The 144,179-nt window shown below is 41.9% G+C and overlaps 1 long non-coding RNA gene and 1 pseudogene across 2 annotated transcripts; one reads left to right on the top strand and one right to left on the bottom strand.

The window, feature by feature from the left end:
• Positions 1–56,233: 56,233 nt before the first annotated feature.
• LOC149121697 (uncharacterized) lies at positions 56,234–114,602 on the bottom strand. 2 transcript variants are annotated; one of them, XR_016223075.1, is made up of 3 exons: positions 114,288–114,602; positions 110,083–110,162; positions 56,234–56,507 (listed from the first exon to the last, which is right to left on the bottom strand). It is a non-coding gene; the product is annotated as an uncharacterized LOC149121697 (long non-coding RNA). The 2 variants fall into 2 exon arrangements; XR_016223074.1 differs by lacking the exon at positions 56,234–56,507 and adding an exon at positions 80,010–80,282.
• A 21,049-nt stretch (positions 114,603–135,651) lies between these two features.
• On the top strand, positions 135,652–140,077 carry LOC100357179 (lanosterol 14-alpha demethylase pseudogene; annotated as a pseudogene).
• Positions 140,078–144,179: the final 4,102 nt, after the last annotated feature.

Raw genomic sequence — 144,179 nt, 5'->3', positions numbered from 1 at the left:
AGAGGAGGTTGTGTTATTTAACCTGCTTGTGGTGAGCAGGCTTCACTCTACTTACACCTTCCATTAACTAGGTGCTTTTCTATTGTCTTTGGTTTCAGAAAAACAGATTTCAAAATAAGATACTTTCTAAACATCTCCAAGCAAAGCTGTCACTGAATTTATAATATGGATTAAATGACTGCGTGTGGGATGTGGGCAAACTGAAGAAGTGGGGGCTTAGGTGTGAGTAAATGAAGATCTGTGCATCTGATGCACTTTCCTTCATTGGATATATACCTTCTTAATGAATTGGAAATCTGATATAGTTTGATTATACATTCATACTTTTATATGTTTAAATAGATATTTATGCATATAAGTATTCAAACATAGTTGTAGATATATAATACATATACACATTCATGATTATGGAAATATATCATGCAAGATTACATGGCTAACATTTATAATAACTCATATTTTGTTCGGGGAATGCATTCAATACTTCACACATATTATCCCATCTAAGTCTTTGAATGACCCTCTAAGGTAGATCTCAATATTTTCTGTTTTTATTAGCTTAAGAAATTTAGGCCCAGGGAAGTTATTTTGTTTATTGAATATTATGCCACAAAGAAATGGCAGAGCAAGTCTTAGAATCTGTACAGCTCTACATATGTGGCCTGAATTCTTATGTGGTTATTGAGAACAGTACTGACTTAAATCTGTTCTCATTGAAACCACACGAGATACAGAATATACAACTGAGGTCTGTTATAGAAGGATAACTCAATACATTTTTCTCAAATACAAGACTAAGTGCTAAACCTTACAAGGGTAAATATTAATGATAAAGAGTCTGTGTGAGCTGTCACTTCACATCTAAAACTTAACACCTCTCCCTGTGTCCTTTGTGTTGATGACTTCAATGTCACATTTTCTTACTCCCTTGTGTGGGGTTTTACTGTTCAGTGAAAATGCTGTGACCCATAACTCCGATGAGCATAGGTCACCATAACAAGTTTCAGATGCAATGAAAGTGAACATGACCTTAAATATCATTAAAATAATAATTGTCAAAGACTAATATACATGGTCTGCTTTATGGAGATATGAGTGATCTGAAGATAATTTGTACAAATTTTAGGCTATTTTTTGCTATCTTTATCAACTATGACACACATCAGTTGAGGCTTTCTTTTTTTTTTGTTGTTTTTTTTTTTTGTCTTCAGTGTGTGTGTTACAGAGCCACTTCCAGCAACAAACTGAATGTTGTTGGTCATCCTGTGGCCACCTGACATGGACCAATTCAACTGCACTCACAAACAAGGATATGTGCATAGATGAGGAAATAAAATGATTGCTTTGGTTCTTTTCCCAAAACCATCTTGGCAAAGAGATTTTTCACACCCCAAAGCTCCACATCTGCAATTGCAAAATAATTAATTTGTTGCCAAGCCATTGTGCATATTCTAGGACAGCAGCCAAAATCTAATACTGGCATCATTAAGAGAAAAATATCGTAATGTTAAATACTGTATTTCCCTGCTTCATGTTGCCAATCATTGATGTCACTGGTATCCTGTTCTTTAGGAAACTTAATTAAATTCTTTCATTCAGATAATCAACATTTGTGCTTCCAACCACTCTTTAAATAGAGTCTTTCTTTGTCTGGCAGCTGTGAGAACTTTTTACCCCATCCCCGCACAGAAACAGAGAAAAAAGTTCTTTTACCACTTAGATCATGAAATCCTGTTTGAGATGCCATTCATTGGCATGGTGCAGTTTTAACAGGAAAGCTTAATCCTGAGATGTATTTGAGCCAAGTGGGTATTTGAATCAATGAAGTTGGGTAAAAATGAATTAACTGTCTCAACTGACCACACTGAAACAGCATTCTCTCCTCCAGATACAGTAGCATGTTTTGAAAATGTGAAGATACATCAAATCAGATTCTATGATTATCCACTTACGATTATGGTTAATTTAAAAGAGGAATTTTAACTACAAACAGATGGTCACATGAATCAGACATTTGTTAATTTTGCAGTATCTTGGTAAAAAGATTGTATATGTGTATTGTTCAAGGTAAGATTTTTTTACTTTTAATTTTTTTTGACTAGCATATTCAGCCTATACAACGCCACAGTCGGCACAAAGCTGACAAAGCTATCATCAGTCATACTATCCCCGCTCAAATATGCACACACACATGCACACACATTCTTTTAAGCCATTTAAAAAACTCCCATTTTATGTTATATTTAGATTATTATACATGTATTTTTCCCAACCATCATAAACATCCCTAATATTAATTGCATATTTTGAGACTTTGGATGAATTTTAGCAAAAAAACCTGAAAATGTATAAATGCTTATGGAAATGTTAATCTTTTAGCCTGGAATGGATTGAGGAATTAGGAGAAAATTTAAAACTACACATTTGCTGTTGTTGTCCTGCTTCTTGTATATATAAGAGATCTGAAAACAAGAGGCAGGCTCTAGAAAAACACATTTATAAAATTCATTGTCACTAAAGTGGCAAAGTCGAAGACCAGTTACCTTACAGGTCTTTCACATTTTCCATACTCTGTGTAGTAGAAACACTGAAGAATTGAGATATGTGGGTTAATGAGGAAACATCTGTACACAGTGATTTAAGGAAAAGCATGCCCTTCAAACACCTTTTATTTTTTGGATGGAATTATTTTATATTAATACAAGCTGGATTGGCCCCAGCTTTCAAGTTTTTGCTTTGTATGGGCAAACAGTCTCTTGGTTGGAGGATTCTGCCCTCTCAGACAGATCCAGATCTTTTAGAATCCAGCTGAGTCGGGCTTCACCCTGCTGACCTCTCAAAGGCAAATAGCACCCAGCTCTGCTTACCTATCTTTGACAACGTACTTTTATTTATTTATTTATTTATTTATTTTAAATTTTTGACAGGCAGAGTGGACAGTGAGAGAGAGAGAGATACAGAGAGAAAGGTCTTCCTTTTTCCGTTGGTTCACCTTTCAATGGCCGCTGCGGCCAGTGCACTGTGGCTGGCACATCGCGCTGATCTGAAGCCAGGAGCCAGGTGCTTCCCCTGGTCTCCCATGCAGGTGCAAGGCCCAAGCACTTGGACCATCCTCCACTGCCTTTCCGGGCCATGGCAGAGAGCTGGCCTGGAAGAGGGGCAAGCGGGACAAAATCTGGCACCCCGACCGGTACTAGAACCTGGTGTGCCAGCGCCGCAAGGCGGAGGATTAGCCTATTGAGCTATGGTGCCAGCTGACAAGGTACTTTTTAACTGAGAAAGGGCAGCTATGCCTGTGAATACCAAAAACAACACAGTAATACACAGCAAGGCTATGTTGATTATGCCTGCCTGATATCAAAACAGGACCCATCAAGCAATGAATCCATAAATCTGCTACTTAGTGAAAGCAAAATTCCAATCACTGTGGTTTCATTAATTAGAGTTCAACACATATATGTCTTTGGATCACTTTCAAAGTCATACAAAAAAAGTCTTGTTCAGAGAGAACAAACCTAATGCGAATGAATAGAGGAATATTTTTCATGAGTAATGAAATCAGCAGTGCTTTTATTGCTTAATGGAGGTTGTGTATACACTAAAGGAATGCAGTACTGTGCTCTTTCCTATATGCCAGAGGAAACACGGTTTTCCAGGGCAGTTGCTAAAAATGCAGCATTTTCCTCCTATTTGAAACTTTACTGTAGCCCCTGATCGCTATGCACGTTTCTCAGATAGCTGCTAAATCCACATGCAATTTGCATGTGAATGCTTGTCATCCTTATATTAGAATTCCTTTCCAAAGATAAGTATCTCGGTCACAGAGTACATATTTTTGCCACACCTCAGAAATCTTAAGGATGCTTTCAACTCACTGCAAATAATATGCAGCCCACACATAATGCATTTCAAAGGCTTGAACAGATTGTGTGCATTGTAAGTAGGACAGAATGCCCTTTGCTGGGACTGGGTAGGCATATGTGAGACTTGAGTCATCCCGAGTCAGATGGGTCACTTTCTCACCGCAGTCACTTCAGAATGAGAGGCCTCCCATCTGCAGGGGAGCACGGCAGACGAGCTTTTCTGTGGCAGCTTTACAATTCATCACACTGTCCACACTGCACGTGTGAGTCACTCAGTGCTCAGACTCCTATCATTGATTCATTGGTTCTCACCAAACATGAACTCTTCTGATAAATCAGTGATAATTAGAGAGTAAACTGGTGCTGCATTAGACTGAAAAGCCACAATTGCTTGAACTTCATGCTTATCCCTGTTTGATTATTAAATATATGGATAAAATGAAAAGAGAACAAAATCTCCCAGGCGACTTTTCTTTCTGGTCATTTAGGCAAAGACAATCATGATCACACAGTGACTCCAAGCATTTCTCCATCTTCAGCTTGAAGAAATAGAATTACTGTTTTTAAGACGAGAAAGTCTATTTTCCATCCCTCGCATGAGCAGATGAGTTTTATAACAACCACACAAAGCTGGCTGGAACAAAGGAAATGGGAACTCTCTTCTGTGTCTGCCAGGAAATCCTTTGTTGCAGTCATTCTGGATCTCAATTTTTATTCTCATCTCTTGACTTCTAATCATACCCACAGCCTTTGCTCTGTGACTTTATATTTTCTTCTACAAGAGGTGCAATGGAGCCCTCCATTTTCTGACTTTGGGACTGGCCTTGTGACTTGGTTTATCTAATGGGACAAGGTGACACACAAAATGTGATTAGGCAGTGGGAACGCCTCTTTCTTTCTTTCTTTCTTTCTTTCTTTCTTTCTTTCTTTCTTTCTTTCTTTCTTTCTTTCTTTCAGATTTGTTTATTTATTTGAAAGGGGGAGTTATAAAGGCAGAGGCAGAGAGAGGGAGAGACAGAGAGGGATCTTCCATCTTCTGGTTCACTCTCCAATTAGCCGCAATGGCCAGAGTTGTGCCGATCTGAAGCCAGGAGCCAGGAGCTTCTTCCAGGTCTCTCATGAGGGTGCAAGGGCCCAAGGACTTGGGCCATCTTCTACTACTTTCCCAGGCCATAGCAGAGAGCTGGATCAGAAATGGAGCAGCCGGGACTTGAACCCACACCCAATAGGGATGCCGGCACTGTACGCGGCGGCTTTACCAGCTGCACCACAGCACGGGCCCCAGGAACGCCCCTTTCACCTCTAATGTCTCCAGAAGAAGATAGCGGAGTCCTAGCAGGGATACAGGTGGAGAAGAGCAAAACCCAGTCCACCATGAGAAACCAAGTCCACTGTGACCCTCAGAGTCCAGCGTAGTAGTGTAGTAATGTAGTGTTAGTGCTGCTTTGCTGGATGAGCCAACTTGATGTCAACTGGAGGAGTTGTGAGAAATAAACTCTTGTACTCCCCCAAGATTTCGTGATTGTTTCTCACAAAGCAATAACTGATGGAATGCTGATGACTCCAAAATGTATTTCTTTACATCTGACTTTTCTCTCCACTCAGACTGTCTAGTCAGCACTTGTAAAATTCCCACCTTGTCACATCCAGTGCTGAAATCCAGATTTTCTTCCTCAAACCTGCTCCTCGTAGTCTTTGTCTTCCAGTGAGTGGCACTGGACACAAAGGAAACATACATTCTTTTTTTTTTTTTAATTATTTCCTTTCTCTCATTCTCTACTTCCAATCTGTCATTAAGTCCTGTCAGCTTTATCTTCAAGATTTGACCCATTTTCATCATTTTTGTGGCTATTACTTGTGTCCAACTGATGTCCTTTCTTCCACGGACTTCAACAGTCTCCTGACTGGACTCCCTGCTTCTGTTTCTACCCTGAAAACTCTGGTCTTAATGCAGGAGTCATGAGGCCCAATCCAATCAGGTCACTTCTGTACCTGAACCCCTAGATGACATTCCATCTGAGTTGGAGTACAAGCCACATCTTGACAGCGGCCCTTCACACCCTCCATCCTTGACTGGAAACCCCATGGCTTGTCTCCTCTCCCATTGGCTCTGCCCACTCTAACTCTTCCTTCTCCCCTCCAGTGACGAGGCCCATGCTTGGCTGAAGGCTGTGGAGCCTGCACTCACCATGGCTGGAAGGCTTTTTGCCACATGTAGAGTCATTTTCTTTCATACTCTATCCAAATACCCTCTTCTCGAAGTGGAGACTGAAGCTTTTCCCAGCTGACTCATTTACAAATAACTATAGCACCTACTCCTCTCTTTCTCCCACAGGCTCTCTGTTCACCTCTCTGGCTTCCATCTTACCCACAGCTCTTGTGTATTTCACTTTCCTACCTTATCTGTTAGCCATTTCCCCACACAGTGGATACCCCTAAGAGCATGGACTGGTCTCTCGCTCACAGCTGTATCACCAGGAGCTCAGAATGGTTCCTGGCAACGCGGCTGGCATTCACAGAAAGAAATAAACTCTGATGAAGGGATAAATGGCAATACTTAAAAAATATTTAAAATGTAGACCTCTTTTGATCAAGCAATGCCATTTTCAAAACTTACCCCCAACAGATGAGAGATTATACAGATTTATATGTATATCCATAGATGTATTTATCACAGATTTATTTATAAAAATAAACCAAATGAAAATTGCTTATAAAATTATATAGTGAAATAACATTATCCCCCAAAATGCATACAAAACATGTAAACCAATATTTAATCACATGGGATAGAAATGCTCATATGGAAATAATTCATACTGTCAAACCATTTTTAGACTAACAGCTCATTGATGATGAATTGAAAGATAAATAAGTGGACCTCAAGATTCAATCACTAAATCTTTGGGTAAGCATGATAGAAAAAACTGATTTTTCGAAAACGTGTGCTTTTGAGAATTTTTGAATTGCTCGTGATGAAAGAGTTTACTTAATCAGAAAAAAAGTCTGAATGCATAGCCATTTCAAAGAAGCAAAAAAGAAAAAAAAATTTGCTCTCTTCATCCAAACCGTAGCTTTATCCAAACCATAGCAAGCCAGGGCAGCTGGGATTCCTGCATCCCGTATTAGAGTGCCTGGAGTTGAGTCCCTGGCTTTGCTCTTATTCCAGCTTCCTGCTAATGTGCACCCTGGAAGGTAGCAGCTGACTGTCCAAGTACTTCTGTGCCTGCCACCCAGATCAGGTTCTGGGCAGACCCTGGATGTTTCAGGCATCAGGAAAGTGAACAGCAGATGGAGACCTCTCTTTCTCTGTCTCTGTCTTTTTAAAAAATAAAAATAAATTTTAAAAAGAAAAGATAAAAGTTTGAGCAACAAACATAGTCACATGTACTGTAAGCTCTACCTTCATGCTGCCTAAGATTTCATAAGAAAGTTTGATGGTAAGGCAGCACTAGGCTGCACAGAGCACAATCACTTACATGACAATCTCTCTCAAGTCAGTTATGTCCCTTCCACCCACTCCTTAGAAATCACTCCATTAAAGACACTTAAACTGGCTGCAGAGTGGGCATACACAGGGCCTGGAAAAGTCCACATGAGCTTGTTCCTGATTCAGGTCTCCAACAGCTGAGCTGAGATACCCTGGCTCTCATGGTGATTTTGAACAGAACAGTGATTCAAATTCTTTTTACTCCAAGTTAAAAATTGTTAGATTTCTATCTCAGAGTAAATCATTGCTTGCAAACATAACAAACATTAATATTAGGGCCAGTGTTTTGATATAGTGGGTTAACCTGCAGCTTACCACACTGCCATCCCATATCAGAGCACTGGTTAGAATCCCAGATACTGTGACTCTGATCCAGCTCCCAGCTAATGCACCTGAGAGGGCAGCAGAGATGGCCCAAGTACCTGAGTTCCTGCCATCCAGGTGAGAGACCCAGATGGAGTTCCAGTCTCCTTGTTCCAGCCCTGCCTGTTGCAGCCATTTGGAGAATGAACCAGTGGGTAGATCTCGCTTTCTCCTCCTGTCTCTTCATCTCTCTGATGGACTGCCTTTCAATTAAATAAAACTTAAAAAAAAGAAATATTAGCATTTAAATGCAAATTAATGGCAAAGATGAAATTTATAATTCTACTTTTCTCCTGTTTCTTTCCTCCATATCCACAATTTCCAGTCGCCACACCAACTTTCTTACATAGCTTTATTATTCAAAATACAGTTTAAGAAGAGGACAACAGAAAGTGTTATATTCATTTGAGTTTTAAATTTGTTGTAAAAACATTTTATTCTCACTCAGAATGTGTTATCTGTATTTTTCATTACCCTGAATGTTTTTCTTGTGTCTTTTTATTTACAAATAAACCAGGAAATTACAAAAATAATTTATTAAGTGCAAAATGCAAGAATTACAAATATTGTTTCATTAAATCTGTTTTTGAATATTTTTATATTCTAATGTGTAAATTCATGTTGCATTTTAATATACAGTCATTTATTTGAACATAATAAGAAAATGCTCTTTTTTTTTTAAAAAAAAGATTTATTTGTTAGTTTGAAAGGTCGAGTTACAGAGATGGAGAGAGGCAGAGGAAGAGAGAGAGAGAGAAGTCTCTCATCCAGTGGTTCACTCCCCAAATGACTGCAACAGTCAGGTCTGGGCCAGGCAGAAGCCAAGAGCCAGGGACTTCTTCTAGATCTCCAATATAGGTGCAGGAACCCATGCACTTGGGCCATCTTCCACTGCTTTTCCAGTTGCATTAGCAGGGAGCTGGGTCAGAAGTGGAGCACCTGGGACTTGAACCAGTGCCCATATGGTAGGCTGGAGCTTCTGGTGGCAGCTGAACCTGCTATGCCATAGCACTAGTTTCAGAACAATGATCTAAAGAGTTTGCTCAGAAATCATGGTAAATAATAAAATGACTAAATAGATATGATTTTCATTAAATATAGTAAAAATGAATTTAAACATCCTATTTGATAACGTGAAGATTATTTTCAAATGTTAAAAAAAGGTTTTTATTATACAGATGATTAAAATCAAATAAGTTTTTAAATCCCTAAAAAGCAGGGAAAACATAGCTCTGAAACCTTATTCTTAACAAAACAAAACAGAAACAGTGCCCTCTGGGAAGACAGAAGAAATGAAAAATCTGGGGAATTGGTGGAAGGTCAGCAGGCAGGGCTAATCTGGGAGCTGAGAATTCACACTCTGTTTCTTTAAGGCCTAGGTGCACTGAGGCCTGGTCCAGCCACACAAAGAAGGGGAGAGAAAATGAAGGCAGTCAGTGACCTGCAAATTACTTGGACACCTAGAGTCCCACTATTTCACTTTAGGTAGGAAAAAAAAAATAGAAGACAAACAGAGAAAGAAAAAGCAAGACAGCAAGAAAACGAGCAAACAAAAAAGCCAAGAAAAAAGTATTTATTTATTTATTTTTATTATTTGACAGAGTTAGTGAGAGAGAGAGAAAGAGACAGAGAGAAAGGTCTTCCTTTTTCCGTTGGTTCACTCCCCAAATGGCTGCTATGGCTGGCACTGCACTGATCTGAAGCCAGGAGCCAGGTGCTTCCTCCTGGTCTCCCATGCGGGTGCAGGGCCCAAGCATTTGGGCCATCCTCCACTGCCTTAGTTTTTGCCACAGTGTCTTGACTTTCCCTGCCTGAAATGCTCACCTGGGCTTTTCAGTCAAACCAGAATGCCTTAAGGGTTGATTCTGAGAACAGAGTGCTACTTAAGGCAATTGCTGAGTAAAGCATATGGACGGCTTCCCCCCCCCCCCCAATTTTTTTTGGACAGGCATAGTTAGACAGTGAGAGAGAAAGACAGAGAGAAAGGTCTTCCTTTTTCCGTTGGTTCACCTCCTAAATGGCTGCTACGGCCGGAGCGCTGTGCCAATCCAAAACCAGGAGCCAGGTGCTTCCTCCTGGTCTCCCATGCGGGTGCAGGGCCCAAGCACTTGAGCCATCTTCCACTGCCCTCCCAGGCCACAGCAGAGTGCCGGACTGGAAGAGGAGCAACCAGGACTAGATCCCGGAGCCCATATGGGATGCTGGTGCAGCAGGTGGAAGATTAAGCAAGTGAGCCATGGTGCTGGCCCCGTATTTATTTTTTATAAATTATTTTCCCAAGGGTGGAGAATTCGGAGGAAGAAAGGGACACTAGGTTTGTTTGGGTGACAAATGGCATCTTGTGCAATTTCACTTAGAGAGCCGGTGTTTTGGATACCCACAAAGTCAAGGCGTGATCCTGTCCTGAGGATTTGGGCTCTCACAAACTGGCAGAAGAAAATAAACCAGGGATCAAATTAGGTGTCCCTGCTCCTCCTAGGAAATTCAAAACAGCCATAGGAAGCCCGACAGCCGCGGGTGGCTGCGAGCCGCCCGGAAGTGGTGTTCAAAGCAGCCTCTCCTTTCTCCCTTTGCGCTCCATCAGCAGCAAATTGACAAGCCTGCTCTCCCAATACCCCCACGTTCTAGGGCCTGACCTAACCTGCGTGTTCCAGAGAAGGCTGCTGGGGCTCCCACACCAAGGAAAGGACAAGGACATCCCGGACGGGAGGTTGTGGATCTCATCGGAATAATCAGATAAGTCACAAACGAGGTAATCTCTGCAAGTGTTACTAGCTGATTCAATTTCCAGAACTTCAGATGTTGTCCTTTAATGTCTATTTCGTGACTCTATAAAAAATGGACTGGAGAGAAAAAACAAACATGAAAGCAGATTCTGAGATATCTGTGTTGTGTGCAGTTCATGATGTTTAGTGAGCAACAGTCTGAAGATGGAAATTGAGTCAAAGATGAATGATTCAACTTGGCCATGCTTCTTTAGAGTGCTTCCAAATAAAACAGCAGCTATAAGGCAAACATGTTTCTGCTTTAATCTTATTTTAAAATATCTTTCCACTTTCCTAGCATAATGATGACACACAAATTTTAGATGAATTAGATGTTTTTCCAATCATGTAAGCGACTGTTGGTATTATGATCACTGTCAAAGCTTTTACGGTTACTCTTGAAGACTTGCTTCACCAACATGTAAGTTTAGTGCATTGAGTGGGAATTGGGAACTTGCATTTTTCTTCTTTCAGGGTGCAAAAATTTCCATCACTGTGAAGAGTAATCCATGCAGTTTGGACTCTGCTCCATGACTGTGATTTGCATGTTGTAGAGAAGGAGCCAAGCTTGGGTTTCTGGGAGCTGGACTTCCACTGCTCCAGCAAACTCAGTAACACCTGTTCCCAGCTCTACGATGAGGCTTCACGTTGCACTCCTCAAGAGTTCTAGAAACTGCAACTGAAAAACAAGAAAGGAAGAAGACATCTTCCTAGACACTTGAAGCAGGTTATTGTTCACATCCCTTTAAAAACTATATGGAAAAAAAAAAACTATATGACTATATCAAACACTAGATAAAAAAGAATGACCCATGAACAATGCAAAACCAAAACATTAAACTCATGGGAAAATGGAATTAACTTTGGGACAAAACATTTTTCTTTAATTAGTATAGACCTTTTTTTATAACATGTCTTTTCTATGAACTTTGTGAAGACGTCATGTACTTGAAGCTGTAGAGGTGTCATGAATACTACTGCAGTTCTATATGGCAGAGCTGAACAGGCTGCTTTTGTCCTTGACATGAAACGCAGGTTGTCTTCTGGTTCTACAACTGTTTTCTTTCTTTCTATTCATGGGTTTCCTATTGTGTTACTGTTAGCAACACATGCTTCTTTGTACCAAAGAGCCATCCACAAAATAAGCAGCCTGTTATCCAGCCATCACAAAGCCTGCTTGTAGAGCTAAGTACATTCCTTCCCAAAACATGGGGATTTTATCAGGCTAGTTAAGTGAGAAATGAAATATGGGGAGAAAAAAAGAATGATCATCTTGGGATCCTTGCATTCCTTGAATATCAACAGTCCTTGTCTCTCCTGGTGTCATTCAGGAACACTTTTCCTTTGATCATTTTAATTTCTGAATATTCTGAGCAAAAGCATTAGAAAAGTGGAACAAAAGGGAGGGGTGGTGCAGAAGATACGGAGTCTTTATTCCTAGATTTCAGTTGGAAAAATAATAGTCCTTTTATGCACCTGTGTAAGATTTTTTTTCATTTTTTTAAAAAAATTATTTAAAAGGCAGAGAGACAGATACAGACAGACAGAAATTTTATATCCACAAGTTCACTCCCTAAATGCCTGCAACAGCCAATGCTGGGTCAGGCCAAAGCCAGGAGTCAAGAACTCCATCCAGCTGTCCCACGTGAGCAGCAGGGATCCAACTACTTGAGCCATCACCTATTCCCTCCCAAGTGCACTTTAGAAGGAGGTTGGAATTGGAAGTGGAGCTGGAACTCAAACCCAGGCATTCCGATGTGGGTCTTAAATGTTGCATCTGTCTTAAATGCAGTCTTCTTCTTCTTCTTCTTCTTTTTTTTTTTTTTTGACAGGCAGAGTGGACAGTGAGAGAGAGAGACAGAGAGAAAGGTCTTCTTTTGCCATTGGTTCACCCTCCAATGGCCGCCGTGGCCAGTGCGCTGTGGCCGGCAAACCGCGCTGATCCGATGGCAGGAGCTGGGTACTTATCCTGGTCTTCCATGGGGTGCAGGACGCAAGCACTTGGGCCATCCTCCACTGCACTCCCTGGCCACAGCAGAGAGCTGGCCTGGAAGAGGGGCAACCGGGACAGAATCCGGCGCCCCAACCGGAACTAGAACCCGGTGTGCCGGCACCACAAGGCGGAGGATTAGCCTAGTGGGCTGCGGCACCAGCCTTAAACGCAGTCTTAGATGTCTTAAGAGCACTGCCTTAAATGCTGCATCACATGGCAGCTCCTTACCAAAAAAATAATTTTTCAGATAGTGAACTTCTAAAGTTGAAGTGTTTATAATAAAGTGGAATGATAATTAGTACAATGAGGAAGGCTTAAGGCTACTTTTTTTTTTAAGATTCGTTTATTTATTTGAAAAGCAGTGTTACAGAGAGGCAGAAGAGAGAGAGAGAGAATCTTCCATCCGCTGGTTCACTCCACAAATGGCCACACAGTCGGAGCTGCACCGATCTGAAACTAAGAGGCAGGAGCTTCCTCTGGGTCTCCCATGTGGGTGCAGGACCCAAGTACTTGGGCCATCTTCTACTGCTTTCCCAGTCCATAGCAGAGAGCTGAATCAGAAGTGGAGCAGCTGGGACTCAAACCTGTACCCATATGGGATGCCAGTGCTGCAGGCGGCTTTACCTGCTACGCCACAACGCTGGCTCCCTGAGGCTACATTCTGAAGTTGAACCAATGTTGTACAAGAAAACAAAAACTAAAATGAAAACGATCGTCTTTTGCTGAAAATTTAACAAGATAGACAGCAAAAAGTCATATATATGTTTGCATATACCTCCCTATATATAGAAATATGAAATATACTTAAACTTCCTATAGGTTGTATTCATTTATTTATTTGTTTGTTTTGAAAGTCAGAGTTATAGAGAAAAGAGAGAGAAAGAGAGAAAAATCTTCTATCCACAGGTTCATTCCTCAAATGGCCACTTCAACCAGGGGTAGGCCAAGCCGAAGTTCAGAACCAAGAACTTCTTCCAGGTCTCCCATGTGGGTGGCAAGGGCCCAAGCACTTGGGCCTCTCTCCACTGCATTTTCCAGGTCATCAGCAGGCGACTGGATTGGAAGTGGAGCAACCAGGACACAAACTGGCATCCATATAGGATGCCATTATTGCAGGTGGTGGCTTTGATTGCCTTGGCATAAAGCCAGCCCCAGATTGTGTTCATTTTGCTAAACACTAGGTCAGTATTTTAATACGGACATTTAGAATGCAGTTTTCAATAACAAGAATAGAGTTCAGCATAATTACCGTGTCAATCAAGTGTCTGCATTTTTGAACTTCGTATTAGTGCATAATACTGAGTTACCACCTCTACTCACCACCAGGGCTTTCAAAGTGTGGTCAGAGACTTCTGTGGACTCCTGAAACCATTTCAGGGGGCCCATGAAGACAAAACTATTTCATAATAATACAAGATATTATTGTCCATTTTAGACTCATTTTCTGATGAGTGTACAGTGAAATATCCCAGGCTATGTGGTATGTGATTTTGCAACAGACTAAGTGTCAAAGCAGATGCAAGAATACAGCTGTCTTTTCTAAATCAGGCACTAACAAGATTTACAATTAAATAAGGCAATTCTCCCTATTAATTTTTTGCTTTAGAAAACAGCTATTTTTCATGAAATGTGCTATTAACATATAATGGCTGTATTTTTGCTATTTTAAACCAATAAATAAAAATTTTAATTGCCTCAACTTTGACTTTTAACATGGCAAATTCTAGCAGATATTACTGGGTTTTGGATATGAGTTTTCTCCCAAATTCATTTAAAAGTTTAAGCCTCAATGTATTATGCTAATTGCATTTAAGACAGTGGAAACTTTATCCCACCTTGAGATTCAGAGATGGTACCTCTAGTAAATGATGAGATTGAATTAGGACAGTAGGGTGAGGTCCCCATAACTGAATCCTGACTTCACCTGAAAAGCAGATGCACACTCTGATCTCCTGCCACGTGATGATGCTCTGTGCCACCTTGGGACTTTGTCGGCAGAGCTGTCGTCAGATGCGACCATAGACCTTGCGCCTCTAAAATCATGAGTCAAAATCCATGTATTTTTACAGTAATACCAGCCTTCATCAGGTATTCATTATAGGAATGATGTGTTGACTAATACAGATATTAGCTACATGTGATACATCTTTGGGGTCTTAATTTCATAAGAGTTTTGAGAATTTCTGCTTTAGAACACACTGGATATTTGTGATATTCTTCCTTTGTAAACTTTAAAATTTGAAATTAATTTCAAATGCAGGTACTCATTCTTCGCTTTCCTTTTTGTCTGCTTTATTTACCTGTAGTAATGTGACCACAGCATAAGGGCTCAGTATATACCTATAATTAGTTGATGAGCTCAGCTTCATTTGGCAAAAAATGAAAAACTTCTGAAGTCTATACCATTTTCACCATTTCATTAAATTGTGTCAGTTTTCCTCTAACCATATTTTTCCTGATAATTTGGCAAATTATTCAGAAGATAATACTCTAAGATAATTAGAATTATCTAGTTGAAGATAATTACCTAATTATCTAGTTGAAGATAACGAATGCATTAGGCCTAAATGTATTGATAGTGACTGAGAGAGAACTTGTATCTTTATTTGTTTAATGACTTCCAGTCCTTTCCCCAGGGACATCACAATGCATCTGGAATAAAGATGCCTTGGTAATGTTTAATATTGTCCCACCCAGTACATGAGAATCAGCACTGTTCCCACAATAGGTTCCAGGAGTCAAAAACTCGTATAGATCATTCTGAGTTATTCTTCTGCCATACTGGATCTGACATATTCTCATTTGATTTAAAACCTAAGACATGTAAATTGACATTCAGTAGATGTGACTTTTCTCAACTAAATTCTCTTGGAATCAGAAATGATAAAAAATGAACTGCTCCCCCAGACTTGGATGTAGGTTTTTTTCCATCATTAAAAGATTGCTGCTAGCCATGTAATCAGCGAGTTAGTCTCAGGTGTCTCAGAATTTGGAGAAACTGTCTGCTAATTGCAAGCCACTAAGCAAAAGTAAATGCAAAACCAATTAACTTCTGCCTTGACACATTTGTTGGCTAGAAGGCAGGGGTGGGGTAGGGCAGAGGTAACACTGGCCCTCACTAATTTTGATAGATACATTCTTGAGTATTGTAAACTAGAACTTTGTTGGATATGCCAATGAAAAGAGATAGCCAACAAGTCAGCAAGTATGTACAGGACACTGTAACTTTTGTTGTATGGCACAACCCAGTTTCACCAGGGGCTAATTTTGGTATCTGATATAAAGCCAGTACTATCAGACCATTTTCCCGATGCATAACTTGAGCTGACCGTGAGAGTCCATGCAGGAAAATGGAAATCTACTTATCCAATCTAACTGGTCTTAGGAAAGTTACTTAATGACTTTATAAGCAGGAAGTGATTGTAGATGCTACTTATTAGAGTATACATAGGAGATAGTCTTTGATGCTGACATGGTCATTCAAAATAAATTTCATTGCAAGTTATTGAGACATGGAGACTATTTTGCAAATTAAGCTTTGACATTGAAGTTCTTAAAAATCAAATTTCTTCAGAGGCATATCTAGATCAATTAATTAGATAGCTCTCCTAGACGGGGCCTTTGGGTTAACCTTCATAGACTGTCCCTCAGTTCAGAACCTCCTACTGAAGACCACTGCTGTCAAAACCTGAAACAGTCCTCAGGACATGCTGCTCCACAAAGAGTCTCCAAACACTATTAGAGTATATGGGACCAGATTCCCTGGCTCCAAGTGTTCTTGCCAAAATATGAAACCTGTCTACCCTCATGACAATGAATTCTTTCCCATTCAGCTTTATATCCAATCCTCTTCCAAGGTTACATCATCAAAACCTGTTTTTGCCCATGCTTCCTTGGATCTTGTCAGCACATGCTAAATGAACACTGAAATTCCTTTGGAATATAGCATCTTCCTTACTGATAAAGGTCTAGTTGTGCTTCTCTGCCCATGTTGTCCTAAGAGTTAATTTTTGCTCTAGCTTTAGGAGAAATGATTGGCAGTGGTGATGAGTCCTGTGGGATAAAGACATCATCTTAGAAGACATCTACTTCAGAAACATTGCACTGTTTTCTGGCTGTGGGAAATGACTTCTTCTGCTAGCCAGGAGGACCTAGGAGACTGGAGAGAGTCCCAGATTTTCATGTTCATTCACTGAAATGTTACCCTCCCAGGTCTCAGAGTTCTGTCCCTTCTTCATCAGGGCCCTGTCTTTGACAGAAGACCTATTGAGCCTGAGGATTTCATCTCCTTGTAAGTAAATAGCCAAATTCTAGGACCTCATGCTTTGGCAAAGTCTGCACGTGGCTGCAGGCCATAAAAATCTCCTTTATAGCTTGCCACACGGGCCCTCTGACTTTTAAACATGATTCTTAAGTTCTCAATTAACTGTCCTAAACCTTTTTCCTTTCAAAATCTTCTACACAGTTAAAAGCAGTTATTTCATTTTATTATCAGCAATATTATCACTGTCTCCATAATAATGAAGAACTGCAGATTCTGTACTTCTAAATGCTTTCTCTCCACTTGCACTTCTCCCCAGTGAACCAATGAAAGTTGAGGTTACTGTGATGCCATAGCATGCCAGAAGTTAATGTCATACCACTGTCACCAGCATGGGAGCCTCTAGCTGTACATGAGTGAACAACCCATCTTCAAATCTCTTCCTTAAAGTATGCTGTGTGGTACTACCCTGGTTTCCAACAAAACAGCAGCTGGGGCAAGCATTAACAGCTAGTGATTTATTTGAAGCTGAAATCTGAAGAAAACAAAGTAGAGAAATATAGGAAGTAGAAAATGTGATACATGGCCACACAGATTTATGCTCCATGAGATCTTATCAGATAACCCCCTGGCCACATGCAGCAACCTACACAGGTGATAAACAGTGAGACTGCTTCTTGGAGAGTTCCATCAGCTAGAGCAAGTGAAGGATAGTTTATCTGATACTTCTGGTCTGCTCTCTCTCTCATTGGTCAAATTATCCCCAGTTGGATTTTGTTATTGTTTAGGCTGAATCATCCATCCCATTTGAGAGCTAGATGGAGACAAATTCATGCCCTGTCACATGATGTTTAATCCAAGTCTAGGAGCAATGATAGACATTAGATTTAAGATGTTATTGATCTCAGATGGCAAAATCACTTTGACCAGGAAGGAGTTAGTCACACATGCTTATTGAATTGCACCTGAGATTCCAAGGGGCAGTTCAAAAAGGTATATAATATGTACACATGCTACTGAAATTTATGAGTGAAGAATTCAGTAAAAAGAAAACTGCACATAGAAGGAAACACTTCCATAATTAATATTTGGGACTATTCATAATCTCAAGGTGTATAAAACACTTGATACCAGCCATCAAATTCTTCAGCATGTCTGGGAAAGTTGAAAAGCAGAAGGCTGTGTAATTAGGTTTCCTATCCACGCTGTAGGTTAGTGGGAAAGAGTTATCTACTTGTAATTAAAGGCTACAGATTATGTTACAGAGAAATGAAGAAGAAAGAAAAATGCCTGGAGTACAGCCTCTTGAAGTCATTCGAGATCTGACTGTACAGCTACTAAGTTCCTCCACCCCAGCCCATAGTCAAATTACTAACAGGTAGGTAAGAGAAGGGCTTTCTCAGGGCAGTTAGAAGGAGGAAACAGAGTAGAAAATGAAAGAAGCTGCTAGTAAAACTGTGTTCATGGATCATTGCTGTACTTTTCAAGTTTTATGTGCATTCAAAGAAGCTAAGGATCTTATTATTAAAGTAAAGATTCAGATTCTATAGTCTTTGAGATTCTGTTTCCAAAACTTTCCCAGGCGATGCCAACTGTGCCAGTTAGTGGATCACACTTTGACATACTATAGAATATCATATAGTATCATTGACTAATGTAGGTGATACGTAACACCACAGTGGGAGCCTGAGAGTGCCTTAACAGGAGCAAGTGCTGTTTTGTAGTTTGATAATGTGCAGGTTTTTGAAGTAGCATCACAAAATAGGCAAACTCAATCTGTTACAAAGATGCAGATGAGAGACACAGGGGAATAAATCATACACAACAGAAACAACTGTCTATGCCGTGAAAAAGGCAAGAAGGGACTGGCATTGTGTTGCAGCTGGTTAAGCTGCCACCTGCAACACTGGTATCCAATATTGGTGTGTCAGTTCAAGCCTTGACTGCTCCACTTCCCATCCACTGCACCTGGGAAAGCAGTGGAGAATGGGCCAAGTACCTGGGTCCCTGCCACCCAAGTGGGAAAACTGGATGGAGTTCTGGACACCTGGCTTCATTGCAGCCATTTAGGGAGTGAACCAGCAGATGCAAGATTTCTCTCTGTCTCTCCTTCTCTGTTACTTTGCCTTTAAAGCAAATAAAATAAATCTTTTTTTTATTTTTTAAGCAAGACAGGGAATTTAGGAAAAGTCAGGAAATAATGTAGGAGCTTGATGAATGAGTTGAAGTTAGCACTATTACATCTGTGATAAATGGAAACAGACCATATCTCTGATGGTTGCATGAAAGGGAAGGCAGAGATGAAAATAGAGAGCGAAGGAATATGGATCTCAGACTTCTGGATGATTGATCAAAAGTGACCATAGTTCTAAAGATCACTTAAATATAGAAACAGTTCTTTATCCAATTCCCACAGGTAAAAAGTTTAGGATTGTGTGGCTTGAATGCAATAGTTGGACTCTCACTTTGGTTTGCTAGAATTTCCTAACAGCCTAGAGACCTTCAGAGAAGACAGACAACATTAAATTGTAAGTATAAGTCCAGAAAAATGAAGGGGGACTGGGGAAAAGCGGGTTAATGTTGATCAAGGCCAACCTTTTCTCCCTTGAAACATTTGCCTAGTCCTACCCTGGTACAGAAGTCTGTCTGAAAATATGAGTAAAATGGACACCATTCTTTACCATTCTTTGGGAGCAAACTCAAAGGGATGCACTAAGTCACCCCCAGAAAATGGTTCCTAACTTCCTAAAGCTTAAATAATAAAGAAAAGAATCGAGGGAAAGTTGTGAGCTGACATTAAGACTTTTTCTTCCACAGAGACAAAACGTGTTCTTAAAATGGTTCTTAAGACCCGCAACAGGGCCTGGTGTTGTGGTGTAGCAGGTTAAGCCACCACCTGCAGCACATCCCATATGGGCACTGGTTCATGTCCCAGCTGCTCTACTTCTAGTTGAGCTTCCTGTTAATATGCCTGGGAAAGCAGAGGAAGATGGCCTAATTGCTAGGGTCACTGCACTCACATGGAGACCAGAAAGAAACTCCTGGCTTTGGTCTGGCCCAGCCCCAGCCATTATGGCCATTTGGGGAGTGAGCCAGCAGATGGATGACCTCTCTTACTGTCTGTCCCTCTCTCTCACTCGTTAACTCTGCTTTTCAAATAAATAAAATAATTCTTTTATTTTTTCAAAAAGACCCACAACAGCCAAGACACTTGGTAAAGGTCTTCAACATTGCAAAATTTAATAGATACTTGTACAATCATATTAATAATCTTCTAATAAAAATCATAAACCAAGTACTTCTCCCACTTTGCAGATGAGGCTTGCTAAAATTTCCAGAAAATCTTTTGAAAGCATCTTACAATTAGTGAAAATGTCTTGAATAAAAACCATTGTGGATTTAATAACTATAAGATAAAAAACATCAAAATCTATGCTTCTAAACCAGAAAAGTCTCTTCTGATTGCAACTGTTCTACTGATTCTTATTATTTGAGAGAAAGAGGCAGAGCTAGATGATCAAAGTCTTCCCATCTGTTTGTTCATTTGTTAATTCCTTAAATGCAGGATTCATACCTGGGTTACAAGAATAGTTCCTCTCACACAGATCAATGTTATTCACTACATTTATAGCATGAAGTATAAAAATCACTTGATCATCTGAATAAACCTGGAAAAAACACATGATAAAATTCAAACTTTTCATGATAAAAATCTTCAACAAACTATGTGTAGAAGGAACTTACCTCAACATAATGAAGGCCATATGTAAAAAGCTCATAGCTAATATCATACTCAATGGTTGAAATCAAATCTTCTTTTAAAGATAATGAACAAGCTAAGGATATCCACTCTTGCAACATCCACTCAATATAATGATAGAAATCTTAGCCACAGCAAGTAAACAAGAAAAAAAAATCCAAAGAGGAAAGCAAGGGCTATAAATATTCTGTTAGCAAAAGATTGAACCTTCTTGTAGAAATCTCTCAAGACTACACACAAATATAAATTAAAAAATGAATTCAACAAAGTTTCTTGATACAAACCAACACACAGAAATCAGTTGCATTTGTTTTTTAAAAATATTTTTTCTACTTACTAGAGAAAGATGGAAAGACAGAGACAGAGAGAGAAAGAGAAAGAGAGAGACCTCCCAACTGCTTATTCACTTACCAAATGGCCTCAATGGCTGTGGCTGGGTCAAGCTGAAGGCAAGAGCCTGGAACTCCATCTGTGTCTCCTATGTAGGTTGCAGGGACCCAAATACTTGGAACACCTGCTGTTGCTTTCCCAGGCAAAGTGGAACAGCTGGGATTTGAACCAGAGTTCATAAGAGATGGTTACATTGCAGGTGATGGCTTAGCCCACTGCACCACATTGCAGACCCCATTCAGCTGCATTCTATACAGATAACAATGAGATTTCTGAAAAGCAAGATAGAAAACAATGTCATTTATAACAGCATCAAAAAGAATAAAAGACTAAACTTCAGTTGTACATTAAAAACTATAAAAAATTGGTGAAGGGAATAAAAAGAAGTAATGAATGAGCAGACATACTGGGTTCATGTTTTGGAAGGTGTGTGTAATTTTGTTAAAGTATCCATACCATCCAAATGCATGTACAGATTCAGCACAATCTGTATTAAAATCCCAATTGTACATGTTATAGAACTAGAAAACTCAATGATAAAATTGACATGGAGGGGCCAGCACTGTAGCACAGTGGGTTGAGGCCCCGACCTTCAGTGCCGGCATCCCTATGCGTGCCAGTTCAAGTCCAAGCTGCTCCACTTCTGACCAGCTCTTTGCTAGTGTGTCTGGGAAAGCAACAGAGGATGGCCCAAGTATTTGGGCCCTTGAACCCATGTGGGAGACCCATAGGAAGCTCTGATCCTGGCTTCCACCTTGCCCAGCCCCAACCACTGCTGGTGATTTGGGGAATGAATAAGCAGATGGAAGATCTCTCTCTCCCTCCCCCTCTCTTCTTCTCTTCCCCTCTCTCTCTGTAAAAAAAAAAAAAAAAAAGTATATACAAGTGTACTTCAAAAAGTTCATGGAAAATTAAAATAAAATATACATTGATTATGATGCAAAAAAATTTTTTTTGAAATTCATGCATTAGCCAACGCTGCGGCTCACTAGGCTAATCCTCCACCTTGAGGCGCCGGCACGCCGGGTTCTAGTCCCGGTCTGGGCGCCGGATTCTGTCCCGGTTGCCCCTCTTCTAGGCCAGCTCTCTGCTGTGGCCAGGGAGTGCACCCAATGGGAGACCAGGATAAGTACCTAGCTCCTGCCATCGGATCAGCGTGGTGCGCCGGCCGCAGCGCGCTGGCCACGGCGGCCATTGGAGGGTGAACCAACGGAAAAGGAAGACCTTTCTCTCTGTCTCTCTCTCTCACTATCCACTCTTCCTGGACACATGCAACCTACCTAAATTGAACCAGGAAGACATCGAAAACCCTAAACAGACCCATAACTGAGACAGAAATTGAAACAGTAATAAAGGCCCTCCCAACAAAGAAAAGCCCAGGACCAGATGGATTCACTGCTGAATTCTACCAGACGTTTAAAGAAGAACTAACTCCAATTCTTCTCAAACTATTCAGAACAATCGAAGAAGAGGGAGTCCTCCCAAATTCTTTCTATGAAGCCAGCATGACCTTAATTCCTAAGCCGGAAAAAGATGCAGCACTGAAAGAGAATTACAGACCAATATCCCTGATGAACATAGATGCAAAAATCCTCAATAAAATTCTCGCCAATAGAATGCAACAACACATCAGAAAGATCATCCACCCAGACCAAGTGGGATTTATCCCTGGTATGCAGGGATGGTTTAATGTGCGCAAGACAATCAATGTGATACACCACATTAACAGACTGCAGAAGAAAAACCATATGATTCTCTCAATAGATGCCGAGAAAGCATTTGATAAAATACAACACCCGTTCATGATGAAAACTCTAAGCAAACTGGGTTTGGAAGGAACATTCCTCAATACAATCAAAGCAATCTATGAAAAACCCACAGCCAACATCCTATTGAATGGGGAAAAGTTGGAAGCATTTCCACTGAGATCTGGAACCAGACAGGGATGCCCACTCTCACCACTGCTATTCAATATAGTTCTGGAGGTTCTAGCCAGAGCTATTAGGCAAGAAAAAGAAATTCAAGGGATACAAATTGGGAAGGAAGAACTCAAACTATCCCTCTTTGCAGATGACATGATTCTGTATTTAGGGGACCCAAAGAACTCTACTAAGAGACTATTGGAACTCATAGAAGAGTTTGGCAAAGTAGCAGGGTATAAAATCAATGCACAAAAATCAACAGCCTTTGTATACACAGACAATGCCATGGCTGAGGAAGAACTTCTAAGATCAATCCCATTCACAATAGCTACAAAAACAATCAAATACCTTGGAATAAACTTAACCAAGGACGTTAAAGATCTCTACGATGAAAATTACAAAACCTTAAAGAAAGAAATAGAAGAGGATACCAAGAAATGGAAAAATCTTCCATGCTCATGGATTGGAAGAATCAATATCATCAAAATGTCCATTCTCCCAAAAGCAATTTACAGATTCAATGCAATCCCAATCAAGATACCGAAGACCTTCTTCTCAGATCTGGAAAAAATGGTGCTGAAATTCATATGGAGGCACAAGAGACCTCGAATAGCTAAAGCAATCTTGTACAACAAAAACAAAGCCGGAGGCATCACAATACCAGATTTCAGGACATACTACAGGGCAGTTGTAATTAAAACAACATGGTACTGGTACAGAAACAGATGGATAGACCAATGGAACAGAATTGAAACACCAGAAATCAACCCAAACATCTACAGCCAACTTATATTTGATCAAGGATCTAAAACTAATTCCTGGAGCAAGGACAGTCTATTCAATAAATGGTGCTGGGAAAATTGGATTTCCACGTGCAGAATCATGAAGCAAGACCCCTACCTTACACCTTACACAAAAATCCACTCCACATGGATTAAAGACCTAAATCTACGACCTGACACCATCAAGTTACTAGAGAACATTGGAGAAACCCTTCAAGATATTGGCACAGGCAAAGAATTTCTGGAAAAGACCCGGGAGGCACAGGCAGTCAAAGCCAAAATCAACTATTGGGATTGCATCAAATTGAGAAGTTTCTGTACTGCAAAAGAAACAGTCAGGAGAGTGAAAAGACAACCGACAGAATGGGAAAAAATATTTGCAAACTATGCAACAGACAAAGGGTTAATAACCAGAATCTACAAAGAGATCAAGAAACTCCACAAAAACAAAACCAACAACCCACTTAAGAGATGGGCCAAGGACCTCAATAGACATTTTTCAAAAGAGGAAATCCAAATGGCCAACAGGCACATGAAAAAATGTTCAAGGTCATTGGCAATCAGGGAAATGCAAATCAAAACCACAATGAGGTTTCACCTCACCCCGGTTAGAATGGCTCACATGCAGAAATCTACCAACAATAGATGCTGGAGAGGATGTGGGGAAAAAGGGACACTAACCCACTGTTGGTGGGAATGCAAACTGGTCAAGCCACTATGGAAGTCAGTCTGGAGATTCCTCAGAAACCTGAAGATAACCCTACCGTTCGACCCAGCCATCGCACTCCTTGGAATTTACCCAAAGGAATTTAAATTGGCAAATAAAAAAGAGGTCTGCACCCTAACGTTTATTGCAGCCCAATTCACAATAGCTAAGACCTGGAACCAACCTAAATGCCCATCAACGATAGACTGGATAAAGAAATTATGGGATATGTACTCTTTAGAATACTATACCGCAGTAAGAAACAACGAAATCCAGTCATTTGCAACAAAATGGAGGAATCTGGAACACATCATGCTGAGTGAAATAAGCCAGTCCCAAAGGGACAAATACCATATGTTCTCCCTGATCGGTGACGACTGACTGAACACCAAGAGGGAAACCTGTTGGAGTGAGGTGGACACTATGGGAAATGGTGGCTTGATCAGCATAGCCCTGACTGTTAATGAACAACTAAATACATTATCCCTCTTAGTAGTTTTTTTGTCTGTTCTACTTAATATGACTGGTTTAGATCTGTAATTGATGCACAGTTATTCTTAAGTGTTGAAAATTAACTGAAATGTGATCCCTGTTGAACATGGTGGTGGGAATGGGAGAGGGAAGAGATGTATAATTTGGGACATGCTCAGGCTGACTTGCCCCAAGTGGTGGAGTTGGAAGCATACCAGGGGATTCCAATTCAATCCCATCAAGGTGGCATGTACCAATGCCATCTCACTGTTCCAGGTGATCAGTTTCAGTTCACGGTTGGTCATGGTGAAGGGACTGGGAGTCAAAGGGAGCACATAGACAAGTCTAGTACCTGCTAACGCTAACTGATGGAGTAAATAAAGGGGAGAGTGATCCAACATGGGAAGTGAGATACCCAGCAGACTCATAGAATGGCAGATGTCCTAAATAGCACTCTGGCCTCAGAATCAGCCCTAAAGGCATTCGGAGCTGGCTGAAAAGCTCATGAGAGTATTTCAGGCATGGAAAGCCAAGACACTCTGGCAAAAGATCTCTGCGAGTGAGATCCCAGTGGAAAGAACAGGTCTTCAAAGAAGGAGGTACCTTTCTCTGAAGGGAGGAGAGAACCTCCACTTTGACTATGACCTTGTCTAAACAAGATAAGAGTTGGAGAACTCAGAGGGCTTCCATAGCCTTGGAAACTCATGACTGGAGCATAGGGAGATTACTGATGCCATAGACAGGAGTGTCAATTGGTAAAGTCAACAACAGGAGTCACTGTGCACTTACTCCTCATGTAGGATCTCTGTCCTTAATGTGCTGTACATTGAGATTTAATGCTATAACGAGTACTCAAACAATATATTTCACTTTGTGTTTCTATGGGGGTGCAAACTGTTGAAATCCTTACTTAATGCATACTAAACTGATCCTCTGTAAAAAAAAAAAAAAAAAAAAAAAAAGAAAGAAATTATCAATTCCCAACTTGACTCTCACTGGGATTAAACATGACAATAGGTCTGCTCTGATTTCATCATCATTTAAAAAAATCATCTATTATTTTTCACTTTATGTTTCTGTGTGGGAGCAAACTGTTGAAATCCATACTTAATGTATACTAAGCTGATCTTCTGTATATTAAGATAATCGAAAATGAATCTTGATGTGAATGGAAGGGGAGAGGGAGTGGGAAAGGGGAGGGTTGTGGGTGGGAGGGACGGTATGGGGGGAAAGCCATTGTAATCCATAAGTCGTACTTTGGAAATTTATATGCATTAAATAAAAGTTAAAAAAAAAAAAAAAAGAAATTCATGCATTGTTTTTCTATATATTCATTTCTCATGAAATTTTTAAAGTTCCTTAAATGCATGGATTTCAATTTTTTACACCAAAATCAACTTATCTTTTAATTTCATTTTCCATTAATTGTTGGTAAAGGGTTAATATCCAAATTATATTAGAAAGTCCTACAAGTCAAAAGCAAAAATAGTCAAATAACTCAAATAAAAATTTAATCAAATAAAAGAATAAGCATTTCTCTAAAGAAGATGGACAAATGGTCAAAAGGTATGTGAATGAGTGCTCAACATCATGAAGTATCAATGACATGCAAATCCAACCCACAATAAAATATCATCTCATTAGATTGCTAGTGCCAAGCCCTATCCACTGAGACACTAAACAACTCTGCATTGAATAACTGCATGCCAAATGTACACAAAAACAAATGACTGATTAACTCCACTGTAATTTCAAGCTTTCCAGAATGCTTGAGTTCTTTGTACCCATCAACCACTTCAGTCCTGGTTTTTATATTCTTACTGCTCATACAGTAATTTATATCATACTTATGTGTAGCGACATTGGCAACAGAATTTAGAAATATTAAATGATTTAAGAAAATGAATATATGTTTCTTTGTTTATTCATATCCATGAATGAAATACAAACGATTAAGTTCATCACAGCCTCCCCCCCTTTTTTTTGACAGGCAGAGTGGACAGTGAGAGAGAGAGACAGAGAGAAAGGTTTTCCTTTTCCATTGGTTCACCCCACAAGTGGCCGCCGCCACAGCTGGCGCGTTGCGGCCTGCACGCTGCGCTGATCCAAAGCCAGGAGCCAGGAGAGCTGGACTGGAGGAGGAGCAACTGTCATGAGTTGCCAAGGCTATGGAGGCCTTTTTTTTTTCTTTTTTTTTTTTTTTTTTGACAGGCAGAGTGGACAGTGAGAGAGAGAGAGACAGAGACAGGTCTTCTTTTACCATTGGTTCACCCTCCAATGGCTGCTGCAGCTGGTGCACTGCGGCCAGCGCACTGCACTGATCTGAAGCCAGGAGCCAGGTGCTTCTCCTGGTCTCCCATGCAGGTGCAGGGCCCAAGGACCTGGGCCATGCTCCACTGCACTTCCAGGCCACAGCAGAGAGCTGGACTGGAAGAGGGGCAACGGGGACAGAATCCGGCGCCCCAACCAGAACTAGAACCTGGGGTGCCGGCGCTGCTAGGCGGAGGATTAGCCTATTGAGCCACTGCATCGGCCCTGGAGGCCTTTTGAGTTGGCTGACTCTGATCTCATTTAGACAAGGTCATAGTCAAAGTGGAAGTTCTCTCCTCCCTTCAGAGAAAGGTGCCTCCTTCTTTGATGACCCATTCTTTCCACTGGGATCTCACTCACAGAGATCTTTCATATAGGTTTTTTTTCTTTTTTCTTTTTTGCCACAGTGTCTTGGTTTTCCATGCCTAAAATACTCTCATGGACTCTTCAGCCAGATCAAAATGCCTTAAAGGCTGATTCTGAGGCCACAGTGCTGTTTAGGACATCTGCCATTCTATGAGTCTGCTGTGTATCCTGCTTCCCATGTTGGATCGTTCTCTCCCTTTTTGATTCTATCAGTTAGTATTTGCAGACACTAGTCTTGTTTATGTGATCCCTTTGACTCTTAGTACTATCATTATGATCAGTTGTGAACAGAAATTGACCACTTGGACTAGTGAGATGGCAATGGTACATGCCACCTTGATGGGATTGAATTGGAATCCCCTGGCACGTTTCTAACTCTACCATTTGGGGCAAATCCTATTGAGCATGTCCCAAATTGTACATCTCCTCCCTGTCTTATTCCCACTCTTATATTTAACAGGGATCACTTTTCAGTTAGATTTCAACACTTAGGAATAATTGTGTATTAATTACAGAGTTCAACCAATAGTATTAAGTGGAACAAAAAAATACTAAAAGGGATAAAGTATTAAGTTTTTCATCAACAGCACAAGGGCTGATCAAGTCACTGTTTCTCATAGTGTCCATTTCACTTCAACAGGTTTCCTAACCAAGTAATCATTTTATCAGGGTCTTGGAAGGATCAGGGGTTTCATGTGGTAATGCAATATGAGCAAAGTGACATTGCCCACAGTCCATTAGAAAAGTGGAATATTGAATTCACTTTCTTGATTTTACATTGTCATTTATCCTCCTATAAGAAATTACTGGGGCAGGTGTTTGTTAAAACAATTAAGATGCCACTTGGGAATGCCCACATCCCATTTCTGAATGCCTGGGTTCAAGTCTCAGTTCTGCTCCCAGTTCCTGCTTTTCACCAATGTAGACCCTGGCAGCAGTGGGGACTCAAATGATTGGTTTCGTCTCACCCACGTGGGAAATCTGCATTACCCCTGGCTCTGGCACAGACCCAACCCTAATCATTGTGGGCATTTGGGGAGTGTAGTGAACTAGAACTCTCTGCCTAGCTGTTTCTCCTTGTCTCTTTTTCTCTGTGTCTGTCTCTCACTCTCCATCTACCTCTGTCACTGTGTCTTTCAAATAAATAAATACAGCTCTTTTTTTTTCTTTTGACAGGCAGAGTGGACAGTGAGAGAGACAGAGAGAAAGGTCTTCCTTTGCCGTTGGTTCACCCTCCAATGGCCGCTGCGGCCAGCGCGCTGTGGCCAGCGCACTGAGCTGATCCGATGGCAGGAGCCAGGTGCTTCTCCTGGTCTCCCATGGGGTGCAGGGCCCAAGCACTTGGACCATCCTCCACTGCACTCCCTGGCCACAGCAGAGAGCTGGTCTGGAAGAGGGGCAACCGGGACAGAATCCGGCGCCCCCACCGGGACTAGAACCAGGGGTGCTGGCACCACAAGGCAGAGGATTAGCCTAGTGAGCTGCGGCACTGGCCTAAATACAGCTCTTAAAAAAGGTATTATACAAGAAGAAATCTGTAGGTTGTATAAAAATTTACATCATTTGGGGACAGCGTTGTGATGTAGAGGATTAAGCCTCTGCCTGCAGCGCAGGCATCTCATATGGGCACCAATTCAAGTCCCGGCTGCTCCACTTCCAATCCAGTTCCCTGCTAATGTGCCTGGGAAAGCAATGTAGGATGGCCCAAGTCCTTGGGTCCCTTAACCATGTGGGAGACTGGAAGAAGCTCCAGGTTCCTAGCTTCAGCTTGGCCTAGACCCAGCTGTCATAGCTATTTGGAGAGTGAACCAATGGATCCAAGATATTTCTCTCTCTCTCTCTCCCCTTCTCTTTCTGTATAACTTTCAAATAAATAAATGAGTCTTTAAAAAAATAAAAATAAATTAAGTCATTTTATAAGAGGCTTGACTGAATATCTCTAGATTTTATTATCCGGAGTGGCTTCTGGGCCCAATATCCCCACAGCAACCAAAAGACAATGCAGTTAATTATTACATCATCCCAGAAGAGAAAGGAAAATGAGTGTGAAGTTTGTGCTATATTTATAATTATCAGCATAACAACTCTTATTAGCACTCTGGGTTTTCTGTTGCAGATTAAGGATGCTGCATGTGTTAACTGGTTCTCAGCCTGAAGGACTTTGTTATTTCTTGGAAAGAAGGAACTCCAGCATCCTATACTCCCAGTGTTTATTTGTCTAGCAATGTCTTAATTTTTCTTTCATTTTTGAAGGGTGGTTTTTCTGGATATAAGGTATTTTACTTCATTTTCACTCCACCACTAGATGACGAATTTCCAGTGCCTCTTCATGCCACCATTTCTGGTGGGTAGTTAACGGTTCATGGTATTGAACCTCTTGTATATAACAAGCTGTTTTCCTCTGGCTGCTTCACAATCTGCCCTTGTCACTCAACGCTGGACTTTAAAACAACTGGTTCTCAGTGTCGCTCTGTTTCTATTACTGTTGGTTGAGCTTCTTGAATATGGAAATCAACCTTTTTATTCATAATTAGGGATATTTCTCTGTACTTTTCCTCCTTAATTCTCTCTCTGATACACTCATTACGTGTATTTTTATGTGTTTAGTAGCATTCCCAGTCCTCTCAGCTTTTATTCTCTTTTCCCATTATTGATCTTCAGGTTGCCTAACTTCTACTGGTCTATATTCAGCTCTGACACTTCCTTCTCCTAGTTGTTGCCATTGTCATCTTCATCTTCATCTTTTTTTTTAAATTTCTACTCCAGAATTTCCATTTCCTCTTTTCAGTAATATTTTTAGCTGTATTATTATGTACTACTTGATTATACCTTCCTTTATCTTGTTAGACATAGTGTCTCCTAGCCTTTGAATATGTTTCTAATAAGTGCTTTCTTTTTTTTTTTAAGATTTATTTATTTATTTGAAAGAGTTACACAGAGAGAGGAAAGGCAGAGAGAAAAAGAGAGAAAGAGAGATCTTCCAACTGATGGTTCATTCCTCAGATGGCCACAATGGCCGGAGCTGTGCTGATCCGAAGCCAGGAGCCAGGAGCTTCCTCAGGGTCTCCCACATGGATGCAGGGGCTCAAGGACCTGGGCCATCCTCTACTGCTTTCCCAGGCCATAGCAGAGAGCTGGATCAGAAGTGGAGTAGCCAGGTCTCGAAACGGCACCCATATGGCATGCAGCACTTCAGGCCAGGGCATTAACCCACAGCACCACAGTGCCGGCCCCTTTAATAAGTGCTTTCAAGCTTACCATCCTATCACCAAGATCCCCTTAAGGCAATTTTTATTCTTTCCCACATTTTCCTGTGTACAGTTCCCATTTTATGGCAGTTTTACTTTTATTGGAAGCTGAATATTTTAAATACCTTTCAGCAAATCTGGACACTGATAAACCTCAGGGAGTTGTTTCTGCCCTTTGCCGATTTAATGACTTGATTGAATTATTTCTGAGAATTCTAACTCTCCCACCCATGTGTGCAGCCCCTGAACTCCCTGCTCAGAATTTCCTCCCTTGTCTGTGTCTCTTGGCCTGACTCCTTGTGATAGGTGTCCATAATAGGCAGTGAAGTTAGATGTGGAGTAAGTGAGCTGGATGATTTTCTGCAGCCCTGCTGCCTGACTCCACCCCTCACAGGCCAGTTCCAGGTACCTACTTTCCCATGGTGCACCAGCAACTCCTCTGGACCAGGAAGGAGAAGACGCGGTGACGATCACGTGGGCACGAAGCTCTCCCAGAAAACATCACATACATTAAACCCCACCCACAATCCACCCCATAGGTGTGTTCAGCTGGGGCACCACTGTTCACCCCACCCACAATCCACCCCATAGGTGTGTTCAACTGGGGCACACTGTTCATCCCATCAGGGAACACTGGGTAGGGAGCATCCCCTATTTTGCCTTTTCTCACACTCTTTCCTCGTGGGCAGCCCTTTTTCTCTCTGGCCCTCACACAGGGAGCTTCTCTCCCGATTACATTGCCTACACTCACCCTAAATGTCTACTCACTCTGGCCATAAATAAATCCTACTCCTGCTTTGAATTCTTATCCTCCCAGGGGACAAGAGTCTGGAGTAAAAAGCCAGGTAACACAGTTCCATGTCATTAGGTGTCACCTATGGGTTGGCATAAGCCACTGGGTTACTAAATGTAACATAGCTTTGTGGTTCTCATCAGAGTTGAGGAAGTCTGTGTGTTGTTGCCTTATGTTAACCCAAGGACTAGTCTCTTAAAGTCCCCCCACCACCATCTGCCTTTGAACCTCCCAAGTAGGAGTAGCTTTTGGCATAGACAGTCTCTCAGACTGTCATGGATTATTGTGATTTTATTTTGTATTTATCTCCCAGATCAAAGCCCATTATTTTTTATCAGAGGTGGTGTTTAAGCCCCTTATTGCAAAGAAGGTCCCTTCCTGCATTTGTGGGTCTGGATGGGGTTTTGGGAGATGTGAGTGTGCTCATAGCCTGCTCCCATTGCTCCTAAAAGGACGTGGCCCAGCACTTGTGTGCAGCCTTCCTCACCCCAAGAATTGACTGTGGTCTTAAGAGGATTCTTCTCTTTCTCAAGCTCTCTTTACTAAAGTCCTGGTTGTTCATCCATTGTCTTCCTTCCTTCAGAGAATTCTCCATGTCAAACCAATTTCCTCAGGCAGAGCTGCAGAGGTCCCTAACCTTAGGGCAGAGCCCCAGCACGCTTCAGCAGAACTGGGGGTGTGACCTGCTTTTCCTGCAGTGACACTGCTCTCTCTGAGTTGTGGCAGGAGGAAAGAGGGTGGCTGCCCCTCATCTTTTCCACTTGGGCTTCCTGACTTTCACCCTTCGCTTCCAGCCTGTTGTCATGCATGCAGCTGAGAATTCCAGGTGCCAACACCTATAAGGCAAATTGTATTCAAATGGTGAGAAAGTGAGCACCCATACACACCCACACCCACCCACACCCACACGTGAGCATGGGTTGCCCCATACAGATATACTATCATGAGTGGACAGTGGGCCACAAATAAGGGAAAGGAGGCAGAGAAGGCCTCCAGCAGTCCCTCTGGCATGGAATAAGGCAGCCAGCGGAGCCACAAGCCCCTGCACCATTTTAATTCTAACCAACTTGTCAATCAGAACAGCCCCCTTTCCCAGGATGCCTTGTTTTCACCTGGATCCTGGGGAATGGTCACCATGTAAATATGCATATAAAGCTCCACATGGCATTTTATAGTAGTGTCGTAAATCTCCCGGGTGACTGCCTCATAAATGGAAGTGCTGGGAGATGATCCCTCCCTCTTTCCTGGAGACCAAGGCTAAAGGAGGTGCTGAGTTGCCCTGCTCTGCTTCCCTCCCCACCCCTTTCTCCTTCTGTCCCACTGCACTTCAGCTATGCCCATGTGTATGTGGGTTTGCTTTCTCACCTTCTAAATAAACTTTAGCACTTTGTGCACCATACATGTGCCTGTACTTAGAATATTTCTCTAAGCAGAGGGCAGGGACCTGGAATACAAAACTAAACCCAATATCCCCCACTTTACTTTCAGCCATGGTCTTCACCAGGAGAGAAAGAGAGAGACAGAGAGAGAGAGAACTCACCCCAGTTGCTGGCCTTTACGAGGTAGGGGGTGGGGGCCTGTTCAGATGTGATGTCACTTGAGAGTTTATATCCATATTTTCATGGCATCTTCTTTCCAGATCTTGGATGAACCACATGCATCCTGAGAGAGGGGGCATTTTGATTGGCAAGTAAAAGGATAGAATTACACACAGGATGGGGTGGGGGGATTGAGTGGCTTGCGAGTACCTCCAGCTCTCCAGACCTCCCTAGCAGCCTGCATGACATAAGCAAGCTGGAGCAACCGCAGCTGGGGTCCTAGTAATTTCAGCTTGTTTTCTGGCGGGCTGAGCTTCATCATTTATGAACAGGGACTGAGTATGGAAGTAAAGAAAGCTGTGTCTTTCAGCTACTTCTGCCTGGAAGACTGTTTCTGCAATGGTAAACCAGGATGACAGTGGGAGATGGAAGCCCATTGTGGAGCCCCTCTTCTCTTGGAGGCAACTGGTCCAGAGGTGAACACCCAGAGCAGAGCTTCTGCAACACAGAGCTAGGGGTGGAAGTTAGGAAAGCAGGTGATGGCCCAAAGGCCAGACCCTCACTGTTCTTCTCAAGCTCTGGTGGTTTTCTGAGTGAACTGTTCTACTTTCGCTCTGTGGTCTGAGGACAATTTCTGGACACTTTAACGGTTGCTGTGCTGCCTGGCAAATGGTTCACCAGGCACCCTCTGCTGCCATTCTGAAAGCCCCATTTCCTTTGTATTCCATAGTTTGGTGTTTAACCGGGTAGCACAAGTGCATCTTCTGCATGGCAACCACTTTTGGCATTTCTTCTTCCACTTTGCAAGGTCAAGATTATGAAATGAGAAGAATGGCAGAAGTGCATTTTAACTTGTGGTGACTCCTATGTCTGTCGGCGTCCTCCATGTGAGCTCCACAAATAGGACTGAGATAACCTGAATTAGGTACCAAAACTGTTCTGCATCTGGCTTTGTCTGTGAAGGCCCCCTCCAACTTCTGTACTCACAGAACCTATAAACCTATTCAGAGAGCAAGAGCATCTATACCTTTAGATTTGATCTATACCTTAGCTTTGCTGCTTCATATTTTGTTAAACTTAAGTTTATTTGAAGTTGATAAATATTTTCAAGAATGACACAAAGTAAGTTTTGCTGTTTCTAAAATGTTTAATTCCCTTCTTCCAAAGATCCCTTGAGAAGATACCAAATGTCAGCCAAGGTGATCGGCAACTCCAGGAGCAAACACTTTCCACAAGCATTAAGATCATTTGGTAACTGTTCATTAAAACAGCAAGTCATGTCTCTGACAGATCTAACATGCTTAAAATTGCCTGAAGGAGATGAACAGGTTTAAATTTCTGAAGAGGATATGAGTAGCCATTAAGCTATGTTTGGTTGACAAGTCTGGTAACCCAACCTTTATTTATTTGTTGATTTATTTATATTAAGATTCAATTATTTGAACAGCAGAGTTACAGAGAGCAAGAAGAGAGACAGACACACACACACACACACACACACACACAGAGAGAGAGAGAGAGAGAGAGAGAGAGAGAGATCTTCCATCTGCTGGCTCACTCCTCAAATGGCCACAACAGCTAGGGCAGGGCAAGGATGAAGCCAGGAGCCAGGAGCTTCCTCCGGATCTCCCATGTGGTAACCAGACCTGTGAATTGGTATACTTTTTGCAAAGAGCTAACTTATCTGATAAGTCATTCCAGAAACAATACAATCTCATTAGAAGTGGGACAAATGAAATATCATAGCCAAAGAAAATTAATTGTTAAGTGGACAAGATCAACTATTAATATTTCAGTGCATCAGTGCTACCAAATATTATTCTGCATATATGAAAATAGTAAACAATAAATAATATAGTTATCAAGAATGAAACAATAAAGACATTGTCATATTTACTATTGCTATTTTACCAAATATTTAGTCCCAGACACTTGTGAAAATTGACAGTCATTGGCAACTTTAGCTTTCTCAATTTTGTAAACTGTGTGATTTTATATTAGCTGTGCTTAGACTTAAGTCATTATTTCCAATAGTGTCTTTTTTCATGTATTCAAAGATGTTTCTACTACAAATGATATTTTGTGCTATAAAAGAAAAGCTATTAAAAAGCTAACAGTGATTGCATTAGGGTAACACGATAACTATTGTTTTTTTTCTACCCACTTGCTAAGTTTATGAAAAAATCATTCCTTAGTATTTCCCTATTTCTTGATACCTATAGGCACCAGCAGCCAGTATTTTTAACAGTAAAATATCAAATATTTGGGACCAATGTTGTGGCATAATGGGTTAAGCCACTGCCTGTGATGCCAGCATCCCATATAGGTGCTGATTTGAATCCCGGCTGCTCCATTCCCGATTTAGCAGCCTGCTAATGTGCCTGGGAAAGCAGCAGAAGATGGCCCAAGTGCTTGGGCCCCTGTATCCACATGGGAGACCTGGGTGAAGCTCCTGGCTTCTGGCCATTTGGGGAGTTTGAACCAGTGGATGGATGATCTCTCTCTCTCCCTCTCTCCCCATCTGTAACTCTGCCTTTCAAATACATAAGATAAATCTTTTAGTAAACACTAAAATACATTTTGCAAAAATCCCTGTAGAGATGGAACACTGAAAGAAAACCTTTTCTGCCACTTCAGATTTGTGTGAAAGATTCTTTCACTCAAGTTCTCACATATACTTTAGATCAGTGCCGTCCAAAAGAGATATAACACATGTACAGTAGATCCATAAAAATGAAAAATAAAAAGGTGAACTTAATATAATGTGTTGACATCTCTCCACTTGAATGTTGTTTCCTTTTTGATGTAAAATTCCAACTTATCTACAAACTCAGATTCTGTAAAAATTACTTAAAATTCTTGTTACACATTTCATTCTATTTTCAACTCATTCATGTTGTGTATTTTTAAATTTTCACTGTAAGTGGCTGATTGCAATGTGTTTTTTGTTGTTGTTGTTGCTGTTGCAATTGTTGAAAGGAAATAAATTTCCTGTGAATTCTTGGAAAATGTCTCTTTTTTTAAAAAAAAGATTTATTTTATTTATTTGAAAGAGTTACAAAGAGAGATAGAGATAGAGAGAGAGGTCTTCCCCCTGTTGGTTCACTCCCTAGATGGCCACAATGGCCAGAGTTGCATGGATCTGAAGCCAGGAGACAGGAGTTTCTTCCGAGTCTCCCACGTGGGTGCAGGGGCCCAAGGACCTGGGCCATCTTCTACTGCTTTCCTAAGCCATAGCAGAGAGCTGGATTGGAAATGGAGCAGAACCGGTGCCCATATGGGACGCAGGTGCTCCAGGCCAGGGCTTTAACCCACTACGCCACAGTGCTGGCTCCAGAAAATGTCTCTTAATGTTGTTAATTTTATTTCCTTTAGAGAACTTTTTAGACAACAACAACAAAAAGGTTTGTTTTGTTTTGTTGTATCCTAGTGAAATGCAGCTGCCATTCCTCATGAAATTTGTACCATACATAACTTGTAATCTGTTTTTCTCTGCTATTATTCAAGTACTAGTAATTCCACTCAATGCCAAATCAATTGTCAACTTCCATTCAAAATATTAAAAAATGGGTCCAACGTAGAACTACAGTGTGTTAAGATGCCCCCTATGACACTGGCATCCCACAACATGACTTTACAGCTATGATTGGATAAAATGTCAAGTAAGCATCCTGCAATTCTCACTCATATGTAGAAAAGAAGTGTGCAAACTGAACAAGTCCACAGATGATGACTAGGAACATGTCCCCAACCTACACCCAACAATAATGCAAAAATATCTTACGTAACACTATGGTTAAAGTACAGTATAGCTGTGTCAAAACAATAAAGCTGTATTCAATATTTTATATTAATAATGTAAAATGTATGAATGTACTGATGCAATAATGCAAAAAATAATGTAATAATGTTAAAATACTTTACACTGCTTCAATTTGAAAATTCAAATTTGAGTAAATCAAGATTATGTGAATTAAAATTTTAGTTCCTGTATAACACTGGTTAGCATTTACCAGATAAATGTTCACCAGGTCTAATTCAAAGCAGACACTTGGAATATTCCTAGGTAATCCCTCCATGCTGGTGCCCCAGGATTTTGCATGTTCATTACAGCATTGTTACTGGAGCCAGTGACTGTCAGAGCTCTGGTGCAGATGGACAAGTTGGAGCTTGCAAGGGGGTGAGGGCAGTTCGGCCGTTGATGGGGACTGTGAAGCTTGCCAGCAGAGAAGCCTCTTCAAAGCTGCTTCCTGTGTGTAGCTGCTGCTTCTGTGGGTCAGCCTTGTAAGGTCTGGTCATGGGCCCAGCAATCAGGTTGATGGATGGGGAGGGAGGGGACAAGCTGGAATCTGCCCTCGACTCAGGTCCTGGCCATACCTCCCCACACTGGCTGCAGGGAATCCAACCGATTCTCCCTTTTCATCTTCCACACCTCACCCAGATTTCCCTTTTGGTCAATCTAATGCAGGATTGTGAAAGGAAGGGGGCTCAGAAAAACCTAAATCTGTTTAACAAAGCAACTACAAAACCAACCACTGCAGACACCATGTTCAAAAGCAACACAGAAGACATAGTGATTTTTTTTTTCAAAATCAATGCCTGAGAAAGACAAAATTCCAGTTTCTACCATGACAATGTGAGTGGATTGAACATTCACTTTGTGACAGGAACTCTATGCTGAAGTGTAGAAGAGAATTGAAATTACAGGCGCCTTACTTGAAAAAGGTGAAAAATCAGGCTTTTTTTGTGGATACATAATTTTGTCTATCTTTAAAAAATCTTATGCTACTAATCAGAAAAGGTCTTTTTAAATACTCTAACACTGCCTAGGTCAGGAGACCCTTGTTAAAGAAGAGCAAAATTGCCCAGCATGCACAGTCATTGCTGTTTGCTGCTTTATAAACATTCTCTCCTCAAGGACAGATACGAGTTATTTGTATTTCTCTGAGCTGTACAAAATGCTAAACTAGATTTAGGAAAGAGGTGGCAAAGAGGGCTCTAGAAGAAAGATTATACAGAAGCGGTGGTTTGTCTCTCCCCAAAGAGGCATCTGATGGAATTGATATGTTCTCAGAGCAACATAACTGCATTATTAAAGGCCAGACTAGCTCCTATCAATACATATTCTTTAGCAAGAGTGAGTGTTATTTCAGACAAGTGCATCTAAAGATTGTTTTGTTCTCAAAATTAATGTGATCCTGGATCATGTTAGCTTTCCATGTTCAGAGATTTGCATTTAATCCTAAGCTAACCATTGGGCAGCTGTGGATCTTAGAAGCTCTGAATTGATTAGGGGGTTAGGAAAGCTGGTGTATGGCTTCAGTGCAGGAAAACTTTATGTTTTTATTTTTTTCTTTGGCTGGCAGAATGGTCAACACTCATGAAGTGATTCTTCAATCAAGTGAGGTGAAGTAAGAGTACAACCTTTTCATTCTGCGGAAATTATCCTGACCAAGCTATTCTCCTATCAGTGAAGTAACATAAATAGAGCTGAATGGGAAGGAAGGCCTTTTGTTATTTTATTTGATGTGATTTTGTTTTGATATTGTCATGTCCAATTATTGTGGCTAAGAAAACAATGAACCCTCCCACTACCAACACCAGAAAGAACTCTGTGATGCTGGGGATGGGAGGGAGAATGAGTGATTTGGAAGCTTTGACAATTCTCTCTCTCGTTTTATATATATATATGTGTGTGTGTGTGTGTGTGTGTGTGTGTGTGTGTATATACACATACATATATAAAATTACCTGTATCAGAGAAATATTATCTGATTTAAAGTAGATAGATTCTGGTCTCACGCTGTGGCACAGCAGGTTAAGCCACTGTCTGCAACAGCAGCATCTCATACGGGCAAGGTTTGAGTCCCAGCTGCTCTGTCCAATCCAGCTCCCTGCAAATGTTCTTAGGAAGCCAATGGAGGATGGCCCAAACACTGGGTCCCTGCCAAGTGGGAGACCCAGATGGAGCTCCAGGCTTCTGACTTAAACCTGGTCCAGCCCCGGCCATTGCAGTCACTTGGGGACTGAACCACCAGATGGAGGATCTCTGTCTCTGTCTCTTCCACTCTGCCTTTCAAATAAACAAATCTTAGGGGGTGGGGGTGGGGGATGGGGGAAGTAGGTAGACTCCAAAGACCTACAAGAGGTAAAATGAGCGAGTTTTGAAGCCTGGTCGGATGGAAGGGTTGAGAGACAGACAACATTTGTTTTGTACAACAGAGTGGATCATGATCTTGATTCCCTGAGACATTTTATGGGAGGACGTGAAGGGTTGTGGAAGACAATGAGAGTTCAGCTTTAGAACACTCAAGGAGAGAAATCCAGAACATGGTTAGATAACTGGTTTAAACCTCAGGAGAATTTTTAACCCAAGATTTACATACAGTAACTGAAACTGTGGAAATGGAGGATGGAGTCTAAATGTAGTGTGTAGTGTGATAAAAGAATAAAGCCTCGAGCTAAATCCTGACAAACACCAGAGTGGATGAGTAGGACGGAGAATGAAAAGGCAGCAACAGAGAATTGAAGCAGTCCTCGAAGTGAGGGCAAAGGCCTTGGCTGTTATCACAGAAAAGGCTGACGTGGTCTATGAAAGTCAGAGGGGTGAGGTCTCCTTGCCTCCTTCATGAGCGGGAGGAAGTGAGGATCAGAGCCACGCTAAAGGAAACAGCACTCAACAGGAAGAGAAACACATTTCCCTGGTAGTGAGGGAATAAATGTGCCTGACGGTTTCTTCTTTCTCCATGAAACAAGGGTTCAACTAAGTTACAGAGGAGACCCGGTCTGAGGAATCTGAGCCAGCAAACCCATGAGACCTCATAAATGACCTTAACCTTATAAATCAGTTTCAAATCTAAATGAAACATGAGCTATTTTGCTGTGAATGCCAATACAAGCATTAACAAAAACAGAACTTAAGCTCAGCCTATCAGAAGCAGTCAGTGAACTTACATAAATAAAGAATTTCCAACAGGATGGATGAAGAAGACAACTTTACAACCATAACCAAATATTTCCTTTGCTTTACTTCTGAGTTCCCTCTGTAATAGTCTCCCTTGTGCATTCTCTCAGCGAAACTTGTGAACCACTTTTGATTATCTGCTTCCCAATTCATGAATTGTTGTGTGTTCAGATAAACTCCATGTCTTACTCTGCTTTAGTTTACCTTTCTAACACAAAGGTCATTGTTATATTTGAAAAAGGAGAGCACAGGGGGAAAACATTTGGGGAAAAGACAGAGAACTTGGAGAGTTTGTGGAGAAAATTGGAGAGCCAGCCAGCCAACTGGGAACCTTTGGAGAAGAGTTAAGAGCCCAGCTGAATCTGGAGATTGTAAATATACATTCATCCACCTGCCCTGGAGAAAAGGAAGTCCTTACCTTTAGCACAGGGTGAGTCAAGTAATCTTGCAGGGGCAGTTTTAGTCCACTGGTGAGGGCAGATATCACCAGGAGCCCAAACTCTGGTACCTGATTTTCAGTTCTGTGACTTTAAGCAAAACTGGTAACCATACTTCCCTTAAATCTTTTCAAATGTCTAATGTTGATAACACAGAAACTACCTTTAGAACTGTGAGGACTAAACAGATACAACATGCACAGAGATTAAGATAGCAATGGACAGGCAGAAAATGCTCGCAAATGCTTAGTCATTAATATTGGTGTTAAATTTAGCAAGAAACTAATACAAATACTGATACTGTTTAGAAAGACAGTGAGTGAAGTGATCATAAAATCCAACTTCTGAAGGATGAGAAGCTACTGCAAAATCGGGCTGATACTCTAAGGCTCAGAAAAATGTTCAGTGGGCACAGGCTCAGCCCTTTGGTTGATGGTTGAATTACATTTGCAGAACTGGTTGAATAGCTGTGTTTGAGGGAAAGATAGGAAGTTATGGTCAGGAGCCTGGAAGTTGGAATTGCTTGTATCAAAAGCAAAGTCTCTCTGTGTAGTCCTGGAAGAGGGTAGCTAAAAGGAAAGAAGGAAACTGGAAGCAAAGATGCAACATCTACCCAGAGGTCCACAGTCTAGGAGGAAGTCTTCTGGGTGTGATTGAAGGAGCTAATACAAGCATGTTCTTTCTAAGAAAATAAGTTGTTTTTCTTTAAGCTACCACTGCTAAAATTTACTATGATTTTAATAATTAATAATTAACACAATCATACATTTCAGTTAATGTGTTTTACCACAGAAGTAGTTCATAAATATTTTATAGATTCTAAATTTTTAATTAATTTTTTCCTCCACTCAGTCTATTATGAATGCTTTTAAGTCCTTGGGAATTTAATCTCTAGTCTTGCCTGATGAATCGTTGCGTTATTGCCCTTTAATGGCCAGTAGTTTCTTTTGAGTACTTTCATTTACTCACACATATTTACTGAATATGTATGGCGCACCGGCATCATTCCAGGTGCTACATGTACACTGCCCCGTGTTCCATAGGCAAAGGGCTCGACTTTTTGGTTCATGATTAGTTGAAGTTTGGATAATTGCTTAGGTAACTGAATTTGATGGAAAGATAGGCTCGGCAGCACATATACTAAAATTGGAACAAAAGATAGGAATTAGGGTCAGAAGCCTGGATGCCAAAATTGATCATATCAAAAGTGAGGGCTTTCCTAGTGTAGTCTTGGGAAAGGGTAGTTGAAGGGAAAGGAAGTTGGGTTTCCAGAGCAGAGATAAACATATTCAGAAACATAAGAAGGATAAGGAAATTTAGAGAGTGATATGAAAAGTGAGCACACCAAAGACAGCAAGAAAAATTCCAATAAAGACGTGGGTGGGTGAATGTTTTGAAAAGAGATGGTCAGATTGGTCCGACTGAAAAGATGCTTCTGGAGCAGATATGTAAAGAGGTCTGGGAGCATGCTGGGAAGACAGATTTCACCATTAACAGTCAGTAAAAGTCTTGCTACTTTAGTGACAAAAATCTGTCAGCACACAATGGCAAATTCTGTTTGAGGAAAAGCAACTAAATACGTCGAAGTCCTCATTTTCTTTTCCATATACTTTATTATTACATTTTTATTTTACTTCGAATATTCTTAATACAACCAAGATATGAAAATAAAGAAGGTTGATGAAATATCTATTTATTATGATTAACTAGGAATACATTACATCCACAGATTCATGCATGAAATAACCCAACCCCTCTTTTACCCATTTTATTTCCACTGAAGCCCAAAAGAAAATGATTCTTGAATTTGCAAGCTAGATAGAAACCTCAATCCTTTGGCACAAACTTTAAATAAAATCATATTATCTGCAATACTCTGCTTTCTGAGCACAGTTGCCAATCTCATAACATTTTCAGCAATTTGTTTTATATCTGGAATATGAGGTACAAATCAAACACTGGCTTGTTTAATTTTGCTTGGTGATTTGGTTTTTCACTCAATCATGTATGTTTAGCAGATAATTTTCAGAAAGGCACTATGTAATACTCTAACAGAGTTGTGCAGTTGTGGTTTTTTTTTTGTTTGTTTGTTTGTTTGTTTGTTTTTTTTGACAGGCAGAGTTAGAGAGAGAGACAGAGAAAGGTCTTCCTTTTTCCATTGGTTCACCCCACAATGGCCGCTGTGGCCATCACATTGCAGCTGGTGCACCACGCTGATCCGAAGCCAGGAGCCAGGTGCTTCCTCCTGGTCTCCCATGTGGGTGCAGGGCCCAAGCACTTGGGCCATCCTCCACTGCACTCCCTGGTCACAGCAGAGAGCTGGACTGGAAGAGGAGCTACCAGGACAGAATCGGGGTGCTGGCGCCGTAGGCGGAGGATTAGCCTAGTGAGCCACGTCGCCGGCCTAGTTGTGCAGTTTTTACAGGAAGGAAAGATAGAATTTAAACTAATAAAAGCACATGTGTGTTTCTTGTCAAAATTTTAATTTTTAAGACCACATTCTATTAGTTTAAATAGCATTGTCATGGAATATTAATTGCATGCTTCCTGGATCTGAATCTAATTTTGCTAATTTAGAAAAATCATTAGAAACGAATTCAGATCTCTTTGATGTCTTCCCAACAGCATTATTTTATTTTCCTCTTTTAAAATTTATAGTTTTTCTTCCCTTTGTTCCAGTCTCTTGTGAGTTCAAGTTACATATGCATGAACAGGCTTTGTTCCCCTTGAAATCAGGACCGCAGCTTCTACAAGGCTCTGCAGCCTGCTCTCCTCACTTCCATTTCAGAATCTTCTCCATATCTGATAAGTAACTGAATACATCATATACACAAGGTAAAAAAATCCTAAAGCCCAATTGAATATATCATGAAATGACGTCCTTCTATTCCTAAAGCCCAATTTCTACCCCAGGAACAAACACAGTTAAAATTCTTCCATCATACGAAATAGAAATTCAATATTCTAGAAGATACATATATTTTCTAAAACTGGGATCACTTCTGCATTTTAGCTTCTCCTACAGACATCACTTATTGATGCGTGCAAAGATACTCATTTTAGCATTTCTTGGATATGGAAGCAGTTAATATCTAGCCACAAATTTCTGTTTAAATAAATTATAAAGTGATCATATATGGGAAATCTGCAGTTACTACAGCTGAGGGGCCGGCACTGTGGAGTAGCGGGTGAAGCCCCGCCTTTACTGCTGGTATCCCATATGGGTGCCGGTTTGAGTCCCGGCTGCTCCACTTCCAATCCAACTCTCTGCATGTTGTGGGCACCTGTGTAGGAGAAAGAGAATCTGACAAACTGTAGATCCAGAGTCAATGGGCATCCCCATTTACAACCAACAGAGGAGATGGAAAGGGTTTAGTGCATTCATAGGGGTGAGCACAAAAGGCCCGGTAGTCATTTTTTCTAAGTCTTCCAGTTGTTAAACTTTCCTTTCTCCTGATGAACCAAACACTTCCTTCTTAAAATCTCCTCTACATGGCTCATTTGGTTAATCCTCTGCCTGTGGTGCCGGCAACCCATATGGGTGCCAGGTTCTAGTCCCAGTTGCTCCTCTTCCAGTCCAGCTCTCTGCTGTGGCCCGGGAAGGCAGTGGAGGATGGCCCAAGTGCTTAGGCCCCTGCACCCCATGGGAGACCAGGAAGAAGCACCTGGCTCCTGGCTTCGGATCAGCTCAGTGCCAGCCATGGTGACCATTTGGGGAGTGAACCAATGGAAGGAAGACCTTTCTCTCTCTGTTTCTCTCTCTCACTGTCTATAACTCTACCTGTTAAATAAAAATAAATAAATAAATAAAAAATTAAAAATAGAAAGTAAAGATTTTGTAAAGTCTTAGTAACCAGGTTATTTGGGCAGGGAGTGATCTATATTAATGGTTATAATTTAAATGTCCCCTTCATGATAATAAAGACACTGTGCTAACTCCATCTGGCCATCTGGTCTTGTTACAGGCCCCTGGGGAGTGAGAAGTTAGGTGGTGGTGAGACTAAACTGCAACCAAGGTCTTGCATGTGGACAACAGACACTGAAAGAGGTCACAGAAGACCCTGCTGTTTCAATCCCAGACCATCTGTGATCACCAACGGCTTCATCCATAGAAGCACTTGCTCTGGGCCATCTCAGGAAAGAAATTAGATTATTAAAAATGTAAGCCACTCAGATAATAAAATAGGCACTCTTCTAAATCAGTTTTATATTCAGCTCAATTAAGTACAGGCAAAGCATTTGTGTCACCAAAGGTTTGGTCTAGAAATGCTGTTGCAATCTGCTGTGCTTCTGGTCCAATGTGCACATTCCAGTGTGCTAGTGGACAGCTGGTTAATTCCAGTGTGCTAGTGGACAGCTGGTTAATTCCAGCGTGCTAGTGGGCACATCGGTTAATTCCAGTGTGCTAGTGGACAGCTGGTTAATTCCAGTGTGCTAATGGACAGCTGGTTAATTCCAGCGTGCTAGTGGACATGTTGGTTAATTCCAGTGTGCTAGTGGGCACATCAGTTAATTCCAGTGTGCTAGTGGACACACTGGTTAATTCCAGTGTGCTAGTGAACACACCAGTTAATTCCAGTGTGCTAGTGGACACATCGGTTAATTCCAGTGTGCTAGTGGACACACCAGTTAATTCCAGTGTGCTAGTGAACACACCAGTTAATTCCAGTGTGCTAGTGGACACACTGGTTAATTCCAGTGTGCTAGTGGACACACCGGTTAATTCCAGTGTGCTAATGGACACACTGGTTAATTCCAGTGTTATAATGGACACACAGGTTAATTCCAGTGTGCTAATAGACACACCGGTTAATTCCAGTGTGCTAGTGGACAGCTGGTTAATTCCAGTGTATTAATGGACATGCCAATTAACCAATGCACTAATGTACATGCTAGTGAATTCAAGTGTGTTATGGACATGCCAATTCCAGTGTGCTAATGGACTTGCTGGTTAATTCCAGTGTGCTAATGGACTTGCTGGTTAATTCCAGTGTGCTAATGGACTTGCTGGTTAATTCCAGTGTGCTAATGCACATGCTCGCTAATTCCAGTGTGTTATGGACATGCTGGCTGTCCCTCCTATAAATGAAATTTAAAATGTTCTTTAAACAGGGACTTGGAGAAGGAGCTTCATGCAGGCTGTTCTGGCTTTGCTCAGGCCTTAGTGAAAACAATGGCTATTCAAGCAAAAAGATCAAAAACTAATGGCCTGGTAGTTGTCGGCCTTCATGAAGATGCTGAAAACTTTGCAGAAATTAAGACCTTGCTGAAAGCAGAAGTAATTTTTAGGTTGATTTAAAATTATGCTAATAAGCCAAAAAATCATTTCTGACCCTCATTGATTCCCACAGTCAGTAAGTTAAACCTGTATATTCTTTTGTATTTGCTTGGATTTTTTTTTCACAGTATTTGTCTCTGCCAAGTGTCAAGTCACACCTGAAAAAAATGTAAAAGACTAACAGAATCACAACCCACAGCATAAAAATCAGCGGCATAATTAACTTAGTTTTTAGGACCGGGATAAATATTAAAATATTCTTCAACTTAAGTTCAATTTAAAAATAATTCTGAAAGAAGAGAAGATTTATAAAATTTCCCTTGTTTAACAGAGATCAAAATATATAACACTCTAAGGTTCCATTAAATAGTGTTTTTCAAGACTAAAAAATTAATAAAGTTTCACCAATTTTAATGTTTATCTTTTCTTAAAATAATGCCTATCATATTTCTTAAAGTATTCTAAGTATATTTTACTACTCTTATGCTTCATTTTTATTGAAAATATGAATTTTAATAGTCACTATGAATTTTTATATACAGCTATACAAAAACTGGCAAGCAAGCGGAAAAACACTTCAGTTTGATTTTTTGCCGTACAGCAATTAGCCACATTTGATAATTTGAGTTTTGCATTCCCAAATTTTATATAATTTTTAAATCATTCTAACACAATTACACCTAATTTTATTTTAAAAAATGAATCATACAACAGAGGATCATGTTAAACCATATGGCAAATACAATTCTCAGTATCTTGACTGCAGGAAATGCTACAGGAAAAGCAATCTGGTTCCCTTCAACAATAACAACAGTAAAAATTTGAAAGGGAGGCTGGCATTGTGGTGCTGCAAGCTAAGCCACCTCTTGTGACACCCACATTTCACATTTCAGGGCTGATTTGAGCTGCTCTGCTTCCAATACAGCTCCCTGCTAATATGCCTGGGAAGACAGCAGATTACCCAAGTACTTGGGCCCCTGCTACCCATGTGAGAGAACCAGATAGATTTGCTGGCTCCTGGCTTCAGCTTGACCTAGCCCTGGCCCTTGCAGCCATTTGTAGAGTGAACCAGCAGATGGAAGATCTCTCTCTCTGTATATCTCTCTCCCCCTCTCCCTTTCATTCTGCATTTTAAATAAGTAAATTTTTTTAACAAACAATTGCAAAGGAGAGAAAAGATCAATTTTTTATTTGATAAATAACAAATCACCTAGAGTTATGATTTAAAGCAATAATAATATCATTGTCTGATGGTTGATGGGTCCAACTAAGCAGGCCTAACCCAAGGTCTCCTAGCCTGTTGTAGTCAGAGAGTAGCTGGGGATAAAGAAATAAGGTACACATTTTATTTAAATTAACAATTGACCACTCTTTTCTTTCTTTTTCTTCTTTTTACTGTCAGAGTTAGACAGTGAGAGAGAGAGAGACAGACAGACAGAGAAAGGTCTTCCTTTTTCCATTGGTTCACCCCCCAAATGGCCACCATGGCCGGCGAGCTGCGCCAGTCTGAAGCCAGGAGCCAGGTGCCTCCTCCTGGTCTCCCATGTTGGTGCAGGGCCCAAGCACTTGGGCCATCCTCCACAGCCTTCCTGGGCCACAGCAGAGAGCTGGCCTGGAAGAGGGGCAACCGGGACAGAATCCGGCGCCCCAACCAGGACTGGAACCCAATGTGCTGGTGCCGCAGGTGGAGGATTAGCCTAGTGAGCCGCAGCGCCGGCCTGACCACTCTTGACTAAAGAAAAACTCTCATTCTCTCCTCACTCTTCAAAAATAAGAACAAATAAAAATTTGTGTTTCTCACTGAAGTCATAAATAGAAGTGCTAATTGTTAAATTGACAACAGAATCCACTATGCACTTACTCCCCAGGTAGGACCTCTGTCCTTGATGAGTTGTACTATGAGAATTAACTGCAAAACTTGTTCTCAAACTGTACTTTTTACATTGTGTTTGTGTGGGGGGTTCAAACTGTTGAAATCTTTACTTAGAATAGAGTTGGTCTTCTGTATATAAAGTTAATTAAAAATGAATCTTAATGAAGAATGGGATGGGAGAGGGAGTAGGAAGTGGGACAGGAGTGGGGGTGGGAAGGTGGGTATGGAGGGAAACCACTATATTCTTAAAGTTGTACCTATGAAATTTGTATTCATTAAATAAATGCTTTTTTTAAAAATGTGTTTCTATTTTGATACAAAATGTTGCCTGTTGTACTCCACCTCTGAATAATGAGGAGAAAGTCAGACTCTGCATCAGCCTCTTCATGGAGAGCCTTTCAACCTCTGCATTGGAACACAAACAATGTACATCCCACAGGCTAAGGCAGTGAGACATCTTTCTGAAGCAGAACAATCGAAGGCACTTTTGATGCATCCTCGAGGAAAACCTGTGGTTCAATATCTCTCAGCCCCTCTTCAGAGCCATCAACAGGGTCACTTGAGACCATGGCAGTTTTCCCAAGTTCCTGTGTTCTAAGAAACTAGATCCTGGATGATAGTGCAGGCATTTGGTAAAGTCTGGGTGAGTTCTTTCCCACCAGTGAGTCTTTGGCTCAGCTGGTTGGCAGACAGTATTCAAACAGCTGTTAGACCCAGAGGGCAGGAAGTCATGGAGCTTCTTGGAGATGCTAGACCCCAACTCAATAGATTCTATTTTAGTAAGTACAATATAAGGCTTATCCATCTGTATTTGCAAGTTCCCTAGATACTACTAACATATCACTAAACTTCAGAATTGGTAACATGCTCAGCAAGATAGTAATCAGCTGGAAACACCCGCCCAAGACAAACTTTAGTCTCAGAAGCTAATTTAAGAAAATTCAAACTACCTCTTGTAAAACTCTCTCACTCTGATAGCAAGACTATCAGACTTACTATTACTATTACTATTGCTATTACTATTACTATAAGACTTACTATTGTGAGCACCATTATGTCAGGAATAATTCAATGCTTTTCAGGCACTGAGGAATGAATGAGCAAATCAGTGAATTGTTAATTTATATTTAATTCCCATTTAACATTACTGGGTTGTCAGAAAGGAGAAATCAGGAAATGGTATTTTTGATAAAATACTTCTCAACCATAAAAAAGAATGAAATCTTGTCTTTCACCAAAAAAATGGATGCAAATGGATATCATTATGCTTAGTGAAATAAGACATTCCAAAAAATAACATTTTCTCTGATACATGGTAGTTAATATAGAATATGAAAAAAGTATAAGAATGAAGCAGACATCTTATGATTTAATTATTGTTTATAGCCCTTGCCTATATTTCTGTGGAACAGAGGTCTTTTTTACTTTTTATCTGTTGAACACCATGGTTAGTGGTGCTTTAAGTCTGTGATAATAAAGTAAATTGAAAGTATGTTATTGCAGAAATTAAAGGAAAATAAAAGGAAGGAAGGAGGGGTATTGAGGGAGGGTGGAATGGAGAGAAGTATGGCTATCATTAGAACTGTATCTGTGAAATACATGAAATCTGCTCTCTTTATATCAGTAAAAAATTTAAAGAAATTGTATTTTTCTCCACAAAACAACAAATAGTTATCAAAAGTTTCTTGACTGGTAAGGCATCAGGTGAAACACTAATGCTGCAGTATCTGTTTACTGTATGATTATCCTACTTCCTAAAACAACTTGATTTATCATACAGTATAAGGTTTTTGAAATCCAAAATGAGAGCCATTGTTTGAGGACCCAAGTGCCTATTTCCTGCAAAGCGATTCTTACACAGCTATGAATCACTGCAGTGAAATCCCTGACAATGTTTTATGCTCTCCGTGACTTTTATAGCCAAGATTTTGAGTCCGGTTCATTTTCCCAATGATCTGTATGGGACTGAATGCCCATTTTCTCAGCACTCAGAAAATTTCAGTGAATTACCTCAGAAGCAAAGCTTTCAAGTCCATGATTTTTGACTCAAGGGCATTCTCTACCAGCTCTTTCATTTCCTTATCAAAGGATTAGGAAAAATCCATACTTAACACACATGCACAGATATGTTCCTAGACATGCACATGGTAGATATGAAAGCAAGACTGAAAAGAATATGTAGAGACGTCTTAGGTAAGAAGAGTAACTGTGGAATCATGAATGACAGAAACAGTCAAATCAGATCCGAAAAAAACATTACCATTGATCTGTCATGGCAGTATTATCATGGGAGAATATAAAAAAATCAAATTGGCATCTTATTTCCTTTGGAGGAAATGAATCGTTTCCTCATTGCCATCATAGAAAATTCCATTGTAAAAAATGTCTCTAAACTTTCAGAATTTTCTTCGGATATCCAGATCATTTTAAAAAATTTATGTTAATATAGAGAACATATTCATGTATTTCATAGATACAATTCTAAGGAGATAACCAAATTCCCTTTAGTCGCCTCCTTCTTTCCTTTCTTTTTACAAAATGTTTGCAAAAATGTAATTTCCAGGCCATTTTTACACGGAGCCATATTCACCAAAGCAGTTCTATTTACTGTGTTTAAGGTTTTGCAAGTCCCATGCTATTGTGAAGAGCAGAGGATCTTAAATAACTCCAGCACTCATAACCAATGGGCAATAGAGATAGTGATGTTGTGAACAAAACAGAGCCATTTTAGAATGACTTTAATGTGTACAATTTTGGTGAGAATTTAAGCCCTTCTTCCATTTTCCTTTATTGAGTTATGCAGAGTGTGAAGAGAATATATTCCACCCAATTCACAACTTTATGAAGTTCTTAAGTCTGTTCCAGTTGACTTGGCAGGGGGTGGGGGAGGTACTTGACAAAAATGAGATGTATTCTTAGCACAGTTTTAGAAAGATAAATTTTCATAGAGGAGAGACTTCAGTGCATCAGGTCAAATACCAGAGGGATCCTGGCGTGCATCAGGAGAGAACAGTGAAAGTCATCCCAGAGTGATTTAAACTAAAGCTTTATTTTCCTTAGGATTCTCACAACTGAATTATAAATATTGACTAATGGTTTCAAAAATAAATGGAATGGTTGCCTCATTCAATTTGGGTCATTACAATGAATAATCATGCTTGATGTGATCATTTGGTGTGACCAGAGCTCAGGAACTGACAAAACAGATTGCAAATTTTATCTTATTGATTTAGTTTATTAAGCTATCTGAATCAGAATTAAAAAAAAAAAAACTAAACACAGTCTTTCAGATTCCTAAGGCAAATGTTGACTGGAGATCAAAGCAAAAATTATGACTCGCTCCCAGAGATGCTGGGTCCGTTCTGTCTTCAGGGGGCCATTATCTCATTCTTTCCACAGTGATCTATGGATACTGAGCCGGTATAGAGCTGACCCTAAACAGCACAGCAACGTGCTCTGAAAACTCTAACCATATTAAGAAGTGATGAACAGCCCTGTCAGTTTATAAATGTCAGAGCCGTTTCAGTTCCTGGGCTTAAATGGATCTTAAGCAGGAAATCCACAACCTGAATTCTAAACTAGCTACGTCTCCATAATCACCTGCAATATCGGAGCTAAATTTAGGTCTGAACTCTAGACATTTAGGAGACCAATGGGAATATGAAATTAAGAGTTTCTCCAAAAGTCTCAGATCTACCAGCACAGCTTTAAGTCATGTTTGGAATTTTTCTATTTTGTTGTTAGTTGGATTCCACAGCAGTAAAACATAATTTTGAATAATATATGGCATACATTCTCATGATATAATGGGTGCTAGATCTATAGAGATCAATGGCACAAACTATAAGATCCAAAAGAAAGTGTGGGAGATCCATGGCAAATATTTTTATCCTAGCCTTTATTAGAAATAACATATAGAGAAAGGGACAGAGAAATGAGTTTGAATCCAAAAAGTCCAATGTCTACACTTGAGAACACAGTCAATGGAAGAGAGAGATGACAATCAGCCTCTTATCCTCCCTCCAAACCTGGAAGCTTCCTGAAGGTTACTCTCTCATGGCAGCCATGAAGATGAGAAAAATGACAATGTTAGAAGTTGTGTAAGAATGGAAATGAGGGGTGTTTAATCGAAAAAAAAAAATCTCTTTAGCGGGGGCCAGTGCTGTGGTGTAGTGGGTAAATCCCTGCCTGCAGTACCAGCATCCCATATGGGCACCGGTTTGAGTCCTGGCCACTGCACTTCTGATCCAGCTCCCTGCTAGTGTGTCTGGGAAAGCAGAAGATGGCCCACCGGGAAGTATTAGCAAGAAGCTGATTCAGAAGAATGGAGTGGCCAGGACTTGAACCCAGACTTGATACGGATGCAACCATCCCAAGCAGCAACAACTCACTGCGCCACAGGCAGGCCCCTTGTCCATCCCAGTGTGCCTTTGTCTGGAGGCCATCAGCCCATCTACTCTCCAGTGATCCACCACTCTGTCATTAACAGAGCAACCAGAACATTTGTGGGAAATGCGCCACACCACATCCCTTCTCTGCACCAAACTCACCTCCATTTCCCTTTCTTATCCAGAGCGAGCCCAGGTTCCTTCTGAAAGCTGTGGGTGCTCTGAGATCTTCCCCACACCCCTACGATTTCAGGGACTCTCCATTGCCCAACCACTGCCACACTAGCCTCCTTGCTTCTCCTTGGGCCTTATTTTCCTGCCGCTCCTATGCCGTCCCTGTATTTCAGTGTGGCTCATGTCCGCAGCCCCTCAGCCTTTGCTCACTTCCTTGGTGAGAGCCGCCCTGGCCACTCTGTTGGAAACAGCAGTCCTTCTGCCTTCCACACACTCAGTCCCCACCTTCCTTCCTTCCTGTCCTATTTCCCTCAGCACACATGATTGGGGTCATATATTTTGTTTCCCACAACTCGAATGTCAGCTATGGAAGGGCAGCATCCATTCTGTTTGGTCACTGGTGTATCCTTAGCACCTACAAGAATGCCTGGAAAATAGTAAATGCCCAGCAAATACTTGCAGTGTAAGCAAATGCATGGGAAGCACACATCCCCAGTAACTGCTCCTGCCTTTGCAGGTGCATCCCGGCAGCACAGATACCAGGTCAAAGGAAACTGTTTCTCTCCATCCCCATCTCAGTCAGGATGTTGGTGCCAATGATTCTACCTGCCATCCAGCCAAACTGTAACTTTCTTTTTATTTATTTAATTATTTATTTAAAAAGCACTTGCTATGTGGTAACACTAGAGTAGACATTCTTCAAGTAGTTTGCATAGCCACGGGGAAAACCATCTTTATTGTATATCTCTACATTCAAATAATGTGAGACTCAATGAATCTATTCGTCTGTTCATTCAGCGAAGTACTTGGTAGCTCTGAGGCAAAGTACCTTGGGATGGAGAGAATGGGCACATTCTAGGGTGAAAGGGAAGAAGGAGTTACACAGATCTTTCATGGACGCTAGAAGTTGGACAGCTTTGTGGCACCAGAGTGAGGTTGCTAACATTTTCTTTCCATACTAGTCTTTCAACAGTTTGGGCTGAGTATTTCTTTGGAAACAGATGTGTCTCTCGAGTTTCAGGGTGCCTGACTAAGACATCAAAGAGTGTGATCTGGCCACTGGACCTGTTCAAATCTCAAGGGAGAAGGTAAAAGAAACTCCAACCTCCTTACAGGTTGTTCAACTCAGGAAACTGTAACCATCAAAGCTCCACTAAAAACATGTCTCTTGGAAATTTAACATCCCCACAGAGCCTTACTGAATGAAGGCAATGTGTTAGTTTTCTGCAGGCATAACTGGATACAGACAATTAAGACAAGGTCTCTCCTTGAGCAGTTCTTGCACTGTGAAATTCAGGAAGTTCATATCCAAGCATTTCCTAGCAGTGGCTCCAGTGATTATTACTTGCATTAATTATCTGGGTCTTGTGCAGTTTTATGTATGTACGTATGTGTGTGTCTTCATTAATCAGTGCATCGTTTCATTCCTTTAATCAACATTTATGGAGTCCTACCACAGTCCTGGCACTGTTCTGCTCATAGAGAATACAGCAGTGAACCACACGCAGCCAGTCATCCATTAAGAAAGCAAGGATCTGATGTAGGCATTGGGACTGAAGGAAAGAAAGGATGCCATGCAGCCATGGAGATGCACGTATGCTGGGTGAAATCAGAGCCTGTCTGGCTTGGGATCCCCCTACCCACTAGGAGATCACATTCATGGAAGAATTTTGAGATGAATAGCTACTCCATAGGATTCCTGCAAGAGTTACATGTAGAGAATTCACAGAATGTACTTGTGATATGGACAGACATTTGTGGAACAGCAGGTTAAGCCACTGTTTGGGACACCCACAACCCATATCAGAGTGCTGGTTCAAGTGCTGGCTACTCCACTTCTGTTGCAGCTCCCTGCTAATGTGCTCAAGTGCTCGAGTCTCTGCCACCCACCCAGATGGAGTTACTGGCTCCTAGCTTCGCCTTGGCCCAGACCCAACTGGGGGCATTGGGGGAATAAACTAACAAACTCTGTCACTCTACCTTTCAAATAAATAAATAAGTCTTAAGGAAAATAAAATGTTTGCATCTGTAGAAATACTAACAGCTCAATTAAATACAAGTATATCTAAGTTAAATTTTACTCTTCAATAAGGAACAACACACCAGTTAACACAGATTGCTCTTTCTCCTTCCCTGAATATAAACTTTTTTTTTTAAAGGCAGAGTGGACAGTAAGAGAGAGAGAGAGACAGAGAGAAAGGTCTTCCTTTTGCCGTTGGTTCACCCTCCAATGGCCGCCACAGCTGGTGTACCGCGCTGATCCGAAGCCAGGAGCCAGGTGCTTCTCCTGGTCTCCCATGGGGTGCAGGGCCCAAGGACTTGGGCCATCCTCCACTGCACTCCCTGGCCACAGCAGAGAGCTGGCCTGGAAGAGGGGCAACCGGGACAGAATCCATTGCCCTGATCGGGACTAGAACCCGGTGTGCTGGCGCCACTAAGTGGAGGATTAGCCTATTGAGCCGCGGCGCCGGCCTAAACTTACTTCTACTTGAATGCTATTCCAATGCCTAAAATCAGTGAATCCAGGATAGACCACATTGACACAGTCTCTGCCATATAATAGAGTGTATTTTGTGTCTGTAGGCCCATGGCATAAATAGTTTTCTAAGTGATCTCTCTGCCTTAGAGCTTCCCTCCCATTTGTGAAGCACATGATCTCATATTAACACTACAGTCATTATTATTTTTGTTGTATGAGTGAATTAATAGATAAAGAAAATTGGGTGATATAATACATGAGAGAAGCAGACTAGCTACATGGCAACACTAAGGTAGACACACTTTAAGTAGTTTGCTTATCTGGCATGGCCATTGGGCCCTTAGTTATTAAATGATGTGCTTTTCTCTAATCTGATTTTTCAAAGAGTAACTCTTCCAAGAAACTCCTCTCTGGCCAACCAGCCAGCTGTTTACCCTCAGGGGGAGTGGTGGCTGCTGTGGCTAAAACTTTACACACGAGTGGTGACAGGCAGACCTCCCCTGGGATCTTCAGGGCAGATTTTCCTCACCTGTGCCTTTAAGTACATTTTCCATTTTTTTTTTCTTTTCTTTTCTTTTTCTCTTTTTAAATAATGGATATTTGTCTTATTTTTTAATATTTATTTTTCTTTTTTGCAGAACATATTTTAAGGGTTTATTAATACATTGATTCTCAGAGCCACAGCAAATACATAATAGTCACTATTATATTTGACTATAATAGTCAAATATAATAGTCACAATTCTCATCAATTCTCATGTTAATGTGAGATTAATACAAAGAACAGACTCAATATAATTCATAGATACAATTCTAATAAAATAACACTTCCCTCCATCTTTCCCTCTCTCCCTCCCACCTTCTCCTTTTCTTCTTTCTTTCTTTTTAAATTTTCTTAAAGATTTGTTTATTTATTTGAAAGTCAAGTTCATTCCCCAGATGGCTGCAATGGCCAGAGTTGAACCAGACCGAAACCAGGTGTCAAAAGCTTCCCTCAGACGTTATGGGGGGGAAGTCATTGTAATCAATATTCTGTATTTGGAAATTTATATTCATTAAATAAAAGTTAAAAAAAAAAAAGCTTCCCCCAGGTTTCCCATGTGGGGCAGGGTCACATATATTTGGGCCCTCTCCCATTGCTTTTCCCAGGCCATTAGCAGGAAGCTGTATCAGAAGTGGAGCATCCAGGACTCACCCCAGTGCCCCTGTGTGATGCCAGCATCACAGGAGGCTTTACTTGCTAAGCCGCAGTGCTGGCCACTCTTTTTAATTTTAAGATAGCATATTTTTAATTTACATTATTACAGTCAAAGACTTAAAGATCCACTAAATAGTTCAATGAGTCAAAACTGAAAAGATCCTAATACAATGGGAATATAGGTAAGGGCTACAAACAATAATCAAATAAAAAGATGACCATTTCACTCATTTACAATACATTTTAAAATAATCACAGAGCATCAGAACTATAGGAGTGTATCATCCTCAACCATTGGTTTGACAAAGTTTGACAAAACTACATTTGGAGCATATGGAGAGACAGAAGTATTTCTTTTTTTGTTTGTTTGCTTTCTTTTTTTTTTTTTTTATTGTTTTTTAATTCTATCTCCCACATGTAAGAGAGAACATGTGGTATGCATCTTCCTGTGTCCAGCTTGTTTTATTCAACATGATGTGGAAGAGCTCAACATTCTCTACTCAAGGTGGCTGAAATTCCATGCTGGAAGCTGAAGGAGTTTGGGTGCACTTTCAGACGGTGCCTTTGCAAGACGTGCGGGCAGGCAATTACTGCTCTCACCCTCCTTGGTGCTTCTGCTGCAGTGACAGGACTCACCATACCCTTCCCAGCCATAGTCAGGAGTCTCCATCCCTGTGTCTCCCACCAGACACTTCCTGAGATTAGACAGATCCTGTCAATATTTTATTTCTTGTTTTAAGAAAAAAAATCTTTAAAAGTTATTTGTTTGCAGGGAAACAGAGAGAGACATAACCAGTGAGATCTTCCATCTGGGGTTAACTTTTTTATTTAATTAATTAATTTATTTGAAAGGCAGAGTTACAAACAGAGAGGGAGAAGCAGAGAATCATCTATCCACTGACTCACTCCCCAGATGGCTGCAACAGCCAGGGCTGAGCCAGTCTGAAGCCAGGAGCCAAGAGCTTCCACTGAGTCTCCCATGTGAGTACAGGGCCCACGTACTTGGGCCATCTTCCTCTGCTTTCCCAGGTGCAGTAGCAGGGAGCTTGATTGGAAGTAGAGCAGCCAGAACTCAAACCGGTGTCCGAACGGGACACTGACACTGTAGACAGCAGTTTAACCTGCTGTGCCACACCACTGGCCCTTGCCAGTTTGTTTTCTAAATGTCACTAACATCCAGGTCTGGGCCGTGTCGAAGCCAGGACCTGAAAATTCATCCAGACCTCCCACATGAGTGGCAGGGACCCAAATATTTGAACCATCTCCTGCTGCCCCCCAGAATGCTCATCGGCAGGAAGCTGGGCCAGAAGCAGAGGTGGGACTCAAACCCACGTCCTCTGCCCATAGGAGCTGCAGACATCCCAAGTGCTGTCTTAGCTGCTATACCAGATGTCCACCCCTGGTTCATAGCCAATGTGTGACTGTCTGGGCAGTGCTTGGAGAACAGTGACTACAAGAAATGGCTATTGAATGAAAACGTGTGGCTCCAAACTGACTGACGCCACAAGGAGAGAGGAGCCCCTTTCTCAGGTGAAGTGTGGAACAGCACATAGACAGTAGAATAGACTTGGGATTCCTCCACTGTAAAGGTAATTTTGAAATCTAAGAGGCCAGGGAAATCCTTAGAATTCTTATGTTTGCACCAGCTACTTTGTATTTCATTTGTGGAGGAAACAGCCTCTCTTTCCACCCCCTAAACTTCTACCTTAGCTTTATCTTGTTTGTTTTTACCCAGCACTGCAAGAAGCCTTATTTCGGTTCTTTCTAACTTTCTACCCCACCGTTTCCTTCCTTCCCTCAATTCCTTCCCCTTCTTCCCTCCCTCCCTGCCTCACTCTGTTTCCCTCACCTCTCTCTTTCCCCCTGATTCTTTTGTGTTTTTCCTGACTCTTCTCTATTTTTCTGAGAACAGTAATTTTGTTTTAAACATCATTTACCATTCTCATTTCCATCTCAAATTCCTTACCTGGTATTGGCTAGATAGATGACAGATGATCAAGATATGATGTGACAGATGATCAAGGGTATCTGTTGGAAGTATATCTTTTATCTTTGCTAAACTTTCACTTAATTCTATACCTTACCTCCTTTTCTCTTGTCCTATCACTTTGCAATGCTCTTTAACCATTTGGAGCAATCTTTCACTTCTCCTGACACTCATACTTTCTAAGACCATTTTATCTTTTATAGAGACTGCACAATAGTGTTCTGAAAATGAACAAATCCATTCACAATGCAATCACCCTTTTTGTTCTAAGATCACTTAATGTCTCTGATAATATTAAACACCTGTTATTTTTTAACCTCCTGCCTTTGGGTTCTGTCTTTCTGTTGTCTCAGATCTGACACAATGTCCATTTCTTGTCAATCCTTTTCTTATAAAAGCAATGCTGGATATGTGGATGTCATTTTGTGCTTTATAAATTGTTTCTAATGGGCCATCTTCCTTCAGCAAAACTGACCTACCCAGTAGTAATCATGGGTATCCTGTGACTATGGATGCATGGATGTGATCTACTATGTCTTCTCTGTTTTTCAATTTTTCTCTTCTAACAAAAGTGACTCCTGTTCCTGTCTTCACTTTTTACCTTTCCTACAATTTGGCAACATTTACTTCCTTGTAATCATGAGTAGTAAGTGGCCTGAAGAGGGTTTTTCACTGATTTGCGGTCCTGTGGCTGATTTTGTCAATTAGAGTAAGCATTATGCTAAGCACCCATGTGCATTGTTTCAATTTAACCTTACAACAATCCTCTGAAGAAGGCATCATTGCCATCCTCATCTTACAGGTCAGGAAGGAAATGAGAGGCATTACAAGTATGGCTGAAGCCACTAAATTCTGGTAGTCACCATTAACGAACCATCGGGCACCTATAAACCCACCGTGGCTCACTTTGTTCAGAGCAGAGGGTACAAAATGGGTCAGATACTGGTCTATCACATAGATTCTACTCAGGATTCATCTTATTGCATTGAGCCATTTTGTGTTTTTCAGATTTATTTATTTGAAAGACGACAGGAGGGGAAGAGAGAGATCTTCCATCTGGTTGTTCACTCTATAAGGCTGTAAGCAGCCTAGGCTGGGTCAGGAGCCTGGAACTACAGCTGGGTCTCCCACGTGGGTGGCAGGGACTCATCTGGTTTTCTCAAAGGCATTAGAAGGGAAGTGAGGTAGCCAGGACATTCAGATACGGCATGTGGATGTCCCAAGGAGTTGCTTAACCTGCTGTACCACAACACCTACCCCTGGTCTATTTTAAATTCAGAAAATACACAGGATGTCTAGTTACATGAAGTCTACATGTTCAACAACTTCAAGAGACATACAAATTAAAGCAAATCAATGCAAAAAAAAATAGCAAGTATGTATTGAATGTCTGTGCCTCTGCATATCTGGGGTGTTGTCCCTTGCATAGTTAACCATTCTTAACCAGGCAAGTCTCTGTCCAGCAAGGATTCCCAAGCTACTGGAGTAATGAGAGAGAAGGGGAAGACATTTGCAGACTAAGAGGGCCGGGCGTGACTTTTTCGAGTACAGCCCTGGTCTAAGGTGCCACAGAGTCCCGGCTCCTTCCAGGAAGCTTCCCAGAGATGGCTTTGTAGGGAAGCCTCTGTCACCTTCACAGAAGCCGGGCCATGTTTGGCTGCTGGACTTGTTGGCATCCGGCACAAGGAAGGGATGCTTCCCACCCAGCTGTGCTGGAAACATTCTGCTACTGGGGAATACCCCAGATACTAGGGCTCAGCAGAACATTTTCTGCCTTACTTAGTCATCCCAACCAGGCTGCTGACATCTGAAATTAGAAATAAAAGACCCGAAGCACTTCAAAGCAGACAGATTCCACTGATATTCTTATTTCCCTGTGAAAAGCAAAAGTATTTCAGTATGGCAGCTGCTCTAGATTCTGAGGCAGGCCACATGTTTGTGACAGCTGCTGACATAAGCAATTTCCTCAGATTAATCTCCCAGTGTATTTTAAGTCTTTTGCTTGCAAACTGGATTTTAACTTACAGTGTGGTCCGATTTTGTTCTCTCAATGCATGTATAAAACAACATAAAATGACAGCAATAAATCTTTATGTTTTTAAACAATTCTCAGAATAGGCATAAAACACTCAGTAGAAAGAAGTGCTAAGAAGTGACCTCAAAACATCTTCTGGATGTCAGTATAGAGTCATTTGCACTCACAAGAAATACACACGACTCTCCTTCTGAGCATCCAGGCCTGGCATCCATGTCACTGTGAGAGCTTTGAACTCTCCTGCCCTTACGGCCCTTACATGCTGGACTCTGGTCGAGCATGGAGACTACCAAAATATTAAACTCCTAAAAGAGATTTAAGATCTTTTAAAAAGCACAGAAGAGCTTCCTGAAGTACATGCAATGACTAGATTGCTTTAGGAAGATTCCTTCTGCCCCAGAAGCGTATACAATTCGTAAGGAAGGAAATGCTATTGACCACAGGAGAGAACACATAGGCTCCAAGAGAAGCAGACATCTCTGCCAATAAAGTGAAGCTCTGAATCACTCCTTCCAGGAAGAAGACAATAGACATCCATTGTAAGACAGGCATCGTGTCCTGGAAATGATCCATACAAGCTCAGGTAAGTGATGCTAGCTCTTATTGGAATGCAGCAGGTCACGAAGGCACTGGAGTCCCCCCACCCTACTGTGTTCCCATGATCTAGCTCAATCCCTTCTCAGAAAGAAGCCGTAGATCTTGGCTCGTGGCAGCACAGAGGTGTGATTTCTTTTGGTCAGTGCTGGAGATTGTCTCGTTCATCACTGCATTCCTAAGGCAGGGCTTTAGGCTGCCTCCAGGCATTCCATGGTTGATAACCATTTCACCAGAACACTATTCCAAGGCAACTGGTTCGTAACAAACTTCAGTCCCAAATTTCATTCCTGAGAGAGACATGCTCCTCTTTAGCAGAGATCCTTGCTACTTAATGAAACCAAAAATGATATTCCCCAGCATTCTTTTGAAACAGATATGAAGCAATGTAACACATGCAAAAACTTGGCTATAACCGATGTTGTCTACATTTTACATTAGAACTTTTCCAAGTATTTTCTTTTAATCTTAATTCTGACCCACTAGGAAGAAATCATGCTCAGAAATAAGTATCCTAATTAGAATCAATCAAGGGCCATCTGGATGAAGGAGAATAATTAAAGGCTCATGGCACAGTAATCAAATTGAGATAAGAACTGTATTGTCCTTAAGATACTTACAAAACTGTAATGTCAGACATTGTTTCTGACATATAAATGAATTGAGGGAATTTGGTTGATATTTTTAGTCTCATGTGGAGATGAGACACAGTGTTGAAAGCCTTCTTAGAGAACATACAGTTCAACTACCAATGTGTGGTCTGAATCCCTTTTCCAACCCCTACTCCATGTTGTTACCTGGCACATATTTGATTGTATCCACGATAATGCTTTTTATAAAAGTTGCAAATAATAGAATCTCAACTTCAATTAACTAATAAAGGTAATTTGTTGGTTTACATAAAGTTCACAAGCAGGCTAGAGTTCAAGGACTCTTAATTCAATTATAAAAACATGACCGCAATGGCTCTACCTCCTTATCCAGGTCTCTATGATGTCAAATCCTCCTAAAGGTAAACCCCCTGGAGGTTATGGAACAGCCAACAGCTCCCAGCACCACCTTCCACCTTCTGCACCTCTGGGAGGAATGGTGGCCTAATCACCCACTTCATGTTCCAGGCTTGCTAAGACACGCTGCCCTGAATCACATGCTCACTCAGGAGCTGGTCACTGTGGCCCAGGGGTTAAACTTCTGTTTGCCTTGGCTTTGATCAAGTGTTCTACTCTCACAACCAAAAATGAAGTTGGTTTTTCCAGAACTGTTGGTACCTTCAGTGATGCATCAGGACTTTCTGAGGGAAAGTGAGGGAAAGAGAAAACATGGCCACCGTATTGAATGTGTCCAATGATAATGATCTCTCTTCTTCCCAAAATTACCACTTTTGTTCTTGGGTAAATCTGATAGTTAGAAAGCATAACAACTATTCTACACCATATGTAATGTTCTCTGTAATAATTCCACCCACCTTACTTCCATGATCAAAGCATTAAAATAATGACATTATATTAAATTTTCATCATCCCAAAAGACAAGCAGTATATTAAATAAGAATCTGGACAAGTTGCTGTAGTGTTCTCTCTTTTTTTAATCAACAAAATAACATTAAAAAGACAGGGAGTCTGACGGGTGCATGGTGGCTTAGTAAGTAGCAGGCTTTGTGTGGCTCACTTCCATTAAGCTGTTGGAGAAGCTGCAGCTGACAGTTGTACCTTGGAGGCTAACAGCTAAACTAGCATAAGGGATAACAGATATGTCTTCAAAAAGTGTGCACAGCCCACAATATTCCGAGAATGCCACATCTGTGCATGTACACGGTCATCCCCACATTCCAGTGGAGTAAGTCTGATCAACAGAGTTGTTATTTACACATTCTTGTTTTATTTATGACTCAAATGTTACCTCCCCAAAAAAGAGTGTGTTTTCTTCTGTTGCCTTGCTGACCATGGACTTATTCTCTTAACCTAGGCTATACCTTGAAAAACCTGAAATCAAGGGCAACTGAACTCTTCTAATTGCTACTGTTCTTTACCTTTCGGATTTCAGAAAACATGGCCTGCTTGGTTTCTTCAGTTGTGATGGTAGACTGAAGCCACATTTATTTAAATGAGTCCCATATTTAGTCACCTTTCTCAGACACAGGAGAAATGATTCTGAGAAATGAAAGAGGTTAAAATGCTATTCTTTAGCAGGACTTGCTAAACTCTTTGGAGGATAAATTCTTTAACATAGAATTATGTGTGGTGAGGCCATAGGAGCTTGTAAATTTCTGAAGGCAGAGAACATTTCTTGTTTTTATTATACCCTCGGGTCTCATCCCAGTGCCAAGCACAAAGTAGATCTTAATGCATGTTAGACAAATAGATAAATGGGAGCGTCTTTTGACATATTTTGACAGTATATTTAAACATCTTTTGACAGCATATTTAAACAGATTTCACTTTCTAGCAGAAAATAATGATTTGGCAACTGAAAATTCTTTTTGCTTCAGGAGGACAAATGCAGAGTGAAGGAAATGAAAGCATTTCTGGTCAGTGTTTTTCAGTTGTTCCTGCTACTGTGAATCTTAAAGAGAAGCGCTGGACAGTGGAACTGGGGGGAGGGGGAGGGGTGGCAACTTTACTGTGGTTTCAGGGATTTAATGTGGGAGTGGAGGGAACCAGTAAAAGACTTACTTAGAGATACCCTCTACAATTCTGCCAGGCGTGATCCTTAGTCACAGGTTAGTAGCACCGTGTAATGGCATCTGATTCTTTGTATTGTCTGTTTCAGACATTTCCATGGTCTACAGCATGTGAAACGAACGGAGCTCTATTTGGGGGCTAGAGGGAGAGGAAGAATTAATTCCAGTGCAATTTTTTCCCACCATGTCTTACATCACCCAGTGGACCACTTTATATATTGTAGTAGCTATTTCATATTAACAACAAACATATCACTACAACAATGAGCACTTGGGTTTATTTCTTAAATGAAACAGATTTAGCTTTTGCTGTCAATCACGCCCCTAAACCTAACGCATGTATGTCAACACGCTCACTTGATAATGCAGAGGGCTTTGTACTACATTAGCAGCTGTTGCCTGCAACCCTTCCACCTGCCATACACCTTTGTGAAATCACAGAATGTGTCATTATTAAAGAGAACAGCTGTCTTGTGTGATTGTACCATATCAGACAGAACCAACGGAGAACTTTAGAACACGTCATCCACAACAATGACCTATACTGTGCTGGTGGAAGAAAGGTAGAAGAGTCTGAATTAGAAAATGAAATAGAGCAAGTCCATACGGGTTAGTGGGGGAAAAAGATCTTCCTTAAAGATTCATTCCTTATAAATCTTGATCTTTGATGGAAAAAAAAAACAAAGCTTTGGAGTTTTAGGTCCAAGGAGTCTAACAATGTGAGTGATTCCATCTGTCAATCAGCTGCTGGTCTCTGAACTTCATCAGCAAGCTCATTCTCATGTCCTTGCACCCTGGCAAACTTACGACTCGTTTGGGCCAACAAACTGCGTTTGTATTTGTAGTGCCGCTATTAAGCTTGTTTGTCTGGCAGCTGAGCAGTTTAAAGACAAGACGGACTCTCCTCGTAATCAGGACGTAATTATGAAGCTGTTCTGCTCAGAAAGGCACTGGCACATCAGCATCGTGGCTTCATTTTTTTCCCCCGAGGACTCCAGATTGAGTTGATTTGTTATTGCCACATTCTTGATGAAACATGTAGGCCAGTGAGTGGAGGATGGGAGTTGTCTGGGATAGAGATAAAGCTGAGTTGCTGTGGGCTAGATCAGGCCCTTAGGAAATTTGCTCAGGCTGCTCCCACATGGACTGAGAAACCCACAGGAGGTGACGCCAGGTGTTGCCTCCTTTTCCTCACACGTAAAGAACGCCTTTGCATTACGTCAGTGGACTGCTCCCTGTGAAGGCCCATTGGCGCTTATTCATCGTCACTGTCCACGGGACACTGTCTTCCTTCTGCTTCTTCACACATTTACATCACACAGACACATGCACATGCACATTCACCTGCATACACACGTCTTATCTGACTTTTTCCCACCTTGCAAGCCCTTTTATATCTCTCATCATCTCCTTAGTTGTCCTAGTTAATGGTTGCAAATTATTCTAAAGAGTTTGGTGGATTTATTGCTGGCTCTTCCATGTTATTACTGGTATCCTGCCACAGACAACATCAATTAGCATAAAATTATTTTCCAATTTTAAAGTTCTTGGTTTAAAATATATGTATAGAGGTATTTTTGAGGAGAAAAAAACTGCTTAGCAATTTTATATATCTTGAAAGCGAATGCCAAGATTTTTCCAGAAGGAGTAAATCAAACATCACTGATCTGCTGACACAGGAGTCCTGCGTGCTCGCTGCGCTGTAGCAGCGGGTAGTGTTTCTCCTGGAGTCCTTCGGGGAGCCACCGTGCTCATGGTCACGAGGGGCAGATGTCAGCCCACACAGGGAGCTTTCTGGTGGGAAATCTTGCTTCATCCCAGAGTAACTGTATGAAGTAGGTTCCACTTGCACCGCCATTCATAGCTGACGCATTGCAGTCAGGAGTCCAACTTCACACAGCCTAAAGGTAGAGAGGTGGGGCTCATGTAGGGGCAGCTGTTCCAAATCCATGTCCTTTCCTTAACCTACAGATCCTGCAACCTGCGCACTGACTTACTACACACAAATCGTGTGTCGTAACATTTGTCTATTTATTGTTGATGTCTCAGTATCAATCTAGACTTTATTTACACCATGGAAGTTGACGCCAGTCTGCTTTTCCTTTCCAGAATCAGTGGTCTGTTGTTCAAAGTCTACTTTTGAAGATATAGGTATTATCCCCAGCTATAGCACAGGTGTACTGTTTGCCGTGGGAAATCACTCTGCTTTTGTTTACCTTGACATGGAGTGAGCTGTTTGTCTTCACTCATGAAAGGGATCTTTAACCTGCTATGACATTCCAAAGAGGAAAATGATTTTAAAGAGTTGTATTTTACTACTAATGAGTTAGCTTTGGAAACGTGAATATACCAAACTATCGGCTCTGAGGGAGAGAAAAGAAGAAAGCAGTCATCAGACTTTGATTTAATCAGAGGTTGATGCACCAAGCTTATTAATAATATCCAGCAATTGGTTCCAGAAAAGTAAATCGAATCATTAAAAAAACTTACATAAAACTTCATGAATTTTTTCCATTAAATACTTTTTAGAATGTTTAGTTCTAATATGCAGTCTATTTTCCTCTCAGTAAATAAACTCCTTTATTTCTTTGAACCAGACCCACTGGTTCTTACCACTAGTGTTTTGGGTGCATTTTTTTTTATCATGATCATATAACTTAAAACAACTCGTCTAAAATCATCCCAATTGTCTTCAGAGTGACTATTACGGTCCCAGGAGTACAGCAATAACCATATGGGTATCTGAACAATTTAAAAGTCACAAAAGGCCCTGTGCATGTGTCACAGCTTTGTTAAAGAGACAGTGTTCATTGCAGCATAATTTCAATGCCAAATCTTGAAAATAAAGTGAAATTCCATAGATAACTAGAGAACAAATAAGTACATTTTGGTAACATTTATACAATAGAACTCTCTAGGATAATACAAACGAGTGAACTGTAGCTTCCCGTAATATACAAAACTGTCTTATAAATCATGCTTAGAAAAAGTGAGTGACACAATAACACATGTTTAAGACTCTATGTTGGGGCCGGCGCTGTGGTGCAGTGGGTTAATGCCTGGCCTGAAGCACCATCATCCCATATGGATGCCGGTTCAAGACCTGGCTGCTCCACTTCTATCCAGCTCTCAACTACTATGGCCCGGGAAAGCAATAGAGGATGGTCCAAGGCCTTGGGCCCCTGCACTCACGTGGGAGACCTGGAGGAAGCTCCTGGCTCCTGGCTTCAGATCGGCACAGCAGTTGTGGCCAACTGGGGAGTGAACAGGTGGATGGAAGGCCTCTCTCTCTATCTCTCTCCCTTTCTCTCTCTCTCTCTCTGCCTCCCTTTTCCCCGTGTAACTCTGACTCTCAAATAAATAAATAATTTAAAAAAGACTGTGTAAATTTTGAAGAATTTTCAAAACTGGAAAATATTGACATAAATTTAAAAAGAAAATAAGAGAATAACTTAGAGGATGGTGCTACCATGGAGAAACAAAAGATAGACACCTGGGGACTTCATCCTTTCTTAAACAGATTGTTGAGTTAGTACTGTTGCAGGCCAGTGCCACGGCTCAACAGGCTAATCCTCCGCCTAGCAGCACTGGCACACCGGGTTCTAGTCCCGGTCAGGGTGCCGGACTCTGTCCCGGTTGGGGTGCTGGATTGTCCCGGTTGCCCCTCTTCCAGGCCAGCTCTCTGCTATGGCCTGGGAGTCCAGTGGAGGATGGCCCAAGTGCTTGGGCCCTGCACCCCATGGGAGACCAGGAGAAGCACCTGGCTCCTGCTTTTGGATCAGCGCGGTGTGCCGGCCACAGTGTGCCAGCTGCAGTGGCCATTGGAGGGTGAACCAACGGCAAAAGAAGACCTTTCTCTCTGTTTCTCTCTCTCTCACTGTCCACTCTGCCTGTCAAAAAAAAAAAAAAAAAAAAAAAAAAAAAAAAAAAGAGTATTGTTGCACCTGCTCACATGTCTGTCATTTTGCATTGTATATGTATGTCATGTATAACCTTTGGACATGCAAACATTATTAAGGTCCCTCATGATTACAAAATAAATGACCTGAAAAAGATTATTCTAAAAATAATAACTAAATAGAACAATGTGGTAACTAGGAACTTGGAAAGAAAACTTAAAAATATATCTGGAACAACAAACCAAACAATCCCCCCAGCTGAGTAAAAATTTAAGGAAATTGTAAAAGGCAGGAGGAACTACAGAAAATTATAGAAGATTTATCATATCTGGGAACAAATTATTATCTTGCCAGAATAAATTGTATTAATTAATCACTGGCAACGTAAACAAAATAGATTAATATATTAAACATCTGAACACTGCAAGAGAATAAAAAGACTAAGAAAACATTTCAATAAGTTAAAGCTGAAAAATATGTTAAGAATTCTTAAGTTTTAAAGAATGCTTAAATGAGAATTTTATAGAAACAAAGGAAATTACTACTGGGAGATTTACATAATCACTTCTTTTTAGAATTTACTACTTCTGGATTTTTAATTTTCCCAAGAATACTTTCTTACAGTAGGATTTAAAGTACAAGCTAAAAAAAGAAAAAGAAAAAACACACACTGGGAGTGAATAAACAATTTCTGTATTATCTTACGTAAACAGCCTCAGGCTTCACCATCACTTGAAGAAGTAAAGTTGATAAATAACAACTGGCTTTTGCCATGGAGCCAGAGAGCAGGCAGACCCATCATTCTGAGTAATATTTTGTTTGCTGCCACCTCATTTCTCTTGGCAACGAGAAATACCCTGGTGAAGGGGCTGACCACAAAGGCCACTGGAAGTACATGCTATGGTAGAAAGTCTCTTTCCGTAGTTATGCCCTTAAATTGGATTAGACAGAAAATCACAGTGGTCTTTTTCTCCATTATTGCACAGATTATCCTAGGAGAAAATCATCCCCTGCCCTTGGGAGAGAAAATTAAATTATGGTAATTATGGGGAAGGAAACTCCGGTTTTTATGTCAGAATTCTGAACTACCCAGAAAACACTTTAGCTTTAGGAAAAAAAAAATCATGGAATGTTTATTGGATTACATAAGTCCTTAAAATAGCAACAAAGTCAATCACAAATAAACAAATTTTGTTGCTCTAAAATTATTCAAAATTGGTATTTATAAATATAAAAGGATGTCTTTGTGATTGATAACACTTATATGTTGATGCATTTGCTTCCTTGAAATAGGGGCAGAATGCATCTGAATACCAAATAATTATTATAAAACTGTTCTCTGGTATTACCTTTGTATCGCATGTATCTTAATGGAGTTATTGAAAGAGATTAATTCACATGGAATTAAATCATTAAAACAAATATTATTATTATTATAAATTTTGTTCACTACACTGATGTTTGATGTTTGATGAGACTAGGTGGCTTCATGTTTACCTGTAAGTCTGTGGGATAAAGTTTCTCTGTATTCTGTATTTTCTCTCATTGTTGTACATTCACGATTGGTTTCCTGCCAGTTCAGTAAGTGGAAGCTCTGTTGCACACATGTGTTATGGTTGGGGTGGGGAAATCTAAAGGCAGTAGGCTGAACTTGCTGGAGCCAAGTCCAAGATCTGGGTGCAATAATGGAGTTCATCAGGACAAAGGGCACCAGGAGGAGTCAGGGGGTGAATTGTGGAACATTCTTAGGAAGTTGAAGCTGGGGCTGTGGCTTTAAAGATCAGCACAGTTACTTTCATTTACTGACCACACATAGTCTAGGCAAGAGATTAGCATGTGGAACAGAACAGGGAGATTCTAGAAGTTCAATACAAATCATCAAATACTTAAGAACAGGTGAATGGAAATGAATGGCAGAGAAGCCCTAGGTAATCCATCCTTAAAACACCTAGAAAAAGGGAAATTATCGGTGGTAGGAAAATAGTTCATTGGGAAGTGAAGCCTATGACCACCAGGGATGAGTAAGAGGGAGAAATGACTGCACAAAAGTGGAAACTTACCTGGAAGGGTATTTTAGAATATTCCAGAAAAACTTCAGAGTACTCAACAGAAGTTTACCAGTGAGGACTCAGTGGAAGAAAATTTGCATTTCAAGACCAAGATTCCCAACACTGGGATTCAGAAATGAGAACTGGGGTCGGCATTGTGGCAAAGCTGGTAAAGCCACTGTCTGTAGCACCTGCATCGCATATGGGCACTGATCCAAGTTTCAACTGCTCCATTTCCAACTCAGCTCCCTGCTAATATGCCTGGGAAGGCAGTGGAGGATGGCCCAAGTGCTCGAGTCTTTACACTCACATGGGAGACCCAGAGGAAGCTTCTGGCTCCTGGCTTTGGTCTGGCCCAACCTTGGTCATTGTGACCATTTGGAAAGTGAACCAGCAGATGGAAGATTTTCTCTCTCTCTCTCTTTCTCCCCCCTCTCTTCTCTCTCTCCTCTCTCTCTCTCTCTCTCTCTCTGTAGCTCTGCCTTTCAAATAAGTAAACAAATCTTTAAAAAAAAAAAAGTGAAAATTTGAGTGCAGTATTGACCTTGGAGATTGAGGCTCAATAAAAAAAAAAAAAAAAAGAAAGAAAGAAAAACCCTGTTGATTTGTAAGTTGAGAGCCAGTCTATGCAGCAAGGGAAAAGGTGGAATACAGACAGTTAAACTAAGCCTTTAAAAACTCTCCCTGCCTGAGGCTGGTGCGGTGGTGCAGTAGGTTAATCCTCACCTGCGGCACCGGCATCCCATATGGGCACTGGTTCTAGTCCCAGCTGCTCCTCTTCCAGTCCAGCTCTCTGCTATGGCCTAGAAAAGCAGTGGAAGATAGCCAAGGCCTTGGGCCCCTGCATCCATGTGGGAGACCCAAAGAGGCTCCTGACTCCTGGCTTTGGATCTGCACAGCTCCAGCCATTGCGGCCATCTGGGGAGTGAACCAGCAAACAGAAGACCTTTCTCTCTGTCTCTCCCTCTCACTGTCTGTAACTCTACCTCTCAAATAAATAAATAAAATCTTAAAAAAAAACCTCCCCCTGCCTGGATTAACATAGCTACCAGTAAGAACACGATTATATAAAACATTTGGAAAGCAGTATAGTCAGATGCTGAGAAAAATATACAGACTTATCTGCAAAAAAGTATCAACCAAGTGTGCAAATTTGCAGAAATCAGGTAGGTCTTTAGAATCAGATCTATATCCTTTATTATAACATGGAGATTTTATTTATTGACACACTATGTATTATATTCTGTGAATGATCAAGATTTCCACAGACTAGTAGATGAGGCATAAGAAAACTGACAGACAATGGTATGTGATCAACTTTTTGTTGGAACTATGAGCACATTAGGGAATGTGTCTGAGAAAGGTAATGTAGGTGCTGCAGGTCAGTAGGTGTTAGGTCAGGGAAGGAGCTAGATAAAGCAATAAGGGGAGCAGCTACAGGAAAAGGAGCAAAATTATGGAGCTACAATAATTTGCAATAAGACATATTTTAACCTAAGAGTTTGAATTTTAATCCTTCCCTCATTTTACCCAACATCATCTACAACAAAAATAAGCTGCTGACTTTTTAATTAGAGCAGTGATTTTTCAGTGTCTAGGTTTCCTCACTGCTAAAATGAGTGTAACATCTGTCTCATGTATCTATAAAGATTTAAGGCTCAAGATATATGTACATCCCCATAAGGATGCAAGCTATTTTTGTAAAGTTGCTTGATATTCAGATAGAGGCACACACAGAATTCTAAAATGAAATAGTTGAATATCATCCTATGCCTCACAGGGACAGCGGGTGAATGGCATTCTAAGTTAACTAAGGAAACCATTTCTGGCCTAGAGTAGTCCTGGATTTACATGCTTTATGTTCTTTATTCCAAGTACAACTCGCTGTTCAAGGTCTAGGTCAATTATTGCTTGGGCAAGGGATGGATGTAAGACACAGTGGTCAAGACACCACTTAGGATGGCTGCATCCGATATCAGAGTGCTTAGGTTCAAGTCCTGGCTCCACTTCATGTTCCACTTTCTACCAATGTCTTCCTTCGGAGGCAGCAGGTAATGGCTCAAGAATGTGGGTCCCTGTCACCCACATGGGAGATCCTGATTGAGCTCTCAGCTCCTGACTTTGACCTGCCTCAGCCCAAACTGTTGCAGGCATTTGGGATGAATCAGTAGGAGGAAGATCTCTATCTGCCTGTCTGTGGGTATCTCCACCTTTCAAATAAAAATAAATTTTAAAGATATTACTTGGACCAGGTCCACATGGCAAAGATGAGGAAATCAAAACAAACTATTGTTTCCATAACCAACACAGTGTCTGCCTTGGAATGTATATGGGCTGAACCACTTGCCAACAACTTTCACCTACACTGCTTCACTTACCTTCCTTCCATCGATCCTTTAAGGCAGAGGGACAGCTGTCCTCATTGTTCCCATTTTACAAGCAAACACAGCAAAATCTGCATTACATGGTTTTCCAAAGGAAACTTTCATGAGGACTAGAACTTGGTTATTTTTCCTAACTAAAACATTCAGCGATTCTTTTTCCTGTTATAACAACATCCCATCTAATTCACATAAATCATGAAAGAAGGACTCTATTAAAAATGCCACATCTCCGTCTAGTTTCACTTGCTCTTCGGCATTTCTTTATTGAAGTAATACATTAAAGATATTCAAATTAGTTAAAAAGTTTTAAGTTAAAACCACTTAGCATACATGAATAAATGTTCATCACTGTGTGTCATTCTGAATGCTACATTTAAGTGAGAATAGTTTATGTTTGTTTAGTGTTTAACCAACTCAATCCAGCACATGTTATAAGACCAAGAGATAGAGAGATTTGGATTCTGGTCAATAATTTGTTCTGTATTATAAAAACCCAAGAGAACAGAGGGGAAAAATCACTTAATTCTGTCTCCCTTGGATCACAGAGGAGAGGAGCTCACATCTCTATTGGCATAATTACAACCACACCTTCTGAAATATGTAATTACAGGCTCTGAGGCAACTGGCAATCCCTAATAACAGCCTGGAGACCCTTTGTCTGGGTCTTTCTGTCTCTTTGAGCAGATAAGGACCCCTGTCTTCTGGAAAAACCCTTGGGGATAAGGCCGGCTGCTCTTGGGATGTCGGCATTTGGGTGGGTCCTACACAAGCAGAGGGCTGTCTTTGCAAATCATTCTTAGAAGAGCCCACAGGCAAATAACTGCTAGAGTCATCCAAAGATGCTGAAGTCAGGTTCACATAGGACGGACTGCACAGACTTGTTGAGCGCCTGGCTGAGTTTGCACGTGTCTCTCATTAAGTGCCTCCATCAGCCTGAAGGGAGTCAGCTCTGCTTGCGCAACTCCGTGCGTTTGTGTCTTTCTGCTTGACAAAGGGCTTGTGTGTTGTCTAACGCATCGGGTCACACAAGTGAAAGACGGATATAATTTTCTCAGACTCACACACTCAGCAGAAAAAGAAAATGAAATCAGAATACACAGATGCAGAATTTGATGTCTTGTTTTTTCTTCAAATAACTCCAGGATGTTCTCTTACGTAACAGTGACTATAAAGAAGATTAGCAAGACACATATTCATAAAAACAGCAACATGCTGGAAGAAGATACTGATGCATTCACTAGTCACACTTATATGTGTTTTTTTTCAGTTTCCAAATATTTTAAAATATAATGTGAATAACATACACTAAACACCGTTAGAAATAAAAGTAGAAAAAAACTTTATTCCAGTCTTTCTCTTCATGCCCTGTCATGTTGACATTTTAGAACTTTCTCCTTTCAGAATCATTTTTCTATACAGACTTTTTTTTATCATTTTCATCATATGGTCCAGGTGTCTTTTCCTTGGAACATTTTTATCTTATATGCATTCCCTCCACATTTTCCACGCATATTAATTTGTTTCCTTAACCTTTTTATTTATCAAACATACATGTTAGAAAAAAAAATACAATCTGTGTCTCTGTTAGATGCTGGAGTTTTTTTTTTTATTTTTTTATTTTTTGACAGGCAGAGTGGACAGTGAGAGAGAGAGAGACAGAGAGAAAGGTCTTCCTTTGCCATTGGTTCACCCTCCAATGGCCGCCGCGGCCAGCGCGCTGCGGCCGGCACACCGCGCTGATCCGATGGCAGGAGCCAGGAGCCAGGTGCTTTTCCTGGTCTCCCATGGGGTGCAGGGCCCAAGCACCTGGGCCATCCTCCACTGCACTCCCTGGCCACAGCAGAGAGCTGGCCTGGAAGAGGGGCAACCGGGACAGAATCCAGCGCCCCAACCAGGACTAGAACCCGGTGTGCCGGTGCCGCTAGGCAGAGGATTAGCCTAGTGAGCCGCGGCGCAGGCCCAGATGCTGGAGGTTTTAACAAGGAAAGATACAGTGCCATGCTCCCGGGTGGGAGGTACTCATGCATTGCCATGTAGTCTCATAAATGTTGGAACAGGAAAATCACACTTGGGGAGCACCTAGGTAGAAGTCAAGTCTTCCTGGCAAGGGAAGACTGTGTGTGAAGGGCCAGAGGTAAGAGAAAGCACGATTTTAGAAAACTGAAAACAAACTCAGTGTAACTAGATCATAACGTTTAAGGTGGGTGGACACAGGGAACAGAAGTGACTGGAAAAGCAGCTGTGCCAGGTCACCGTGTTCACTTAGGAAATGTTTGATCGGGCATCTGGGCTGTGTTGATGATAGCAGCACAAGCACAGCTCCTACTCTCATAGAGTAAATGGCATTGCCACGGGATCCTGTAAGACCCAAACCCTGTGGAAGACGTGAGCACATAACTCATGGAAAAACTGGCAAACGATGGCCTTGGAAGTGAGCCAGGTAACTGGGGAGTAAGAATGAGGAGTAAGGTGGGGAGAGGAATGTGGAGAGTCTTTTGAACTGTGATAGAGTTAAGATTTCATCCTGAGTGTTTTTTTTTTTTTCAAGATGGACAAATAATTTTATTTTGCACATGGAAATACATATCAAGCATTGCAAACTTTTTTCCATCAATTTTCTCTGAAATACTGAAAATCATGATGCTTTGAGGTTTTCACCTAAAGGGGTTACATCCTCAGATTTTCAGTTCCAAACAGCCTGTGATGAAGAGATTGGGCCAGAACTGCAGGGGTGAAGCAGGGGACTCTGTGGGCAGTGGTTGCTGTGGTGCAGATGTAGAAAGCCATCCTGTGACCGGGAGTGGGTAGCGAGAGAGACAGATTTCAGTGCTATGGAGAATAAGGCTGAAGAGACAGTATGTGGACAGCAAGGAAGGGTAGCAGTCAACCTACTTTTGACTCACCCTAGTTAAGGAGAATGGCCAGGGCAGGTGGCTGGGCAGTCCCAGGAGGGAAAACAAAAGTGCTAAACCGGTTTGGGGAGGAAGCAAGTGAATCCTGTGCAGAGCAGGTTTTATTGATTTTTTTTAAGAGACATTCAAGTGAAGCTGCCAAGGGCGATGAGATTATTACTAAAAATAGGCATAGTCTGGGCAACCCTAACACTGAGTTCTGTTGCCTACCCAGAAAGAGATGTCCTTCTTTTTCCTGTAACCTGGGCAAGCAGATTTCAGCTAAGCAAGATTACAATCTTTGCACGCTGTTCTCTGGTTTTCTAAAGGGCAGGGGCCCCAGGCTGTTTGGAGAGAGGCATATTTAGAATCCTAAACAGGGCCCGAGGGGACCCAGTCACATAGCAAGCTCACTGGATGGGAGGGTTGCTTCTCCGCAGCCTGCTGGGACTGCAGAGCAAGCAGGTGCTGGTTGAGCAGCACTGGCTGCCTTTCCCGGCCATCCCTTCTCCCCTACACCAGAAATCAATAGACCAGGCTGTGCATTTCATCTTTCCTTGCTCTGCCTGGTTCCCAAGTCTGTCCCTGCCTGAGCCGTCCACGGGACCCCACGGAGGCTTAGCTTTGTTCCTGCTTCTTAAGTAGCACTGGCCTTTGTGTGGTGATGAGTCTGCAGCTTAGATGCAAGAGAACTTGGAGGGGGGTGCGGTGCTGTGGCACAGTGGGTTAAAGCCCCATCCTGAAGTGCAGGGCATCCCATATGGGCACCGGTTCTGGTCTCGGCTGCTACACTTCCGATCTAGCTCTCTGCTATGGCTTGGAAAAGCAGTAGACGATGCCCCAGGTCCTTAGGCCACTGTACCTGCATGGGAGAACCAGAAGAAGCTCCTGACTCCTGACTTTGGATTGGCTTAGGCCCGGCTGTTGTGGCCATTTGTGGAGTGAACCAGTGGATGGAAGACCTCTCTCTCTCTCTCTACTTCTCTCTGTAACTCTGTCTTTCAAATAAATAAAAAAAAAAATACATCTTAAAAAACAAATTAAAGAGTACTTGGAAATTAGCATCCATCCAGTTTCAGCAGGCTAATGTGATTCCAAAAATGTGAAAGATAAGACCATTCCAAGTCTGACTGCTTTACTTGATACAAAATATCTGCTCAATTTGAAATATAATTACCTGAAAATAAATATAACTTCTAAATGATCTGCTACATGATTAAGCTCTTCACTTCGAAGATGGCTAATATTGAAGTGACCATGAATGCACCTAACATTTTAGAAAAGATAAATGATACACACAGCACTTGATTCTACTCACAGGATTTAAACAGTGGTGTGTGGTTCAAAATTATTCCAAATCCATATGAAGAATGTTCATAATCATTTTCCATCTCATTTTGTAAGAAAACATGGCAGCACTCTATGAATCAAATCTAATCAACCCAGAGACCAATAATGTACTTCTTTTACATTGAATGAAACTCAAAGATTAAAGAATCTTGAAGTGCAGTGAGAGCTTAGAATTAATCCATTATTACAAAATGCTTTATTTATTCATCATACCAATATATGAAGCTGTTCATTTAAAAACAAGTCTATATTCTTAAATTAAAAAAAATGAAATTTTATCTCACCATATAATTAATTTTCAACTGAAATATCTGGGAACAAATGTATTCTATTAAAAATGTTACATCCTCTCTTCTCTCTCTTTCTTCTTTATTTGTGTAATACATGACCATGTTATTGTAAAGGAATCAGCTTTATATAGGATGAAACATTAGTTTAAACCTCTGCTCTCTCTCCTGAGAGAAGCCACTGCTGACAACGTATGGTGTCTTTCTATCCAACTTGGCCCCCTCTTCTGTTTGCATGAACTAGTATTTGAGATTTGTTTAATGTACTTCCTAACTGACCAGGAATAATAAAATATCTGTGCACATTGAATGCAAGCTTCTACGCAACACTTCCATTTGAAGTTTAAAAATAACTACACAATATTCAGAATACATAAAAATATACATTTGAAAAGAAACAAATCCCTATATGAATGTCCACTCCTCTTAAATAATCACCAAGTTTTTAAAAGTTTGTGGATGCAATTTCCCAATTGGTAGTCCCTTTCAACTCATGATCCCAGAAGTAGCTATTATGAAGTATGATTCTTGAACATTTGCATTTGTGTATAAGTTATAGTATAATGAAAGGGCTTCAAAATATTCATGGAAATGTGTATGCATGAATTTCAGAATGATTTTCACCAATATTTAATACATTTTAATAAATTAAAATAAATTTTCTTTCAATTTTGTTTTTCACAATTGTTTTAAAGATTTATTTATTTACTTATTTGAAAGGCCAAGTTACAAAAAGAGAGGGAAAGACAGAGAGAGAAAGACCTTCCATCCACTGTTTCTCTCCCTAAATGGCCACAATGACCAGGGATAGGCCATACCAAAACCAGGAGCCAGGAGCTTCTTCTAGGTCTCCCACATAAGTGCAGGGGCCCAAGTACTTGAGCCATTTTCTGCTGCTTTCCCAGGCACATTATCAGGGAACTAGATCAGAAGTAGAGCAGCCAGGACCTGAACCAGCAACCATATGTGATGCCAGCACCACAGACTATGGTTTTACCACAACACTGGTCCCTATTTTCCTTGAAATTTTAAAAGTATTTTCTTTTATTTATTTGAAAGGCAGAATTACAGAGAGAAAGGGAGAGAGAAAGACATCTTCCACCCTTGGGTTCACTTTCCAAATGGATGTAGAAATTCCATCTGGGTCTCCCACATGGGTGGCAGGGGCCCAAGTACTTGGGCCATCTTCTGCTGCTTTCCAAGTACATTAGCAGGGAGCTGGATTGAAAGTCAGGACTTAAACATGTGCTCTAATATGGGATATTGGCATCACAAGTGGCAACTAACCCGCTGTGCTACAAGACCAGACTTTCCACAAAATTTCAAACGTTAGTTGAGAGACAAAGTTAGATAGACCAAGACCTCCTTTCACCAGCATGTTAACCACTATGCCAAACACCTGCCCTGAACAAACTTTATGAAGTACCATCATATAAAATCACATCTTAGTTTAATTTTCATTAGTGGCATCATAACACTTGTATTCTTTTCTTTTTTAAAATATGTATTGATTTATTTGGAAGTTAGGATGACAGAAAGAGAGAAGAAGAGACAGAAAGAGAAGTCTTCTCTATGTTGATTTCACTCCCCAAATGCCCACAACAATGTCCAGGAGCCCAGAACTCCAACTGGGTCTCCTAAAGGGTTGCAAGGACTCAAGTATTTGAGTCAACAACTACTGCCTCTCTGATGCATTAGCAGGAAGCTGGAATGCTTGGAAATGCAGTAGCCAGGACTTGAAGCAGGCCCTCTGATAGAGGATACAAGCAGTATCCTAACACTCTGTGCTATGTTGCCTATCCCACCTGTATTCTTTTATTATGTTTTTACTTGTTATTCAAAATCATGCTTGTGAGGTTCATCTGTTATCCCACGTAGCTCTAGTTCATTTATTTTCACAGCTGAATAGTATTCCATTGTGTGTGTGTGTGTGTGTGTGTATACAGACACATCTCCAGAAGTTCCAATATCTATCTTTGTTTTCTTAATTGTTATTTATTGATTTTTCACTTGACAAGCAGAGAGACAGTAACAGAGGAAAACAAGACAGATAGAGTGAGGTCTTCCATCCACTGATTGACTTCCCAAATCCCTGCAACAGCCAGGACAGGGCCAGGCCGATGCCAGAGGACCAGAAGTCAATCCAGTTCTTCTTCCATGTCAGTGGAAGAGACTCAAGTACTCGAGCCACTACTGCTGTCCACCAGGCTGCATGCTAGCAAGAAGCTAGAATTGGAAGTGGAGCCAGTACTCAAATCCAGGCACTCTTATTCAGGAGATACACATCCCAAGGGGTGCCTTAACTGCTATGCCAAATGTCCCAATATCTATCTTTAAAATATAAGTTGTGTCAAAGCTCAAATGTATATCTCATTGTTATGTATATATGTATCTCCACACTGTGTAAATGTTTTTGTGGAGTACCTAAGTGAAATAATGTGGGACACAGAATGTGTAGGCCTTTAACTTCTCTAAATATGGTCAACCTCATCTCCAAGAGCTACCAATGTATCTTTCTACCCAAGTGTTTGGCAGATCCCTTTGTTCCACATGCTCCTTGGAAATCCTTATTGTTGTGACCTGCGCTGTGGCATAGTAGCTAAACCTCTGCTTGCACCACTGGCATCCTGTATGTCGCTGGTTCCTGTCCCAGCTGCTACTCTTCTGATCCAGCTCTCTGCCTAAGAGCTGGCAAAGCAGTGGAAGATGGCCTAATGCTTGGGCCCTGCACCTGCATGAGAGATTCGGAAGAAGCTCCTGGCTTTGGATTGTCCCAGCTCCAGACATTGTGGCCATCTGGGGAGTGAACCAGCAGATAAGAGCCCCCCCACCCCTCTCTCTCTGCCTCTGCCTCTCTGTAACTCTGCCTTTCAAATAAATAAGTAAATCTTTACAAAATAAAAAAGAAAATCATTATTGTCAACTTGCAAGTTTAGTAATAAGAAACAATGATTTTATTATACATTTTATGATTATTTAGAGTTTTGATATAAAAATCTGTAAAAGTCAGATATGTAATATTACACTTTATCTTTTGCATAAACAGAAAAAAAAATTGGTACCTAAATGTGATTGCATTAACAGAGATCCAGAATTGGCACATTTTATATGACAAATATCAGTCTTCCAGATTGTCATTCTCATTCTATAGATTAAGTTTTTGTGGTCAGGGTTCTACAAGAAACTCTATTATAATATATAATGGTATTTGACTATACACCTTTATTGTGTGGATTAAAAGTCTGTGTACAATGAGACAAAGTTAGAGAAACCAGTGTGATGGGAAAATTTGGAATAATATTCACAAAAATCAATCAATCTCTCTTTCTTCCTCTCTCTCTCCTGCTAATAAACAGGAGTTTTGTTCATTTGTTTAGTTACTCAAATCATTTAGATTATTCTTACAAGTTGGACTCCTCGTTTCTGCTTGAATGGGGAGAAAGCAGGTGCTTCATGACCTACATTTAATCTACCCTTTTCTCTTGTTTTGCAGGTGAATTATTCATTTTTAAAAATAGCTACATTTTTGGATCCTATGCAGATCTCAGTTCTCTGGAGCCTCTGAAACAACGGCTTCAGCAAACCAAAGCTACTGCTCAGTACAAACCCTCCTTTGTCACTTCAACTTGTGGCTGTCTTATTTTCCTTGCCCCGAGGGACTTCTCCTTACTTGGAAACTGCCCTGGAGTCCAACCTGTATATGGTGATGAATGGTTCCTCTACAATAATGTTCTCTACTATTTATATACAGTTGAATATATTTATGTGTATTTCAGTATTCTTATTTTCTATATTCTACATCATTTCCAACTATATTCTATGTTCCAGATACAATTTATATCTGTTCTAGTATATTCAATATACTTAATATCCAGCTGACTGTTCCTTTTTATAAGTATTGCATCAGCAAGAGGAGGTTCCTTTGTATGTGTATTACAAACTTCTTGATTCCAGTAGACAGGATAGATAAGTATTCTGAGAACATGTACTATTTCTTTAAAGATTTATTTATTTATTTGAAAGTCAGAATTAGAGAGAGAGGGGGAGAGAGAGAGAGATCTTCCATCTGATGGTTCACTCCTCAGTTGGCCACAATGGCCGGAGCTTGCTGATCTGAAGCCAGGAACCAGGAGCTTCTTCCGGGTCTCCCACGCAGGAACAGGGGCCCAAGGACTTGGGCCATCTTCTACTGCTTTCCCAGGCCATAGCAGAGAGGTGGATCGGAAGTGGAGCAGCCGGGTTTCCAACCGGCGCCCATAAGAGATGACAGCACTTCAGGCCAGGGCGTTAATCTGCTGCGCCACAGGGATGGCCCCTATTAACATTTTTTAAAGATTTATTTTATTTATTTGAAAGGAAGAGTTACTGAGAGAGAGAGAGAGAGAAAATGAGAGAGGGAGAGACAGAGATCTTCCATCTGCTGGTTAGCTCCCCAAATGGCTGCAACTGCTGGGGCTGGGCTAGGCTAAAGCCAGGAGCCCAGAACTTGTTCCGAGTCTCCCACATGAGTTCAGGGACTCAAGCATTCTGGGCATCTTCTGCTGCTTTCCCAGGTACATTAGCCAGGAACAGGATCAGAAATGGAGCAGCCGGGACGTAAACCGGGGCCCATATGGGATGCTGATGCTACGGGCAGAGACTTCACCCATATGCCACATCCCTGGATTTTATCATGTAGTTTTAAAATTTATTTTTATTTATTTGAAAGGGAGGGAGAGAGAGGGAGAGAGATCATCTGTCTGCTGGCTAGCTTCCTAAATATTCCCAATAACTGGGTTGGCCCAGGCCAAAGTCTAGAGCCAGGAACTCAGTCAGGGTCTCCCATATGAGTTGCAGGGACCCAAGTACTTGAGCCATCATCTGCTGCCTTCCAAGGTGCATGGAAGCAGGAAGGTAGAATTGGAAGCAGAACTGGACTTGAACCCAGAACCTCCGGTATGATGCGAATGTCCCAATTAGAGTATAAATCACTGTGCCCAACACCTACCCTACTTCACGTATTTTACAAGCTATTTCATTACTGATTATCATGTCATGTATATAGTTTATGTTCTATGTTTTTCAGTACATGAATGTCTTTATTAAAAATAAAATCCAGAATAATAACTAGGAAAACACGCCTTGCCACCTAGAAAAATGCTATTTATTTTCATGCTTCTCTCTCATTTTATGTATCATTATATGTAGCTATAGTGATGTTTTATATACACTTTATGTAGTTATATGGATTCTTTTTTTAAAGTTGCTTTTCTAGAAAGTTTCAAAGCTTTCCATATCAAAGTAGGTTCCTATAATTTCATGAAATATTAATTTTATCTTGGATAAAGAAACTGTTGGAATTCTTATCAATGGAAAATTTTAAAAATTCCATTTTCATTTAGTGTTTTTGTGGATGGGACATCACATAAAAGAAATTTCTACCCTGCAGCTGTAAACATAGACTTCACGGAGTTTCTTCTTGCAAGAGTTTTTTCCCAGTGCTTCAGCCACCTTCATCCCTTTTTAATTCTGTCCACACTCATGGCCATGAAGACTTTCCCCTTATTCTAGTATAAGATTGGTCCTCCACATACTTGGAGTTTAGCAGTAATACAAATAAGAGACAGGGGCTGACGCTATGGCGCAATAGGATAATACTCCTCCTGTGGCGCTGGCATCCCATATGGGTGCCGGGTTCCAGTCCCAGCTGCTCCTCTTCCATTCCAGCTCTCTGCTGTGGCCTGGGAAGGCAGTTGGAGGATGGCTCAAGTGCTTGGGCCTCTGCATGGGAGACCGGAAGAGGCACCTGGATCCTGGCTTTGGATTGGCACAGCTCCAGCCATTGCGACCATTTGGGGAGTGAAGATATTTCTCTCTGTCTCTCCCTCTCACTGTCTGTAACTCTACTCTCAAATAAATAAATAAAATCTTTAAAAAAATAAGAGACAATGGCTTTAATGTTTAGAGCTAGAATTTCCTTATTTCATACATAAGAAAAGGAAAATGTACAAAGCTTTCATTACTTCACCTAAATAATCCAACTAGAGTTCACTTCCTTTATATTCTGCTGTGTGTCTTAAGTGTAGCATGTTGGGGTGAGTGTTCTGTATAGCAGCTAAGAGGCCACTTGGGACATCTGCATCACATATCATAGTGCCTGCATTCCAGTCCCAGCTCCATTTCCCGTCCCAACTTCCTGCAAATGCACACCTTGGGGACAGCAGGTAATGGCTCATATATGTGGATTTCTGCCATCCATGTGGGAGATATTGACTGAGTTCCTGGCTCTTGATTTTGGTCTGGTCCAGCCTCAGCTGTTGTCAGCATTTAGGGAAGGAACCAGTGGATGGGTGATTTTTCTCTGTCTCTGTGTCTCTGTCTCCCTGCCTTTTAAATAAATAAAGTAAAACTATACATATACAGAGAGGGAGAGGGAGAGGGAGAGGGAGAGAGGGAGAGGGAGAAGCCTGTCTTCCCAACTCTTTTTTGATGTAGCATTGTCATTAGTATGATCATGGCATATTAATTTCCAATCAGGTTCTTGTCTAATACACCGATAAAAAATACTAATCATTTCTATTAACATGCACAAATAGGAATAGGATTTATTTAACAGTGAGAAAATAAACATTCACTCATGTATGACTGTGTGCCACCAACCCACACAGAAAATAACTCATCATGAGTGGGCCAGGAGGTTGCCTGCGGAAGACGGAAAGAAAACTCCAACAGTGTCTCTCAGCATGGTCCACGGTGACGAGACCACTCCCTTGTTCTTTCTCTCTCTCTCAAGATTTTTTATTCATTTGAAAGGCAGAGTGACGGAGAGAGAAGGGGGGGAGAGGGAGAGAGGGAGAGAGAGAGAGAGAGAGATCTTCTATCCATTGCTTCACTCACCAGATGGCAACGATGGCTAGGGCTGGGCCAGACCAAAGCCGGGAGCTGGGAGCAAGGAACTCCGTGCACATCTCCCTATGTGTGACACTGACCCAAGCACAGGGGCCATCTCCTGTTGCTTTCCCAGGCACATTAGCAGGGAGCTGGCTCAGAAGTCGAGCAGCCAGGTCTTCTTATAGTGGATGCTATAAGCTGAACCTGCTGAACCACAACTTTTACCCCTCTGCGCCTCTTTTTATGAGGTGGGTGGGGGGCATGATGCCTTAAACAGATGCACAAATGGAGTGGGCTCTTAGCATGGGTTCTGGTCCCGGATGAAACAGGTGCATCCTGGCAAGGTGAACATGTCAGGCTGACAGCGGAAGGACAAGAATTCAGCTCACCTAAATGTTAACTGCTGATTACACTGCTATCACTTTCATTCTAAATATCAACAAAGCTCACCAAACCAGGATCCCAGAAATCTTTGTTTTTTCCTTGTTAAACTCATGCATAATTGGTAAGCAAAATTGACGTATTGATCCCTGTTTTCTTCATTGTATGGGCCAGGTTACCAAAAAAAAATCTCTGTGGTAATGTTTTTTATTTATATTTTTAAAGCAATATAAGAAAGAAACACAGTGCCTGCATTGTAGCACAAGGGGTTGGGCGGCCTGCCACTTACAACACCAGCTTCTTGTATCAGAGCACCAGTTGGGGTCCTGGCTGCTCTGCTTTTAATCCAGCTCCCTGCCTGGGAAAGCAGCAGATAAAAACGCAAGTGTTTGGGTCCCTACCACCCAGATGGGAGACCCAGATGGAGTTCTAGGCTCCTGGCTTCTGCCTGACCCTGTCCTGGCCTTTGTGGCCATTTGGGGAGTGAACCAGTGGATAGAAGATTCTCTCTCTCTCTCTCTCTTTCTTTCACCCTCTTTCTCTGTCTCTGTCAATCTACCTCTCAAATAAATAAATAAATCTTTAAAGAAAGAAAAAATACAGGGGCTGTGTTGCAGTGGGTGAACACCCTGGCCTGAAGTGCCGTCATCCCATATGGGCACCAGTCCGAGACCCGGCTGCTCCTCTTCTGATCCAGCTCTCGGCCATGGCCTGGGAAAGCAGTGGAAGATGGCCCAAATCCTTGGGCCCCTCCACCCACGTGGGAGACCCGGAAGAAGCTCCTGGATCCTGGCTTTGGATCGGCGCAGCTCTGGCCATTGTGGCCCGTTGTGACATAAAAAAATAAAGAAAGAAAAAATACAAAACCATATCTTCAATTCTTTAGCCCCTCTATATAAACTATGTAAATTTAATGACTATTATATTGTTCTGGAACACATTAACTTGGCTACGTTATCCCTAAACATGTCTCCATTTGGGAAATTCTGAACACGGGAGATAAATACACTTTATTGAAGACCTCTTTTTTTTTTTAAGATTTTATTTACTTATCTGGAAGGCAGAGTTACACATAGAAGGAAAGAGAGAAAGAGAGAGAGAGAGAGAGAGAGAGAATGAATCTCCTATCTGTTGGTTCATTCCCCAAATGTGGGACTGGGCCAGCTCAAAGCCAAAAGCCCGGAGCTTTTTCTAGGTCTCCCACATGGGTGCAGGGCCCCAGCACTTGGGCTGTCTCCCACTGCTTTTATATTAGCAGGGAGATGGATCAGAAGTGGAACAGCCAGATCTTGAACTGGCTACCATATGAGATGCTGGTGCTGCATGTGGCAGCTTAACCTGCTGCACCACAGTGCCAGTCCCCTATTGAAGACTTCTTGCAAAGCACAGTAAACTGCAGTCATGACATCAAACTCTGACATTTCACTGGACAGCCAGCGAGCAGCTGAGCTATCGGCCTCTCTGCTGTGGTAGGTAGAGTCCTTTGACGCAGGAATGCAGCAGAGTTCTGTGATACAAACCCACTGTCCTGATGTCTGGGAGAATCTCTGTCAAAGAAGCTACAAAGCATTTTTATATTATTCAGTCTAGGTTCCAGTACATTTTCCTTCCTTCCCTAACAAAGAAAGAAAGAAAAAAATAAGACATCAAATAGGAGTGAGGCTAATATATATATATATATATGAAAGTAGTTTGAAAGCTGTGGAGTTCTATATAGATATCAAGGTTATGGTCGCCACTATGCAAAGAAAGATGATTATATCTTTGGTCTTCAGTATTCACAGACTCCCTATCGCATACATCACTGCAAAATGCACAACTTAATTAATTTAAATGTGCTCCAAAAGATGAAGTCCGTGCTACATTTCTAAAAGGATACTAGACAGTGTGTACGTGGGCATAGTCAGAAATGAGCACAAGGGGGCCGGCACTATGGCACACCAGGTTAAAGCCCTGGTCCACAATGGCAGCATCCCATATGGGCTCAGATTCGAGTCCTGGCTGCTCCACTTCTGTTCCTGCTCCCTGCTAAAGTGCCTGGGAAAGCAGCAGAGGATGGCCCAAGTGCTTGGGCCCCTGCACTCACATGGGAGACCTGGAAGAAGCTCCTGGATCCTGGCTTTGGATTGGCTCAGCTCCAGTTGTTGTGGCCATTTGGGGAGTGAACCATCAGATGGAAGTCTTTCTCTCTTTCTCTCTCTCTCTCTATCTCTATCTCTATCTCTCTCTCTCCCCACCTCTCTCTGTAACTTTGTCTTTCAAACAAATAAAATAAATTTTTAAAAACAAAATAAATGAACACAAATCAAATGAAACAAGACTACAATTCAAAAAGAGGAAAAAAGATGCAAAGGGGATGGCTTTAGCATCCAATGTTAAATAAATCAAAGGGTCAGGTCAGGGATGTCAGACGTGGAACTATTTGAGGGAATGGGGCATACACGAATCAGTTTTTCATTGCTTTAGCTGAAATGTGTAAGAGGAGCTTCCTGGGAGAGGAAGGTTTGTTTCAGCTCACCGTATGAAGGTTACAGTTCAGGCCCCAAGCTCTGGTGTCCTGTTGGAGACTGGCCACAGCAGGGTGGGTACAGAGGAGTCAGCACTTGTGATCCAGGAAGCAGCGAGGACCTAAGCCAAACTCCCACTCTACCAACCAGCTTGTGTGGGAACTACCCTCCAAAGGCGTGTGGCCAGTGACCCCAGCACCTCCATCAGACCCCCTCTCAGACCACGCCTCCACTCTGTAGCCATCTGCCAGCACAATTAAGATATCAACATTTAAACATCTGCACACATTCTGTGCAGGTCCTGCTCATTTTTAAGAAAAAAAAAAAGCAGTGAAAGAAGGCTCATGGCAGTATTACAGACAGCCTGTTATCTGCTCCTGCCTGTTCTATTTCTGTCCAAAGCCAGCCAGAGGAGCCTATGGGTTAGAGGTCTCTCAACAATCTAATCTTCAATTCAAAGTAACAGACGTTTGGAATAGCTTCTCACCTGCCATCAGGTCGTGCTGGTTCCATGGATGTATTTATAGTGCTGGGAGTCCAGTGCCAGGAGTCCATGAGACACTACACTACCAGGTAGTGCGTCTGAACGAGAGCCAGCCAGCCTCTCTGGATTTCAGGAGGCGACTGCTCCCTGAAGATCAGAATCTCAGTTCACAACAACCTAATAAGTTATCAGTCAGTATAGGGAAACTTTTCAAAGGCAGTGAGAAGAAGGGAGACACTCCCTGGCAATTTTTATAGGCAAGGCTTCTGTGAAGATAGGAATTCAATGTGCTTGTACTTGGTTATCAAGAAAGGGCAAGGGCCATCTCAAGTTCTGTTTGCTGTGACAAATCACCCAACTTTCCTCATGGGTTCAAAACGGACTTACTCAGTAACACCTTCCCTGGCCCCGTTCCCTCTTCCGCTGGAGCCTTGTCTCCTTGTTTTAAAGGTCGGGGGTTTGTTTTCTAGCTTCCCCTCCCAGAGCTACAATCTCCTTGAGGGTGGAAGTGTTGGCTGTGGCGTCCTTGTAGCTTCTGCACAGAGCAGGCAGCCACCTACAGAGAGCAGCCCGTGCTTCTGTTCTTATTTACCATAGGACACCTGGGCCTTCAGAATACACAGGCAGTTCAGACTTAGTACTCATTTACAGTGTTTATTTCTGCAGAACTGTTCTCTCTCAAGTGCCTTTCCAAATCTCTAGAAATGGCATATTTCCTGTACCAGAGTGTTTACTTTCCAGAAAATGAGCCGTTAGTCTACCAATCCTTGGAAGATGTGGGAAAGGAAGACCAGGAGAAAAAAGGAAAATGGAACATAGGGCACTGACAGAGTTGTGGAAAAAAGACTGGGTACCTGCGCTCTGTGAAAAAAAAGACTACGGATGACGCCAGCGCTATGGCTTAGCAGGTGAAGCTGCTGCCTATGATGTCAGCATCCCATATAGGCACTGGTCCCCATCTAGGCTGCTCTATTTCCAATCCAGCTCCCTGCCAATGGCCTGGGAAAAGAAGCAAAAATAGCCCAAGTGGTTAGAGCCATTCCACCCACATGGGAGACCCCGATGGATCTCCTGGTTCCTGGCTTCACCCTGACCTAGCGCTGGTTACTGGGAGCCATCTCAGGAGTGAGCCAGAAGATGGAAGGTCTCTCGGTCTCTTCTTCTTTCTCAGTAACTGACTTTCAAATAAATAATAGATAAACCTTAAAAAAAGACAATGGAGAATTATTACACTCACTGTTGATTTTTCCAATTCAGATGCATACCCTCTTCAAAGACTTCATTAATGTATGCATGCCTCTCTTCATTAGAAAATACTCTTAGGGGCTGGCATTGTGGTATAACAGGTTAAGCCACCACCTATAATGCAGGCATTCCGTATGAGTTCTAGCTGCTCCACTTCTGATCCAGCTTCCTGCTAATGTGCCTGGGAAAGTACTGGAAAGACGGCCCAAGTCCCTGGGTCCCTGCACCCTCATGGGAAATCTGAAGGAGCTCCTGGCCCCTGCCTTCAGCCTGGCCCAGCCCCAGTCATTGCAGCCATTTGGGGAATGGACCAGCAGATGGAAGATATCTCTTCTCTCTAGGCGTGTGTCTGTGTCTCTCCCTTTCTGTGTAACTCTTGTCTTTCAAATAAATAAAATAATTTGCAAAAAAGAAAAAAGAAAATGACCTCATCAAGGACAAATAGAATTAATCATACCTAACAGTTAGTAGTCCCATCAGCTACAATGGTGGGAGAAGTGATGATGCAGCTTGGGATACTTGAAGGAAGGCTGCCAGGGTGAGGGACTTTTGACAGAGAACAGAGAGAAAGTGGAGCAGACAGACTTCCCCTACCTGGCAGTGTTGTCTGGTATTGGCAGTCAATTTCTCTTATATCAGAAGGCTATGGTAGGAAAGACAACAGCTACATCTCAGAAAAGACACACCAGACAATGCTGCACATGCCAACAGCAGCAACGAAGCAACACAAGCAGCTCGGGAGTGCTTGCCACCTGTGGTACTACTGGTCATTTAACTTCTGCACAATTTCATCTCACTCCTCCTTGCTGCATAGCCCTCCTTCTGAAATGTGTTTATCTGATTCTGTGTTTGGAGTGGGTTTGCAAATCTAGGAATACTCACAAAGAGATGTGTCCATGGAGCCACCTGCTAGGCCAAGCTTGGTCATCTCATACCCTTAACCACACACAAACACACACACAAACACACACACAAACTTAGAAATTGTCAAAGAACCAAGCCATCTGAACTCTCTAGTAGTTTTCCAATTTGGACATGGAAGAAAGGAGACTTACTCCTCCCTATTAGTAGAGCCTACCAACACAGACAATTCCAACTTTCATCTCACGGAGACACAAGTGGAAATGGAGAAGCAGGGTTGAGAAATGGAGAGAGGGGGTCTGACCAAGTCTGTGCATCTGAGTGCTCCTAGGCCAGCTCAGCCTTCTCCTTCCTTCCACAGGTTTGAGGAGTCATTAGCTCTGTCCTTTTTCTCCTCTGAATTCAGTCCAAGTCTTTTCTTCATTTATACATACGCATGGAGCATCTCATTCATTCTTCACAATCATAGACTTTCTTTTATTAAATGAGTAAATAGAAATTGGACAGGCAGTAAATTGCAGCCAAGACTGGTAAGTCCTGTATTCTCTTTTTTTAAACATTTATTTTATTTATTTGAAAGGCAGAGTTACGGAGAAGCAGAGGCAGAGAGAGGTCTTCCATCCGCTGGTTCGCTCCACAGATGGCCACAACAGTCAGAGCTGGGCTGATCTGAAGCCAAGAGCCAGGAGCTTCCTCTGGGTCTCCCATATGAGTGCAGGGTCCCAAACACTTGGGCCATCTTCTACTGTTTTCCCAGGCCATAGCAGAGAGCTGGATTGGAAATGGAGCAGCAGGGTCTCGATCCAGCACCCTTATGGGATGCCAGCACTGCAGGCAGAGGCTTTACCCACTATGCCACAGCATCAGCCCTGGTCCTGTATTCTTAACTCAATTATCCTGTTCTTCAAGATCAGTTTTATTGGCTTTTTCTTTATCTCCAGTGAGATTGCCTAGGAAAATCACTGTGACTGCTGCAAAATGCCAAAAGCCAGTATTTTCTCATGGATACAGGTCCCGATGATTGCAGGAAGCTATGCAGCATTGAACTCAATCTATTCTATTTAAAACTGGACTTGTACATTTGTTGTTTAAAATGCTGTGGCACAGCAGGCAAAGCCACTGCCTTTTATGCCAGTATCCCATATGGGCACCAGTTTAAGTCATAGCTGTTCTACTTCTGAGCTCCCTGCTAATGCACCTGGAAACGCAGAAGATAACCCAAATACTTGGGTCCCTGCAACCTACAGGGGAGACTTGGATGAATCTCTGGGTTCCTGGCTTTGGTTTGGCACAGCCCTGGCCATTGCGCCCATCTGGGGGGGTGAATCAGCTGATGGAAGATGCCTCTCTCTCTCTCTCTCTCTCTATCTCTGAAATTGTGCCTTTCAAATAAATAAAATACATCTTAATTTTTTTTTGCCAGTCCCAGAGGGACAAATATCATATGTTCTCCCTGATCAGTGCCAACTAACCAAGCAGCAAAAAGGAAACCTGTTGAAGTGAAATGGACACTATGAGAAACAGTGACTTGATCAGCCCTTGTCCTGACTGTTGATGTACAACTTAATGCTTTATCCCTTTTAGTATTTTTTTTGTTCTACTTAATACTATTGGTTGAACCCTGTAATTAACACACAATTAGTCTTAGGTGTTTAAATTTAACTGAAAAGTGATCCCTGTTAAGTATAAGAGTGGGAATAAGAGAGGGAGGAGATGTACAATTTGGGACATGCTCAATCGGACTTGCCCCAAATGGTGGAGTTAGAAATGTACCAGGGGATGCCAATTCAAACCCATCAAGGTGGCATGTACAATTGCCATCTCACTAGTCAAAGTGATCAATTTCAGTTCACAATTGATCACACTGATAGATCTAAGAGTCAAAGGGAGCACATAAACAAGACTAGTGTCTGCTAATACTAACTGATAGAATCAAAAAGGGAGAGAATGATTCAACATGGGAAGTGGGATACACAGCAGACTCATAGAATGGCAGATGTCCTAAACAGCACTCTGGCCTCAGAATCAGCCCTTCAGGCATTCGGATCTGGCTGAAGAGTCCATGAGAGTATTTTAGGCATGGAAAGCTAAGACACTCTGGCAAAAACAAACAAACAAACAAACAAAAACAAAAGAGGACCTAAATGAAAGATCTCTGCGAGTGAGATTCCAGTGGAAAGAATGGGCCATCAAAGAAGGAGTTACCTTTCTCTGAAGGGAGGAGAGAACTTCCACTTTGACTATGACCTTGTCTAAATAAGATTAGAGTCAGCAACCTCAAAAGGCTCCACAGCCTTGGCAACTCATGACAAGAGCCTAGGGAGATTACTGACGCCATAAACAAGAGTGTCAAATTGTTAAGTCAACAACAGGAATCACTGTGCACTTGCTCTCCATGTAGGATCTCTGTCCTTAATGTGTTGTTCAATGTGAATTAATGCTGTAACTAGTACTGAAACAGTATTTTACACTTCATGTTCTGTGTGGGTGCAAACTGTTGAAATCTTTCCTTAATATATACTAAATTGATCTTCTGTATATAAAGATAATTGAAAATGAATCTTGATGTGAATGGAAGGGGAGAGGGAGCAGGAGTTGGGAGGGTTGTGGGTAGGAGGGAAGCTATGGGGGGAAGCCATTGTAATCCATAAGCTATACTTTGGAAATTTATATTTACTATATAAAAGTTTAATTTTTTTTAATTTTAAAATTAAAAAGTTTTTTTAAAAAGTAATTCAACTATTTATGTTTTTACTGTCTTTAATATGAAACATACTAGTTTATACTTTACAATAAGAATTTATCATAGACCATAAATGGTTGCAAAACAAATACAAAATTTAAAACAGAGACTGTGCAGCCCTAAGTCAGGTCAGATGCCTTTAAAAATATTTATTTATTTGAGAGGCAGAGTTATTGATAGAGAGAGGGAGAGACAGAGAGAAAGGTCTTCCATCCACTGGCTCATTTCCCAAATGGCCACAGCAACTGGAGCTGGGCCAATTTGAAGACAGGAGCCAGGAGCTTCTTCCAGGTCTCTCACCTGGGTACAAAGGCACAAGGGCTTGGGACATCGTCCACTGCCTCCCCAGGCCATCAGCAGGGAGCTGGATCAGAGGCAGAATAGCTGGGACTGAACTGGTGCCCATATGGGATGCCACTGCAGATGGAGGATTAACCTACTCCACAGGACAGGCCACAGCCAGACATCTTTTAACCTCTGTATTCAACATGAAAAGATGTGAGCAACCAGGGCACTTAATATTCAGGAAAATAAAGAATAGCTACTACAGTCTTAGAAAAAACATTGCACTGTTTCAAGAATAAAAAAATATCTAGATACTACTGCCACCATCCATGTGTAAAGATAAGAAAGATGATCTGATAAATGTTAATTCATTAAAATTATGCTATCTCATAATATATATTAAGCTCAATATTACTTATGTCAAGGAGCTAATTGTCAAAAGTGACTATTTTGTAAAATATTACTTTTGTGTTTCAACTGGGAAAGCAAACTGTAGTTATCTTACATGCACATCTCTGACCAAGTCAGAAATTATATGCAATTTTCCTGAGCCCTGCATTCACTTAAACTGTGATGTATGACAGTTAACTGTATTCCCTTGCAAAGAAACAAAAAGGGTATCTTTTTTAAAGACTTTTTTGCAGACAGAGAGAGAGACAGAGAGAGAGAGGTCTTCCAATCACTGGTTCACTTCCCAAAAAGCTGCAAAGGCGCGAGCTGAGATGATCCAAAGCCAGGAACGGGGCACTTCTGGGTCTCCCACGGGGATGCAGGGATCCAAGCACTTGGGCCATCTTCTACTGCTTTTCCAAGGCCATAAGCAGAGAGCTGGATCAGAAGAGGAGCAGCTAGGACTAGCACCAGAACCCACATGGGATACTGGCACTTCAGGCAGAGGCTTAGCCTACTACACCATAGTGCCAGCCCCACAAAAAAGTATCTTTACATTCAAGTCACCAGAGAGATCAACTCAAAGTTAAATTTGGTGACAAATATTAAGATATACCTATCCAAACAATAAACAATAATTTTGAGCGACATCTGGGATATGAGAACCCAAGTTAACCAAAAATGGCAATAAAATATCAAAACTGGTCAGCTGTAAAAAGATGGCCCTCTCCTTGGGCAAACACCCAAAAATAGCATCCTCATAACACAAAGAGAGCTTGGCACCTGTGCACTGACTCCTGAGAGAACTACCTACTGGTCCATAGTTTCTGAGAAAATTGCAGTTGGGGAAAGATAAATAGAAGAGAGATCGAGAGACCACCCTTCAGCTATTTCTCAAGATCAGTGGCTCTCAAATTTTTAAGAGCAAAGCCACATGTACATACACCACTGGGATCATCCCAAAGACGTGTGACTGTCGGATTCTGGTGATTGGAATCCAGCTGGACTGAAGTCCTGGATTCTAGCAAATGGCCTGGGCCTACTACAATGCCATTTTGGGATGTGCTATTAGTAAACCCGAACCCCATTCGTGGCTCAAACCACGTCACTGCGACCCCAGACACCCCACAGAATTGTGGTCCACTTGTCTTTCCTGATTTTTGTGAAGAGTTGTGTGAAGCTCTTGTTTTGCCTGTTGTTTTATCTTTACATTTATCTTGACTACCTGAAGACACAGACAGAAACTTGGTTCTGAATCCTGGGAACTTTGACCCTTGACCCAGCTGTTAGTAATCTTTTTTCTGTAATCATAAGCATCTCAAATTCCTTTTTGAATGCCACTGGGCTCAAAGCAATAAGTAAAAGGCAAAGGCAGGTGCTATTGTGAAGTGGAGGAATGTGCATTGTGCTGGGGGACAGTTCCAAGCAGTCTCTGGTCCTGTTTACTTATGTAAACACTGAATGCCACAAATTCAGGGAGCTGGGACAGCTCACCAAGGCACTCTGCTATGATTTAGTTCGTGAATGCACCTTGAGGCATCAGTTCTAGTAACGGCCACTAGCGTGTTGTCCTATGAAATTAGTCATATGATACTTTGCTCATTATGCCAAACCGTGCATCTCATTTACTCCTACATAGTTTGGATTTTAAATCTCCATAACTATTCCTTCTTTTCCAACCAAGAGATTCGGGAAGTTGACATCTTCTACCTGGATGGTGTCAGCCTTGGAATAGGCCTTCCTAGAGTCGAAAATTGACTACATCACTGCTGGATTCTTCTGCCTGGAGCCAAATTCCAAAGCAATTTGGGTTGTTTCGTTTGGAATCCAAGGCTGTTTACAGTTTCGCTGAAACTTTTCAAACCCAGTTACTTATTCTGCCTCCCATAAGCACTCCACCTCAGTCAAACTCATGTCCCCTTTGTGTTCCTGCTTTCACAGAGACTGCCATTTAGTTGCCTTTAAAAATGCAAAATGGGAGCCAGTGTTGTGGCGTAGAGGGTTAAGCCTCCACCTGTGATTCTGGCATTCCGTATGGGTTCTGGTTCAAGTCCTATCTGCTCCACTTTTGATCCAGCTTCTTGCTAATGCACCAGGGAAAGCAGTACAAGATGGTCCAAGTGTTTGGGCCCTGCGCTCATGTGGGAGAACCCAAATAAGCTCCAGGCTCTTGACTTTGGCCTGGCCCAGCCTTGGCTGTTGGGGCCATCTGGGGAGTGAACCAGCAGATGGAAAATCTCTTTCTCTCTCTCTCTGCCCCCACTCCCTCTCTGGCTCTGTGTAACTCTAACTTTCAAATAAATCTTTAAAAATAAATAGGTAAAATTTAAAAATATTTATTTTATTCAGAGTGGCACACACTGAGAGGAAGACAGGGTGAGAGCGATCTTCTAATCCCTCATTCACTTCCCAAATGACTGCAATAACTGTTCTGGGAAAGCAGTAGAAGATGGTCCAAGTCCTTGGACCCCTGCACCCACATGGGAGACCCAGAAGAAGTTCCTGGCTCCTGGCTTTGACAGGTCCAGCTTCAACCATTGTGACCATTTGGGGAATGAAACAATGGATAGAAAATCTCTCACTCTCTGTCTCTCCATCTCTCTCTGTAACTCTGCCTTTCAAATAAACTAAACTTTTAAAAAATTTAAAAAGTATTTGTCCTTAACACCATCAAAAAACCTTAAAAGTACCTACTTACAAAAGAAATTTCATTTTCTCCTGTACTCTCAAAACACCTCTTATGTGTTTAGCACATGTATCTATTATCATAATGAAGGAACAGGCTGTATTTTTTCCCCTGCCCAAGACTGAAAGTAGGGTCTGTTATTAGCTTCAGACAAAACTAGCACACTCTGTATCACACAACGGGACAGCACTCAACCATTTGGAAAAGGAATTGAACAAATGGCCTCATTTCAATGAAACTATTCAGCATTGTATTTATCTCAGCAACATCATAGACACCAAAGATGTAAAGTAATCAGAATTTCTTTGTGCAAACAAGGCAATCAGCCCAGCATGGCATGCGGCATACAAGGGAAAGCTCGTGGACTCGGGATCAGAGGCAGGCAAGCCTGCCCCCAAACCCATCTCATTCTGGGACAGTGAGTGCACAGCCATTTCGCAGCCTGCTCTGAAGTCAGAAGTCCCCACATCCAGCTGATCATGTGACTCAGAAGGGCTTGTAAGAGCTGTAGGACATGGCAGAATCAAGTCTCCAACCTGAATTTGCCAGCCTAGCTTATGTGGAGCTAAGCACTAAGAATCAATTATCCAAATCATTTTTTTTAAAAAGGTTTATTTATTTATTTGAAAGTCAGAGTTACACACAGAGAGGAGAGGCAGAGAGAGTGAAAGAGAGAGAGAGAGAGAGGTCTTCCATCCACTGGTTCACTCCCTAATTGGCTGATCCGAAGCCAGGAGCCAGGAGGTTCCTCCAGGTCTCCCACATGCATGCAGGGGCCCAAGGACCTGGGCCATCTTCTACTACTTTCCCAGACCATAGCAGAGAGTTGGATCAGAAGTGGAACAGCTGGGACTCGAACTGGTGCCCATATGGAATGCCAGCACTGCAGATGGTGGCTTTACCCACTACGCTGCAGCACTGACCTCCCCCCAAATCTTAACATTGCACCTGCAAGTCACAGGAAGCTTGTCACTGTGCCCATCACATTAGGATTTCTGCTCTGGCAGGTGGGGCAGCTTTCAGAAGCCCGCTGGCCCTAATTGGCTTCAAAGCCAGATTCCTGCAGCTGTAACTTGTTCCCATGGTGTTTTACAAGGGGAAATCCTTCATTCTTTTTTTTTTTTAAAGATTTATTTTATTTATTTGAAAGAGAGAGAGAGAGAGAGTGAGAGAAAGGTCTTCCATCTGCTGGTTCACTCCCCAGATGGCCACAGGCCCAGAGCTGAGCTGATCCAAAGCCAGGAACCAGGAGACTCTTCTGGGTCTCCCATGTGGGAGCAGGGGCCCAAGAACTTTAGCCATCTTCTACAGCTTCCCCAGGCCTTAGCAGAGAGCTGGATTAGAAGTGGAGCAAGCAGGACTGAAACCGGCCCCCATATGGGATGCCGGCATTGCAAGAGGTGGCTTTACCCTCTATGCCACAGCACAGGCCCCAGGAAATCCTTTATTCCTAGAGAATGCCTTGCAGGATATCAATATTGAAAAAATTCACACTTACCTTTCCTGCATTCATGGTTTTATAGTTCTTTAACCGTAAGAGCCTCAAATTGCACTTGGACTGATAGCAACAAGTAAACGGCAAGGCAGGTAGTGAAGGTCTGTGCACTGTGCTGGGGAAGGGGATCCAAGCAGATCTCTTGAATATTTACACAAATATTCAACACCACAAATTCACAAAGCCGAGACAGCTCTCCAAGATACACTGCTATCATTTAGTACATTTGTACACCTGTGGCACCCACTCTAATAACGGTTCTTGGGATTGGGCCCAAGTGTACACAGGCAGCCACATCCAGTATGTATGTGAATGGATCCACCAGCGGCTTCTCTAAATGAAAGCTGATCAAGGAACTAAATCACTGGGAAGCCCAGCATGGGCTGATGCCTCAGGTTTCCTGGTCTTCCACCAGCAGACATAGTGGGCCTTTCTCAAGGATCTTCCTAAGGAATTATTCTTCTGTGTATTCTCACAGTCTAGAAAGATACTGACATGTATGTCCTGCAGGACAACTGACCTATCATCACTTTGAAGTCCAGAGAAGCATGATTTTGCCTTTGCCAATTGTAATGGGCTAAGGATCCGGGAACAGCCATCTGAGTGAAACACAGAAATACAGGGTGCAGCTTATTAACCAAAGTGCTCTAGGAGAAAGGCAGAAACACTGCCCCTGTTCATATCCACATAAGTGCTCTTCTCAAAAAGCAAGAATGGCGGCTGGCACTGTGGCATAGCGGGTAAAGCTGCCGCCTGCCAGTGCCAGCATCCCATATGGGCACTGGTTCAAGACCCAGCTGCTCCACTTCTGATCCAGCTCCCTGCTGATGGTCTGGGAAAGCGGTGGAAGATGGTCCAAGTCGTTGGGCCCCTGCACCCACATGGGAGACCCAGAGGAAAATCCTAGCTCCTGGCTTCGGTTCAGCACAGCTCTGGCCATTGCAGCCAGTTGTGGAGTGAACCAGCGGATAGAAGATCTTTCTCTCTCCCTCTCCCTCTCCTTTTCCCTCTCCCTCTCCCTCTCCCCCTCCCTCTTTCTGTGTGTAACTCTGAATTTCAAATAAATAAATAAATCTTTAAAAAAAGCAAGAATGGCACAAGACGATCAGTGGTGATGTGCTCTGCCAGCTGTTGGCAGGTGCAGTCAGGACAGCTGCTTTCTTCTTAGCACTCAGACATGATGAAAAAGAACAGACAGGGTGTCGGCCTGCTGAAGAGGACCCTGTTAAAGCTGCCCCCGTCTTGCCTCAGACAGCAGGCTCCATACCTGGCTCTAGGTCATGATTACACCTTCCTGCTACTGCAGATCCCGTCAGTGATAGCTCCAGGACTTGGGTCCATGCCACCCACATGGGGAGACTTGGATGGAGTTGCTGGCCTTTGGCTTTGGCCCTAGCCCAGTCTCAGCTATTGTGGGCATCTGGGTAGTGAATCAACCAGTGGGAGCTCCCCTCTGCTCTCTCTCTCGCTCTCTGACTCTTTTTCTCTGACTCTCTACCTGCGGAAAGAAAAAAGAGGGAAGGGAGGAAAAGGAAGGAAGGAAGGAAGGAAGGAAGGAAGGAAGGAAGGAAGGAAGGAAGGAAGGAAGGAAGCAGAGGAGAGGAGAGGAGAGGAGCAACTCTGACTAACTTATGGGGTCTTGGGTTTGGGTGGGGTGGGGGGACAGCTACAGGAAAGTCCGGAAGAGCAGAGAAGGAGCAGGTGCATGATTTGAGCTTCCTAAGACCTAGATGCTCACCAAGAGGAGGAGGACTCAGAAGGAGACCTTATTATAAGCACCAGCCCTCTAACAACTGTAGGAGGGAGACTAGAGAGGGAAGGACGAGGAAAAAGCCAGGCTCGAACACACATTCTCACGCCTGGACAAGCGCCTGCAGGTGTGGCCAGAGAAGAAGGAAACCTTAGAGTTAAAGCTGATGTCCCCAGGTAGGGTCAGTGCCCCTGGTCCCAGTGACCGTGGCCTCAGCTCAGGAAGCCTGGTTCTGCTTAGCTGCTCAGTAGATTTGGAAATATGGTGTGATTTTAGGCACTGTTTCTGTGAATAAAATCCCTGCACTGGAAAAAATGTCATCCATAGTAAGTTGGGGTGCATAGTTTCCATTAGATTACATTTCCAAATGAATATTCAAGAACACCCAGCTAATGATGTTTAGAATTATGGCCATGGATATAATTATTAGCAATGAAGGAAGTGCTTTTCATAAATGAAAACTATTTCTCAAAAGAAATTTTATTAAGCAAAGTCACTGACTCTTTCCTCCTTATTTCCCATTTAAACAGTCCCAGATGTGTCTGTGTATTGTCCAAGGAATTTCTAACTCTGCCTTCTAAGGGTGCTCGATTCTAATTCGATCCTGAACCGTGCACAATGTTTTATTCCTAATAGGTAGCTTCTGTGAGGTTGTACACCCTGATCACAGCAGCATATAAATTTTTTTTAATCTTTTATTTAATGAATATAAATTTCCAAAGTACGACTCATGTGTTACAATGGCTTCCCCCCCATACCGTCCCTCCCACCCACAACCCTCCCCTTTCCCACTCCCTCTCCCCTTCCATTCACATCAAGATTCATTTTCGATTATCTTAATATACAGAAGATCAGCTTAGTATACCTTAAGTAAGTATTTCAACAGTTTGCTCCCACACAGAAACATAAAGTGAAAAATAATAGATGATTTTTTTTAAATGATGATGAAATCAGATCAGACCTATTGTCATGTTTAATCCCAGTGAGAGTCAAGTTGGGAATTGATAATTTCTTTTTTTTTTTTTTTTTTTTTTTACAGAAGATCAGTTTAGTGTACATTAAGTAAAGATTTCAGTCGTTTGCACCCCCATAGAAACACAAAGTGAAATATACTGTTTGAGTACTCGTTATAGCATTAAGCCTCAGTGTACAGCACGTTAAGGACAGAGATCCTACATGAGGAGTAAGTGCACAGTGACTCCTGTTGTTGACTTTACCAATTGACACTCCTGTTTATGGCATCAGTAATCTCCCTATGCACCAGTTATGAGTTTCCAAGGCTATGGAAGCCCCTTGAGTTCTCCGACTCTTATCTTGTTTAGACACGGTCATAGTCAAAGTGGAGGTTCTCTCCTCCCTTCAGAGAAAGGCACCTCCCTCTTTGAAGACCTGTTCTTTCCACTGGGATCTCACTCACAGAGATCTTTTTGCCAGAGTGTCTTGGCTTTCCATGCCTGAAATACTCTCATGGGCTTTTCAGCCAGATCCGAGTGCCTTTAGGGCTGATTCTGAGGCCAGAGTGCTATTTAGGACATCCGCCATTCTATGAGTCTGCTGAGTATCTCACTTCCCATGTTGGATCACTCTCCCCTTTATTTATTCTATCGGTTGGTGTTAGCAGATACTAGACTTGTTTATGTGCTCCCTTTGACTCTTAGTCCTTTCATTATGATCAATTGTGAACTGAAATTGATCACTTGCAGTAGTGAGATGGCATTGGCACATGCCACCTTGATGGGATTGAATTGGAATCCCCTGGTATGTTTCCAACTCTACCAATTGGGGCAAGTCAGCCCGAGCATGCCCCAAATTATACATCTCTTCCCTCTCTTATTCCCACTCTTATGTTTAACAGGGATCACATTTCAGTTAATTTTCAACACTTAAGAATAACTGTGTGATAATTACAGAATTAAACCATTCATATTAAGTAGAACAGACAAAAAAAATACTATGAGGGATAATGTATTAAGTTGTCCATTAGCAGTCAGGGCTATGCTGATCAAGTCACCATTTCTCATAGTGTCCATTTCACTTCAGGAGGTTTCCTTTTTGGTGTTCAGTCAGTTGTCACCGATCAGGGAGAACATATGGTATTTGTCCCTTTGGAACTGGCTTACTTCACTCAGCATGATGTGTTCCAGATTCCTCCATTTTATTGCAAATGACTGGATTTTGTTGTTTCTTACTGCGGTATAGTACTCTAAAGAATACATATCCCATAATTTCTTTATCCAGTCTACCGTTGATGGGCATTTAGGTTGGTTCCAGGTCTTGGCTATTGTGAATTGTGCTGCAATAAACATTAGGGTGCAGACCGCTTTTTTGTTTATCAATTTAAACTCCTTTGGGTAAATTCCAAGGAGTGGGATGGCTGGGTCGAACGGTAGGGTTATCTTCAGGTTTCTGAGGAATCTCCAGACTGATTTCCATAGTGGCTTGACCAGTTTGCATTCCCACCAACAGTGGGTTAGTGTCCCTTTTTCCCCACATCCTCGCCAGCATCTGTTGTTGGTAGATTTCTGTATGTGAGCCATTCTAACCGGGGTGAGGTGAAACCTCATTGTGGTTTTGATTTGCATTTCCCTGATTGCTAGTGACCTTGAACATTTTTTCATGTGCCTGTTGGCCATTTGGATTTCCTCTTTTGAAAAATGTCTATTGAAGTCCTTGGCCCATCTCTTAAGTGGGTTGTTGGTTTTGTTTTTGTGGAGTTTCTTGATCTCTTTGTAGATTCTGGTTATTAACCCTTTATCTGTTGCATAGTTTGCAAATATTTTTTCCCATTCTGTCGGTTGTCTCTTCACTCTCCTGACTGTTTCTTTTGCAGTACAGAAACTTCTCAATTTGATGCAATCCCAATAGTTGATTTTGGCTTTGACTGTCTGTGCCTCCCGGGTCTTTTCCAGAAATTCTTTGCCTGTGCCAATATCTTGAAGGGTTTCTCCAATGTTCTCTAATAACTTAATGGTGTCAGGACGTAGATTTAGGTCTTTAATCCACGTTGAGTGGATTTTTGTGTAAGGTGTAAGGTAGGGGTCTTGCTTCATGCTTCTGCACGTGGAAATCCAGTTTTCCCAGCACCATTTATTGAATAGACTGTCCTTGCTCCAGGAATTAGTTTTAGATCCTTGATCAAATATAAGTTGGCTGTAGATGTTTGGGTTGATTTCTGGTGTTTCAATTCTGTTCCATTGGTCTATCCATCTGTTTCTGTACCAGTACCATGCTGTTTTGATTACAACTGCCCTGTAGTATGTCCTGAAGTCTGGTATTGTGATGCCTCCGGCTTTGTTTTTGTTGTACAAGATTGCTTTAGCTATTCGAGGTCTCTTGTGCCTCCATATGAATTTCAGCATCATTTTTTCTAGATCTGAGAAGAATGTCTTTGGTATCTTGATTGGGATTGCATTGAATCTATAAATTGCTTTTGGGAGAATGGACATTTTGATGATGTTGATTCTTCCAATCCATGAGCATGGAAGATTTTTCCATTTTTTGGTATCCTCTTCTATTTCTTTCTTTAAGGTTTTGTAATTTTCATCGTAGAGATCTTTAACGTCCTTGGTTAAGTTTATTCCAAGGTATTTGATTGTTTTTGTAGCTATTGTGAATGGGATTGATCTTAGCAGCTCTTTCTCAGTCATGGCATTGCTTGTGTATACAAAGGCTGTTGATTTTTGTGCATTGATTTTATATCCTGCCACTTTGCCAAACTCCTCTATGAGTTCCAATAGTCTCTTAGTAGAGTTCTTTGTATCCTCTAAGTACAGAATCATATCTTCTGCAAAGAGGGATAGTTTGACTTCTTCCTTCTTGATTTGTATTCCTTTGATTTCTTTTTCTTGTCTGATGGCTCTGGCTAAAACTTCCAGAACTATGTTAAATAGCAGTGGTGAGAGTGGGCATCCCTGCCTGGTGCCAGATTTCAGTGGAAATGCTTCCAACTTTTCCCCATTCAATAGGATGCTGGCTGTGGGTTTTTTATAAATTGCTTTGATTATATTGAGGAATGTTCCTTCTATACCCAATTTGCTTAGAGTTTTCATCATGAAAGGGTGTTGAATTTTATCAAATGCTTTCTCTGCATCAATTGAGATAATCATATGGTTTTTCTTCTGCAGTCTGTTAATGTGGTGAATCACATTGATTGATTTGCGAATGTTGAACCATCCCTGCATACCAGGGATGAATCCCACTTGGTCTGGGTGGATGATTTTCCTGATGTGTTGTTGTATTCTATTGGCCAGAATTTTATTGAGGATTTTTGCGTCTATGTTCATCAGGGATATTGGTCTGTAATTTTCTTTCAGTGCTGCATCTTTCTCTGGCTTAGGGATTAAGGTGATGCTGGCTTCATAGAAAGAATTTGGGAGGATTCCCTCTTTTTCGATTGTTCTGAATAGTTTGAGAAGAAATGGGATTAGTTCTTCTTTAAATGTCTGGTAGAATTCAGCAGTGAATCCATCTGGTCCTGGGCTTTTCTTTGTTGGGAGGGCCTTTATTACTGTTTCAATTTCTGTTTCAGTTATGGGTCTATTTAGGTTTTCGATGTCTTCATGGTTCAATTTTGGTAGATTGCATGTGTCCAGGAATCTATCCATTTCTGATAGGTTTTCCTGTTTGCTGGCATACAGGTCCTTGTAGTAATTTCTGATGATTCTTTTTATTTCTGTGGTGTCTGTTGTTACGTTTCCTTTTTCATCTCTGATTTTATTGATTTGGGTCTTTTCTCTTCTTTTTTTAGTTAGTTGGGCCAATGGGGTGTCAATTTTGTTTATTTTTTCAAAAAACCAGCTTCTCGCTTGGCTGATTTTTTGTAATGTTTTTTTGGATTCAATCCTGTTAATTTCTTCTCTGGTTTTAATTATTTCTCTTCTCCTACTAGATTTGGGTTTGGTTTGCTGCAGTTTTTCTAGGTCCTTGAGGTGCGCTGAAAGCTCATTTATTTGGTACCTTTCCAATTTCTTGGTATAGGCACCTATTGCTATAAATTTGCCTCTCAATACTGCTTTTGCTGTATCCCATAAGTTTTGATATGTTGTGTTGTTGTCTTCATTTACTTCCAGAAAGTTTTTGATTTCTCTTTTGATTTCTTGAATGACCCAGTGTTCATTCAGGAGCATGTTGTTCAGTCTCCATGTGTTTGCGTACTTTCTGGGATTTCCTGAGTTGCTAATTTCCAGCTTCATCCTGCTGTGGTCTGAGAAGCTGCATGGTATGATTCTAATTCTTTTAAATTTGCTGAGACTTGCTTTATGGCCTAGTATGTGGTCAATCCTAGAGAAGGTTCCATGCGCTGCTGAGAAGAATGTGAAGTCTGTAGATGTAGGGTTGAAAGTTCTGTAGATATCTGTTAGATCCATTTGGGCAATAGTGTCAATTAAATCTGCTGTTTCCTTGTTGATCTTCTGTCCGGATGATCTGTCTATTTCTGAGAGTGGAGTATTGAAGTCCCCCAGTACTATTGTATTGGAATCTAAATCTCCCTTTAAGTCTCTTAACATATCTTTTAAATAGACCGGTGCCCTGTAATTAGGTGCATATACATTTATAATAGTTACATCTTCCTGTTGAATTGAACCCTTAATCATTATATAGTGTCCCTCTTTGTCTCTCTTAACAGTTTTTGTATTAAAGTTTATTTTGTCTGATATTAATATGGCTACACCTGCTTTTTTTTGGTTTCTGTTGGCATGGAATATCTTTTTCCAACCTTTCACTTTCAGTCTGCATGCCTCTTTGTTAGAGAGATGTATTTCTTGTAGGCAACAAATAGTTGGGTTGTGTTCTGTGAGCCAGTCAGCTAAACGGTGTCTTTTAACTGAAGAATTCAGACCATTAATGTTCAATGTGACTATTGATACATAGTGACTTTGCCCTGCCATTTTCCCGGAAATATTTTCTAGTATATGCTTTGAGCTTCCCATGCTCTTTTACTGGTAGGTGTTCTTTCTTTCCCTTCTTTCATATTGATGGCCGTGTTTCTGTGTTTCTGAGTGTAGCACATCTTTAAGTATCTTTTGCAGGGCCGGACGAGTGGCCACAAAGTCTTTCAATTTCTGTTTGCTATGAAAGGTCTTTATTTCACCTTCATTCACAAATGAGAGCTTGGCAGGATATAATATTCTGGGCTGGCAATTTTTCTCTCTTAGCACCTGTGCTATGTCTCGCCATTCCCTCCTAGCTTGTAGGGTTTCTGATGAGAAGTCAGCTGTGAGTCTGATTGGAGATCCTCTGAGAGTAATCTGACGTTTCTCTCTTGCACATTTTAGGATCTTTTCTTTATGTTTCACTGTGGTAAGTTTAATTACCACGTGTCGTGGTGAGGATCTCTTTTGGTCATGTTTATTGGGGGTTCTATGAGCTTCCTGTACTAGGATATCTCTGTCCTTCTCCAAACCTGGAAAGTTCTCTGCTAGTATCTCACTAAAAAGGCCTTCCAATCCTTTCTCTCTCTCCATGCCTTCAGGAACTCCTAGAACTCGAATGTTGGTTTTTTTAATAGTATCCTGTAGATTCCCAACAATATTTTTTAGGTTTCTAATTTCCTCTTCTTTTCTTTGGTTTGACTGTATGTTTTCCTGTGCTCTATCTTCTAAGTCCGATATTCTCTCTTCTGCTTCACCCATTCTGTTTTTAAGGCTTTCTAATGTGTTTGTCATTTGATCTATTGAGCTCTTCATTTCATTTTGATTTCTCTTCACTATAACACTTTCCTGTTCTACTAGTTTCTGAGTTTCATTTTGACTCTTCCTTAAAATTTCGTTTTCACGAGAGAGATTTTCAATCTTGTCCATTAAGGATTTCTGAAGTTCAAGGATTTGCTTTTGAAAACTTCTAAATGTTCTTATCATAAATTTTTTGAAATCCGTATCTTGCATTTCTTCTATCTCATCATCTTCATACTCTTGGCTTGGGGTGTTTTGCTTATTTGGAGGCATCATAGTGTCATCGTTGATCTTGCTCCCTCTATTTCTGTGTTTGTTACTCGGCATAGTTAATTCTTCTTGCGTCACTGTGCGTTTTTTTTTTTTTTTTTTTTTTTTTTATACTGTGTCCGTGTTAAGTGGACTGCCTGCTGTTGGAGGAGCCTTGGAGGCTTGAGATGGGTGCGGCCTGAGAGCTCTGCCTGGTTCTTCCAGGTTAAGGGTGTGCAAAGGTGACACCCTCAGGTTATGCGTGGTAAATCGCTCTCTTTTTATTTATTTATTTATTTTATTTATTCAGGGGGTAAGTAACACCGCAGGGCACGGCTGTGCAGAATTGATGGTATTTAGCTTCCAGTCTTTGGCTCCTCTGGACTCCCACTGGGTTGCCTAGGCTACTGAATTGTAGTGACTCAGTTCCTTAGCTCTCCCCCATTGATATGTAAATCCAGAGAGCAGGCCTGCTCTTTGTCTCTTGGGAATTCTTCTAGCCTCCCAGTCTTGTAACCTTTGCAAGGTTAGGGGGAAGAGAAACCCCGAAGTTTTTTTTTCCTTCTTTCTGGTAGTGAGTTTGCTGCACTTTCTGGCCCCCCTCTAGATTCTGACCCCCGTTTCCCCACCAATGTCTCGGGTTATTGAGCTCACCTCCCCTTCCAGCGCCGATGTGTGGACTCGGAGCCCTGAGCGTCCCAAGTCTCCCCGCTGTTGTCTGTGTGGCATGCACTCCCCTTGGAGCACTGGGGCTTCTGCGGCTCGGTCCCGCGACTTGGCTTCCGCGCGGTGGGCGACCTTGTTCTCCCAGTAGGTCCTCCGATTCACGATTCCCGTGCAATTTTTTCCTGGTTCTTTTTTCTGCAGCTACCGTAACTCCCCTTTTATTAAACTAAATTTTCTGGACTCAGCAGCATATAAATTAACATGACCCTGCCCAGATGTTGACCATGAATAACTCCTGCTTTTGAGGAACACACACACACACACACACACACACAGGGGAGGGCACCTCTCCCAGTGGTTAAAATGCTGCGTGACACTCCCGTATCCTGTATCAAATGCCAGGGTTCAATTCCTATCAAGCTCCTGACTCCGTCCTCCTGCTAATGCAGACTCTCGGAGGCAGCAGTGATGGGTCAGGTATTTGAGTTCCTGACACCCATGCGGGAGACCTGGATTGCGTTTCCAACACTCAGCTTCAACCCTGGAGTGGTCCTAGTCATTGTGACCATTTGGGGAGTGAACCAGGGAATGGGAGCTCTCTCTGTCTTTTAATTTGCCTGTCTCTCAAGTGAATAAATAAATTGCTTTTTAACACATGGAAAAATATTATTTCCTGAAGCACTTGTTGTGGAAGGGTAGGTAGACAGGGGGAGGAGCTGAGGTCTGACAAATTGAGCAGAACCACTGTTGGGCAGCTCCTGCCAACCTGTGCTGCAGTGGGGCTCACTGATTGACAGTCCCAGCCAACTGATGCAGGCAGCTGATTGACAGCTGCGGGCACCACTCCGAAGGCTCTGGCTGCCAACTTGCCTTGGGACAGCTGGGCCTGCCCACATGGCAGCCCAGCCTGGCTTGTGTGACAGCTCTCTTTTCTGTGCACCACTCAAGCCTCCCTGGTGTCTCATTGTCCAAACCCGCCTTCTCTGCACCACAAACCTCTCCCCCTTTCCGTGGGGTCAGAAACCCCAAGTTCCTGGGGCCGGCGCTGTGGCATAGCTGTTAAAGCTACCATGTGCAGTGCCAGCATCCTATATGGGCGCCAGTTTGAGTCCCAGCTGCTCCACTTCCAGTCCATCTCTCTGCTATGGCCTGGAAAGGCAGTGGAAGATGGCCCATGTCCTTGGGCCCATGCAGCCCCATGGGAGACCTGGAAGAAGCTCCTGGCTCCTGGCTTCAGAGTAGCATAGCTCAGGCCTTTGTAGCCATCTGGGGAGTGAGCCAGTGGATGGAAGACCTCTCTCGCTTTTTTCTGCCTCTTGCTCTCTGTAACTCTGCCTTTCAAATAAATAAATAAATAACTAGTTTAACAAAAGAAACCCCAAGTTCCACAAATGTAGAACCAGAGCTAGCTTAAAATATCCAAATGAGTAGAGAATGTTTTCCTCCAGAATGTGTCCCCTCAGTAACCTTTGGATCATACAATATCACTTCAATAAAATTACCAGGGGAAACGCTCCGAGTCTCATCATGCACCTGTTGCTACAACACTTCCAGTATTTTCCAAAAGTGGCACAGAACTGGGCAGTACTCAAACCCACCCCAAAATGCACTCCCTTTTGAATATTCAATACACTGCTGAGTATGACATCACCCACTGTAGTCCAGGTGGTGTATGTGGATGGTCTGAACTTGTTGGCAAGGGTTTTTCCTTTGTTGAGGGTGTTTTGCATTGTGAGGGGATTTTGTTGAGCCTTTTTGTGTTTTTGCTGTTTGTTCTCTCTCTCTCTCTCTCTCCACCCTGCCCCCGATCTTGTTTCTTGAGCATACACTTTTGCTCTGCTCTAAATAAACCCTGCTTTCCCTAGCAGTTTGATGCACAAGAGTGAGAAGAACCTGGATGAGCCCAGCTGGGGACCCCGCAGCCCACGACACTTCCAGGTGAGTGTAAGGCAGGAAGCACATGAAAGCTCTTCAGTGTTTCAGATCTGAGGCAGGATGCCTCCCCCGGTCTTTAAGTTAACATGGGGGTATTTACAGTTATGCAGAACTCAAGTTGTCCATGCGGTCTTCAGAAGAATTGGAGCAGTCACTATGAACAATTTAATTGCTGTCACCAAGCTATTACTTTCTCTATGAAAAATAAGTTTCTAGCCACTGAAAGGGTAATCAGATTTCATTTAGTTTCCTTTCATAAAATATAAACCAACCCATAGATGTCTCAGTCTCTAAAATGCTTAGATTTAATATTAGGCTCCCTTAAGCTGTCTTATGCGCCCCTGCATTGCAATGTTTTATTATTGGGTGCACAATGGCACCATGCATGCATCACTGAGCACACAACAGAGGAAAAGAAGAATGAACAAAGGAAGAAAATAGAAAGAATTAAAGATAGAAGAGAGGGAGGGAGAGGAAGGCAGGTGGGATGTCCAGAGGGATGTGGACACAGGCACTCTGGGCTGCCCACTAACGCTAAATACCCTTTCCACCTTTTGAACCGGCCCCACACTGTGAGTCTCACCTCCCCAAAGTAGAAATAAACACAGAACCTCCAGGGTCCCTGCCAAGCAGCATGAACAGCACGCAGAAGGCTGTAGGCGCCTGTGGGGCTGAGCCCTCCTGGCTGCTGGCTCTTCCCTGCCCTTTTCCAACACTGCCCCCCTTTACGAAAATAAAGAGCCTGGCTACCCCTCCTCATTTCCCTATGATTCCCCACTTGTCCTGCTCATCATGCGTGGCTCACTTGATTCCCGTGTGTTTTCTTCTGTGCATTATTTCTCTATGCCATGATGTTGGGCTAAAATCATGTGAACTCTCAATGCAGCTTAGAACTGCTTGAGAAATTTCACATACACAATGTCCCGGCTACTTAATTTTTAACACAATATGTCAGCCTGTTTGGTTGTACCTCATGCTGGAATAAGCACTCAATGAGTAAATGTGATATTCAGTGGATTTCAGCTCAACGAAAATAAATAATTAAAATCTACTCATGGCATAGCATTGGAAGGAGTGTTTACACAGTTTGAAACCACAGTCCCTTCCCATTATTCCTTTATGTCCATTCCTACCAAGTACCCGAACAAACAGAAGTGAAATAGAATTTTGCAGTAGGTGTACTTCACATGAATATGAACACATAACATTGCTGACAGGATTCTGAGCCGCCATTTGAGCTGTTTTGCATTATTCAATGCAATTCACTCATCCAAGAGAAGAGAAGTCCCTTCTACTTTCATGATCTCTAATTAGATGGATCAATAGAATGGCTCCCACACTATGGAAGGCCATTAAAATCTGCTAATTAATCAAAAGCAAAGCTCATCAAAGCTTGGAGTACATTTATTGTGCTTCATTTTCTACCATTAGCAGTTCTGAAACTGAAGAGCATTCATTTCCAATTTTGCCTTTGTCTAATTAATTTAATGATGCCACAGTTTGTTTTTATCATGAAGCAGTTACACACAATGCCCACAACCACTAACTGTGAGGCAGTAGAGTCACACGCTCCAGACTAACTTGGCACCTGTCTCATTGGAATTGGACCGATTGGTTTTCTGCCCTGTGGGCAGTGCCGGCCAATGAGCAGTCCATGAAGCCCTTGGCAAACAGAACCCGGCTACACATGAAACCATGGATTTGCAGCCTCCAAGAATCAGTCAGCTGTGAAGAAAGTTTCAAAGGCCCAAGGCATTGCAGCAATCCTGATGTGAGGCATATTGCAAACACCTGCACTTAGTTTTTATTAAGCTTACGGTGACTTTCATTTATATTCAGGCCCTCCCACCTCCCCCCACCAAATGTAAGTGTGTACATGCATATAGATGCATACTATATAGTCCACCTCCCCCCACCATATGTAAGTGTGTACATACATATAGATGCATACTATATAGTCTTCACAACCCTCAATTGTCAGATGTTTGAGGAAGAAATGAAAACCCAGGAAAATGCCTATTGATGTCTTCATGTAAAATAACACTGCAGATTCTAGTCCAGAAGTTGTTTTAGGGGGTAGCCTCTCCGCTTTATACTTTCCACTCAAATATACACTTCCACTTCCATTTAGTCAACAGAATTTCTAGGCAAAAATTAGGTCCAAGTTCCCTGGAGACATAATTAAAGAATATTGTCCTTATATTTCTAATAGTACAGAAGACAGGCAACAAAAGCAGTGTCAAAAATTATGCAGGACGTGGTCTGACAGAAAGGATAAAATGCTCCCAGTCAGGTGTCTGGGTCCTACTGAGTGGAGCTATTAAAGGAGGTGACTCTTAGGTCCCTCACTAAGCTCTTGAAGGTAAAGAAAGAGTTAACCCAAGCAAAACTCAAGGTGAGCGTGTGGGGAAGATGAGACTGCAGGACAAGGGGATGGGTTTTCCAGAACTCTATGAGCATCCCCACATATCCCAAAAAAGCCACCTTCGCTGTGTGGTTCTCGGGGCCTGAAATCATGCAAGCTCCACCCTCATCAAGACACAGTACTTTACAAAGAAAGGTTATTACTTTCTTCTGATGAATAGAATACAGGAGTTCTGACATGACAACTGTGTTGTGAGGGTGTGGCAATTTCAAAGTTGTTGACAGAGCCTCTGATAAAACATCAGGGAGAGAGGAAGGGAGGTGGTGCAGCTGAACAGAGGGTCCTTCCAGGGGTGGTCATTTTAGTACCAATGATCAGATTACTGAAACAAAAACAGAACACTGCTCCTGGAATGCAAAATGCTGAGCCTCTTCACTCGCATTATATGGGTCATGTTTTCATTGTGGATTTCTGTTCAAATCCTACATTTAAATACAGTTTAGCAACTTGATCCATGAGGGCTCTGACTCACCTGATGAAGGCCAGAAGAGGCACAATCAAGGAAGAGGAGTCTCCCGAGAAGTCAGGCTAAGGAAACACACAACATGATGGCTGTTGAGAAGAGAACAAAATAACAAACCTTAGGAAGAAAGCAGCAAAGGAAGAACCTTTCTGTAAGGAAATTTTGGTTCTGAATTCGACAGACTGAATACATTCTCAGAGTATGAGATGGCATTTAGTGTTGGAGACGGTCATAAGAAAAACAGGATCTAATGAAAAATTAAAACATTTCTGGACGCTTTCTATTAATATGGATTATCAAATTTTCTAATAAATATGGTAAAAACACATCCTATGACTTTCTCCCTTACTTTTGAGGACTTCTATGCTAAATATGTCATCTTTGGTTGACTATATTGGTATACAATTAAATTGATTTTTCTTTTCCCCTAAACTGCATTTTCTGTGATATTTTTTCATTTACATTGCCAATTTAGTATTTTTTTGGTTCAGGGAAAGTTATTATAAGCATTAAGACTACCACTCATGGTTCTAATTTTTCCATATGTATTAATTTAGTCAAAAGAGGGGTGTTTGAGAAAACCAAAATTGACTTCAGTCTAGTGCATGCATATGTGTTTTTTCAGCAGATTTTTCTCATTTCTAAATCAGAAATGTTAGTGACATATACTTACTTAGCTATTGTTCTACCAGCCGGTACAAATGCTTTTTCATGAAATCCCAGTAGAAAAATTGAAAAGTAAGTGCATCATTCTACAATCCCAAAAGCTGTTACTTAAAAGTTTAACACTTTTCTAAATGGGTGTAATGGTCCTTTTAAGTATATCAAAAAGCAAATTAAAAAAAGAATGCATTTCAACATAAGTAATGCCATTTTCTATGCATGAAATTAGGTGATCTATACATGTATATGTGTGTGTGCATGGGTGACAATACCAGCAGTATTTAAGAAAATATTTATGAAAGATGGCAATCGGAAATGTCAAAATCTTTCCTGTGATAATCAAACAATATTACTACAGCCATAAAGGATGTACATACACTTATACTTAACAGTTATGATATAGGGAGGCAATCAGGAAGATAGGATTAGATTCTTTAGATTAGTGAGCTGGAGACCAGGACCCCCTCTTGTCCCTACCTGATCTCACATGTGTACACCCACCTGCCAATCAGACTATGTAACCACTCCCCTTTTGTAAGTGAATAAGAGGCTTAGAGAGCCCTGGACCTGTCCTGTTCTCCCTGTTCTCTCACAGGCTGCCTGTATTTGAGGCTGATTCAGCCCGTGCCATGCCACATGCATCTCTGGCCTGTTGACTCCTGCAAGTGGCCCCTGGTCTGCCCTTTGCCTGGTATAGAACTCCTGGTTTAAATTTCTGACCCCCTTCTCCCTTAAATAAAGCTCTCACATTCCTGTGTATTTCTCTCTCTCTAAATAAATAAATCTTAAACCTTACCATGTTGCCTGTCTCATTTGTGTCTTAGCTTAGAATATCTCTCTTAGCTTAAGACAAGAACCCTGGCCGGCGCCGCGGCTCACTAGGCTAATCCTCCGCATTGCGGTGCTGGCACACCGGGTTCTAGTCCCGGTCAGGGCGCCAGATTCTGTCCCAGTTGCCCCTCTTCCAGGCCAGCTCTCTGCTGTGGCCAGGGAGTGCAGTGGAGGATGGCCCAAGTGCTTGGGCCCTGTACCCGCATGGGAGACCAGGATAAGTACCTGGCTCCTGCCATCAGATCAGCACGGTGCGCTGGCCACAGCGCACCAGCCGTGGCGGCCATTGGAGGGTGAACCAATGGCAAAAGGAAGACCTCTCTGTCTCTCTCTCTCACTTTCCACTCTGCCTGTCAAAAAAAAAAAAAAAAAAGACAAGAACCCTAATCATTAATTTTAACATATGTTCCCTGATAACAGATCTACTACCAAGAATGTTTTCCAGTTGATAATGAAATTATACATATCTTTAAAATTACAATGTATGATCAATATTATATTACAAAGCACTAACTGATTAATTAGAAATATCCTTGTGTACCTAATGCCAAAATAGAGACCCTGATTTATTTATTTTCATATTCTTTGTGACTAGGGGAATGCGTACTGATTCTCATTATTTGATCTGAATAGCTAAGCAATAAATATTAGTTAGCACAGAAAGAAAAAGAAGAATTGATTGATTAGAGATGAGATGGTTATTTTATTATTTCAAAAACTACATTGAGGATGACCACAATAGAAACTTCATTTTTTCACAGATTTCAAGGTTTGGTTATATTACTGGTATAATTTCCCTTTTGAATAATCTTGAAATTTCTCAAAGATTTTGAACAAGTTAAAGAGCTTAAATATGTGACTTTAAATTAGATGAATATAATTTAATTGCTTCTCTGCTGCCAAAGAGCATGATATTGCCTGAGGCCCTTACATCTCACTTCTTACCAGGAAGATTAATGTAAAATTCCATGAGGGTCACCTGATAGTATGAACTAAGTAAACATTAATTTTGTAGAGATTTAAATGGTCATTATGAAGAATCACATACTCGGAGCCAAGAGACAGCTAAACATTTCCCTTCCAGACCACACATTTGCTAGATTACAGATGGGTGGGCAACGGCACATTTTGGGAACCAAAGGAAGACTCTATGTCCTAAGCACATTGAACAGGAGAGAGGGAAAGCGACCAGGATTGTATTTTCTCTGGAGAGACTATGTTCACCACGAAACACTTTCAAAGATCTTACTCTTCAAATTGAAAAGCAAAGTTGAAGTGAATGCTTAGCTAGCGGTTAAGACAACCACATCCTACACTGATGTGCCCGGGTTTGATTCCCAGCTCTGACTCTTGACTCCAGCTTTCTGCTAAAGTAGTCCCTGGGAGACAACCTTGGTGACTCAAGTAATTGGATTCCTGGCACCCACTTGTGAAACCCTGGTTGCCTTTGCATCTCCCAGCTTTGGCCTGGCCCTGTCCCAGCCGTTTCTGGTGTTTGGGGAGTGAATTTGCAGCTGACATCTCCCTCTCCCCCCACCCCATTCCTTTCATTTGTCAAAGAAACAAAAAGGAAAAATGAAGACTGATGTGATCAGGTATTGCTTTTAAAAGTGAGTGCTACAATAAAAAGAGGAAAATACAGGTTTGAGGAAACCAGACAAGGACCGCTCCTAACATGTTTTAGAGATTGTTGGAGACACCTTGAATTCGTGGGACACATGGAAATGTAGACACAGACTCATTCAGAAGCTCTCTGGGCCTCCTAACTATAAGACTACTGCCTTGATTCTACACTTATGCTTTCCCTATCAACTCTTTTGAATTTTTAATTTCTTGCTAGTTTTCCAATTCCTTCATCCAAGTCTCAATCTAGCTTAGATTCTGCAGTAGCATCTGCGTGATTAGTTTCTGTCATGTCATAAGAGGTCTCAGTAATATATTCTATTTTTAAGCAGAAGCAGGCAGCATAAGGTCTAAACTTTGCAACATAGCTTCAGGGCCCCCATAAATGTCAAGGTCCCTAATTACCTGGAGCCACATCATGAAAACATCTCAGGTCTAATTCTGTGCTCCAACCGTATCGCTTTGTCCAAACTCCCTCTTCTGCTCACAAGTTGGGCCTTGCTCTCATTAGCTTCCAGCCCTTTGCATGTGTTCTTTCCTCTGCCTGCACACTGTGTGGCAGCTACCCACAGACACCCCACAGCCCACGCGCACTTGCAGGGCAGGCAACTCCTGCTGGACCTTCAGCTCTTGGTGTAGAAGTCATGCCCGTCCCTGCAAATCCTGCCTTGGACTTTGACAGGGTCTCCAACCCCTGTCCTCCACACCCTCTGTAGCTCACAGGGTTTATCACACCACCAGGCCCCACCTCTCCCAGCCTCTTGAAGTCAACAATGTGTTTTAATGATCATCATACTACCTTTGTTTTGATGTATAGCGAGGCACTTCAAAAAGTTTGTGGAAAATGTAATTAAAAATACTATTATTTTTGGTGCCAAGAAAATTTAAATCCATGCATATGAGTGGACTTTAAGAAGTTCAAGGGAAGATGTATATTATGGAAAACCTGTGCATAAATTTAAAACTACTTGTGAAAACACATCCCATATATTTTAATTGCATTTTCCACAAACATTCACAGGTATCCAACTATAAAGATGGTTAAGTGATTCAATAAGTGAATGGTGTCTTAAATCCTAAATTAAATCCAGTTTTACCTCTTAGCAGCTGTGTCATCTTAGTGAATCCAGTAGCCCTGTGAACTTCGGTTTCTTTGTCTTTAAAACTGAGACGGTAACACGTAATCTCACTCAACATGGATGAGTCAGTTGAGAATATAGAATGCAGTTTTAAATGAACATGTTAATACAGATGAGACACGGCACTAACTTCTTCATCCCTTGGCTTCTTCCATAAGGGAAGTGAGGCTTGAGGAGGAGTGGCTTAATGGACAGATGAATGAATGAATGAACACCAGGCAGGTGCTCTTTAATTATCAGGTGCTCTTTAATTATCCATTATCAGCAAAGCTTGGTAATGAGCTATTTCTAGTTACCATTGAGCCTTTTATTACCTCACTCAGACACTCCTGATTGTTATCAGTATTATTCATTGTCACTGTAACAACCCAACCTCAGGAACAGATGAGGAAAAGCTCACCGTCTCTCCCCATCTGAGAATGAGCTTCTGATACTGAGAAACAAAAAGAATAACAGTAAATACCACGTGTAAATATAGTCCCTCTTCCCGGAGTTTTATTTTCTCTGTCACTCCTTTAAACAGGCAACTTCCCACACACATCTAGACCTTTATTTTTTCATGTTCTCCAGTCCTTATTTAAAAATAACTTACACTCAAAGAATAATTTCTGTACAAATAACTAACATAGCAAATACAGAAAACATCCAGTGAAAGGCGCATTTCACAAGACCTTGCCAAAGCACGAACTCTAGAGGAAGGATTTGGGAACTCAGGGTTCAGCTGACCCCACTTTGTTCCTTGTGTGAGGCCAGGTTAGGTGCTAATTCAGCGCACACCACGGGAAGTAGCTTCCTGGGGAGGAGTCCTGCTGCTTTCCTGGTCCACCAGGCACTGTGGGTGCAGCAGTGAGGGAAGGTGTGGCAGACGGAGCATCCCATGCTGTTGATTTAATCTCTGCTCATCACGGTGAGTAAACCTTCTTAGAAAGCTTTATAAAGTGAAAACCAGCTTGCCAATTCCCCCTTCCTTTCAGAGAGATGCCTTCAGGCACCTGCTGAAAACCACAGAATTCGTCCTCATTCTAATTCACGCCTTTAACCCTGTTGTATTCCTGTTTCACGTGTAACAGGTTTGATGCTTATTCCCAGTGCGAACTGTGCTTTCAATTCTCATCAACTTCAAGACACACTGAAAAATGGAAAGAAGAGAGAGGATGGTCTCAAGACATAAGAGATTCCAAACATTAACACTTCCTGTTTTTGCTTTGAGTGATAGAGGGAGAGGGGCAGACACTCTTCCATATGCTGCTGCACTCCCCAAGTGCTTGCACTTGGGACTAGGATAGGCTGAATCCCGGAGCCTGGAACTCCCACATGGGCCCTGCTTTCCCAGGGGCTTTTAGCAGGGAGCTGGATGGGAAGCGGAGGAGCAGGATCCCAAACCAGCTCTCCAGAGTTACAAGTGGTAGCTTAAGTCACTGCCCCATAATGCCAGCCCACAAACATTAACACTTTTAAAAATTTTTAACTCTTTATTTATTGGAAAAGCAGAGTTACAGAGAGAGAGAGGCAGAGAAAGATCTTCCACCCTCAAATAACTGCAATGGTTAGGATTGGGCCAGGCTGGAGCCCGGAGCTTCATCCAGTCTCACAAATGGGTGCAGGGGGCCACGCACTTGGGCCATCTTCTGCCAATTTTCCGGGTACATAAGTAGGGAGCATGATCAAAAGTGGAGCAGCTGGGACTCAAATCACCCAAATGGCATTGAAGATGGCAGTTTAACCCACTGTACCAACACAACACCAGCTCCAAACATTATTACTTTTTTAAAAAAATCATAGTCATTAGTCATTTTTTCTCATCTCTTGTGTATATTTTAAAACATGGGTTTATTAGATTCTTTAAAAGTCCTCCAGGAGAGTCAGAGGGTGCCTCTTGCCACACAGAACCTAGATGAGAAGACCTGCGTGTATAAGGGAGGAGGGTCCACCTGCTTCCTCCTGGCTGGCTTTATTTCAGGGAGCCGGCCAGATCCCCAGCTGACTGTCACTCTCAGGACGGAGTCTCACCACCCTCAGGGCCTGGCACACCGAGTCACTGTGAGTAGAAGCAGACAGGTAGCCTAAGCTCTCTGTGTAAGACACATGAACAGATATTGACTGTTTGTAAAACATGCATCTTTTACGTAGATAGGTAATTTCTTATAACTGGGCTAGTCCTAGAATAATATCAAAGTCACATGAATGCAGTATGTACTAATTTCCATATAATCTAATTCATCCAGTAGATGTTCCCTTTTGAAATATTTATTTAGAAAGGCAGTGATACAGACAGAAAGATAGATCTCCCATCTGCTGGATCACAAGTGCCCAGAACAGCTAAGGCTGAACCCAGGAGCCTAGAAGTACATCTGGATCTCCAGTGTGGGTGGTAGGGAGTCAGCGCCTGGCTGTCACCTGGTGCCTCACAGGGTGCACATTAGCGGGAGCTGCAATCAGGAGAAGAGCTGGGACTTGAACCCTGGCTCTCCAGTATGGGATGAGGGTGTCACCGTGTCAACATCCACCCCTGTACTACTTCCTGAATTTCATAAAGCAGGCAACATTCCCAGTAAATACTTCTTAATATTTCCTTACTTTTCCTCGCCTGCTCCCTTGTCTGAACTCACCATGACTGCCTTACCACCAAACCTTCCCTCCCTGGAGTATACCTCCCTAGTCTGCAAGGTTGTCAGCTTCTCCTCCTCCAAGCTCTGTAACAGACACCTTCTGTCCCCAGGAGCTGCTGTCCACCTGGTCCTGGCACTGTCAAACCAGAAGAGCCTGTCTGACAAGCCTGGATATTCTTCAGAAATAGGGGAAGAAAAAAGATTATTTAAAGAAGTGGAGGAAAAGAAAGACAAGGAATACTTGCAAATAGATAATTTATCCCCCATAACAAGCTCTTAACTTTTTCACCATGTGATGAGCTCAGCAGATCAATAACATGGGTGGTTCTAAGTTTTGTAAGAAATACTGTATCTAGAAAGATTGGAGTACATCTGAAATGAGGTATGAGGACCACAGTTTAAAAGTAGTGAGGTTAGGAGTATAGGAATTAGGGAAGAAAATGAAATAACATTATATGAATTGGGATTCAAATACTAAAGATGTTAAAGATTGAGAACAGGGGCCAGCATTTCGGTACAGGTGCCAACACCTGCAACCCATATCAGAGTGCCAGTTCGAGTCCCAGCTGCTCTGCTTTTGACCTAGCTTCCTGCTAACACACTTGGGAGCACAACAGATGATGGCCCAAATGCTTGAGCCCCTGCCACTCATGTGGGAGATCTGCTTGGACTTCCCAGATCCTGGCTTGGGCCTCACCCAGCCCCAGTGATGTGGCCACTTGGGGAAGTGGTGGAAGAGTCTCTCTCTTTTTTTATATATATATATTATTTTATTTAATGAATATAAATTTCCAAAGTACAGCTTATGGATTACAATAGCTCCCCCCCCCATAACTTCCCTCCCACCCACAACACTCCCCTCTCCCACTCCCTCTCCCCTTCCATTCACATTAAGATTGATTTTCAATTATCTTTATATACAGAAGATCAATTTAGCATATATTAAGTAAAGATTTCCACAGTTTACACCCACACAGAAACACAAAGTGTAAAATACTATTTGAGTACTAATTATAGCATTAATTAAACACCTAAGAGTAATTGTGTATTAATTACAGAGTTCAACCAATAGTTTAAAGTAGAACATAAAAAATACTGAAAGGGTAAAGTATTAAGTTCTTTTTTCTTTTTTTGTTTGTTATATAGTTATTTTTTTATTTAATAAATGTGAATTTACAAAGTGCAACTTGTGTATTGTTGTGGCTCCCCCCCCAAACCTCCCTCCCTCCTGTGGCCCTTCCCGCTCCCACTCCCTCTTCCATCCTGCCCTTCATCGAGTTTCATTTTCAATTACCTTCATATACTGAAGATCAACTTAGTATACACTAAGCAAGGATTTCAACAGGCTGCACTCACACAACCGCACAGGTATAGGGCATTGTTCGACTAGTAGTGTTGTTTTTAAGTTTCATAGTAGAACACATTAAGGACAGAGATCCTATGTGGGGAGCATGTATCCAGTGACTCCCGTTGTTGATTAACAATTGACACTCTTATTTATGACGTCAGCAATCACCCGAGACTCTTGCCATAGCAAGAGCTGTCTAGGCTATGGAAGCCCCTTGAGTTCACCGACTCTGAACTTGTTTGGTCAAGGCCATATCACAGTGGAGGTTCCTTCCTCCCTTCAGAGAAAGGTGCCTCCCTCCTTGATGGCCTGTTCCTTCTGCTGGGGTCTTGTTCACCAGGATCTTTCATTTACATTGTTTTTTGCCACCGTGTCATGGCTTTCCATGCCTGTGAGACTCTCATGGACCTTTTAGCCAGATCCGAATGTCCCAAGGGTTGATTCTGAGGCAGGAATGCTGCCATTCTATGAGTCTGCTGTGTGTCCTGTTTTCCCCGCAGGATCATTCTTTCCCTTTTAATTCTATCAGAAGAGTCTCTCTGTCTCTCTCTCTCTCTCTCTCTCTGCCTTTCAAATAAATTTCATTTATTAAGAAAATAAAATTAAGTTAAAATTGGGAATAAGATGAAAAGGTGGTTTCATTATTACAAGCTTGTACTAAGAAGAAAAAACATTTTCTTTTTTTAAGATTTATTTATTTATTTGAAAGATTTACACACAGAGAGAGAGGGAGAGGCAGAGAGAAAGAGAGAGAGAGAGAGAGAGAGAGAGAGAGAGGTCTTCCATCTGCTGGTTCACTCTCCAATTGGCCGCAACTGCCAGAGCTGTGCTAGGAGCCAGGAGATTTTTCTGGGTCTCCCATGTGGGTGCAGGGGCCCAAGGCCTTGGGCCATCTTCTGCTGCTTTCCCAGGCCATAGCAGAGAGCTGGATCAGAAGTGGAGCAGCCAGTGACCATATGAGATGCCAGCACTTCAGGCAGTGGCTTTACCTGCTACGCCACAGCACTGGCCCCATAACACATATTTTCTTTTGTTTCAAGGTCCAGATGCAACCTGTGGGGAGATAAATTGCACCTGTGAAAGAAATGTCCTAATGTGTTGCCCCAAAGTGCAATTTTTACATTGGAAGTTGATGTTTTCCAATAGTGAAAATGACGAGGACTAAGCTGGGTGACTGTTTGAACAGGGCACTTTGTCCTTCTGGGACTGTTACAATTCTAAACTGTATTGTTTTACTCTTCTAGATTTGACTTCGTAATATAATAGTTGGAATTCCTCAAATTTCACCCACAGAATAAATTTCCAGACCAAGAAACCCTTGATAGGTGAATAGGTAGAGATGATAGATAGATAGATAGATAAGATAGATGGATAGATAGGTAGAATTGGACATATGTGTCTGGAAAATTTTTTAAATTCAAATTTATTTATTTATTTACTTGAGAGACAGAGAGACTATTCCCATCCACTGATTCACTCCCCAATTGCCTATATTGGCCAAGGCTAGGCTGGGACCAAAGCTGGCAACTCAAGCAGGAACCCAGTCACTTTAGCCATCAACTACTGCCTCAAAGGATCTGAACTGGCAGGAAACTGGAGTCAGGATCTGGAGCTGAGACTCGAACTCAGGCACTATGATGTGGGCTGTGGGTTTCTTGACTGCTAATTTGCATTCCCCTATATACTTGTGTTTTAATCCTAAAATAGACATATAAAACCTGTAAGCAGTCTTTATATATTATATATATATATATATATGCTTTATAGTTAAAGTTTTTCTTATACATACAAAATACTAATGCATTTACCATTTATTTAAAAAAATTTTTTTTATTCATTCCCCAGCAGTATACTGAACAAAAGTATGCAAGCACTTGTCGGGGAGTTGCTGTGAAGTGTGGGTACAAGATGTGTAACCTCAAGATACAATGTGATGAATTCCTGAGGCAGCAAACCAGGGACCAAGAGTCTTGAGATAACCCACAAGTTTCTACTGTGGCCGTTTAAGAACTTGAACCAGGGAGTTTCTTTATCTGTAATATGGAAAGCCCCACTGGTCCACAGCTACTCCAGTTCTAGACCTGTGGTTTGCCTGGGGGCAATCCAATTTTTAAACTGAAGGTTCTCAGGTGAATTGGGATTACTGGCAAATGGACATTAGATTAAAATCTGAAAATCACATTCAATGACAAAATCAAAAACATAAACAGAAGTTGGATGTAGAAAAAATCATGAAGTCGTTTAAGGATTTGTTACTTTCAAGATTGACTAGCAAATTATTAATACATTAAAATATATTTTCCTTTTACATTTTTGTTCCAAGTAGCATAAAACAATACAGTTTTGCTAGCTGACAGCAGGAATGAAATCTCATGAGGGCAGGAGGCATACAACTGGGCGGCGGATGTCAACACACAGGAGACAAGAGCATGTTTTCTCCTATTCCTGTGTCTCGCTATCAGGAACCATCAGATAAACAGACAGCAAGTCCACTTTACCATGCGGATTTTCTTCTTTCTTTGAATGCGCAGTTGAATTAGATTTTACAATATACATAGACATATAGAAATGCCTCCTCACTTTGCCAAATGGGGAAAAAAAAAAAAAAAAGACAGGGCCCGGCGCTGTGGCATAGTGAGTAAAGCCACTGCCTGCAGCACCCTCGTCCCATATGGGCGCCGGTTCTAGTCCCGGCTGCTTCACTTCTGATTGAGCCCTCTGTTGTGGCCTGGGAAAGCAGTGGAAGATGACCCATGTCCTTGGGCCCCTGCAACCATGTGGGAGACCTAGAAGAAGCTCCTGGCTCCTGGCTTTGGATCCTCACAGCTCTGGCCATTGTGGCCCTCTGGGGAGTGAACCAGCGGATGGAAGACCTCTCTCTCTCTCTCTCTCTCTCTCTCTCACTCTCTCCCCGCTCCCTCTCTCTCTCTCCTTCTCTCTCTGTGTAACTATGACTTTCAAGTAAATAAATAAATCATTAAAAAATAGAATAAGAAAGAGAAGTCAGAAGAAAGAAAATTATATTCAATTATGGGAAAAGAGGGTCTTTCACATGCCTGCAAATGCCCTCTGAGTTTGAGGATTAAAGTAGTCAGTCACTAATTCTGTGATTCCTGCAGCGTATCGTCTTGATTTTTTTTTTTTTTGAGGCTGTATGATTAAAAAAACATATGCCTTCTCAGTAATTGTGACCTTGGGCTATTCCACCCAGAAAAAAAGTATGATGAATTATTTAGACTCAGTTAATTGATTTTGCCTAGTTTGTTTAGATGTTTAGACTTACATAATTAATGAAATGAGCATGCATTTAAAAAAATAATTCATTAGGCATAAACATTTAACCTTGAGGCTGGCATTGTGGTATAGCAGGTTAAGCTGCCATCTGCAGCACCTGCATCCTATATTGTGCCAATTCAAGTCCCAGCTACTCCCCTTCCAATCCAGCTCCCTGCTAATGCTCCTGGGAAAGCAGTGGAGGATGGCCCAAGTGCTAGGGCCACTGCACCCACGTGGGAGACCAGGAAGAAGTTCCTGGCTCCTGGCTTCAGCCTGGCCCAGCCCTGGTCATTGCGGTCATTCGGAGAGTAAACCAAAAGATGAAAGATCTCTCTCTCTTTCGGTGTCTCCTTCTCATTGTAACTGACATTCAAATAAATAAACAAATTTTAAAAAAATTAACCTTGATATTTTCTAAAGGAATTTACAACAAATATTATTTCAGTCATCACTGATGATATATATTTTTAAACTTTAAGAAATAATTTTTTGTATTTTGTTGCAATATGTAATAATATATTTAATAATGTTTAACAGTTGTTATATATATCAATTATATAGTGTGTCATAATGTGGAGGAAACTTAAATTGCAATCATCATCTTTAGTTGTCATATTAATTCATCACATGTGAATCTTAAAAAAATAATTGGAGTGTTGAGAACTCTGTCATGCATTCCTTTCAAAATTAATATTTTAATTTGTACAAACTGAGTTACTAAGTATTCACACAGCAGATTAGAAAATGCACACATTTTCTAAGAAGACAAAAATGACCTGAGTGACTTAAATAATTGAATATGAAGCAGTTTGTTGCCTTTGGATTACAAGAAATTAAATTCATCTAGGTCATCTGATTCTGACCTATGGAAATCTTTTTTTTTTATATCAAATGTTTAGTCATTTACTTAAGAAGCAGGGAGGGAGAGGGAGAAGGAGAGAGCTTCGGAGAGAAGCTGCCATCTGCTCACTCCCTCCCCAAATGCCCACCACAGCCAGGAGGTCAAAGCAGGAACTGGGAACTCCATGCACACCTCCCTCATGGGTCCAAGGAACCCAATGACTTCAGTCATCGCTGCTGCCTCCCAGGGTGTGCAGGAAGCTGGTGTCAGCAGCCAGAGTCAACCAGGCACTCTGATGTGGGACACTTTCACCCAGTGTCCTGACCCCCAGGACAAACTCCTGCTCCAGAACCTCATCCACATTTACACTGAAACACTGCTGCTTTCTCAGCAGTTATCCTCAGAGAGCTATCCACAGTCTTCACTGCCCTCTTCTCTCTTCCAATCTCTCACCCCCAAACCCAAAGCCATTAGGCTGTCCTCTCTTATTCATAGGTGACAATGTCTATCAATAAAAAAAATCCTAGGTGATGTATTAACTTTCAATTATTGAAAAACTGTGAAAGGGAAAATCAGAATTTTTTGAAAGAAGACACGTGTTGTGAACTTGAGCAAATAATGACTAAGATCTGACTCAGTTCTTGTTGCAGTGGGAGAGCTGGTTTGACATTGTTTCCCACTCTGTTCCACTTACAGTTGGAATGATAAAAGGGAATGTGAATTTATTCACTATGAGAAAATTCCACTGAACTCATTTTAGAATGGGATGAAACATCCATAGGATGGTCTGAGGTGAGACTCATATCCACACGTACTAATTGACTGGATCACACCCCCTGGGCCTCACAACAGCATGCCAGGTGATTCAGCTGCACCGTCTCATTTCCTGTGGCAGAACTGTCGAAGATTTCCAGATCAAGTGAGGTTTGCTTTTTGTTTGTTTGTCTTTTACTTCTAAGACAGTGTGGAGCAACAGACTCATAGAATGGCAGCATTCCTGCCTCAGAATCAACCCTTGGGGCATTCGGATCTGGCTAAAAGGTCCATGAGAGTCTCACAGGCATGGAAAGCCATGACACGGTGGCAAAAAACAATGTAAATGAAAGATCCTGGTGAACAAGACCCCAGCAGAAGGAACAGGCCATCAAGGAGGGAGGCACCTTTCTCTGAAGGGAGGAAGGAACCTCCACTGTGATATGGCCTTGACTAAACAAGTTCAGAGTCGGTGAACTCAAGGGGCTTCCATAGCCTAGACAGCTCTTGCTATGGCAAGAGTCTCGGGTGATTGCTGACGTCATAAATAAGAGTACCAATTGTTAAATCAACAACGGGAGTCACTGGATACATGCTCCCCACATAGGATCTCTGTCCTTAATGTGTTCTACTATGAAACTTAAAAACAACACTACTAGTCGAACAATGCCCTATACCTGTGCGGTTGTGTGAGTGCAGCCTGTTGAAATCCTTGCTTAGTGTATACTAAGTTGATCTTCAGTATATGAAGGTAATTGAAAATGAAACTCGATGAAGGGCAGGATGGGAGAGGGGAGGGCCACGGGAGGGAGGGAGGTTGGGGGGGAAGCCACAACAATACAAAAGCTGCACTTTGTAAATTCACATTTATTAAATAAAAAATAACTATATAACAAACAAACAAAAAGAAACAAAAAAAGAAAAAAGAACTTAATACTTTACCCTTTTAGTATTTTTTATGTTCTACTTAAAACTATTGGTTGAAGCCGGCGCCGCAGCTCACTAGGCTAATCCTCTGCCTTGTGGCGCTGGCACACCGGGTTCTAGTCCCAGTCGGGGTGCCGGATTCTGTCCCAGTTGCCCCTCTTCCAGCCCAGCTCTCTGCTGTGGCCAGGGAGTGCAGTGGAGGATGGCCCAAGTCCTTGGGCCCTGCACCCCATGGGAGACCAGGAGAAGCACCTGGCTCCTGCCATCGGATCAGCGCGGTGCGCCAGCCACAGCGCACCAGCCGCGGCGGCCATTGGAGGGTGAACCAACGGCAAAAGGAAGACCTTTCTCTCTGCCTCTCTCTCTCACTGTCCATTCTGCCTGTAAAAAAAAAAAAAAAAAAAAAAAAAAAAAACTATTGGTTGAACTCTGTAATTAATACACAATTACTCTTAGGTGTTTAATTAATGCTATAATTAGTACTCAAATAGTATTTTATACTTTGTGTTTCTTTGTGGGTGCAAACTGTTGAAATCTTTACTTAATATATGCTAAATTGATCTTCTGTATATAAAGATAATTGAAAATTAATCTTGATGTGAATGAAAGGGGAGAGGGGGTGGGAGAGGGGAGTGTTGTGGGTGGGAGGGAAGTTATGGGGGGGGAGCTATTGTAATCCATAAGCTGTACTTTGGAAATTTATGTTCATTAAATAAAATAAAATATAAATATTAAAAAAAAGTGTGGAGGAGAGTGTATTTCAAGACTGGAGAAGTAGCTTGTGGAGCCAACATAAGAATTCAACTAGATTTCGTTTGTTGTTGGTGTTAGTGTTTTCTTTCTTTTTTTTTTTTAAATTTTATTTAAGGTATGCAAACTTCATGCATTTTGTATATACACATTTAGGAACATAGAGATTCAATTAGATTTTAAGGAAGATATGTAATCAAAAGTAACTAAAGCATAAATTCATCAGAATGTTATCTTCATTCTCTCTCTCTCTCTCTCTCTCTCTCTCTCTCTCTCTCTTTCAGATGGACTTTTCCTGTTTCTACTTTTTTATGCTGGATATGGCTGTACCACACTCCCAACATTATATGCTGTGATTCCTAACTTAATATTCTTACTCTCTGGCCACTTTTTGGTCTCAGTTCCAATTCCTGGGACAGAGCGCCTGTTTGATCTCATCTCTTATTCACTACAGCCAGAGAAGGGATAGGAAGGTCACAGTGCAAATTACTAGAGAATGGGCTCCTTGGGGCAGGGCTGAAAACAAATGTTTCTATTGTTGTGATTAGTTCTGTGGAGGAATATGACAGAGATTTCCTATTCTTGTTTAGATTGCAGAGTCATGCAACAGAAAATATATGTGAAATAGTCATTTAAGAACTGTGTGATTGTCAGTTGAATGGTGGCATACAGTTAAGTGTATATATGAACTGAAGGACTTAGTATAAGGAGCTATCACTTAGAATAAAATGTAATGAATGGAAGACAACCTCTTGATTTCATTGCTAATAGAGGACCGTGTGTGGTTAAAAGAATTTAGGATACGGGGCTGGCACTATGGTGTAGCGGGTAAAGCAGCTGCCTGCAGTGCCGGCGTCTCATATGAGCACCGGTTCAAGACCTGGCTGCTCCACTTCCGATCCAGCTCTCTGCTGTGGCCAGGGAAAGCAGTGGAAGATGACCCAAGTCCTTGGGCCTCTGCACCCACATAGGAGATCTGTAAGAAGCTCCTGGTTTCAGATCGGCGCAGCTCCAGCTGGTGCGGCCAATTGGGGAGTGAACCAGCGGATGGAAGACCTCTCTCTCTCTCTCTTTCCTCTCTCTCTCTCACCCTCCATCTCCCTCTCTCTCTCCTTCTCTCTCTGTGTAACTCTGACTTTCAAGTAAAATAAATAAATCTTTAAAACAAACAAAAAAATAATTTAGGATACGTAGTACACAATGTATTAGAGTAAAACACTATAAGATAATTAAGGAAAGAGTATATAGTACATAGAATCTTTAGTCTATTAAGCATCTATTAATCTGTCTTGAGAATCCATGTTTTCATGGCAAATATAGACTTAACTGAAGTCATAACTTACATGGTTGCTAGCACCATGCAAGGTGTATCGTCCTCAGATGGCAGCCTCCCTCCAGGCTCCACTCTGGTGCTGAGAATCCTGCACACTCTCCTTACAAAGATCATTCCTTCAACAAGCACTTCTTAATGTAGGGCTATGGGAGAAGTAATGATTTGTCTATTCTCCACATACATACCTAGATTATGAATGAAGTATGGGTCACAACAAGAAAAATGATAGCCACATGTCCCTTACCCAACTGATGACATAGGTGTAACCAAATAAACACCGGGGATGAAAGTTCACCCATATTACACCATGTATCAGTACTTCAGTTTTCGTATGGCCAAATGATATTCCATTGCATAGATATATGATGTATTTAGTCTTCAGTTGATGGACAACTGGATTGCTGCAACTTTTTAGCTATTATGAATAATTTCACTATGAGTATTCTTGTGCAAGTTCTGTGTGGGTATACAATTTCATTTTTATTGGGAATATTCCTAGGAATGGAGTTGCTGGATCATATGGTAAAAGAGTTTTAAGCTTTTGAGGAAAAGCCAAACTGTTGTACTGTTTTTGCTTTAAAGCAAAATTCTCCAGGGGTGTTTCTTATCAGGAGAAAACACACCCAAAAACTTCTCAGACTTGGTCAACCTCATGTTCTTGTCTCTTTTCTTTTTTTTTTTTCTTTCCTTCGCTTTCTTGTCCTGTCCTGTCCTGTCCTGTCCTGTCCTTTTCCTTTCTTTTCTTTCCTTTCTTTTTTTTAGAGAGAGAGAGAGAGCACTCTCATCTGCCAATTCATTGCCAAGATGCCCACTACAGCAGGAGCTGAGAACTCCATCCAGGTCTTCCACGTGTGTGGCAGAACTCATCCACTTGAGCCACCACCTGCAGACCATCCCAGGGTCTGCACAGCAGGGATTTGGAATCAGGAAACAGGACACGACTTGAATCCAGCCACGCCAATGTGGGTCACAGGCGTGTAACCACCAGGCCAAACACCTGCCCACAAAGTGTTTTTTAAAGTGCTACATCGCTTTATCCTTCTCCCATCAGTGTATGGAAGCTTCAGTTTCTCCACATCCTTGCCAGTGCGTGTTACCTTGTTGACTCAGGGCATCCAGTGAGTTTAAAATGGAATCTGCTTGTGATTGTGGTTAGTATTTCCCTGGTGGCTGGTGGTTGATCATCTGTTCATATGCATACTGGTTATTTGTGTATATTCCTTTGATAAATTTCTTTTCAAGTATTTTGCACACCTTTCATGGGGTTATGTCTGTTTATTGCTGAGTTGTAATTGTTATTCTAGACACAGGTTCCTAGCCAGAGACACAATTTTCAAAGCTGTGTCCCATCCTAGGGAATTTTCTTTTCATTTTACTTGTAGTGTCCTTTAAAAGGCAAATGTGTTAAACTTGGAAATTGTTCAGTTAATCTATTTTTTTTTGACAGGCAGAGTGGACAGTGAGAGAGAGAGAGAGAGAGACAGAGAGAAAGGTCTTCCTTTGCCATTGGTTCACCCCCACAATGGCCGCTGTGGCCGGCGCACCACGCTAATCCAAAGCCAGGAGCCAGGTGCTTCTGGTCTCCCATGCGGGTGCAGGGCCCAAGGACCTGGGCCATCCTCCACTGCACTCCCTGGCCACAGCAGAGAGCTGGACTAGAAGAGGAGCAATGGGGACACAATCCAGCACCCTGACCAGGACTAGAACCAGGTGTGCCAGCACCATAGGTAGAGGATTAGCCTATTGAGCTGTGGCACTGGCCAATCTATATTCACTCTTGGTGTTTTGCTTTTGATGTACTGTCTAAAACACCATTGCCTAATTCACAGTCATAGAGATTTATATCCACAGTTAATTCAAAAATTCAAAGTATTTTTTTTTTGGTTTTCAGCCACATATTTTGATTTTTGATCCATCTTCAGTTAATGTTTATATATATTATGAGGTATGGATTTAACTTTATTATTTGCATGTGACTATCCAGTTGTCTTGTTGGCATTTGTTGAACAACCTATGTTTCAATAAACTATGTTTCAATAAATAAAGTGCGTGCTAAAGTTTGAAGACCACCACACTGCCATATGCTAAGTGTCTTAAATCACTTTGAGACCCTTGCAAGCATAGCATATAGGACACCTTATTACAGAAAATTGTCAGTTATCTCTTGTAAATCATATAGATCAGTCAAGTGCAGAACTGTACCATTATATTCACAAGTGTAGGCAGTAAACAAATAAAAATAAGTGTTCATCTACCAATTCTGAATCTTTTCATAAATAGGCATGTATATATGATATATCCACTTCGAAATATTCTGAACATCATGTTTTCCAGTTTCGAGAATAAATGTGCATAACAACTTCTTACCTAGCTGCCCTAGTTTAAAAAAAAACATATTTAATGCTCTGAATTAGCATAGTTGTCTTTTAAAACCACTGGAAGAGTTTTTATGCATAAACATCAAAGTTTAGGCAAGTGCAAAACCACAATTAATTGTTCTCTACCCTACTTCCTTTTGTCATTTTCAAAGGAAAGTGTAAGGGTCTATTTTATACAGAAAGGAGTTGTTTTGGATGATGCCCCCAGATAGCTCTACTATTATATATTCTTTTTAAAAAAGATTTATTTTATTTATTTCAAAGACAGAGTTACAGAGAGAGGTAGAGACAGAGAGAGGTCTTCCATCTGCTGGTTCACTCCCCAGATGGCTGCAATGGCCGGAGCTGCGCCGATCCGAAGCCAGGAGCCAGGAGATTCTTCTGGGTCTCCCACTTGGGCCATCTTCCACTGCTTTCCCAGGCCTTAGCAGAGAGCTGAATTGGAAGAGGAGCAGCCCGGACTAGAACTGGCGCCCATATAGGATGCTGTTGCTTCAGGCCGGGGCTTTAACTGTGCTGCGCCACAGCACCGGCCCCAATTGTTATATATTCAAATCTGCCAAATTGAAAATGAATCCTTTAAGCTTAAATATGACCAATGTTGAAGCCGTCTGTCAAGCAAGTGTGACTTTCTTAAAGATACTGCTTCAAATTTGCTACAACTTTTAGCATGTTGGGGAGCTTCTGTTTATACATATTCGAAAAATTTCACTCATCCCACATCTTTAAATAACTGGAACCACCAAAGTAAAGTTAGTGCATCAGAAACTGGAAATCATTTCCCAATCAAAGAACATTTCGGCAGTTTCCTAGTAAAAATTTTAGATATGTATATTGGCTATAACAACAGCTCCTGTGGAGGGCCACATACTCGTATTTCCAGCATTGAACTAATTCACAAGAGCAGATATTTTAGCACTGTTTTGTGACTGAAGAAAAACAAGCTCTAAAATGTTAAGCACTGGAATTTATCCAAAGTCCCCCAGCTAGAGTCATAATGAAGATTTGAACAAAGATTCTTCAGACTCCAAAATTCCAGGTTTTTTTTTTTTTTTTGACTGATAAACTTCACATCATACTCATACACATTTCTTTGAAAATGTGTATTATGGAAAATCTTTTTCTTTTTTTAATTTTTTTATTTATTTTATTTATTTATTTATTTTTGACAGGCAGAGTGGACAGTGAGAGAGAGAGGCAGAGAGAAAGGTCTTCCTTTGCCATTGGTTCACCCTCCAATGGCCGCCGCGGCCAGAACGCTGCAGCTGGCACACCACACTGATCCGATGGCAGGAACCAGGTACTTATCCTGGACTCTCATGGGGTGCAGGGCCCAAGTACTTGGGCCATCCTCCACTGCACTCCCAGGACACAGCAGAGAGCTGGCCTGGAAGAGGGGCAACCAAGACAGAATCCGGCACCCCGACTGGGACTAGAACCCGGTGTGCCGGCGCAGCAAGGCAGAGGATTAGCCTAGTGAGCCGCGGCACCGGATGTATTATGGAAAATCTATGAACAGATTTCAAAGCTTTTTTTGCATCAAAATAGACCTCTCTTTTAACTTCATTATTCCACCAACTATGAAGTGCCCTCACATTCACACAATAAAACTACAGAAGTGTTGAAGCAGAAAACAGTAGAGTCAGTTTAGAAAAGCAGGGTTTATTTTTTAAAAGATAACTTCATACAACACAAGGGACTTCAAAAAGTTTGCAGAAAATAGAATTAGAAATTTCTTTGGTCCAAAACACTTTGAAATCCATGCAGTTTCTTCATGATACACATTTCCCATGAACAATCTGAAAGCTACTCGTGTGCTACAGGAATCTAGTTTCCTGTCTAGAAATACAATTAATAAATACTACGAAACATTTTACTCTTTGAACTGAGAGTTATCATGATAGAAAAGGAGTTTATAATGTAAATATAAATTCTAAAGGAGTTAGAATAAGAGGAATCCACCTGGACACATGATGAACATATATCCCACCTGTTTGCCCAGGATGGCCCTAGTTGACATCTGTTATCTGGCATAATTATAAGTAGATCCTACTTTACCGTCCAAATAGTTCCTATAATTATACCATTATGCGATCATCTCACATAATGGCTGGTACAAGCTGGCCGTCAAGGCACAGCCGCTACCCGGCTAAGTTGAGAAGTGGAATTCAGTGAGCTGTAAGTGTGTGCCTGCTGATGTCCTTTCTTTCCAGCAACTAAACTACAGGATGAAACGTGTGCCGTTGTAATCATCCCCTCGGGTGAAATCTGCTGCCTGGCACCTCTCTAAGGGTATAGATTATTTATCTAAAATTGGAACAACTGCATGAAAACAGAGAACGAGGGTCAGCATCAGCAATGGTGGAAACCGTGGATATTTACTTGAGGGGAGCAAAGCGCTTTTCAGTGAGGCTGTTAGTTCGTAATTACAATTAACTAAAGGAAACCTTAGTTTCTGCTACAAAGCGTGAGAAATTGCAGGGGCGGGGAAAGGAAAGGCATGATGGAGACTCTGGAACACCGCCTGGCCTCGGCATCACTGAAGTTAGTTGATAAGCCAATCAAGTGGCACGGTCTTTCTTCAGAAATCTTAGGTGAATTGAGTGGAATCAATTTCCTTTTAGAAAACTGGTGACTTCTATTTGGATTTACTAGTAGCCTCTTCTCATTTCTGATTCTGACTTTAGCCATCAAAAGGAGACTACTTCTAATAGTTCATGGAAATGCACATTATGAAAAAAAAATCATGCATGGATTTAAAAAAATTTTGCAGCAAGATTAACTTCTCTTTTAATTTCATCTCCATGACTTGAAGAGTTGTTCCTATTTTTAAAAGATGAGGCTCCTAATAAGTCCCTGGGGGAAACAATTAGATAATGTTCTCTACCGTGTTCAGGTCTGTCAGGGTTGAGCCCACTCACAGGTGTGTATTTACAATTTGTAATTATGCACACAACACAAGAAAAACCAGGTGAGGGATTGGTTCAGGCTTCCGGGTCCCCAGAGGATATAAAGATGCTCTATGTCCACCAAGTTTCAATAAAACACCACAATCAGTTTACTATTCATCCACCTGTAGATTTAAATCAAGTCACCTGGTTCTCTGCTTGTCACACATGAAAATCTCCTAAACTCCAGCCAACTTGCAATCCCTAGACGTGGTTGTAGTGTTGGGGTTTGGCTTTCTGCAATGCAGTGGGGACAGCTAGTGGATTTGGGATTCGTTCCCTACACTCCCCTCTCCCCTCCTTGTTGATCAGCTGCAGGAAGCCTCGGCAGAAGAAATCACAAATATTCTCCTTTATTCCTGCCCATGCTATGGGCTCTTCTCCAGGTGCCCCTGCCTCCTCAAAAATTACGTTTTTACTTTTTTATAAAGACTTATTTATTTATTTGAAAAGCAGAGTTGCAGAGAAAGAGAGAGAGACAGAGAGAGAGAGAGAGAGAGAGAGAGAGCGGTCTTTCATCCGCTGGTTCATTCCCCAAATGGCCGCAACAGCTGGAGCTGTGCTGATCCGAAGACAGGACCCAGGAGCTTCTCCTGGGTCTCCATGTGGCTGCAGGGACCCAAGGACTTGGGCCATCTTCTACTGCTTTCCCAGGCCACAGCAGAGAGCGGGATTGGAAGTGCAGCAGCTGGGTCTCGAACTGGCGCCCATATGGGAGATGCCAGCACTGCAGGCAGCAGCCTTACCTGCTAATGCCACAGCGCCGGCCCCACCTTTTTTAAATTTATTTATTTTGATTTTTTGACAGGCAGAGTAGACAGTGAGGGAGAGAGACAGAGAGAAAGGTCTTCCTTTGCTGTTGGTTCACCCTCCAATGGCCGGCACGGCCGGCGCACTGCGGCTGGCGCACCGCGCTGATCTGAAGCCAGGAGCCAGGTGCTTCTCCTGGTCTCCTATGTGGGTGCAGGGCCCAAAATTTGGGCCATCCTCCACTGCACTCCCGCAGCTCCACCTTTTTACTTTCAATCATGCACACTCCATATCTCAGATTCTTTCTCCTCCCATACATCCTGCTCATTAGGGGAAGCGAAAGAAGGGAACATTGAAAACTCAGCTCTGTTTATTTGCTACATGTCTACTCCATTTCCAGGAGGAATCTCCACTTCTTTCCAATGATCCCAGGAATCTTCTCTCTATTTTTGTTGACTTATTTCTCCTCATTCAGTTCCCCCTCCCACTCTGTATATTTTTTTTCTGTGTATACCTGTGTATGCCCCAGTCCAAAATCTGCACGGGCAGCTTCCTCCTTTCCTGCACCCCGTAGAGACTGTGTAACCACCTTTGTCAGGAACATGAGATACTGTCGTGTGTTTGGTCACCCAGAGTTGTCTGCAAGTACCAGAGCGAGAGGTCACTTCTAACAGTCATCATCAAAATAAAATATAGCATGTACTATGAGTTGCACAGTATTCTGACTGCTTTGAATATGGTAACACTTCAAATCTCATGACAGTTCCATGAGTAGGAAGTGCTGGTATCACCCCGAAATGACAGCTGGATATGAGACTCACGGGGACCTGGTCTGCTGTCCAAGGTCCACAGGCAGACACGCAGTGCTGGGCATCCACCCAAGACAGCCTCATTCCACGGTCTATGCTCTGAACTGCTACCTGACCCATACTGTGTCGCCAGAAATGTGGCTTAAGTGAAATCGGAGCTTGCCAAGTTGAAAGGCATACTACTGTAACATCATTTTAGTATATGCGTGCGTTCCAATACATGCCATCCGTATTAATCTCACACCTAGAGCTTCCCCCAGCTCACAACTGGCTAACCAGAAGGACAATAAAATGATAAATTGCATAAAATTATCCTGCAAATTATCATATGAGTAATAGTAAGAGAAGTAATCTTTCTGGGTTCCAAAAATAAATCATTAATCTTCAAGTACAAAGAAACCTTTAGTGGGACTACTATATATAACTGTGAGCATATTGTGTGGCAACCTTAGAAAGTGAGAGCTTGTTTAAAGACAGTGCAAAGCTTTTGGGTTGAAACCTGACACCTTGCCTGTCTTCCAGAGAGCTCTGTGCTCCTGGCTCCATTCCCCAAGTGCTGCTATTCTTTTCCTCTTTACCTCTCCTGCCATTTGTCTACCCATGGTTCACACAAAGACAGGATAGCTGAAAAGGCACACTCATATAGAAATTATCTGAAAAGTTATTTTACTATTTTATTAAGCTTGGTAAAGAATTGTTGCTCTTGTTTAACTTTTAAGAACTTGTTTTGCCACTATAACAATCACCATATAGAAAGGTACTAACCTGATTTCAAGTAAAAGCTATTTGTCCTGAATCTCCTCCATTTGTTCAGATTATAAAATCACATAATGCAAATGATAGCAATAATTTTATAAAGAAACTATTTCAGTAAGTCTCGGTTTATTTCTGCAATTAAGTTACTTTACCTTCCAAATGCTATATTCTCTTCCAAGTAATTTATCTTGTTGCATGGTTACATATTTATTTACAAATATAAATGACCACACCAGTCTTAAAATTAGAATATTGACAAGGCAAATTTCAGGCATACAGCAGTTTGTATTTTATCATAAAGCAAAAACAGTAGGATCAGAGTGTATTTTCTCATTTTCCCACCCACATAGTTAACTACTTGTGTATCCAAGATTTTCCTAAATTAGTTAAATAGCATAGTTATTCAGCCAGATGGCATTTTAGTTTCTAAGATTTCCTTTCTTACATAATCTCTAATTGCATTGCTTGCAAACCAGATTTTTATTATCTGGAAGCTGAGTCAATATGGAATTTAATGAGTGCAGTGTAAATAATAACAGCACAAGTTCAGGATGGTTCTAAGCTTCTCCATAGGAAATCAAACATAAAAATAATATTCCTGTCATGCAGATGCATCTCAAAAAGCAACCTTTTTCCTGTCAAAAGCCCTCAGCTTCTTGACAAGCTACTTTTCTAGAGGTAAATACCTGTCAGTCTTTCATTCCTGGGAAGAGAAATGCAGCAAGACAGTATTTTTGAATCACTCTCTCAAAACAAAACAAAAAATACTCTGGGTTTTGTTTCTCTCCAACACTGGGCTCTGATGCCTGTCCATTGTCCATGCATGGCACGAGTACCAGTCCTACAGAAAAGCCATTTGGCAGGAGTAAGGATGAGCATCACTCAGGCTTAGGTCCTGGTTCATCTTCCCACTCTCCAAACCACAGTCACTTCTGGTGCCCGACCCCAGCACTCTCTGACAACTGCATAAGGAATCCGCTGTCCTTGCCTGCCCACAAGTTAGCCCTCTGTGTGTGGCGAAGACAGCCTAGAATCCTCCTTGCACGTTTCAAAATACCAGACTTGCTGTGCAACATCCTTTAATTCACCCAGTGAGCCACCTCCATTCCTTTAGCAAGTGTTTCTGAGCGTATATCTTGCGATAGAAATCATCTGCTCATTCTCCTGGGAGCTCAAATATAGTAAAGATTAACTCTGCTCTTCAACATATATTGCAAATATGCTGTGCAAAGTGTTTATTTGGTATGGGTTGTGAAGAAGGAAAATGGAGAACCCATGTATGGGAATTTATATTCTAACATGGGATCCTGGTGAAGAGACCAATGATTCCACTAGGGTGGTTTGTGTGATAAATTCTAATTGGGCTACCACTGTGATATAAGGAGAAGTGGGTTGTTGTGAACCTGCATAAGAAAGGTATGGGAGTGGGTATTTGGTCCAGCAGCTGAGTCACTGCTTGGCATACCCTCACGCCATGTCAGTGTGCCTGGTTCGAACGCTGGTCCCTCTGCTTCAATCCTACTTCCTGCCAGTGTGCATTCTGGGAGGCAGCAGATGAACTCTCGTGTACCCAGGTATCTGCCACACATGTGAGAGACCTGGACTGAGTTCCTGATCCCCAGCTGCAGCCCAGCCCAGCCCAGACTATTGTGGATATTTGGGGAGTGAACCAGTAGATGAGAATTCTCCCTCTGTCTTTCAAGCAAAATGAAAACAAATGAGTGATGTTTTAAATGAAAGGGGCAGAAAAGTTTCAACTTCAACACATCGTCCAGAACAGAGTGCCCTTGTGAAGGAACTAAGGCAAGAGGCACTCTGCCAAGGTAACCCATGCGGCAAGAAGCATGGGCAGCCACGAGCAGCACGCACCTCTAGGAAATCCAAAGTGCTTTGTGCAGCTGCAGTCCCAACGTGGAGGGGATGGTGAAAGGAGCTCCTGGAAAGGAGGCAGGAGCCACAAGGGGCTTCTTTTACAATGAAGTCTAGGGGAGGCCAAGAAAGCACGTTGAACCAGACGTTGAAATCATCCCACGTGAACCAGAGATGCTTGTGTTCATGGGAAAATGGACTGGAGCAGAGGCAAGGCGGTAAGAGGAGGCCAGTCAAGGGGCCACAGCAGTGATCAGGGGGCAGGTGCCTCTCACCCCCCAGGTCCACAGACGGCACCAGTCTCCCCTGAGACCACCCTGCCTGTTTCTTCTCTGGCTCTTCTCATAAGACCGGCTGACTCACATTGAGGTAAAAGCCTCTACAGAATGTCCAGTCCTCTCCCTAAGTTGAGTTGCATTAGAAAGCCATTGGTTTAATCAACCTTTTGCAGAAAAGTCCCTGGTGAGTTTGATTTTAATATCATTTTTCACAATGAATGTTTGCTATTGAATTTCTTTTGGGGGATATGGCTAACATGCTGCATGTGTCCTACCTAAGATCTTGTGGGATGCATATTTTAGGATGTAGAATGACAAAACAATCCTTCAAAGTTCGGGTTTCTTTTTAAGATTTATTCATTTATTTATTTGAAAGCCAGAGTGATAGAGGGGAGGGAGAGAAAGAGAGAGAGAGAGAGAGAGAGAGAGATCTTCCATACTCTAGTTTACCCCTTGAATGGCTGCAACTATTGCAGTTGGGCCAGGCTGAAGTCAGGAGCCAGAAATTCCATCCAGGTCTCCTGTGTGGGCAGCAGGGACTCAAGCATGTGAGCCATCACCTGGTGCATTCATAGGAAGCTGGATGAGAAGCAAGGAATCAAACCAGGCACTCATAATGTTATGACATGCAGGTAACCCAAGCAGCACTAGCCCATGGGTTTCTGTCTTTGTTTTTTCTTTTTTTTTTTTTCTAAAATTTATTTCAGAGGTAGAGTTTTTTTGTTTTGTTTTGCTTTGTTGTTGTTTGTTTGTTTTTTTGACAGGCAGAGTTAGACAACGAGAGAGAGAGACAGAGACAGAGAGAAAGGTCTTCCTTTTCCGTCGGTTCACCCTCCAAATGGCTGCTATGGCCGGCGTGCTGCGCTGATCCGAAGCCAGGAGCCAGGTGCTTCCTCCTGGTTTCCCATGTAGGTACAGGGCCCCAAGGACTTGGGCCATCCTCCACTGCACTCCTGGGCCACAGCAGAGAGCTGGACTGGAAGAGGAGCAGCCGGGACAGAACCAGCACCCCAACCGGGACTGGAACCCGGTGTGCCAGCACCGCAGGTGGAGGATTAGCCTAGTGAGCCATGACGCCGGCCGAGAGGTAGAGTTTCACAGACAGAGATGGAGAGAGACAGAAGGAAAGGTCTTCCATCCTCTGATTCACTCTCCAAATGTCTGCAACTGCCAGAGCTGAGCTAATTCAAAGCCAGAAACCAGAAGCTTCTTCCTGGTCTCCCACACGGTGCAGAGGCCCAAGGACTTGGCTTATCTTCCACTACTTTCCCAGGCCATAATAGAGAGATGGACTGGAAGTGGAGCAACCAGCACACAAACCAGTGTCCATATGGGACATCAGCACTGCAGGCAGAGGCACTTAGTAGGCGCTTAGCCTACTATGCCACAGCACTAAACCCATGGGTTTCTTTTTTATTGAAAATTAGCTATAATTATAAACCCTACCAGTATCCTTTTTTGTTTTTGTTGTCACAAAGCACAAACTAATTCCCCCCCAATAAAGTGAAACTCAAAGTTCACCTTTAACAAAGTAAAGGTGCGACTTCCTTTTCTTGGTAATTTCTTATATAATTTAACTACCATTTTAAACACATGCATCATCACACCATCATAACATTGATAATTCCTACAGAATGTTTAAGATCATGTACACAATACCACGTACGTCCATAGATCAAAAACTATACCCAAATCCTCAATGTTAGACCTTCCTAATATTTCTGATCCACTTGCGACCAATCTGTTTTTACTGATAAACTAATCTATTTAAGTGCAACCTAATTTTTAATGAGAAGCTTTTTGTAATAATGTCTTGAAAAAGTTTAACTCAAGAAATTTATACTTTTAAGTCATTTCTAGAGCATCTTCAGTCACAGTTACTCCAGGAATGTGTTCTAAAGGTGACTGAGGTGACCTGCCACTCTCAGGAGTTGGTGGAGTGCTAAGCTTTGCTCTCTGCGGAGTGTGTGTGTGTGTGTGTGTGTGTCCCTGCACTATGTGACCAAGAGCTCTTTAAGGACGTGTCGGGTGCTCTTAGAGGCATGGCCAGCCATAGGCCCCGCCCAGACCTGTGCAGGGTTGCAGCGAGCTGGAGTCCTGCAGGTTTCTGCCAGCGACCTCAGTCTCCAGCATTTTCATCAGAGGGAATCTGTGGTGTCTGGGATGGTGCTGCTGGGCTGAGCATGCAGGTGGGTGGGTGCTGACCCAGGCCGTGAAGTAGGTGCCCAGCGGCAGGTGGCAGCCTCGTGTCCACACAGCTCATCACCTGTGAAGTAACACCTTCACATTAGGGACTCCATTTTGGAGAACAGGAGACTCCATTCTGGGAAGTTGCCCCACCACCACCACCATGAGACTCTGGTCTGAAACTGTGACCTAAAACAGTCAGACAATAGCAGTCCACTACATCACACTTGGCAGAGCATAGAAACCGCCTAGCATGATCGCTCAAGCTTGGAAATAGATAGGCTGCACCTGGGTAGATAGGCTGCACCTGGGTTAATGATAAAAATGCAATTTGTCTAGGTCTTACGTATGACTTAAGCCAATACCTGGATTAATGTCAAGATTATAATTGAAATTGTTAAGATTGTAACTGATATTGCCAAGATTATAATTGACATTAGTTTCCCATAGGTTTTAGGTCAGCTTGACCCCAGTAACCATGTATTCCCCCCGATCCTAGCAACCAGATATTCCCCTCCCAATTTTGTGGTTTTTGCCTTTAGAAACCCTGTTGCTTTGGGCTTCAAGGTTGAGAGTTCTTTGGGGCATGAGCCCACTCTCAGCCTCTGGCAATAAAGGACTCTAGAATCTATCAGGTCTGATACTCCTGTCAGCACTCGCTCAGGCACAACACCTGCCCTTCATCCACAGCCTTGTCTACCTGGTGCGCCTTGCTGTCAGCCACCTCCTAATGAAAACTCCACCATGCATCATCTCAGCGATTCCATTCCCTGGGCTTGGCCATTGCGTTTGGGCAAAGTCCAGCCGAGTAACTAGAAAACGCACAGGAGAAAGGTGGACCTGTGCTTGGCTTCACCGTGGTGGGCAAGGTGTTTACTTCCTTCCCTTCTGTGGTGTGATGCTCCTGCACTGCCTTTTAACAGCAGACGTGAAGGCTTGAATGCAGATGTCTGGGGCCCTCTGAGCAAGCCTGTTTGGGAAGGGAGTTGCCAAAGATGTGCCTAAGGCAGTTTTCTTGGAGCCAAAGAGAATGTTAAAAAGTGGCCTGAGCATAGCCCATTTTAGGCAGAGTGTTTCTATCATCCAGAAAGAAGCAACCGTGGGGAGAAAGGGGGGAGGAGGGAGTGCCTGCAGCGCTTTCTGAGCTCACAGTTTTACCGCTAGCCATTGTTTCCAAGGAAAAGAAATCAGAAGGCAGCTTGATGGGAACACAGCTGCACATAGTTTTGCGTGGAGGCTTCAGCCCTGCTGCCTGGCACTTGACAGGCTGGCTGTGTTTGCCTGATTACAGGTGCAGAGAGAGCTCTTCAAGAAATCAAGAATATTTTTTAGAAGGCAATCCAGAAATGCATACAGTTCAAAGAAAGCACTGATGACATTCTCCAAACTTAGCTAAATTCTACCAATGAGGGCGGGGGGATCTTCCTATGACAGATGATGGAATTCACAGAGATGCTCATTGCTTAGATGAGCTTCTTTTGGGCCAGAGAAAATTCACATCAAGAAAGATGCTACTTAGAACAGAAATCAGTCTGTAGAGGGGAGCTACCTCCTCTCAGTTAAGACCAGCTCCAGGATCTAAACGTACTTTATCATTGTGGAGAAACCTTAAGACTTGGATCTCCTAAACCATGGAGAGAACGGCTCAAACTCTCCAGATTGCGGCAGGGCACACCATTCCTTCAGGAGATCAAGTGTGTGATGTCAAAGACCTAGTCAAGGACTTCAAGACTCACAGACAGAATGTGTGGACTTTAAACCTGATTGCTACTTACAGGATAAGCCTGCATCAGGAGAGAAGTTTTCGTTATATTGGGGAAATTTTTGCTGATGATCAAATTAAGACAGTTTGGGCACGTTTCCAGCTGTGAATTACACAACTAGGACTTGCACCCCTGAAAACCTAATTCTCCATCACCAGTGAAGATCGGCATGAGAAGGGCTGCAAGGAGTTGCTGTGTGATACCTCCCTGTAAGCTGAAGCAGCATCGGAAGAGAATGACATCCACCAAACACTTGCATAGAGTGCTTTTTTTTTCAAGTGTGTAATTCTAAAAGTCCAGTTAACTAACGATTTTAATATTTGATTAATTTGGAGTAGTTATATAAAATCTAATGGCATTTGAAACACTTTCTCTAATAATTTTGATACATTGTATGTGTGCTTGAAGATAGCCAATTTCGTTGGTAAAATTGTTAAAGGGGAAATGGGTCATTGGCACATCCTTGGTAATAGTTTCCAGGTATGGATTTTAAGAGTCTACAGGGGCTGGCACCATGGCTCACTTGGTTAATTCTCCACTTGCTGCGCTGGCATCCTATATGGATGCCGGGTTCTAGTCCCGGTTGCTCCTCTTCCAGTCCAGCTCTCTGCTGTGGCCAGGAAAGGCAGTGGAGGATGGCCCAAATGCTTGGGCTCCTGCACCTTCGTGGGAGACCAGGAGGAAGTGCCTGGCTCCTGGCTTCAGATTGGTGCAGCGCCAGCCGTGGCAGCCATTTGGGGAGTGAAACAACGAAGGAAGACCTTTCTCTCTGTCTCTCTCTCTCACTGTCTATAACTCTACCTGTCAAATTAAAAAAAAAAAAAAAAGAGCCTACATAGCTCGTGGCAAACAAGTTCAGAGAACTTAAATCTTGGATTAAACAAGGTCTAATAAGCCCAGTGAGATTATCCATTTATTTGGGTAAGTTTCCTGTGTGTCAGGATGAGCAGGGTGACAGGGTAAGGAAGTAAACTGACATGTAAAGCCTCGGATAAAAGAGAACAGCGTTTTGGGGTGATGACTCCCAGCAACGATGGACCTGCACTGTAGAGAAGTAGTTGCTTTGAAATTTTAACTGGAAGCACAGGTGTAAGACATTGGGTGATAGAGACCATGACTTGACAATCATGTTTCCTGAAAATAATACAATTATTAATACTAACGGCCAATGATATGTCTTCCTCTGACTGCTAAGTATTACCTATTTCTTTATCTGATAAATCAAGTTCCAAATGGCCATGTGAAAGTCTGAAGTCAGGTCCCTGGGGGTAATTTGTTTCTTTTCTAGGAACTCAAGGTTGTTCCCTGTTTTCATCTGCAGAATCCAACTGGGGATATTTTGGCTTCCAGTTCTGCTGTGTAGTATCTGAGACCAGGGAACTCTGCTTATTTGATGTAAAGTGATACCAAGCTGGGTTCCTGGCAATAGTTTTATTAATTACATTCTAGGAAGCCTGGGTTCAGGAATCAATAGAAATTATAATTTGAGGCCTAACACTATACCTGTAATTTGACCTTATAATATTAATACCAGATCAAACAGCCATGTTATCCCCTGTGGACATAACAGTTTTGAGAGGCTGGAAGATTCATGTTAAATTCTTAATTGTGAAGGCAAAATTGGTGCTGTTAGACAATTTTTCATATTAAATCTCTTTGAAGAAATAAAAATTTAGTGCACACCAATGATATAAAAAGGAGTGTGCATAATACCCCTGGTATATACATCAAAACTGCTATTTGGGTACACCATGACTCATCTTTAATAGAATAACTGGAAGCTATTCGAATAAAAATTCTTAATGATCACAAATTATTTATTTATTTGAAAGATGAGTTGACAGAGATGGAGATGCAGAAAAAAAAAAAAGATGTTCCAAATGTTGCTTTACCCCCCAAATGGCCAAAACACACACAGGCTGTGTCAGGCCAAAGCCAGGAGCCAGGAGCCAGGAATGCCATGCAGGTGTCCCACATGGGTGGCAGGGGCCCAAGCACTTGGGCCATCTTCCTCTGTTTCCCAGGCGCACTTACAGGGGAGCAGCCAGGATGTGATCCAGTGCTGGGATATGGGATGCAGCCGCTTAACCCACTGCACCCCAATGTGATCACAAATTCTTAAAGACAGCCAACAAAGAACCATTTCAACATACACATGTCAATACATTTTGTCAGGAAGGGGGTCATTGATTTAATTCCATCTAATAAAACAGAAAAACAGCTTATGAGCAGCTTTGCTGTATGTTTATTTATTTATTGACAGGCAGAGTGGACCGTAAGAGAGAGAGAGAGACAGAGAGAAAAGTCTTCCTTTGCCATTGGTTCACTTTCCAATGGCTGCCACAGCTGGCATGCTGCGGCCGGTGTACCACGCTGATCTGATGGCAGGAGCCAGGTACTTCTCTTGGTCTCCCATGGGGTGCAGGGCCCAAGGACTTGGGCCATCCTCCACTGCACTCCCTGGCCACAGCAGAGAGCTGGCCTGGAAGAGGGGCAACCGTGACAGAATCCGGCGCCCCGACCGGGACTAGAACCCGGTGTGCCGGCGCCGCAATGCGGAGGATTAGCCTAGTGAGCCGCTGCGCCGGCCTGCTGTATGTTTATTGATACATAACCCAGAGGGGAGACGGTGGTGCTGCGTGGTGAGTTGCTGCCACAGAGGCCTCACCTCTAACACCGCGTGTGAGCACCTGCCATCCAGCTGCCAGCCACGTGCATTCAGGCTGACACATCAGAAGGACGCCCTCATTCAGCTCTTCGGAACTACTCCCAGGCTTGGTCCTCGTGCATCTGAAGTCTTAGTTAACAGACTGCATCCAGGTTATCCAGACGCACTGCAGCTTCTGTACTTCTGCTCAGCCAGTCTGGCTTACAGCGGATCTGTCTCTGCTTCACTCCCTCTAATGAATCCAGGCGGGGTCCTCGTGCTTGGCGCTACTCTTCCTCGCCTGGTTCCCCTTTCAAAGCACCTGCTCCTTCCTCCACCTTTGTCTTTCCTGAACCAGTTATTTTAGAAGAGCAACGTGGTACACTATGAAAGATTAGAAAGGAACAAGAGAACCAGCAGCCTGCTTCACCCAAGACTGGGTGCCCCAAGAGGCGAACCCCAGCCCGCACGGTTCCACAGCAGGGATCCCCTTGACTGGGAAAGTGCTGCTGGCCATAGTGTGGGTGCCAGAAGCACCCCTAAGATCTTTCTCAGTCCTGTGCCCCTACCCTTAAGTCTTTAAAACTTAATCAGTTGCACCAGTCCAAAGTGGAGAAAAATTGTAAACTTGGGAGAAGAAGAAATACTGGTCCTACTCAGACTAAAGTAAACAAAATGTCATCGCCTTTATCAGAGACTGGGTGTTGATGAAGGCAAGGCACATGTTTCACAAGAGGTGAGCAGTTTCTGGGGAAAGGAGCCGGAGAGCAGAAAGAACCACATGTCAGGGTGGTGGGGAAGTTCTGCCTCCCAACACAGAGGGTTGTGGCAAGCAGAAAAGCACATGGGTCTCTCTGAAATTGATTTTTTTTAAGTACATGAAATCTATGAAGATTAAGTTAGTGGAAGGTTAGAGAAATGCACACTTTAAGTGAAGCATTTAGTAGCACTTATACTGTCACTCTGTTTCTTTTAATAAGTATGCAGGGCACATCAAAAAGCCCATGGAAATGATTTTAACATATAAATTTACTTTGGTACAAAAAATCTGAAATACACCAGTTTATTCTTAATGCATATTTTCTTTGTACATTTTGAGGGTTCTTCATATTGGAGATGATATTAAATTAAATATGTACACCTCAAGGTCTAAGGTAAGCCATAGAAAAAGAATAATTAATGTGATTGGGAAATACAACTATTTATCAGGTACTGAAAGCATATAGCTAAATTTGAATCTAAAACTATTTTAAGGAACACATTTCATGTTCTTGTGACAGTGAGAGCCAGTTATGAAACAAAGAGAGACTTAATTAAAGTCAGCTGCAAGGTTTTTTCTGATTGCCAGTCTCAGCATTCTGGAAAACTCATACTGGGTCAGCATGAAGTCTTTCATGCACATGAGTCTCGATTAATGGTCAGCTGAGAGACGCTCAGCATTTTAACTTTGAAGAATTTGTTCTACTTGAGAACAAAGGCATGCTACACAGTCGATGTATTCGCAAGAAAACCCAGCAGAGCACTCCAGCTTTTCAGATAATGCTCAAGGCCTCTGGATTCCAGCCCTTTCTCAGGTATGGGCGCTAAAGATGGCTTCTTCCCGCAACAACCCCGGGAGCGGCCAACCT

Source organism: Oryctolagus cuniculus, chromosome 16 (assembly GCF_051225735.1).
Source record: "Oryctolagus cuniculus isolate XC-2025 breed Fujian yellow rabbit chromosome 16, ASM5122573v1, whole genome shotgun sequence".
In the NCBI taxonomy this organism is placed as follows: Eukaryota; Metazoa; Chordata; class Mammalia; order Lagomorpha; family Leporidae; genus Oryctolagus; species Oryctolagus cuniculus.
Note: the sequence above shows the minus strand (reverse complement) of the source record. Positions and strands in the feature narration are given on the sequence as shown.